General features: G+C 41.7%; 1 protein-coding gene across 2 annotated transcripts; it reads left to right on the plus strand.

The window, feature by feature from the left end:
• The first annotated feature begins 9,854 nt into the window (after positions 1 to 9,854).
• On the plus strand, positions 9,855 to 110,495 carry XRCC5 (X-ray repair cross complementing 5). 2 transcript variants are annotated; one of them, XM_059052792.2, is made up of 21 exons: positions 9,855 to 10,072; positions 15,201 to 15,314; positions 18,152 to 18,335; positions 19,502 to 19,550; positions 20,002 to 20,124; positions 23,150 to 23,341; positions 26,128 to 26,242; positions 27,603 to 27,741; positions 30,611 to 30,723; positions 34,417 to 34,479; positions 38,708 to 38,845; positions 39,709 to 39,799; positions 43,486 to 43,619; positions 56,830 to 57,026; positions 64,723 to 64,816; positions 66,494 to 66,563; positions 89,444 to 89,553; positions 91,174 to 91,270; positions 93,111 to 93,178; positions 103,653 to 103,727; positions 110,256 to 110,495. In XM_059052792.2, exons 1-21 carry the CDS (start codon positions 10,052 to 10,054, stop codon positions 110,268 to 110,270), a joined length of 2,202 nt encoding a protein of 733 aa, XP_058908775.1. In that variant the 5' UTR covers positions 9,855 to 10,051; the 3' UTR covers positions 110,271 to 110,495. The 2 variants fall into 2 exon arrangements, with proteins under 2 accessions (XP_058908775.1, XP_066882931.1); XM_067026830.1 differs by lacking the exons at positions 103,653 to 103,727; positions 110,256 to 110,495 and adding an exon at positions 96,315 to 96,498 and having other exon boundaries at positions 9,905 to 10,072.
• Positions 110,496 to 137,668: the final 27,173 nt, after the last annotated feature.

Here is a 137,668-nt window from a genome sequence, read left to right on the forward strand (position 1 = left end):
GAAGGAAAACTTAGCCAAACAGACCTAAAGCAATCTCATCTTTGCTGTCAGCAAATACCTAGAGAATTTTAGAGGAGAAATTAGAGAGTTAAATGCCATACTTGAACATTCTGTTAGCTCATAGTTACCTACTCTTCATGGTGAATATCAGGAAGGAGGACTATGCTTTCCAATTGCTCTGCAGCCATAATAGGCCGAGCTTGGTAAACCATGTCCGATCCAGTATGATGATACCCATGTTCCCAAGCCATCTTGTCCATAGACATTAGGTAGCGCCCTTCATTTCAAGTCCAAGGGGAACAAAACCCCTGTTTTCCATGATTTCTAATAAAACAAGGTTCTAAATATTAAAAAGAACTAATTTTAGATGACTTGAAAGTTTCATTGTGTCATTGATACGAGGCCACCTAGGGCTTAAGTTTTACAGTGTTGCAAATGATTAGTGGCCAACATCAGAAATTTTACCCTCCTTGAATGTAAATTGGTGCAGCCACTATGGAGAAAAATATGGAGGTTCCTTAAAAAGTAAAAAATAGAACTACCATATGACCCAGCAATCCCACTACTGGGCATATATCCAGAGAAAACCATAATTCAAAAAGAGCCATGTACCAAAATGTTCGTTGCAGTACTATTTACAATAGCCAGGACATGGAAGCAACCTAAATGTCTATCAATAGAGGAATGGATAAAGAAGATGTGGTACATATATACAATGGCATATTACTCAGCCATTAAAGGAATGAAATTGGGTCATTTGTAGAGACGTGGATGGACCTAGAGGCTGTCATACAGAGTGAAGTAAGAGAAAAACAAATATCTCATATTAACACATAATGTGGAATCTAGAAGAATGGTACAGATGACCTTATTTGCAAAGCAGAAATAGAGACAGACATAGAGAACAAACACATGGATACCAACGAGGAAAGGGGTGGTGGTGGGATGAATTAGGAGATTGGGGTTGACGTATATACACTATTGATACTATGCCTAAAATAGATAACTAATGAGAACCTACTGTATAGCTCAGGGAACTCTACTCACTGCTCTGTGGTGACCTAAATGGGAAGAAAATCCAAAAAAGAGGGGATATATGTGTACACATAATGCTGATTCACTTTGCTGTATGGTAGAAACTAACAACATTGTAAAGCAACTATATTCCAATAAAAATTAATTTTAAAAAAAGAAATGTTCCCCTCTTCAATTAATTTAATTACTAACATGAGCCTGTTGAAATACTTTCTAGGCCCAAGATGAAGCCACTCCTGCCTAGGTGCCACATCAGCAAACCAAACCTTAGGTCACTTTTGTATCCCTTTAAATGTTCTGCTTGACCAGAAATGTAGTACAGTCGTCCCTGGCATCAGTGGTGGATTGGTTCTCGGACCCCAGTGGAGACCAAAATCCATGGATGCTCAAGTGCTTTATACCATTATATAAAATGGTAGTACAGCTGGCCCTCCATATCTGTGTTCTGCATCCTCAAATTCAATGAACCAGGGGTTGAATTTGATCTGCAGTCGGTTGAACCTGTGGTTGCCCAACCCATGCATATGGGGGCCCGACTGTATATCCAGTCAACCAACCCCCAAACAGCAAGCCAGCTCGGGCTCTATACTTCTTTCCTTGTTCCTTCTTGCTCCAAACAAGGCTGACTATGTGGCCGCAGCCAATCAGATATTTTCTATTTTTCTCTTCCTTATTCGTTATTATCTATCCTGTAAAAGCTTCCTGCCTTTGTCTCATTTTGTTGTCCTTTGAATGGAAACAGCGTTTCATAAAGTGTTAAATAAAATTTGTATCATTGAAATTGTCTTCTTTAATCATTTTTAACAAGCATTTTACATGTTTTTTTAATGGTATTTTAAAATCACATAGAATATGGTACATCACCACTCACATCTTTCTGGGATATAAACTTTTATTTCATATCTGTACCACGTTAAGATTTTTTTTTAACATCTTTATTTGAGTATAACTGTTTTACAATAGTGTGTTAGTTTCTCCTTTACAACAAAGTGAATCAGTTATACATATACATATGTTCCCATATCTCTTCCCTCTTGTGTCTCCCTCCCTCCCATCCTCCCTATCCCACCCCTCTAGGTGGACACAAAGCACCGAGCTGAACTCCCTGTGCTATGCGGCAGCTTCCCACTAGCCATCTAATTTACATTTGGTAGTGTGTATATGTCCCTGCCACTCTCTCACGTCGTCACAGCTTACCCTTCCCCCTCCCCATATCCTCAAGTCCATGCTCTAGTAGGTCTGTGTTTTATTCCCGTCCTACCACTAATCTCTTCATGACATTTTTTTTCTTAGATTCCATATATATGTGTTAGCATATGGTATTTGTTTTTCTCCTTGTGACTTACTTCACTCTGTATGACAGACTCCAGGTCTATCCACCTCATTACAAATAACTCAGTTTCATTTCTTTTTATGGCTGAGTAATATTCCATTGTATATATGTGCCACATCTTCTTTATCCATTCATTTGTTGATGGACACTTAGGTTGCTTCCATGTCCTGGCTATTGTTAATAGAGCTGCAATAAACATTTTGGTACATGACTCTTTTAGAATTATGGTTTTCTCAGGGTATATGCCTAGTAGTGGGATTGCGGGGTCATATGGTAGTTCTATTTGTAGTTTTTTTAGGAACCTCCATACTGTTCTCCATAGTGGCTGTATCAATTTACATTCCCACCAGCAGTGCAAGAGTGTTCCCTTTTCTCCACACCCTCTCCAGCATTTATTGTTTCTAGAGTTTTTGGTGATAGCCAATCTGACCGGTGTGAGATGATATCTCATTGTAGTTTTGATTTGCATTTCTCTAATGATTAATGATGTTGAGCATTCTTTCATGTGTTTGTTAGCAATCTGTATATCTTCTTTGGAGAAATGTCTATTTAGTTCTTCTGCCCATTTTTGGATTGGGTTGTTTGTTTTTTTGTTATTGAGCTGCCTGAGTTACTTATAAATTTTGGATATTAATCCTTTGTCAGTTGCTTCATTTGCAAATATTTTCTCCCATTCTGAGGGTTGTCTTTTGGTCTTCTTTATGGTATCCTTTGCTGTGCAAAAGCTTTTTAGTTTCATTAGATCTCATTTGTTTATTTTTGTTTTTATTTCCATTTCTCTAGGAGATGGGTCAAAAAGGGTCTTGCTGTGATTTATGCCAAAGAGTGTTCTGCCGATGTTTTCCTCTAAGAGTTTGATAGTGTCTGGCCTTACATTTAGGTCTTCAACCCATTTTGAGTTTATTTTTGTGTGTGGTGTTAGGGAGTGTTCTAATTTCATACTTTTACAGGTAGCTGTCCAGTTTTCCCAGCACCACTTATTGAAGAGGCTGTCTTTTCTCCACTGTATATCCTTCCCTCCTTTATCAAAGATAAGGTGACCATATGTGTGTGTGTTTATCTCTGGGCTTTCTATCCTGTTCCATTGATCTATATTTCTGCTTTTGTGCCAGTACCATACTGTCTTGATTACTGTAGCCTTGTAGTATAGTCTGAAGTCAGGGAGCCTGATTCCTCCAGCTCCATTTTTCGTTCTCAAGATTGCTTTGGCTATTCGGGGTCTTTTGTGTTTCCATACAAATTGTGAAATTTTGTGTTCTAGTTCTGTAAAAAATGCCAGTGGTAATTTGATAGGGATTGCATTGAATCTGTAGATTGCTTTGGGCAATAGAGTCATTTTCACAATGTTGATTCTTCCAATCCAAGAACATGGTATATTTCTCCACCTATTTGTATCATCTTTAATTTCTTTCATCAGTGTCTTATAGTTTTCTGCATACAAGTCTTTTGTCTCCTTAGGTAGGTTTATTCCTAGATATTTTATTCTTTTTGTTGCAATGGTAAATGGGAGTGTTTTCTTAATTTCCCTCTCAGATTTTTCATCATTAGTGTATAAGAATGCCAGAGATTTCTGTACATCAATTTTGTATCCTGCTACTTTACCAAATTCATTGATTAGCTCTAGTAGTTTTCTGGTAGCATCCTTAGGATTCTCTATGTATAGTATCATGTCATCTGCAAACAGTGACAGCTTTACTTCTTCTTTTCCGATTTGGATTCCTTTTATTTCTTTTTTTTCTCTGATTGCTGTGGCTAGAACTTCCAAAACTAGGTTGAATAAGAGTGGTGAGAGTGGGCAATCTTGTCTTGTTCCTGATCTTAGTGGAAATGGTTTCAGTTTTTCACCATTGAGAACAATGCTGGCTGTGGGTTTGTCATATATGGCCCTTATTATGTTGAGGAAAGTTCCCTCTATGCCTACTTTCTGCAGGGTTTTTATCATAAATGAGTGTTGAATTTTGTCAAAAGCTTTTTCTGCATCTATTGAGATGATCATATGATTTTTCTCCTTCAATTTGTTAATATGGTGTATCACATTGATTGATTTGCATATATTGAAGAATCCTTGCATTCCTGGAATAAACCCCACTTGATCATGGTGTATGATCCTTTTAATGTGCTGTTGGAGTCTGTTTGCTAGTATTTTGTTGAGGATTTTTGCATCTATGTTCATCAGTGATATTGGCCTGTAGTTTTCTTCCTTTGTGACGTCTTTGTCTGGCTTTGGTATCAGGGTGATGGTGGCCTCATAGAATGAGTTTGGGAGTGTTCCTCCCTCTGCTATCTTTTGGAAGAGTTTGAGAAGGATAGGTGTTAGCTCTTCTCTAAATGTTTGATAGAATTCGCCTGTGAAGCCATCTGGTCCTGGGATTTTGTTTGTTGGAAGATTTTTAATCACAGTTTCAATTTCAGTGCTTGTGACTGGTCTGTTCATATTTTCTATTTCTTCCTGGTTCAGTCTCGGCAGCTTGTGCATTTCTAAGAATTTGTCCATTTCTTCCAGGTTGTCCATTTTATTGGCATAGAGTTGCTTGTAGTAATCTCTAATAATCTTTTGTATTTCTGCAATGACAGTTATTACATCTCCTTTTTCATTTCTAATTCTATTGATTTGAGTCTTCTCCCTTTTATTCTTGATGAGTCTGGCTAATGGTTTATCAATTTTATTTACCTTCTCAAAGAACCAGCTTTTACTTTTATTGATCTTTGTTATTGTTTCCTTCATTTCTTTTTCATTTATTTCTGATCTGATCTTTATGATTTCTTTCCTTCTGCTAAATTTGGGGGTTTTTTTGTTCTTCTTTCTCTAACTGCTTTAGGTGCAAAGTTAGGTTGTTTATTCGAGATGTTTCCTGTTTCTTAAGGTATGATTGTATTGCTATAAACTTCCCTCTTAGAACTGCTTTTGCTGTATCCCATAGGTTTTGGGTCGTCGTGTCTCCATTGTCATTTGTTTCTAAGTACTTTTTGATTTCCTCTTTGATTTCTTCAGTGATCACTTCGTTATTAAGTAGTGTATTGTTTAGCCTCCATGTGTTTGTACTTTTTACAGATCTTTTCCTGTAATTGATATCTAGTCTCATAGCGTTGTGGTCGGAAAAGATACTTGATATGATTTCAATTTTCTTAAATTTGTCAAGGCTAGATTTGTGACCCAATATATGATCTATCCTGGAGAATGTTCCATGAGCACTTGAGAAAAATGTGTATTCTGTTGTTTTTGGATGGAATGTCCTATAAATATCAAGTAAATCCATCTTGTGTAATGTATCATTTAAAGCTTGCGTTTCCTTATTTATTTTATTTTGGATGATCTGTCGATTGGTGAAAGTGGGGTGTTAAAGTCCCCTACTATGATTGTGTTACTGTCGATTTCCCCCTTTAAGGCTGTTAGTATTTGCCTTATGTATTGAGATGCGCCTATGTTGGGTGCATAAATATTTACAATTGTTATATCTTCTTCATGGATTGATCCCTTGATCATTATGTAGTGTCCTTCTTTGTCACTTGTAATAGTTTTTATTTTAAAGTCTATTTTGTCTGATATGAGAATTGCTACTCCAGCTTTCTTCTGATTTCCCTTTGCATGGAATATCTTTTTCCATCCCCTTACTTTCAGTCTGTATGTGTCCCTAGGTTTGAAGTGGGTCTCTTGTAGACAGCATATATATGGGTCTTGTTTTTGTATCCATTCAGCCAGTCTGTGCCTTTTGGTGGGAGCATTTAATCCATTTACATTTAAGGTAATTATCGATATGTATGTTCCTATTACCATTTACTTAATTGTTTCAGGTTGTTCTTGTAGGTTTTTTCCTTCTCTTGTGTTTCTTGCCTAGAGAAGTTCCTTTAGCATTTGTTGTAGAGCTGGTTTGGAGGTCCTGAACTCTCTCAGCTTTTGCTTGTCTGTAAAGGTTTTAATTTCTCCATCAAATCTGAATGAGATCCTTGCTGGGTAGAGTAATTTTGGTTGTAGGTTTTTTTCCTTCATCACTTTAAATATGTCCTGCCACTCCCTTCTGGCTTGTAGAGTTTCTGCTGAAAGATCAGATGTTAACCTTATGGGGATTCCCTTGTGTGTTATTTGTTGTTTTTCCCTTGCTGCTTTTAATATGTTTTCTTTGTATTTAATTTTTGACAGTTTGATTATTATGTGTCTTGGCATGTTTACCTTGGGTTTATCCTGTATGGGACTCTCTGTGCTTCCTGGACTTGATTGACTATTTCCTTTCCTATATTAGGGAAGTTTTCAATTATAATCTCTTCAAATATTTTCTCAGTCCCTTTCTTTTTCTCTTCTTCTTCTGGGACCCCTATAATTCGAATGTTGGTGCATTTAATGTTGTCCCAGAGGTCTCTGAGACTTTCCTCAGTTCTTTTCATTCTTTTTACTTTATTCTGCTCTGCAGTAGTTATTTCCACTATTTTATCTTCCAGGTCAGTTATCTGTCCTTCTGCCTCAGTTATTCTGCTATTGATCCCATCTAGAGTATTTTTCATTTCATTTATTGTGTTGCTCATCGTTGCTTGCTTCCTCTTTATTTCTTCTAGGTCCTTGTTAACTGTTTCTTGCAATTTGTCTCTTCTGTTTCCAAGATTTTGAATCATCTTTACTGTCATTATACGTTAAGATTTTAAACTAATTTTTCCAATCGCCCATATAAACATTGTTACACCTCTGCCAGAACACAAAGCCTGCACATTTTTATTTTGTATAATGTTCATGAATTCATCACTTATGTAGTTCACTCTCAGAGCAATATCAAACTCAAACACATTTCAGCCACTTGAATTGTAATTTCAAAGTAAAATACTTGCCTTTGTTACCTACTCTTAAGGGATGCATAGTCTACACTACAGCAAGAGTTTAAAATATCCCTATTGTTTCAGTTATCTCTTGTTGCGTAACATGTAAAACTTACTGGATTAAAATAACAGTCATTTGACTTATTTGCTGGTAATTCTGCGATTTGGGCAGAGCTTGATGGAGATGAATGGTCTCTATTCAATGTCTCTCTAGTGCTGGGACAGCTCCTTTGGGGATGCAGCACCTACTCCCAAGATGGCCTCACTTGCACTTCTGCCAAAGTGGTGCTGGCTGTCATCTAGGTGGGCCCCTGGGGCATTGGTGCTCAGTGCTGGTATCAGGTTGCTAAGGCTGCCATAATAAATACCATAGACTGGGTGGCTTAAACAACAGAAATTAATTTTCTTATATTTCTGGAGGCTGCAAGTTTGAGATCAGGGTGCCAGCACAGTTGAGTTGAGCCTGAGGAGAGCTCTCCCTTTGGTTTTCAGATGGCTGCCTTCTGCATATTCATATGACCTCTTCTTTGTGTAAATAGCTGGTGGGGTTGGTGAGGGGGGAGTCAGTGCAGGCACACAAACTCTCTTTATAATGGCACTAATCCCAAACTCTCTTTATAATGGCACTAATAAAGTGCCGTCATAAAGGCCCCACTCTCACGACCTCTACTAACTCTAATTATCTCCCAGAGGCCCCATTTCCACATATCACATTGGGGGTTAGGGCTTCAACATATGAATTTGGAGAGAACACAAACACATAGCCCCTAATAGTGCTCCTCCGTGTGGCTTCCCACGTGGCTAGGTTGGGCTTTCATAGCATGTAGTCTTATGGTAGTCAGTCTTTATATATGGTATCTGGCTCCCACTAGAGTGCAAAAACCAAATCTGCCAGGTACTCTGAAAGCTTTGGTCCAAAACTGGCCCAGTGTCACTTCCACCACATTTTACCTCATTTTAAGCAGGTCCCAAAGCTGGCCCAGATTGAACGGAAAGGGACTATATAAGGATGTGGATGCTGGGAGGCATGGCTATTGGGGGCCATCAAAATAATGATGTCATTCTCCTTCTCTTATTTCATCCATTCCCTCATATGCCACAGTGGCTCCCATGCACTCCTCTTTCTGTCCAAAATGCCCCTTCTCCTCTACTAACCATAGCCCATCACCTCTTATCTTTACCCTTTCCACCTAATTCTGTATCACACAAATCTAAACCTATCCTGAACTGACAGGCTGAAATGGAACCAACAAAGTCAGAATCCTTTCGTTGTGGAGGAAGAAGGGAGTCGCCATTTACACTGTCACATTGGTAATGTTTGTCCCTCACCCTTGATTAATAGAGGCCCTTTGCCAGGAGAAGCAGTGCTTAAAGTCCATATCCATTCTCAACACCATGGCTGCCTAGCTGTCTGGAAGTGTATGATCCTAAAGACTTCTATAAGGACAGTGGAGAGATGCAAACAAGCACAGGCACTATAGTTTAAAAAATTTTTCCCAGGAAACAAATCTGTACTGGAGGGTGTGTAGTGTGAGAAAGAGAGAGGGGAGGGGACAGAGAAAGTACAAGAGGAAGAGAAAAAAAAGAGAAGGAAACAGAGACTAAACACAAGATAAAATCATGGGCATAAAGCATAGAAATTGCCTTCACCATGGTGAGTCTCCAGTAATTCTATTTACCTGTCATATGAAAAATACTTTAAAAATAATATTTCAGCCTTAAAAGAACTCCTTGAATCAAAAACTAGATGAACCCTCTGGGCTCTGAAAGCACCGTATGAAAGTGTCTGACTCTCCTGGCTTCAGTGTGTTTATAACTTAGGCTCCCTCAAGACCCCTCCCTCCTCACGGCCTCTCCACATCTTTCCAGCTGCAGGCCTGCTTTTCCAGGTCTGATTTTCAAGAGGGACAGAAGCTGATTGGACTTAACGTTCTAGGCTGGCAGACGCTGCAGTTTGCCAGACCCTTCGTCCAGTCAGCTCTCAGCTTGTGGGTCATTTGGTATAGAAAATAGCCTTTTCTATGTAAGGTTCAACTTGGACCTGCCTCCCTCAAAGAGGCAAGGGCTGCAGGCTGGACAGTTTCCTTTGAAAGGGGGTGGAGCGATTGTCAGGCACCGAAATAGATAGCTGCCATTTCTAGAACATCTCCCTAGATTCGTCTTCTGGAATTAAACCTCACTTCTTCCTTTCCAAGCTAGCAACGCTTCGAAGTATTCGGAGATCATTAGCAGATGGTGTTTCATGCCTCCAGGCCTTTTTACATCCCATCTCCTTTCCAAGGAAGAATGTTCTTTCCACTTCTGATTGACTGGAAAACTACTTTTCCCTCAGGAGTTGGTTCTAAGGTCATCGCATCTGTCGTCTTTCATTATCTTTATTTTTAGAAGAAGAAACAGAATTTTAGGGAAGTTAAGTGACTTTCTGGATTCATGCTCATATTCAGGGAAATCTAACTCCAGATCTCTGACATAAAACGCTGTTGGCATCATTCTTAGTGTGAGAAAAGGGCAGTGAATCTTTCGGAGAAGTGATTCCTAATTCTAGCGATTTGAGAAGCCCAAAGACCACACAGCTCCTCAACTAGAGGAGAAACGCACGGAATCTGCGCATGCTCAGAGAAACGCAGGGAATCTGCGCATGCTCAGAGAAACGCAGGGAATCTGCGCATGCTCAGAGAAACGCAGGGAATCTGCGCATGCTCAGAGAAACGCAGGGAATCTGCGCATGCTCAGAGCGTCGACGTAATTTCCCGCCCCTTCCAGCCTCCGCGGAAAGCGGCTCTTCCTGAGACCCTCCAGCTCCGAGTCCGGCGGAACTGAGCTTCGGCGCCGCAGGTTCCCGCTCGGAAGAGGCGACCAAGGCGCTTGCGGAACCTCAACATGGCGCGGTCGGGGAATAAGGTAAGAATATCTGTAGGCTTGGGCCTTGCCTGTGCCGTGGGTCCGGAAGCAGGAATCATGGGATCATGGCGGTGCCAAGGAGTGAGAAAGAGAGATCCCAGTGGTGGGCTGGATCAGTAGGGCCGGGGTCTAGGGATGCGCTGTGAGATAAGCTGGCGACTTGGAGTCTTCAGGCGGGAATTTGAGCCTCACCCACTCCCCACCCCCGCCGCCTACTCAGCCCTTTATCCTCTCTACCAGTCCTCATCCTGCTTTCCATCCCACTCCGACCTCCCCTCCGTACCTCTCTATCCCAGCCTACCCCCGACTCCTCCATTACTTCTGAATCTGGGTTTTAAAAATCTGTGAGAATGGAAGTTAGCCACGATACGAACCAATCCCACAGGCTTGTAAAACGTAAGAGGATTGAGAGTAAAATAACTTGAAATGTAAAACGTCTTATTACCTCTATAATAATCTAATATTTCGCATTTATTGCGAAAGCTTACTCTGGTGAGGCACTGATCTAACGCTTTATTGCGGTCTCATTTAATCTTCACAACAAGCCCGTGAGTTGAAAACTTTTATCCCCAATTTACAGGTGAGAAAACCGAGGCCTAAAAAAAGTGAAGTGATTAGCCCAAGGTCACCCAGTCCACAAGTGGTAGAATCCGAATTTGAACACAGGCTTTCTGCTTTCAGAGTCCGGGAGAATGTCTCTCTTGCTAGGAATCTCTGACCCTCAGTGACCCAGGTTAATAACATTATGATGAATTTTTAAAATGGCATTTTCAATATAGGCAGAGCGTGGTAGTTGTCTCCAAAGTGTCTCTAGAGGGAGGTGTGTTCCAAGGACTTGTTCATTCATTCATCCATCCATCGGTCTATCCATCCGTCTATTCAAAACTAGGCCCTTTATTAGGCATTTGGTATACAGATAAACAAGATAGGAGTTGGAGCAGCCTATCCCTAGTCTCCTCAACTCCCCATAGGGAAATGCTGATTAAAATGATTATGAACGTATGCCATTCACCTCCTTTATTCGTTTCAGCTGCTGAAAACTTTCAGTGCTAATGAAGCAGCTGTTTATGGCAGGTGGACTTGCAGCAGAATTCTAATAGCCTGTATTGCTTCAGTGTTTAAATGAAGGGTTGCCATGTGCTGCTCAATTTCTTTCTCCTGGATTTCTTACTGCTACCAGAAGGGAGCTTGTGGTATTACATAGACCATTCTTCTGCTTGCAGATAAGAACTTCCATACTGTGAAACCCTTTGATGCCATTTTTTGGATACCTGATTCCTGGCAAAGGACCTTTAGTCCTCTGATTTAGAGTTTTCTGTTCATAAAAGTAGCTTTTATGAACATATATTAAATAGGTGCAGCAGCGTATTTGGGGACTCTTAACTTTGAAGGTTCTTATGCTCAGAGCATTGAAACTATGGGATGTAAATTTTATTGCTCTCAAAGGAGTTTTGTAGTTTATTACCACCCTTTCTCCAAACATGCTATTTATAATCTAGAACTCTCTTAATATTAATGAATTATGTTTAATTCTTTGTCAACTAGAGAAGAAACTTAAATAGTCTTTCCTTTCCATGTTTTGCCTTGCCTGAGATGTAACCAAATTAGAGATCATCTATAACATCCCTGATAGGAGCTCATCTAGGTTTTTCAAACAGTTTTAGGGTCAGGAGATCATTGCTTCAGAAAACAGTAGCTCTTTCATTTATTACTTCTAAATATTATTTTTTCTCCCTTAATATGGTATCAGATCAATCTCTCTATAGCTTCCATCTGTTGATCCTATTATCTCTCTTGTGGCGCTGTCTTTTTATAACACAGCTGTCAACTATTTGAGGATGACAGGTTCCTCTAAATCTTCTTGTCTGGTTCAAATAGCCAGTTTTTCCCACCTGTTCCTCAGGTCACATATTCTCCAGATCCTTCTCTAATCTGCTCATTTCATGTTCAGTTGTAATTAGTGTTTCTCATAAGATGTGATGATCAGAACTGCTCACCGTTTGTCAAGTGTGGTCTGATCAGTACAAAGCACAGGTGAGGGCTTCCCTGGTGGCGCAGTGGTTGAGAGTCCGCCTGCCGATGCAGGGGACACGGGTTCGTGCCCCGGTCCGGGAGGATCCCACATGCCGCGGAGCGCCTGGGCCCGTGAGCCATGGCTGCTGAGCCTGCGCGTCCGGAGCCCATGCTCCGCAACGGGAGAGGCCACAACAGTGAGAGGCCTGCGTACCACACACACACACACACACACAAATAAAAATAAAAAGTACACAAATTACCCCAGGAAGACTAATATATTAGCCAATCACTAAGAGGGGGGTTTAAAAAAAAAAAAAAAACAACACAGGTGAGACTGTCAGTCAATGTCAAAGAATGTTAACTCTGGAAAATACCTTAGATCTCATCTAGTCCAACAACTGCTTCCTGCCTCCACAAATTAACAGTAAATTTAAGTGACATGCCCAAGAATTTAGCTACTTGGTAATAAAGATGGGACTGGATCCCAGGTCTCTTGGGATCTAATTTAGTTTTTTTTTTTTTTTTTAAACCATAAAACCTGTCTTTGCCTTCCTTAAATTTACTACACCATTGATAGGACTGAAAATATTTTGGATGATGGAATGGGGTAGGTGTGGGGAATGTACTCCTGTAGCCAAGTCATACTGGTGACATTTTATAATGTCATTTTATAATCCAACCTGAAGTTGTGAGCTGCTATTTGTTCAGGTCTCCTCCAACCCAATTCAGTTAAACTTTGGTTGCCAAATACAGAACTTTACATGTATCCATTTTACTTTTAGTTTATGTTTGCCCTATTTCCTTAGTCCCCTACATCCATGATTGCTAGCCAATGACCAGGTGTCTTTATTTATTTGGTTTCCTCTCCCTAAAACTCCCCTTGTTCACATGACCGACTCCTACTCATTATTTTTTTTTATATCTTTATTGGATATAAATATCCAATAAATATAATTGCTTTACATGTGTTAGTTTCTACTGTACAACAAAGTGAATCAGATATATGTATACATATATGCCCATATCCCCTCCCTCTTGGGTCTCCTTCCCTCCCACCCTCCCTATCCCACCCCTCTAGGTCATCACAAAGCATCTAGCTGATCTCCCTGTGCTATGCAGCAGCTTCCCACTAGCCATCCATTTTATATTTGGTAGCGTATATATGTCAGTGCTACTCTCTCACTTCATCCCAGCTTCCCCACCACCACTGCCGACCGTGTCCTCAAGTCCATTCTCTACATCTTCATCTTTATTCCTGCCCTGCCACTAGGTTCATCAGTACCATTTTTTAGATTCCATATATGTGCATTAGCATATGGTATTTGTTTTTCTCTTTCTGACTGACTTCACTTTGTATGACAGACTCTAGGTCCATCTACTTCGTTACAAATAACTCAATCTTGTTCCTTTTTATGGCTGAGTAATATTCCATTTTATATATGTGCCACACCTTCTTTATCCATTCATCTGTTGGTGGACCCTTAGGCTGCTTCCATGTCCTGGTTATTGTAAATAGTGCTTCAGTGAACATTGTGGTACGTGTACCTTTTTATAAAAAAATAAATTTATTTAGTTATTTATTTTTGGCTGTGTTGGGTCTTCATTTCTGTGTGTGGGCTTTCTCTAGTTGCTGCAAGGGGGCTACTCTTTTGTTGTGGTGCACAGCCTTCGCATTGCGGTGGCTTCTCTTATTGCAGGGCACAGGCTCTAGGCACGAGGGCTTCAGTAGTTGTGGCATGCAGGCTCAGTAGTTGTGGCTCACAGGCTCTAGAGAGCAGGCTCAGTAGTTGTGGTGCAGGAGCTTAGTTGCTCTGTGGCTTGTGGGATCTTCCTGGACCAGGGCTCGAACCCGTGTCCCCTGCATTGGCAGGCAGATTCTTAACCACTGCACCACCAGGGAAGCCCACATGTATCTTTTTGAATTATGGTTTTCTCAGGGTATTTGGCCAGTGGGGGGATTGCTGGGTCACATGGTAGTTCTATTTTTAGTTTTTTTAAGGAAACTCCATATTGTTCTCCAAAGTGGCTCTATCAATTTACATTCCCACCAACAGTGCAGGAAGGTTCTCTTTTCTCCACACCCTCTTCGGCATTTATTGTTTGTAGATTTTTTTGATAATGGCCATTATGGTTTTGATTTGCATTTCTCTGATGATTAGTGATGTTGAACATCTTTTCATGTGTTTGTTGGCAATCTGTATGTCTTCTTTGGAGAAATGTCTGTTTAGGTCTTCTGCCCATTTTTGGATTGGGTCGTTTGGTGTTTTGATATTGAACTCCGTGAGCTGCTTGTATATTTTGGAGGTTAATCCTTTATCAGTTGCTTCGTTTGCAAGTATTTTCTCCCATTCTGCCTGCTCATTCTTTAAGGTTCACCCAAGGATCATATCCAGGAGGCTTTTTCTGTCTCCTTACCCGTCCTCTATCCCTTCCACCAGTCTTGGGTAGATGCCCCTCCTGTGTGCTCTCTTAGTATCCACTGTATACCTCGGTCATGGAATATTGTGCTGGTATCATTTATGTGTCTGTGTCCCCTACTAGAATAGATTTGGTGTCTTAGTCTTCATTTTAGATTCCCAGTTTACAAACTAATTCCAATTATTGGAGTGTATCATTTTAGCATATATAGATTGTGACAGTCACCTATTGCCACCAAAATGGTTTATAACAAGCTACACCCCAAGTCAGTGGCTTACAACAAAAGCATCTGTACTCATACCGTGGGTCAGCGTATCAGTTGCATTTGGTTTGATGTATAGTATTTGGGGCTCAGCTGGGCTGGACTTAGCTCTAGCCTGCAGGCTGTTTTCAGATCTACTCCCCATGGATTTATGCTCAGGCTCAGGCCAGAGGAACAGCAGCTACTTGGAGCATGCTCCTGTCCTGGCAGATACTTTCTAGCTTTCAGGAAATATCAGGACTATTTAAAGTTTCTCCATAGCGAAAATTTATGTGCCTTGCATACATTCTCTAAGTAGTACACCTCCCTTCCCTTTATCATGCATACCCTGAATATCTATGGGTGAAATAAGTAAAGGACATCTCTTTTGTTTCTTTTTTTAATGACCATTAATAACATTTTCTCACACGTTCTTTGGGACTTTTTTTCCAGGCCGCTGTGGTGCTGTGTATGGATGTGCATTTTGCCATGAGTAACTGCCTTCCTGGTGAAGAATCCCCATTTGAACTAGCGAAGAAGGTGATGACCATGTTTGTGCAGCGACAGGTAAGATTCAGATTGGTCTTGAGCTTGTAACTCATGGTTTAACTGCTTGTTGCTTCCACTTAATAATGCAAGATCCCAGATCCCAGCCTCTTTATGCTGTCCACCCTCAGTGTTCTGGGGAAGCTGAGGAGTTATTCTTACATGTACTTATATACTACCACTGGAGCCTGATATGTTTTTCTTTTCTCGTTTTGGCTCCTCCACTGGATATTACAACTTTTATCAGAAGCAAGAGGCAATGTGATGTTTAAATGTGTAATCTCTAGAGCAAGATGGCCTGGTTTTGAATCCTTGCTCTGCCATGATACTGACTAACCTTGCAACCTTGAATAAGTCTTTCAACTACTTTGTGCCTATTCCAGTTATCGTTTACTGGTTACAGACTACCCTCCCCAAACTTAGTGTCTTAAATGACATTTAAAAAAAATCATCTCTCATGGTTCTGTGAGATGACTGGCCGTGTGAGTTGGGTGGTTCTCTCTGAGGCCTCTTGTGCAGGTGTACTCACGTGGTGGCTGGTGCTGAGTCATCTGAAGGCTCGGTGGGGCTGTACATACATCCAAGGTGGCTCACACCTGTGGCTGGTAGTTATGCCTTCTGGGGGCTGTGAGCTCAGTTGGGGCTGTCCCCCAGAACCCTTGCCTGTGGCCTCTCCATGTAGCTTGGGATGCTCACAGTTTAGCAGTTGGTTCTAAAAAGGAGTGTTCCAAGAGTGGGTATTCTAAGAGACCTGCTTATGTGGCTTTTTATGACCTCCCTCTAGAAATCCCAGAAGGTCATTTCCACTGCCTTCTATTAGTCAATCAGGTCACTAAGCTATCTCACATTCAGTGGGGTGGGGAGGGGGCGGGAATTAGAGTCCCCTGTTGTTTTAAGGGGTAGCCTCCAAATACAGGGAAAGAAGGAATGGATGGAGGCCGTCTTGAAGACTCTCTACCACGGTGCCTCAGTGAATATCTCTAAGATAAAGTATTTAGTACTTGACATATTGTAAACGCTATATGTGTTTTTATTATTATCATTATTACTACTACTACCATTATTATTAATTTCTGCCCTTTCTACCTGGTCTGACTGCTACTTTTTCAAAGTCCATGAAGTCCTGCTTCATTCACTACTCCTCTGGACATGTCTGCTGTTTTTTCTGGGTGTTGCCTTTTCTACTGGGCACTATTACCAGCTCCCACCTGTCATCCTAGATTTTTACAAATTCTGATAACCTGGAGTCCTTAATGTCTCAAAGAAGATGAGAATGGTTCTAACCCCATTCTTGGTTATAGTAATTTGTGTTGGTTGTATTCAAGTAGTGCTGCTGTGCCCTAACGTAGTATAGATTTTTTTAAACAAGGGAAACAGTGCTTTCATTTTTTATTTTTGGCTCTACCCCTCGCATGGGAGTCGGGGTGAAATCTGGAAGGCTGGGAGACAAAACCTGGTGCCACTCCCATGCTGCATTCAAATTTCCTCCCCTCTCCTGACTGAGTTTTTGTTGTCAAGCAAGATTACCTTGCCCTAAGATGAATTCTTGTGCAGGAGGCAGCTAGAATTCTAGATGGCCTGCCCCACTTGTGTGCTGGAAATATTTGAACCCCAGCAGCTGGGAGCTTCCCTCCATGTACAACTGGCAGTTGCAGCTGGAGTTGTTATCAGACTGGGGAATTTAACAGACCAAACAGAGGTGAAGAATGACAGAATTCCATCCTCTGCCCATGCATTGTTCTTTTTACTGATACAGAAGGCTTCTGTTAATAAGTAGATGGGAACAGGACTGCCTTTTGTGTCACTATTTCTTGTTTTCATATTTCATTGTGGAATGCTTCATAAAAGAAGCAAACACAGAGAATAATACAATGGAAAGCTGTTTTCCCATTGTCTAGAACTACAACAGCCCTAAAGTTTTACTATATTTGTTTGATTTCTTTTTCTTAAAAAATAAAATTTTAACTTAAAGCCCCTTGTGTATCCCTTCCCAACCCTTTTCTTTCCTCTTCTTCCCCTCCTTTCCTCAGAATTTTCATAGTTATTACTGCACATATTTTATACCTTGGATCTCAGTGTATTTATAAATAATATTTAGTATTGTATGAAGCTCTCAAAAGTGTATGTAATAGTATTATTCAGTACATATAATTCCACAACTTATTTTTCTCAATCTTATGTTTTTGAGATTTATTCATGTTGGTAAACATTGTATAAATTTATTCATTTTTTTTTACTAGAGTGTAGTATTCCATTGTATAAATATTTTGCAGTGTTCTTTTGCATTCTTCAGTTGATAGATAGTTAGTTTTCAGATTTTCCTTGTTATAAACAGTGCTGAAGTGAACTGGAACTTTCTTGTCTCTTGTCTCCTTGCATACATGTGCAGGAACTTCTCTGCAGTATATATACCTGTAAGTGAAATTGCTGGGATATAGAATATAAATCAGCAATTTATTTTTAATCTCTGGAAAATTTAAACTTTGTATAGTCATTCCAGAAAGACAGACTAAAATCTTTTCAAATTATACATAATTAGTTTTCACTGAGAATTAGAGTCTGATTTGGGTGGAAGCAAATCACAGAAACTCATCAAGAGCAGTTGCTGCACTCCCATTCCTCCACCACAGATTGTGCTGAAAGGATGGGAACTATAGTCAATGAAAAAGTCTGCTTAGAACCTAGGAATTATCATTGCCCATCAGTCCCACAGACCAGTTAGCCCAATATTCTATTGTTGACGGTGGCCCCAGGGACCTGCCATAGGGAGGTATGGTTGTCTTCCTCCCTGAAGGTTAGATATCTAATGGTTTCCAGGTGATATTGTATGATTTCAACCTTCTAACCTGCTTCTCTAGGTGTTTGCTGAGAGCAAGGATGAAATTGCGTTAGTCCTTTTTGGTACAGATGGCACTAAGAATGCCCTTGCTGGTGAGGACCAGTATCGGAACATCACGGTGCACAGACACCTGATGCTACCAGATTTTGACTTGCTGGAGGACATTGAAAGCAAAATCAAACCAGGTTCTCAACAAGCTGACTGTATCCTTTTTCAGCCGGAGAAGACTCTTAAGAAATTTCCTTTAATCTGGGGAATTGTAATGTAGTTTGGTGAGGTTCTATAAGAGTCCTAGGTCTGAGTATATGGACGTTTTTGGCTCTGAGGACATGGAGGTGATGTGTGTTAGGACTGAATGTGAAATTAATTAGGTTGGGTTGGGTGCCTGGACTCCAAGCCCTCCAGTCACTTGCTCCTTCTCTGCACTAGTGACATTGAGAGGTTGGGAGGTATCAGAAGGGGGTATATGTGTTGACTATGTGTAGAGGGTTTGGTGGTGGCAATGGTTGGAAATGTTTGGACATAGAGAAGATGTTTTTAGAAGAGTATAGCATTAGCATTCTCCTCGCCTTCCTGGATGGAGGATATTTGTATGCCAAAAATCAGACTGATACCCAAACCGTGAGACTAACAATTTCTTCCACAGCTGCCCTGGTTTTAAGGGATTCCTCTTATTTTTCTAAACAGTGGTGCCATCCGTGGTCACTGGGAGGTTCTGCTGTGCTGGGAGTGACTTAACAAATGCTACATTATGGCTCACTTCATGTGTAAGAATGGACTGTAATCACAGAAAATGGGTTCTAGATACTGTAAAATGGCATCATAATTTTTCATTAAATGAGTGGAATATGTCAGATTACTTTTTGGTTTATTTCATTTTTCCTGTTTATATGTTTCAGGAAGTGTACTTTGATTTATAACATACATGAATATATGTTAGTGAAATAGACTTGGAAGAAGGGCACTTGGGCAAGTACTTTTTTTTTTTTTTTTTTTTTTTTAAATTTTATTTTATTTTTATTTATTTATTTTTTTTTCGGTACGCGGGCCTCTCACTGTTGTGGCCTCTCCCGTTGCGGAGCACAGGCTCCAGACGTGCAGGCTCAATGACCATGGCTCACGGGCCCAGCCGCTCCGCGGCATGTGGGATCTTCCCGGACCGGGGCACGAACCCGCGTCCCCTGCATCGGCAGGCGGACTCTCAACCACTGCGCCACCAGGGGGAAGCCCTGGGCAAGTACTTTTAAATCATCACACCGTCAGCCCAGTGTCCACAATTTCCAGCACTGTGGATTTCACTGGAAAAAAGTTGCATGTTCTTGGGATAAAGGGACTGTTCGGTGTTATCTTCTGCCCTTAACTAGCTGAGTTCTGGATGCCCTCATTGTGTGCATGGATTTGATTCAACAAGAAACTATGTAAGTATCTCAACTGAAGAGAGTTGGAAATGAGCCTTTCTGTGTGGAATCAGACCATTTGGAAAATGAACCCTTGAAAGGCTGTAGTTGTAGTACCTGGGAGAGTTGCTTGTACGTACCTCTGTGGAGGCTGGAAGGGGATCCTTTTTTATCGTAGTGACCACATCTTTAACTGAAGTTAAAGTTAGGAAATCAGAGACATAATATTTCCACAATGCTCAGAAATTCTGCCTGAGACGTTCACAGTACGAGTCACAGCGGGGTTGGGCATGTGTCTAGTAGGGAGCTGGCTGAGCACCAGCAGCGCGCGGACTTCCGGAATGTGGCCGCTGTTGTTACAGCTGCGGCTAGACCCGCCCCTCACCCTTTTTGTGCCCGGTGACCGAGTGCATTTGAATGTGTAGGGAATAATTCAGGAGAGTGATTTCTTAACATGCTAACTCTCTTCTAGAGGAAAGAAGTTTGAGAAGAGGCATATTGAAGTGTTCACTGACCTCAGCAGCCCATTCAGCAGAGATCAGCTGGATATTATAATTCATAACTTGAAGAAATCTGCCATCTCCCTGCAGTTTTTGTAAGACCATAAGAATAATATTTGTGGACAGATCTCGTGCTCTTTTATAACACAGTGATAGGACCCCTTCGCAGGGCACTCGGTTCTCAAGAGTCCTCTCTGCTCTGAGTCAGAATCTGTCAGATCACTGACTTCAGCCAGTGTTCATTGATTACTCTCTTGTGTTCCAGGAACTTCTGAGTTTTGATGATAAAGGGATGAAAGTCACAGGGAAACTTGGGAGTTTAACTCAGTAGCAGATGTTTGCTTGTGCTGTTCTTGGACCCAAAGAATTGAGGAATTAGAGGAATCTTTTAAGGACATTCAGTTCATCTCCTGCCTGCATAGAAGACTTTACCCACAGTTACCAGATTGGTGGTGTCTTTTCTTTTTTTTTTTTTTTTTTTTTTGGCGGTATGCGGGCCTCTCACTGTTGTGGCCTCTCCTGTTGCGGAGCACAGGCTCTGGACGCGCAGGCCTAGCGGCCATGGCTCACGGGCTTAGTTGCTCCACGGCATGTGGTATCTTCCCGGACCGGGGCACGAACCCATGTCTCCTGCATCGGCAGGCGGATTCTCAACCACTGCGCCACCAGGGAAGCCCCTGGTGTCTTAAACAGCCCAGAGAACTGTGTCTTAAAGACAGTAGATGTTTTTAGGATAGAGAGGAATGTCAACTTGGGAACGATTTTAAACACATATGCTTATTTTTCACTCTTTTTCAGATCTAAAGGATACACACACATTTATAAAATGTAATTTGCTTGCACATATTTACAGATGAGGTATACAAACTTAGGAGGAAAATATTTTTCACAATTTGTTAGGGAGAGAGTTTCTCCTCCCCCAATAACTTGAATTTCCCCTCCAGGCACTTACTTTATCTTATATCCCTAACAGAAAGTTCTTTTCACTACGTTAATCCTTCCTGCTGCATCTGGAACCTGTTTTTTCTTGTCCTATTTTTGGTAAAAGCAGAGTGGTAGTATAGGATGTTGAATTATTAGTCTTCTAGGGACACTCAGTTTTCGGATTGAGAGCCCTACCAAGAAGCCTCCAGCTCTGAGTGGTAAGCCTACAGCTTCTTTAAAATGCCTGCCATGGACAATTAAGAACCTCTCTTGCATGTACGTACCTCTTAAGACTGCTGAGGGGCATCTCCTTTCTGTAGAACTGTAGAAAAATAGTTCAGAATAACCCATCAAGCTGATACTTAATAAGACGATACTTCAGAGAAATTAAGTGCTTTTTAAGTGACTCTTCTTTTCTTATTGAGTTGAGGTTTTCTCAGTACTTCAAGAGCCCATCTCGGTTTCTGTTCCCTGTTCATAATCTCAGATGCCTTTACCTCCTTGACACATACTACACTTCTGTCAATGTCATTGGAAAGGGCTACTTTTTTTTGTATGAGCAATGCTGTAAAGCAAGCTGAAGACAGAACATAGCCTTTTCTTCCACTTGCTTGTTATTTGACTGGTTGTATTTTTTTCTTGGGTGATACCCTTCTTCCTTTGCTGCAAACTTCTAACATGCAAAGTAGAGTTTTTGCTCTTATTGTTTGGTGTATCCCATGTATGAATAGATTGTTCTAGTTGGACTGGACCTTCCTGACCCTTCATTTTCATGTTAATCATCCCTTCTTCCTGGTTGATGCTCTGGAAACAGCAATAGCCTGGTGCAAACCCAATGTGCCGTACCCTGCTCGCTGGAAGCTCTTTTTCATGTAATGCAGGACATGCACATCTCTCATGCTAAGAATACATAGAAAAAATGTAAACATGAAGCTCTGTTTTGATGATAACAAATAAAATCATAAAGGAATCACCTTAAAAATCCACATGGAGTGACCAGCAGGTAATTTTGAGTAAACTGAAAAGATCGCTGAATTCAACTGTTTGGGTGTCCAGGGACAAAGTAGGGTGACATGCTACAGTGGAAAGAACCTTGCTCTTTCAGTCAGATGACTGAGTCTTTGCTCAATCACTTATTAGCTTTATTAGCTATATGGTTTTGGCCAAATTATTTCATTTCTGTAGCTTCCGTTTCTTTTCAGAAAATGGAGGTAGAAATCTCTATCCAACTAACACATAAGGGTGAAATGAGATTGTTTATATGAAAACATTTATAAAGTGTCATGTAGAATATTATCATAAAATGTGTTTGGTTGGTTTACTTTTCAATTTGTATATTGATTATTGAATATTCCCATGACTGGTAACCCCACTCTAGTTTTAGTCTCATTCCAGTCAAACAACTAGAGTGAAATACAAGAACAAAATTGGTTTTACTTATTTCTAGCAATTAACTGGTTTCTGTATAGGAATTCTCTATCTGAAATAATGATGACGACATTGTTTGAGTTTTAAGTATTTTATACACGTTCTCTTATTAATCTTTATAATAATCTTGAGAGATCATTAATGGGCATTTGTTTGTTTATTTTTGTCTGCCTAGAATGTCACCCAGCCTTTTTCTAGGAAGTGTTCCTTCCTACTTTTTAACCTCATGGCTTGAATGAGAGCTGACATCTAAATCTGGCTCCTAGGCTACCACTAATTCCTGGTTTTTTGGATTGGAGAGTAGAGGGTTAAACCCTCAGTCCCTCTTTGGTCGTGGAGTTGGACATTATGAGCTTGAAAGTGTTCAGAAACAATGTGGAGGAAGCTAGTCTGAAAGAGCGGGGCCAGCATAAAGGCAAATGAAAATGAAATACAGAGGTAGAGAGTGAGAGGGTCACAGAATCCTTGTGTTTGAGACTCTGAGTCTAGTCATCCTAAGGCCATGTGCAGCCTTGCCCTTTCAATTATTTTGTTAAGCCAATAAATTACCCCCGTAAAAGCCAAACCAAAGAGACTTTGGTTACTTGAAACTGATAGAATATTCGTCAAGGTAGATAGTGCCATTTGACGGTTGAGAAATGTAAAGCTCAGAGAGGCTGACTGATCATTTTCTCATAGCTAGTGAATGACAGTCACAGAATTGGAACCCCGTTTATTATTCAGCATCAGAGCTTGTCTTCTTAAGTACTGCTGATCTTTTCCTGATAGTTTGCCTTTCCCAGTTGGCAAGGAGGATGGAACTGGGGACAGAGGAGATGGCAACTTGCTCTCGGACCACCATGGGCCCTCCTTTCCTCTAAAAGGAATCAGTGAGCAGCAAAAAGAAGGTATTCGGCTGGTGAAAGAGATGATGATGTCTTTAGAAGGTGAAGATGGGCTGGAGGAAATTTATTCCTTCAGGTAAGACATGAAAGCATTGTTTACAACTTTTGGTTGTAAGCATATTAATTTTTCTTTTGATCAGATGGCTCTAATGCTTTTCCTTTTCTGGGCCACTTTTGAATTAGCAGTTATACTTTAGTATTTCAATTTTTATTAAAGAAATGGTGCACCAGCCCCTAATCCCTTTTTTTGAAGTTTGCATGGTTGGTGCAAGATTTCTTATTTATTTCCAAGACTATGTTGGTAGAGTTTGGAAATATATAAATATAACGAACGATTTAACAAGTCAAATTATAAAAGATGAGGTAGTAGATTTCTTCTTTATGCCAAGCTCGGGGCACATTTCTTGGGCCCTTCCTTGTCATACACCTAAAAAACATTCTTAATTATAAAAAGTGGTGTCAGATCTGAGATAATACTCAATATCCTCTAATCCTCTGATTTAGGTTTTAGGAGGCAGTATGCTATAATATAGAGATTGTTTTAAAAAACTTTTGGTCTCAAAATAGTTTAGTCAGGCCAAAACAAAGCAAAAACCCCAAATATTAAGAATTTACAACCTGTTTATTCCATGTGGGCTTTGTAAAGGCAAAATGATTTAAGAAATGTGAAATTCCTGAAATGTACCATATAACAATTAAGCAAGCTGCTTTTTTTGGCCATCCAATTAGAGACTGTGGGAGAGATGATCTCCTTTATCTGTGTTACTCTTGGTTGGAATTGGATATACACTTATTTTGAGCAAAGAACCTGAGAGGGGTCCATAGCATCTAGAATGGTGTGTATTTGAAGGGCCTGATTTGGTAAAAGTGGCAATAGAATACCACACTGTATGGCTGTGGAGTTTCAAATTCTCAGGGATACTATTACTACTTAATGTTAAAGAATTAATTCCAGTTTATTAATAAATACACAAAATACAAGCATTTTAAGAAAAGTTCTTAATTGAAGTAGAGGTTCAGTTGAAGTAAAGGTTCAACAGTTAGGATTTTTTTGAGTAGCAATAGTGTGTATCTGCTCTAATTTTTCTTCTCAATCACAATTTTCAAATATTTCTGGTGAGCTATAATTGATAAGCAATCAGCCTGCTTTTCTAAAAATAGATAGTATTGAAAAATTGCAGGTAAATGGGAATTTTGGAAATTGAACTGTAATTTCCCAAGGGGTTGTCAAAGGAGTCCATGAAGAATCCTGTAAAGTGATGTTTCTTTGTCATAATATGTGTTCTAATTGTAATAAATGCAAATATGTGGTACTAAATTATTGTTCTTTCAAATTTGGATATGGCTTGCTCTAATGTGGAAATACATGTCTAAAGGTAACATATTCACCATGATATCGTAAAGAAGAATTATAGGCCAATAAAATTACCTAAAAAAATTTCTTTTCCTGTAACATAGCAAGGAGGGAAATGACTATGTGTTGTCCTAGCCATTTGAAGTTACTTTGATTTTAGGTCTGCCATGAAGGTGTGGATGAGAACTTTGCCATCTGATACAGTAACCATTATCCACATGTGGCTATTTAAATTTATTAAAATTAAATAAAATTTAAAAACTTAGTCCCTCAGTCATAGTAGCCACAGTTAAAGAGCTCAGTAGCCTATTGGACAGGCATAGTTAGAAAGAGAACACTTCCCTCCTTGCACAAAGTTGTACAGGACAGCCCTGGACTAGACTTATCCTCATCTAGAAGACATTAGAGGAAGATAACTTGACTTCTAATTGGGGCGTTTCAAATCTACTGCAGAACTCATCCAGTTGTTCTCAGATGTTACATATAAGAGGCTGGTCTTTAGAATTTCCCCTGGAACAGAATCCAAACCTCTTGATGGTTTTAGACGTGACTTATAATCAGACTAGCAATGTCCTATGAGACAGGTTAGACCTGGTTTCTGACTCATTCATTCCTCAATGAATACAAAGCCAAGGTGTACTGTAAGCTTTGGAGCAGGGTATCTTGTTGAATATCTACTATTCATTGTAAATTATTTCTGAAAATTGGAGTCTCTTAAGGCCTCTTTGTCCATAACTCTGGATAATGTCAGATAATCCTTAGTGAATACCACAAATTCCACCTATCTCCTATGATTTTCTCTGTTGTGTTTGATTAGGAACCAGATGAAAATAGAACTGATCTTCACTAGTATTCAAATGAAGTAGCCCTCTACATTGTGTTTGCTACTTCCCAATTCCCTTTCCCTACACAGTGAGAAACCTAGAGTTACCTGCTTTACTTTAAGACTGAGTGTGGACTGCTGAATTCCGTTATCCCGTGGAGAGTCACTATTTAACTCTCTCCACTGTGTGCATATACTTACCATGTCTTTTATTTAAGAGAGTGGAAATGAGCTAAAGAATTGCAGGGTTCTGAACAGTGATGATATAGGATGGGGCCCACACTTTGATATCTTAGAGCAGGGCTTTTTATCCTCAGGTCCATGGTTTTCAGGGAGTTGGTGTGTGCAAACGCATATCATATCCTCACAGTGTCCTTGGTCCTGAAAAAAAAATGTTAAGAACAACTGGCCAAGTTGAAGAAAAGATTGAATAGGGGGAAGCTAAAGATGTTCCTTTTCACCTGTCAGTAAAGGAATTCAGCTCCTTCCTCCTAAGCCAACTCATTTGTATTCTGGCTCTCTCCCAAGTGATGGTTGCCACGAGTTTTCCTTGCCATCCCCTGCTGTTCCTCTCTTTATGATCAACAGCATCTCACTTCTCATTCTAGACAACTAAATGCAATACCCAGCACAGGTTAACATTTTAAAATTGCTGCTTTCATAATACATTTTTCTTTATTTAAAGTGCGAGTCTGAGACAGCTGTGTGTCTTTAAGAAAATTGAGACGCGTTCCGTGCCCTGGCCCTGTCAACTGACCATTGGCTCCAATTTGTCTATAAAGATTGTGGCTTATAAATCGGTAAGTGGTAGGTTCACATTTTTGAAGAAATGTTAGCAGGCAGACAAATATGCTTATATAAGGAACTGACAATTCGTGTGTGGGTTATTCAGAACCATAATTACTGCTTCTCTAACTGCTCTCCCTGTTCATTTCATCTCTATTTAGCTTTTATGTAAAAGGCATGCTAGCAGAGGAAGTTTTAAGAATTGTCTATAATAGGGACTTCCCTGGTGGTCCAGTGGTTAAGAACCTGCCTTCCAATGCGGGGGACACAGGTTCGATCGCTGATCAGGGAACCGAGGATCCCACATGCCACGGGGCAGCTAAGCCTGCACGCCGCAGCTACTTTAAAAAAAAAAGGAAAAAAAAAGAATGGTTTATAATAGGGGTTGATTCCCTCCTTTTTCTCTTTCTCTCCATTGACAATTGATTGTTAATCATGAGTTTCAGGTCTTTCTCTTTTTTTTTAAAGAAAGAAAATGAAATGCATTAAGTTGTATCATTGTGGTATTATAGCAGAAATACAGATACACACCAGAGTTCATTTCAGGGTTTTGAAAACTCAGTCACATCTAATTTAGTTGTTAATGATCTGGTAGTAACAGCATCTAAGAAATATCAAAAGATGTTGACTTGTTACTGTGAAATAGCCTTTTGTAACATATGTACATTTGTACATAATAATATATTTTCAAAAATGACTTGCTTTTGGTAATTACTTGATGAAATTCCAGTTTGAGTATGAGTCTTGGATCCATGCCTCCGCATGACCTTCCTTGTCTTTTTTCTTAAAATGCGCAAAATAAATACATAAAAACATTTAAATATATTAAATGTACAAAATATACAAAAACTTTTTTTATATATTCAGGTGTTTTTTTTAATATTCAAGGGCTTAATTCCAAAACACACTACATGCATGAAAACCATGGAGGTACTTCAAGGCCTAGAATAGTGTCCCTGGGAATGAGAATATAGTCTCTTTCCTTTTTTTTTTCCTAGTTTGTTTTTCATATTTCCTTATTGATTTCTGAGTACTGATAGACTGCTTTCCCCTTTCTTGGTGTTGGGAAACTGTGGTAACAAAATATAGGTCCCTCTTTTGTTAGACAGTCTAAGGGTTTTTATAGAAAGTGTTTGAACATATACAAATATTCATATTTATCTGTGGATTACCCTTGGGGGGAAAATAAAATGTAGAAAGAATTATAAAATAAACTAAAATTTCCACAGTAGGCAAGGGACGACAAACCAGTGTAGCTGGAGTCATTGTTCTGGAATTTTTTCTGTGAAGCAGAGAGTATATTAAGTTTTCATCTTTTGTCCATCTGAATCATAGCTTTCCTTGTTTTCCCTTTATTTTTCTTTTGGAAATCAGATTCTACAAGAGAAAGTTAAAAAGTGTTGGACAGTTGTGGATGCAAGAACTCAAAAAAAAGAAGATATACAAAAAGAAACAGTTTATTGCTTGAATGACGATGATGAAACTGAAGTTCCAAAAGAGGATACTATTCAAGGTATTATGCCAGTGAGAGTTTCACTTTTGCCTTGAAGATTTTCTTCAGGATGATAGGGGGCAGGCTAGGTTTTGTATTATTATTTGTCTAGAGACACAACTATATGAGGGGATCTTGAGACACTGGATCCTTTAGGTCATCTGTTGGGTCTCAGGCAGGATGGTTCCGAGGCAGGAGTATACTCGGGCATTCATTCTCTCTGGGTTTTAAATGTCTCAAGTGACAGGGCTTAATACTTGGCTTTGTTTTAAAGTTTGAAACTCACTAGCTAGGAAAATGCTTATATTAACATGGCTGAAGCAAATTTTTTGTTTACCTTTGACTTCCATAGTGACCATTTTTCTGAATGCCGATTTCAGGTCTTATATCCTGCCAGTTTAGCTCCCTTAAGGTAGTTTAGGGGATAAGAAAAATTATTTGTGTTTGTTATATTGCTTTATGTTCACTAGGATCTTTAGAGTTGTACTTCATACATTTGTATTCATTGGCTCTGTGTAGTGTATTTAGATGGCGTCTCTATCCAGAGGGCTTAGAAGCTAACTGAGGGTGTCTGAATGTTCAAGAGCTAAAATGATAAGATACCAAATGATGGTTAAGATAGAAACCAGAGTCTTTATATAAATTTATCACCAGACTATGTGCTACTCAGTGTAATTTTAATTTGCAAGCCGTAAAAAAAATTCCTTTCATCCGTGACACTGCGTTGCAGTATTTGTATATTTGTATGTTTTGCAAGGGTCTTGGAGGGTGGGAGAGTGATTAAAGGTGGTGGTGGTTATGACCCCTTTCTTTCTTCTGATGGATTAGAATGTAATGACCCTCAATCTCTACTAATTCTTTAATTCAACTCAATAGTATAGTGTGGTTAAGAACAGAAATTTTGGAGTCAGACCTTGGTTAGAATCATGGCTCCAGTACTTGCTCGTCATTTAATCCTCGTATAGTGACTGGCTCATAGTAGGAAGAATAGCATGATTAAGGGCATAAGACCAGGAAAGTAGAGGGCCTTCTCAGTGATACCTAGTAGTTGGGTAAGGTGTATTGGGCATATGCAGATTCGTACTCAAGGTAGTATCTAAAAGACAATCTGCATTTTCTCTTTTAATCTTCACAACAACCAGTGAAGTAGGCATTCTTGTTTCCATTTTACAGATAAGAGAATTGAGGTTCAAAGACATTCGTTAACATGTGCAAAATCTCGTAGCTAACAAGTAGCAGAATTTGAACCCAGGGCTGCAGGAGTCTGTTTCTGCATGCTATTCTGAATTAGGAAGGGCTTTGAATGATACACTGAAGAGTTTATGCTTAATTTTGAAAGCAACATGGAGCTGTTTATAATTTTGAGGAGCAGAGTGTCATGGGGGCTGTGTTTTAGAAAGATTAATAGGACATCTGGGTACAGGATGGATTGGAAGGAGAAGGGACTAGAGATGAGGGTACCAATTCTTTCGGTTGCAAGCAAAGAAAGCAGCTCTGGTTGTCTTCGACAGAAAGCAAACATTGGTGCAGCAAGGGAGAGGGAAGAGTTAAACATTGTTTCAGTTCGAAGAGCATAGATGTGCAGCTTTTCTCTCTTACCTTTTTGCAGTTACCCACATACTTCCTTTGCCTGTCTTACACTTTCTGTCCCCTAATATGTAGAGTTCTCTTTTTTAGATAGAGGGACTAGTTTATTGTGAGCAAAGGACTATGGTCGTATTTGTAGTCTATTCTCTACTCTTTGCCATGTACAAAAGTTACAGTTATTGATTTGCCCTTTAAAAGATGAGCCAGAAAACATAAGACAGTTTTAATTAGAATTTTCAGGTTACTCTTAAATGATTCAAGTAAGATGTCTGAAAAAACATTGGATTTAGATACCACTCTTAATTATGTGCCATACATTTCCCTCTTAATTTCTTGTTGAAATTTTTGTTTATGTTACCAGCTTTTATTAAAAGACATATATGAAAATAGAAATGTGTTTCTTTTTAATTAAATACATGGCATGTGCAGAGTGAGGGAACTAATAAACACTGGATCACAGAATCTGCCCCCAAACACACAAGTTTCTTTGTTTCTTGGAGTAAAGATGCATATGCTTTTCCTTTTCATCTACGCAAGATCATAATCCTTGGATTTTGATCATCTTTCTCCCCATTAAACATATAAGACTATATAGTGAAAGGGTATGACCTTCCATAGAGCAGAGAGGCCCTGGAACAGGGCTGGAGTTTTTTTAAGAAGCCAAGAGCCTATATCTGTAATAACCTAAGTAATTAAAAAGAAAAAAAAATAGACAATCCAATCCCAGAAGTAAAATAAATTTAAATGCAGAAAAATACCCAGCTTGTCAATTGAATGTTTCTAAATAGAAAAATTTTGGCTTCTTCCATTAGGCATTTGTGTATCTCCAGCATCCATTTTTGAGAACATTTTGTTCTGAAAATCCTATGGGCACATTTCTCTGGGTCTCCAGGTTTCTAAATAAATGTGTTCTTGTTATTATGTTTACAAGTCATGATTGTACTTTAGTCAACCATGGTTTATCTTTGGAGGATAACTAGTACATTGCATTTGCTACGTTCTTTCTTCTAGGATGGATAATCATTAAGGTAACTAGATTGCAGACTATGGTACTTAAAAAATGTAATTAGATTTTTTTTTTTTTGTAATTAGATTTTAATTGTCTCTGTGTCGTATATGTTTGTGGATCTGCCGCTTCTTTTTCTGCAGTGATCACAAGGGGCAGAAATTTGATTCTGGCAAACAGTATATGGAGGCTTGATCTGGAGTGTGCATGTATTGTTAATGTATGTATAGGGCCAATTTCAGCTTGTAGAAAATGAAGCCCCATATGCTTAACAGATGCTCTTCTCTTGTTCTTTAGGGTTCCGCTATGGGAGTGATATCATTCCTTTCTCTAAAGTGGATGAGGAACAAATGAAGTATAAATTGGAGGGGAAGTGCTTCTCTGTTTTGGGATTTTGTAGATCTTCTCAGGTAAAGCATGTATTTGTCTACTAATTGTAAACAACACAGATGAGCTTTTCTCTCATTATTTGAGATGGTGTGCTTTGGATTGGGCCTGTTATTTGTATGTTTTTTTCACTTTTCGTTTTTCTAAAATGTAGTCTGGCGTGCTGCTATCCTTGATTTTTGAAGGTTAAAAAGCAGGAGGTAGAGAAGTTGGCATAAATCAGAATAGATTCAGTGAAAAGTCACTTCTTGTCTTTGGTGTCAGTCATAGCTCATAGTAGCCTTAAAGAAACAGCATCCAGTTTTTTGCTATTGTATTGCCTTGTCGTTTACAGGAGTCAAGGTCTAGTTGGGTTTTGAATGACCATAGATCTCTTAGAATATCATTGATTTATGCCAGTCACCCTTCTTCTCAATGCCTAACAAAGAGGTCTGGGATGCAAAACTTGTTCATTAGTCATATGTTTTTTAGATGGCAACGCAGAGATGCAAAAGAGACACAGTGGAAAATGCGGTAACTTATTGAAGGCTGTGGATACCATATACTATCCAAGAAAGGGTCATAAACGATTCCCAGCAGTCTTAGATGCAATGTTCTTGAGGTAGGCAACCGAACAGAATGAATAAGTAGAAAGTGCATCTTTTTAGGCTCTATAGGGATGAAGAGATTTTTGTTGGTTCTAGAAGAACTCAAGTGAGAGTTAAAATAAAAAATAAATATACCAGATTTAAATTCCTTCATGTTGCCCCAGCATGTAGTCCCTGTATAATTCAGTGAGGTGGGGAGGATGTTTTCCATCATATGCTCAAACTGTTAGATACAGTTTTAAGACTCATAAACCAAAAATTAAGAGTATTTACTTGAAGTCAATACAGTTAATGGTGAGAATAAGTACCTTTTGGAAGTTGAGTGTCTCTAACAGTTCTCTAACAAATTACACTAAATGTGCTTTTCTTTAAAATTATTCACTTTGGGAGGTATATAAACCTAAAATTTATGGTTCTTAATGTTGGTGCTTATGAGTCTTTTCAGTGAAATAGAACCTCCATTCAGACCTATTTGTAGAAACTGGCTTATTGGGAACTGGGTCTGCCTAATTCCAGATAGGCAGAAAAGATCTATCCAAAACTCCTGTAATTGTAATTTAGGACTCAAAAAACTGAAATCATCTGTGTCATGGTAGGTGTGGGGACCTATTTAGTTAGATGGCAAAGCAAGAAAAAGTGAGCTGAAAAAGTACGTTTTTTTTTTTTTTTTTTTTTTTTTTTTGGGGGTACGCGGGCCTCTCACTGCCATGGCCTCTCCTGTTGTGGAGCACAGGCTCCGGACGCGCAGGCCCAGCAGCCATGGCTCACGGGCCCAGCTGCTCCGCGGCATGTGGGATCTTCCCGGACCGGGGCACGAACCCGCGTCCCCTGCATTGGCAGGCGGACTCTCAACCACTGCGCCACCAGGGAAACCCACGTTTTCCATTTAAAAAGATTTGTATTGACTTAAAATTAACTTTTAAGTCATGAAGTGTTTTCTAAACCAACTTTCTGTTGTTTTTAAGCTCTAAATTATTTTTATCTTAAGTGCAATATCAGACAGGTACAATAAAGATAGTCATAATAGCTATCATTTATTGAGTGATTGTAATATTATAATCAATATACTAACCACTTTATATAAATTCCCATTTAATTCTTACTACAGTCCTCTCAGGTAGGTGCCATGATATGTATTTTATACATTAGGAAATTGAGGTTCAGCACTGTTAGGTAATTGGCCCAAGGTCCCCAGCTAGAAGGTGGTAGAGATGGGTTTTGAACCAGGTCTCTCTGACTCCAAAGCTATGCCATTAATCAGCTATAATCTGCCCACCAGATAGACAAGCTCATTTTTGAATAGTCTAGGTTTTATATACCTGCTTTTGTGTATTATGTTAACAAATGCACACACGTCATCTTAAGAACAAGGTTTTTCCATATCAACTAAGGTAAAGTATAGGTATGTACCTTTTAATAAACTAGTAATTAGCTTTAAATTAATAAGATCACATAGTTTTCCAGGTTCCCTTAATCTGAGGGACACTCATATTTCTGGATTGAATTAGTGTGAAACTTTTCATAATATAAAATAGGGTTTTTTTGGTTTGGAATTTTTTTTTTGAATTGTGAATTACTCTTCTCTTTTAAACTTTCAGGAGTCCTTTCAATTTGCCTTCTTCCATGTTGTCAGTGTTCTGGGTATCTAATTATAGGATGGATAAGAATTTAGCCAGAATTTCCCCAAATGTCTGGCTGTCCTTTGAGAAGTCATTTAGGTGCCTTAGGAAAAGGTATCATAAACTGTTCTTGAATCAGTCAAGAACTGTTACAGATTCTAATAGGAGGGCAAATAAATCTATATGGATGGGGCTTCCCTGGTGGCGCAGTGTTTGAGAGTCCGCCTTCCAATGCAGGGGATATGGGTTCGTGCTCCTGTCCGGGAAGATCCCACATGCCGCGGAGCGGCTGGGCCCGTGAGCCATGGCTGCTGAGCCTGCGTGTCCAGAGCCTGCGCTCTGCAACGGGAGAGGCCACGACAGTGAGAGGCCTGCGTACTGCAAAAAAAGAAAGAAAAAAAAAATCTATATGGATGTAGCAAACTGAAAATATAAGATTATTCCCATATTTTTTCAAATAATGGTTTTCACATGGGGAATGGAAGTGAAGATGGAGGTATTTGGCTTATATGGGCCTCACCCCCACCCCTTTGGGACTCAGTTTTCCTAAGCTGCTGTTACTGTGAAAGTGCTCACAATTTCTCAGCTTAGAGGTGGGAGGGCAGAAAAAATATTTGAGAAGCATTGTCCCTCTTACGGCACATTCTTATAAACATGCTCCAGTCTCAAGATGACATAGATCAAAGAGAAGTTGATCTTGGTTGATAGACGCAGATGGTTATAATATTAGGAACTCTTAGTATTCATCTTCTAGTCTTTGACTCCTCTGATACTGTGCTAGGTAAGTAATTTAAAGGACACGTGGTACTCTAGTCTCTTTGCAGTTCATCAATGCCTTGTCATTGCTCTTAGGATGAAATCCAAACCACTTAACTTTGCTTATAAGCAACTTCATGATCTGATCTTTGCTAATCTCACTCATCTAACTTTTCAGGTTTCCCGCTTGCACTGTGGCACTGCGCTACTCCAAAAGCAGTTCCCCAAATGTACTATGTGTTTATGTCACTCCAGACTTAATCATACTATTATCTCTGCTGAGGATACTTATGCCCAGACTTTCATCTTAGTTCCTACCCATCCCTCAAGTCTTGACTTAGGTGTCACCATTTGCAGAAGCCTTCCCTGACACCTCATGACTCAGATAGCTGCCTTTCTTATGTGCTCTTGTAGCACTGAACTGTAATACTGTACTCTTGTGGACTGGTAGCACTGTCTGGTAATACTCCACTGCAGTTAATTTCATATTTATTTACGCTCCTCAAGACAAGGCTACTTCCTATTCATTATTGTGCTTATAGTGCCCAGAACAATGTTTAACATAAACGAGGCACTCATATATTTGTTGTGTTTAAGTGATTTGAACCTCAAATAGTAAGTTGTTTCTAGTACCTGTGAATGTTTTTCAGTAAGAGCATTTTGAATGTAATTTCCTAGTAATGTGTGGCTTTATGGTTTTTTGTGTTACTTATTTTGGATCGAAACCAGTTCTTTTCCTCACTTCCTCTTGTAGGTCCACATGAAATATTTTATGGGAAATCAAGTTCTAAAGGTCTTTGCAGCAAAAGATGATGAGGTGAGTTGACAATAGGTCTTTGTGGTAGTGCCATAGAATTGAACTGTCATTTTAAGTGAGTTGTTTGGGGCTTTTATAGTTTAAAATGGCATTAATTCTTGCAACAGCAGTGGGAAAATTCACTGACCTTTAACTCTGAAAATGGAGAAATGATAAATGAATTTGTCATAGCATGAGCACAAGGCCTGAGGACATAGTTCTGCAATTGGAGATCAGGTGAGTATTAAAAACAAAAACATTTGAACAAATACGTTTAAGTATGGGGATCTCATGGTCACAAGTTCAGGAAGGTTGGGGTCAGGTTAACATTTTCATTTTCATAAACAGAACATTTAGTGCTGGCTTAAGCATCCTGAAGATGAGCTTCACTGACTCACGGGACTACTTCCATCATTGAGAAATTTGTCTTATCCCCCTCACCTCTTTCTTTTCATTATTTTCCTATATCCCCAAGAGATTCTGTTTTCAGGCTGGTTTCCGCCTGGCTAACAACCCGTGACTCTTGCATCCTACACTCACACCTGCCCTCTCTGTAAATATTTTCTATGTAGTCTTCAAGTAAGAACTTGTTATTTCCTTGGAGATTTTGATGTTAACTGGAAGATTACCGTCCAGTGTCTGTTTAAGACTACTTAGGTCTCCATATTCCAGAAGTTAACTTGCATTTGGAACTGGTAAACTGGATGTAGATGGCTTGTCTGGGGTGGGGGGAAGGGTGGTGGTATAAATGATCTAGTCCTCTTTTTCTCCTCACTTCTGAAGGGTAGCTGGCTGCTGATTTAGTGAATGGATATGCCATTATTCTATTAGAACAGTAAAATTAGGAGAAGAAAATGCTTGGCTTCCACTCAGTGTTAAATGGATTCATTAAAGCACAGTAGGTGTACGTGAATCCTCAAATTTGAGAGTCCTAGTTCTTGGATTTCTCCTGAATCAAATCCTAATGGGAATCAGACAGTTCTAGTATCTATTGTCAACACAACTTAACTGCATTTTTAACTTCTGCTGAGGTTTTAACTCCAACTTACTGTCCCTTTACCCAAAGAAAATTCTGATCACTTCACATGATTGCTGGGTATGCAGTAAGGAAAATCATATCACAAAGCTGTGTTGACACATACGATTCTCTAGACTTGCTAGCTCAGGTTAGGGCAGCATTGTGACTTGCATAATTCAAATCCAGCCTCATACAGACCCTATAGATCACAGGGTCACTGAGTCACTAAAGAAAAAAAAAATTCATCTACTGATGGCAAAGGGCTACTCTTTGGTGTCAGTTCTTGATGTCATAGTCAAAGAATAACAGTAACTAATTGGGGCTATGAGATAAGCAGGGGAGTAAAGAAGCTATGTCGTATGAGGACTGAGTAAAAGATTGCATGGAGAAGACTTGTTGCATAGGTAGGCAGGGGAGTAGGAGGGATGAGAGACAATAGCCTTCTTCAGATACTTAGAGGATTATCATGTGGAATAGAAACTAAACTATGCTTCCTACCAGAGGGTAAATTGGAGCCAACAAGTGGTCATTTTGTTCAAGATGAAGAATTATTTTATAAACAAGGATTACTGTCTCCAAATGGATTGGTTCCTTGTGAGATGGTCAGATCCCCATTCCTGTAAGTTTCTAAGGAGAGTCTCTACCAATCAGATGTTAGGAAGGGAATTCCTTCGTGATGTGGGTTGTTAAACTAGATGAATACTTTTATTTTTCAGCTCAAATATTCTATGATTCTATGAATATATTCCTTTTTAAAAATGTTTTCTCTGGTCATTAGCATATAATTTTTTTTGTATGGAGAATCTACATTTTTATGTGCTGGTTTTCGCTATGTGGAGGAGAATGGGAGAAGAGAAAGGGAAGGAAATGGAGCTTTAGTTGAGTTTCCCACAGGTGTAATATGGTGTTCTAGCTGCCATTCCGGACCCCATCCTTCCTTCTTTAAGTTAAGTATCCCAGTTGGTCCTATCAAAGACACCCAAATAAAAACTTGCAAACAAATTGGAAGTAATCTCTTCTTCAGACTCCCATTGTGCTTATCTGGCCTCTCTTATGGGACTTGTTAGAATATACACATTCTGTACTTGGTACACATCTTGTTTCTGCTAGTAAAGAAGCTCAGTGAGGTCAGGGACTCAAACTTTGTTTTCTTACATTGCCTAAGATAGTGCTTAGCCAAGAGTAGGCACTAAGTAAATATTCCTTGAATTGAACTGAAAAGGTAATCAATCTGTCATGAAATCTGTAGAGGATTCTGATGACTAGGTATTGATGTCATAGGTTTTTTTAGTGGGGGAGATGGGAATACACATAGCTAACTTTGATAAGGGTTAGCTGTAACACTGAGAAAAGTACTAAGTTTGGGGGGAGTTATGGAGAGGGAGAGAGCTGAGTAAAGCAAATCTGAAATGGAGAGCTTGTCAATTTACTGGGCCTTGAAAATGGGTTAGAAGCTTGAGAGCCAGAGATTTGGAGAGAGCATTCTAGTGAGGAGGAAACTGTGCAAGCAAAAAGCTACCAAGGTGGGAGAGTACAAGACTTGCCCGTGAATAATGATCAGCTCTACCGAGGCAGGGATAGAGGAACCCTTGGAGGTTTTTATGGAAGAGAGTGACGTGATCAGCTCTAGGAACAGGGGAGGCAGTGATGGAACAGAACAGACAGAATTTGAAAGACGGCCTAGAGGTAGACTTGGTGGAGTGTGGTGAGCACTTGAAGGTGAGGGACTGTAGGGAGGCATTATCAACTGTAGGGCTTCTCATTTGGTCAACTGGAAGGTGGTGGTAGTGGAAGCGGGGAGCACAGGAGGAGAAGAGGGGAAAGACAGTAAGCTTAGTTTTGGTCATGGATAGTTTAAGATACCTAAAGTGAAACTGTACGAGTTACCTACCAACTAGTAGACGATATAAGCCTGGATCTCGGGAGAGTTTTTTTTTTTTTTTTAATCTTTCTTTTTCAAAATTTATTTATTTGTTTATTTTTGGCTGCATTGGTCTTTGTTGCTGCACACGGGCTTTCTCTAGTTGCAGCGAGTGGGGGCTGCTCTTTGTTGTGGTGTGCGGGCTTCTAATTGCGGTGGTTTCTCTTGTTGCAGAGCATGGGCTCTAGGCATACAGGCTTCAGTAGTTGTGACTCAGAGGCTCTAGAGCGCAGGCTCAGTAGTTGTGGCGCACTGGCTTAGCTGCTCCGTGGCATGTGGGATCTTCCTGGATCAGGGCTCAAACCCGTGTCTCCTGCACTGGCAGGTGGATTCTTAACCACTGTGCCACCAGGGAAGTCCCTTGGGAGAGTTTTAAAGCTGAATATACAGACTTTTGATTCATCAACTCATGGGACTGGATAAAATAGTCGCCAAAGTAGAGTTTTAGAGTGAGAGGAGGAGAGAAAGGCCAAGAGCAGAATTTCAAGATTAGTTGGAAAAAGAGAAGAGCCGGGGGAGGAGTGGTGTACAAAAGTAGAATAATTGGGGCCGAGTGTTGTTTCTGAAGCCAAAGAAGGAGAAAGTGTAGAAAAAGAGGGATGGTCAGATGCTACTGATAGGTCAAGCAAATAGAATGCGGACTAAGAGTTAGGCAATTTGGAGATCTTGGGGGACTTCAGAGGATAATTTCAGTAAGGAAGTGGGTCGTAGCTTGATTAGATTGAAGAATAATTGTGTTCTAAGCAGTGAAACAGCAAGATTATTATTTCATGAAATGTAAAGATGAAGGGAAAGAAAGTTATAGATACTAAGTTGTGGAGAGAGGGGCAAGGAGAGATTTTGTTTAGAGTGAGGGTTTGAATGCAGAGGAGAAGGAAAATTGAAGGAATAAGAGAAAATAATGAAGAAGAAAAGTTCCAGAAGAGGTACAGTAAATGTGATTAAATGCAGATGTGTACAGTGTAACCTTAAAGTGGTTAGAGGGGCACTTAAAATCTAAAACAGGGGGCTTCCCTGGTGGCGCAGTGGTTGAGAGTCCGCCTGCCGATGCAGGGGATACAGGTTCGTGCCCCGGTCCGGGAGGATCCCACATGCCGCAGAGCGGCTGGGCCCGTGAGCCATGGCCGCTGAGCCTGCGCGTGCGGAGCCTGGGCTCCGCAACGGTAGAGCCCACAACAGTGAGAGGCCCACGTACGGGGGGAAAAAAAAAATCTAAAACAGGAAGAAAGTGAATAACAATCTTGTAAGTGTTGTGCTGTGAAAATCCTCACGTGTTTGGTATGTGTTAACGCATGCATCTTTCTTACTAGGCGGCAGCAGTTGCCCTTTCTTCCCTGATTCATGCTTTGGATGAATTAGACATGGTGGCCATAGTTCGATATGCTTATGGCAGAAGAACTAATCCTCAAGTTGGCGTGGCTTTTCCTTATATCAGGGACGCCTATGAGGTAAACCTGCAAGTCTTTTATTTATATTGATTTTTTTCCCTTCAGTTCCTTTATTCTAAACAGTGCTTCTCAACTGTTGACGTGCATGAGAATTACTTGGGGGATCTTGTTAAAATGCAGTTTATGATTCTTTAGGTCTGGGATGGGGTCCTGAGATTCTGCATTTCTCACCAACTCCCACGTAATGCTGTTGCTGCTGGTTTGTGAACCACACTTTCATATGCAGTGAAAGAACATAAATTATAAGAGGATGCAAAGAGCTTCTTATTAAATCAAATCAGTATACATTAACCGTGAGCTTCTGTTTGCCCAGTCCAGGGACCTTCTCTCCATTCTCATCCTTGACTTCTCAGAACCTAAAGGGAGTACAGATTACCTCCCTTTCTACAACAGCCTTTAGTGTGGATAAAGGTTGAGGGTGTGATTTTCTTGTGATCCTGGTGAAGTTCCATTTTTCTAGGGCTCTCCTGTTTAAAATACAGGTCTAGATCCCTCGCCATTTCCTGTCTCTCAGAGAACTCACTGTAGCAGAAATGGAACGAGAAGGCAGATATCTTGACTTCCATGTCAGCTTGCCAGTCACCTTGACTCTCTCATTTGTTGTGTTGGTCATGCATTTTGTAGGTATTCTTTGACAGTCTTTCTCTTAAGCATTTCTTTTATGTTTAATATTCTTTGTACTGTTTGCAGTTGTGTACAGCTAATCACAGAAATCGGAACACTTTATTCTCCACGTCCCAGACTTAAGCCGTCTGATTTTTGAAATCCTTTTGTTGTGCCACTTTCACAGTGTTTGAGATCAGCTTTAAATTTTTTCCATTAATTCGGTTGTTTCTGTTTTTACCTCCACTCTTTCTCATTAGTGTTTAATGTACGTACAGCTGCCTTTCATGGAAGACTTGCGGCAGTACATGTTTTCGTCCTTGAAAAATAATAGGAAATGCACTCCCACAGGTGAGTTTATTTCCATTTTGCTCACTGATTGGCTCTAAACACAGACTGTTTTGGGGAAATCACCTGTCTTTAGTCATGGTTTGGGGCTAGGATTTCACAGCGTGGAGTTACAGTTGACCCTTGAACAATGAAGAGGTTAGGGGCACCACTCCCCCCAGTCGAAAGTCCACATGTAGCTTTACAGTTGGCCCTCGGTATCCATGGTTCTGTATCTGCAGATTCAACCAATCTCAGATTGTGTAGTAATGTACATATATACTTATAATCCACATATAAGTGGATCTGAGCAGTTCAAACCCACGTTGTTCAAGGGTCAACTGTAGTTGGATTCCACTCACACTCATATACGGTAATGATGAAGGTGATTTTTTTCCAGTAGCAGGGATAGGCTTGCTCCAAACGTTGTCTGGTTTCCCCCTTCTGACTTAGAGCTTGTATCTGGGGAGCAGCTTGCTGGAAATGGATGTGCGTTCTTTAATTGTGAGCAGAAGGTTTGCCCTCTACTGAAGTGAACTAACATGTGCTATCAAACCTGTGACTAGTGTCCTGTGTAAAATATGATGTAACTTTAACCAAAAAGTGACAGTGCTGTAGATGCCCTTTTCTCTTTGCCCTTTCTTCATAGTTTACATTATCAGTCCAAGTCCTGTTCCAGGAGTTACTGGGAGCTTAATGAGAAGAGGTCTTTGTTAGGCATCTGGCTGCAAATGTCAGGGTGCTACCCAGAGTGATTCTCACACACACAGATCCTGTCTTCCAGAAATCTCACCATTTAAAACAGTTATCGTAAGATATAGCAGTGGGCTGAATGTAGAGAACATACCAAAAAGAACACAGAATGACGAGTAGATGTTTTAGTTGACAAGTTTAAATCTGCATCAGTGTGGGATTAGGGAATTATGAGGTGAGTCTCAGAACTGGGTGCCCTCTGTACATTGGGAGCAGTGTGCAGGGCAAAAGCTAAGAATCAAATGGGCCCCTATGGCTTGTGTCTTTACCTTCTAGAAATGAGTCTCTGCATCACGTGGAGCCAGGCATAGACTTGAATGTGTAAAGGGTGCCAGCGTGTTACAGTATTCTGTCTCTTCCTCTTGGTAATTCCAAACTTTAAATGAGAAGAACATTTAAAAAAGAAAACTTAGTTGAGAGATTACCTTATAGATATAAATCACTTAGGATCGAAAACATTAAATATTTTTCGATCTGTTGCTTTATATTGTGTGAGTTCTGTGACGTTTTTGTTTGCATTTGCTCCATTGGAAAAACGGATCATTAAAATTGTTTGGCATATTTCCCAAGTCAGCATTTATGTAGGGGTGTGTAATGCCAGCACAGTCTGGCCTGATAGTAGCCTGTCGTAGCAGATGGAAATCACCAAATATTCACCCACACAGGTACCACCTCCCTCCTATTACCAGGTGGACCCTGCAGTAGTCAGCTTGAGATGGTGCCTGAAACCTCCCTTGGAGACTCTAAAAATGGGATAGAAATGTCTCATGATAAATATCTGTATGCTCGTTCATTTTGTAGTAGCTGTCCAAAAGGGATGTTTGAAAAGATGAAGAATAGAAGCATAATGAACTTTTAGGAACTGCTTACTCTTTTCTGCCTTTTGCCTAGTGACTGTGAATGATCCCAAAATAGCACTTCAGTTTTATTTGTTTGTTTGTTTGTTTTTGTTTTTGTTTTGCGGTACGCGGACCTCTCACCGTTGTGGCCTCTCCCGTTGTGGAGCACAGGCTCCGGACGCCGCAGGCTCAGCGGCCATGGCTCATGGGCCCAGCTGCTCCGCGGCACGTGGGATCTTCCCGGACCGGGGCACGAACCCGTGTCCCCTGCATCGGCAGGCAGATTCTCAACCACTGCGCCACCAGGGAAGCCCGCACTTCAGTTTTAATAGCTGAGCTGCTGTATGAATCAGCAGAATGAAAGTTACACGTGGCAGTTTAGGTAGAGGCATTTTGGGGAGAGTTGCCTTTCATCCATATTGCTTTGGGCTGTGTCGTTTTCACTGACTTGGTAGGTTTTTATTGGGGAGAACTTGCTTCCTATCTGGTATTAGAGAGACATAAAGAAGAGGACATCATGTTTCTGCTCTCGAGGATACTTAGAATTTGAATGGAGTGGGGTATGCAGGACTTTTTCCAAGGAAGACATACGTACGTGTGGCCAATAGACACATGAAAAGATGCTCAGCATCACTAATCATTAGGGAAATGCAAATTAAAACCACACCTGTCAGAATAGCTATCATCAAAAAGACAACAAATAACATGTGTTTGCAAGGATGTGGAGAAAAGGGAACCCTTGAGCACTGTTGTTGGAATGTAAATTGGTACAGCCACTATGGAAAACAGTGTTGAAGTTTCCCAAAAAATTAAAAAATAGAACTACCATATGATCCAGCAGTTCTACTTCTGGGTATTTTCCCAAAGAAAACAAAAACACGAACTCAGAATGATATATGCATGCCTATGTTCATTGCCACATTATTTACAGTAGCCAAGTTATGGGAGCAACCTAAGTGTCCATCAATAAATGAATGGACAAAGAAGATGTGATACACACACACACACACACACACACACACACATATACAGAATGGAGTATTACTTAGCCATAAAAAAGAATGAAATCTTGTCATTTGCGACAACATGGATGGACCTAGAAGGTATTATTCTAGGTGAAATAAGTCAGACAGGGAAAGACAAATACCATATGATTTCACTTAAATGTGGAATCTAAAAAACAAAACAAATGAACAAATAAAACAGAAACAGACTCTTAGATACAGAGAACAAACTGGGGTTGCTAGAGCGGAGTGGAGTAAGGGGATGAGTGAAATAGGTGAGGGGGATTAAGAGGTACCAACTTCTAGTTATAAATAAGTCATAGGGATAAAGTGTACAGCATGGGAAATATAGTTGATAATGTTGTAATAACTTTGTATGGTGAAAGGTGGTAACTAGACTTATCGTGTTGGTCATTTTGTAATGTATAGAAATATTGAATCACTACATTGTACACGTGGAACTAACGTAGTGTTGTAGATCAATTATGCTTCAATTAAAAAAAAGATTGAAAAAAAAGACATGCACGCAGGTCTGTGTGATTAGCGCCATGAGGTTTGTGAGAGGACAGAATTCATTCTGACTTGGGGAGATTGTAAAGGAATCCACTCACTCTGGTCCAATGGCATCTTCCTGTTAAGTTGGTATACTCTGATACAGGTAATGTTAAATCCTATAAAGCTAATGCTTCATTTCCAAAGGCATTTTCCTTTTCTTTTTTAATGTTATTCTCCTTTGCCAGTTACCAGTTTTTTTAATGTCAACTCAATAAATACTGAGTATTTTGAATTAGCATATGGAAGGTGGGTTTTGTATGGCTCTGGTGCATTTTTCTTGAACAAACTCTTTTGCTTTTGATAGAATATTCCACTATCAAAAGTTTATTAGATCTGGGAAGTACCTAAAAGACCAGCTACTCTAAATAGCTCTCTTTGCAAATAAGAAAACCGAGGCTCAAGTTAAATGACTTGCATAACTAGAGAGTATTTTTGGCAGGGCCAGGACTGATATCCTTCCAGTATTGCTGTGAATATCTGTGAATGGAAAGCATTTGTTTTGGAGACTAATGGAGGTAATAATTATTTCCTTTTGCTGCTCTGTTTATTCTTGTCTTAGAGGCGCAGTTGAGTGCTGTTGATGCTTTGATTGACTCCATGAGCTTGGTAAAGAAAAATGAAGAGGAGGGCACCATTGAAGACTTATTTCCAACCAGCAAAATCCCAAATCCTCAATTTCAGAGATTATTTCAGGTGAGAGAGGAAAGGTGAACCAGTCATACTTTTCTTTAGATGAAAGAGAGCTAAGTGAAAAGTTAGGGTAATTGGCTGGTCCCAGTCAAACTGAGGCTCAATTGCTCTGTCTATTTAATGGAAGAATAACACCTTTCTCTACCTACTGAAAAAAGATTTAAAAAAATACTCTGAGCTTTTAGAAAGAAAGAAGTAAAGTTAGGATGTTTTAAAATTTTTTTCTGGGAGAAGGCTAGTTTTTTTTTTTTTTTTTTTTTAAACAGGAGGGCCAAATAAAAAGCAGATTCTTCTTTTATGCTTTTTACTGGGTTTCTTCCTCTGTTTTATGTGAATGAGGCTTTTCCTTGTTTTTTTTTTTAAATATCCAAGTAGGAGGGGGGTTTTTATAAACTAATATGTAAACACTATTAGAGAAGAAGTGTTAGAGGTCAGAGAGGTTATAGTATGAACTTATTAAAGAGTAGCTAAAATAAAGAAAAATATAAATTTCTGAGTCTTGGTCCAAAGGAATTAGAAGATGGACATTGGATTAAGGGAAGCTGGGTAACTTGACAAGAGAACTGATCTGTGTGCAGGAAGGGGAGGGATGGACCAAGGATGAAGTGGAAGGACTATCCCAATCATGGAATAACCTGGTGAAAGCAGGACATAAGCTTCTCTGAACCCCACAAAGGTGAAAAAAATCACAAGCAGCTTTGCCAGGCAAACTTTTCCCCTTGGGGAATGGAGGGCCTACTGCTGTCGCAGGTGAGGGGTGGTAGGGAGGTGGGAAAGGAGGCTTTATGTTGGGGAGTTCCTTGATTGCCCCTTTTGACTCATTTCTCAAAGCATCCTTAACTAACTCAAGTCCATGTTAGAGCCTGTTGTGATTTTGAGGGATCTTCTACTCATAAGAAACTGCCTGGTTTTTTGATGTTTGTAATTTTTAAAAAATCTTTTTTTCTAAAATCAGAACTGTGAAGATTAACAGGTCAAGACCTGACTCAGTGAATACTTTCATATTCTAAGTGTATTCAAGTATAAATTACTTGTATACATTTCTTTGCTGTTTTTGACAAGTGGACTTCAAGACCTGAAGGCCTTTGCCATTTGTAGAGAAGGGAGGAGCAGACTAGTTGATGTGGAAAGCTTGCAAAAACAGGTCACTATGGTGAAAAATAGAAACTTTTAATACTTGGCAGATACCAAGTGTAGGTACTATTGTCTTCAACAAATATTTGTTGGATTAATGAACAGATGCAAGCCATAAGTGCAGGCATTGTTATCTTTTTTTTCATTATTATCTTTTAAAGCTTTAAGAACTGGCAACTTTGATTTTTACAACCTACCAATTTTGTTTTCTTTTGTAGGGGAGAGTTTTTCTTTTATTTTTTTTAACATCTTTATTGGAGTATAATTGCTTTACAATGTTGTGTTAGTTTCTGCTGTGTAGCAAAGTGAATCACCTATATGTATACATATATCCCCATATCCCCTCCCTCTTGCGTCTCCCTCTCACCCTCCCTATCTCACCCCTCTAGGTGGTCACAAAGCACCTAGCGAGCTGATCTGCCCATGTGATGCAGCTGCTTCCCACTAGCTATGTATTTTACATTTGGTAGTGTATATATGTCAGTGCTGCTCTCTCACTTCATCCCAGCTTACCCTTACCCATCCCCGTGTCCTCAAGTCCGTTCTCTACATCTGCATCTTTATTCCTGTCCTCTCCATAGGTTCATCAGAACCATTTTTTATTTTTAGATTCCATATATGTGTTAGCATACAGTAATGTGTTTTTCTCCTTCTGACTTACTTCACTCCGTGTGACAGACTCTAGGTGCATCCACCTCACTACAAATAACTCAATTTTGTTTCTTTTTATGGCTGAGTAATATTCCATTGTATATATGTGCCACATCTTTATCCATTCATCTGTCAGTGGACACTTAGGTTGCTTCCATGTCCTGGCTATTGTAAATAGTGCTGCAGTGAACATTGTGGTACATGACTCTTTTTGAAATCTGGTTTTCTCAGGGTATATGCCAGTAGTGGGATTGCTGGGTCATATGGTAGTTCTATTTTTAGTTTTTTAAGGAACCTCCACACTGTTCTCCATATTTGCTCTATCAATTTACATTCCCACCAACAGTGCAGGAGGGTTCCCTTTTTTCCACAACGTCTCCAGCATTTATTGCTTGTAGATTTTTTGATGATGGCCATTCTGACTGGTGTGAGATGATACCTCATTATAATTGAGATTTGCATTTCTCTAATGATTAGTGATATTGAGCTTCCTTTCACGTGTTTGTTGGCAATCTGTTTATCTTCTTTGGGGAAATGTCTATTTAGGTCTTCTGCCTGTTTTGGGATCAGGTTGTTTGTTTTTTTGATATTGAGCTGCATGAGCTGCTTGTATATTTTGGAGATTAATCCTTTGTCATTGCCTTCATTTGCAAATATTTTCTCCCATTCTGAGGGTTGTCTTCTCATCTTCTTTATGGTTTCCTTTGCTGTGCAAAAGCTTTTGAGTTTCCTTAGGTCCCATTTATTTTTGTTTTTATTTCCATTTCTCTAGGTGGTGGGTCAAAAAGGATCTTGCTGTGATTTATGTCATAAAGTGTTCTGCCTATGTTTTCATCTAAGAGTATTATAGTGTTTGGCCTTACATTTAGGTCTTTAATCCATTTTGAGTTTATTTTTGTGTATGGTGTTAGGGAGTGTTCTAATTTCATACTTTTACATGTAGCTGTCCAGTTTTCCCAGCACCACTGATTGAATAGTCTGTCTTTTCTCCATTGTATATTCTTGCCTCCTTTATCAAAGATAAGGTGACCATATGTGCGTGGGTTTATCTTTGGGCTTTTTATCCTGTTCCATTGATCTATATTTCTGTTTTTGTGCCAGTACCATACTGTCTTGATTACTGTGGCTTTGTAGTATAGTCTGAAGTCCTGGAGCCTGATTCCTCCAGCTCCATTTTTCTTTCTCAAGATTGCTTTGGCTATTCGGGTCTTTTGTGTTTCCATACAAATTGTGAATTTTTTGTTCTAATTCTGTGAAAAATGCTATCAGTAGTTTGATAGGGATTGCACTGAATCTGTAGATTGCTTTGGGGAGTATAGTCATTTTCACAGTATTGATTCTTCCAATCCAAGAACATGGTATATCTCTCTGTTGGTATTGTCTTTTCTTTTCTCTTTAAAAACTTTAGCAAAATTTGCATACAGAGTGCTAATTAAACTTTTGTTTTTTGCTTTTTCATTAAAACAGTCCATACCCTCTGTTGACACTGGTTTTTGTTATTCTAAGTACTTGAAAGTGACAAATGGCATTTTCTTAATTACTCTAAGACAATTTTTATTAACACAAGTTGCCTTTGCATGTACAGTCCATTTTATTGAGGTTTTGTCCTGTGTGGGCTTTATCCCATGAGCATGACTCAGAGTGGGAAGGTCTAATGTTCTGCCTCCTGGCAGGGAAGATGTTTGTATCATCTTTAATTTCTTTTGTCAGTGTCTTATAGTTTTCTGTATACAGATCTTTTGTCTCTTTAGGTAGGTTTATTCCTAGGTATTCTTTTTGTTGCAGTGGTAAATGGGATTGTTTCCTTAATTTCTCTCTCTGATTTTTCATTATTAGTGTATGAGAGTGCAAGAGATTTCTGTGCATTAATTTTGTATCCTTCCACTTTAACAAATTCATTGATTAGCTCTAGTAGTTTTCTGGTAGCATCTTTAGGATTCTCTATGTGTAGTATCATGTCATCTGCAAACAGTGACAGTTTTACTTCTTGTTTTCAGATTTGGATTCCTTTTATTTCTTTTTCTTCTCTGATTGCTGTGACTAAAACTTCCAAAACTATGTTGAATAATAGTAGTGAGAGTGAGCAACCTTGTCTTGTTCCTGATCTTAGAGGAAATTCTTTCCATTTTTCACCAGTGAGAATGATGTTGGCTGCAGGTTTGTCATATATGGCCTTTATTATGTTGAGGTAGGTTCCCTCTATACCTACTTTCTGGAGAGTTTTTATCATAAATGGGTGTTGAATTTTGTCAAAAGCTTTTTCTGCATCTATTGAGATGATCATATGATTTTTCTCCTTCAATTTGTTAATATGGTGTATCACATTGATTGATTTGCATATATTGAAGGATCCTTGCATTCCTGGGATAAACCCCATTTGATCACAGTGTATGATCCTTTTAATGTGCTGTTGGAGTCCGTTTGCTAGTATTTTGTTGAGAATTTTTACATCTGTGTTCATCAGTGATATTGGCCTGTAGTTTTCTTTTTTGTGTGACATCTTTGTCTGGTTTTGGTATCAGGGTGATGGTGACCTCGTAGGATGAGTTTGGGAGTGTTCCTCCCTCTGGTATATTTTGGAAGAGTTTGAGAAGGATAAGTGTTAGCTCTTCTTTATATGTTTGAAAGAATTCACCTGTGAAGCCATCTGGTCCTGGGCTTTTGTTTGTTGGAAGATTTTTAATCACAGTTTCAATTTCAGTGCTTGTGATTGGTCTGGTTATATTTTCTTTTTCTTCCTGGCTCAGTCTCGGAAGGTTGTACTTTTCTAAGAATTTGTACATTTCTTCCAGGTTGTCCATTTTATTGGCATATAGTTGCTTATAGTAATCCCATGATCCTTTGTTATTTCTGCAGTGTCAGTTGTTACTTCTTCATTTCAAATTCTGTTGATTTGAGTCTTCACCCTTTTTTTCTTGGTGAGTGTGGATAATGGCTTATCAATTTTGTTGATCTTCTTGAAGAAGCAGCTTTTAGTTTTATTGATCTTTGCTATCATGTCCTTCATTTCTTTTTCATTTATTTCTGATCTGATCTTTATGATTTCTTTCCTTCTGCTAACTTTGGGGGGTTTTTTGTTCTTCTTTTTCTAATTACTTTAGGTGTAGCGTTAGGTTGTTTGAGATTTTTATTTCTTGAGGTAGGATTGTATTGCTATAAACTTCCCTCTTAGAACTGCTTTTGCTGTATCCCACAGGTTTTGAGTCATTGTGTTTTCATTGTCATTTGTTTCTAGGTATCTCTTAATTTCCTCTTTGCTTTCTTCAGTGATCTCTTGGTTATTTAGTAGTGTATGGTTTAGCCTCCATGTGTTTATATTTTTTACAGTTTTTTTTTCCTGTAATTTATGTCTAGTCTCATAGCAGTGTGGTCAGAAAAGATATTTGATACAATTTCAATTTTCTTAAATTTACCAAGGCTTGATTTGTGACCCAACATATGATCTGTCCTCGAGAATGTTCCATGAGCACTTGAGAAGAAAGGGTATTCTGTTGTTTTTGGATGGAATGTCCTATAAACATCAGTTAAGTACCTCTTGTTTAATGTGTCATTTAAAGCTTGTGTTTCCTTATTTATTTTCATTTTGGATGATCTGTCCATTGGTGAAAGTGGGGTATTAAAGTCCCCCACTGTTATTGTGTTACTGTTGATTTCTCCTTTTATGGCTGTTACCATTTGCCTTATGTATTAAGGTGCTCCTATGTTGGGTGCATAAATGTTTACAATTGTTATATCTTCTTCTTGGATTGATCCCTTGATCATTATGTTGTGTTCTTCTTTGTTTCTTGTAACAGTCTTTATTTTAAAGTCTATTTTGTCAGATACGAGAATTGCTATTCCAGCTTTCTTTTGATTTCCATTTGCATGGAATAAATATCTTTTTCCATCCCTTCACTTTCAGTCTGTATGTGTTCCTTGATCTGAAGTGGGTCTCTTGTAGACAGCATCTATACAGGTCTTGTTTTTGTATCCATTCAGCCAGTCTATGTCTTTTGGTTGGAGTATTTAATCCATTTACATTTAAGGTAATTATTGATATGTATGTTTCTGTTACCATTTCTTAGTTGTTTGGGGTTTGTTTTTGTAGGTCTTTTCTTCTCTTGTGTTTCCTGCCTGGAGAAGTTCCTTTAGCATTTGTTGTAAAGCTGCTTTGGTGGTGCTGATTTCTCTTAGCTTTTGCTTGTCTGTAAAGGTTTTAATTTTTCCATCAAATCTGAATGAGATCCTTGCTGGGTAGAGTAATCTTGGTCATAGGTTTTTCCCTTTCATCACTTTAAATGTGTTTTTCCACTCCTTTGTGGCTTGCAGAGTTTCTGCTGTAAGATCAGCTTCTAACCTTATGGGGATTCCTTGGATGTTATTTGTTGCTTTTCCCTGCTGCTTTTAATATTTTTTCTTTGTATTTAATTTTTGATAGTTTGATTAGTATGTGTCTTGGTGTGTTTCTTCTTGGATTTATCCTATATGGGACTCTCTGTGCTTCCTGAACTTGACTGACTATTTTCCCTCCCATGTTAGGGAAGTTTTCAACTATCATCTCTTCAAATATTTTCTCAGACCCTTTCTTTTTCTCTTCTTCTCCTGGGACCACTATAATTCAAATGTTGGTGCATTTTATGTTGTCCCAGAGGTGTCTGGGACTGTCCTGAATTCTTTTCATTTTTTTTCTTTTTTCTGTTCTGCAGTAGTTATTTCCACTATTTTATCTCCCAGGTCACTTATCCATTCTTCTGCTTCAGTTATTCTGCTATTGATTCCTTCTAGAGAATTTTTAATTTCATTTATTGTTGTTCATCATTGTTTTTCTTCTAGGTCCATGTTAAACATTTCTTGTATTTTCTTCATTCTATTTCCAGGAGTTTGGATCATGTTTACTATCATTACTCTGAATTCTTTTTCTGGTAGACTGCCTATTTCCTCTTCATTTGTTTGGTCTGGTGGGTTTTTACCTTGCTCCTTCATCTGCTGTTTATTTCTCTGTCTTCTCATTTTGCTTAACTTACTGTGTTTGGGGTCTCCTTTTCTCAGGCTGCAGGTTTGTAGTTCCCATTGTTTTTGGTGTCTGCCCCCAGTTGGTAAGGTTGGTTCGGTGGCTTGTGTAGGCTTCCTGGTGGAGGGGATTGGTGCCTGTGTTCTGTTGGGTGGGGCTGGATCTTGTGTTTCTAGTGGGCAGGGCTTCGTCTGGTGGTGTGTTTTGGGGTGTCTGTGAACTTATTATGATTTTAGGCAGCCTCTCTGCTAATGGGTGAGGTTGTGTTCCTGTCTCCCAGAGATCTCTGGGAGAGCTCTGGCCGTTTGATAATTACATGGGGCTGGGAGGTCTCTGGTGGTCCAGTGTCTTGAACTTGGCTCTCCCACCTCAGAGCCTCAGGCCTGACACCAGACCAGAGCACCAAGACGCTGTCAGCCACACGGCTCAGAAGACAAGGGAGAAGAAAAGAAGGGAAAATCAATCAATCAATTTTTTAAATTATTAAAATAATAAAAAATAATTTTAAAAAAGGAAGAGATCAACCAAACCAATAAACAAATCCACCAGTGACAAGTGCTAAAAACTAAACTAAGATAAACATAAAAATCAGAAACAAATCAGTTGCAGGCAGCAAACCCAAGTCTGCAGTTGCTCCCAAAGTCCACCTCCTCAATTTGGGATGATTCGTTGTCTATTCAGGTTTTCCACAGATGCAGGGTACCTCGAGTTGACTGTGGAAATTTAATCTGCTGCTCCTGAGGCTGCTGGGAGAGATTTCCCTTTCTCTTCTGTGTTTGCACAGCTCCTGGGGTTCAGATTTGGATTTGGCCCTGCCTCTGCATGTAGGTCGCCTTGAGGAATCTTTTCTTACCGAGACAGGATGGTGTTAAAGCAGTAGCTGATTAGGGGGCCCTGGTTCACTCATCCTGGGGGAAGGGAGGGGTACAGTAGTTATAATTGGAATGCTGGGTGAGCCTGCGGCAGCAGAGGCCAGTGTGACATTGCACCAGCCTGAGGTGTGCTGTGTGTTCTCCCAGGGAATTTGTCCCTGGATCACGGGACCCTGGCAGTGGCGGGCTGCACAGGCTCCTGGGGGTTTGGGGGTGTGGATAGTGACTTGCGCTTCACACGGGATTCTTGGTGGCTGCAGCAGCAGCGTTAGTGTTTCATGCCCATCTCTGGGGTCCGAGCTGATAGCCGTGGCTCATGTCCTTCTTTGGAGCTCGTTTAGGCAGTGCTCTGCCTTATGTCGGCAGACGGGGAAGGAATCCCCCCTCCTCGCACACCACAAAACAACAGTTTCTTGCCTCTCCGGCAGGTGCAGACTTTTTCCCAGACTCCCACCCGGCTAGCTGTGGTGCACTAGCCCCCTTCAGGCTGTGTTCACGCAGCCAACCCCAGTCCTCTCCCTGGGATCTTGACTTCCGAAGCCCGAGCCTCAGCTCCCAGCCCCCATCTGCCCTGGCGGGTGAGCAGACAAGCCTCTCGGGCTGGTGAGTGCTGGTTGGCACCGATCCTCTGTGCAGGAACCTCTCCGCTTTGCCCTCTGCACCCCTGTTACTGCACTCTTCTCTGTGGCTTCGAAGCTGCCCCCCAGTACCCCCCGTCTCTGCCTGCAAAGGGGCTTCTAGTGTGTGGAAACCTTTCCTCCTTCACAGCTCCCTCCCAGAGGTGCAGGTCCCACCCCTATTCTTTTGTCTCTGTTTTTTCTTTTGTCCTACCCAGGTACATGGGGAGTTTCTTGCCTTTTGGGAAGTCTGAGGTCTTCTGCCAGTGTTCAGTAGGTGTTGTGTAGGAGTTGTTCCTCATGTAGATGTGTTTCTGCTGTATCTGTGGGGAGGAAGGTGATCTCCATGTCTTACTCCTCCACCATCTTGAAGGTCCCCCTCGGAGAGTTGTTAACATGGCCTATCTGTATAAAGAAGTATCATTGCTAGGGTATGTATAAATTGAATTCACTTTTTCTAAAACAAATATTTATTGAGTACTAACAATGTATCACGTGCTGGTGATACTATGAGCTCATTACCTGAAAGGACCCCTCCAGAGGAGTGAGAGGAGAAGAGAGAGATAAAACCAATAGGCACAATAGTGGTGGATACAAAATACTGTGGGAATGAGAGGAAAGAGAGACTCTTGCAAGTGAGTGACTTTAGGAAGATTTCATTTAGGAATAAAGGCAATGTGTGATGTGCTGTGGGCATGCCAGGCAAAAGAAGTAGCACATGCAAAAGCAAGAAAACACAAAGAAGTGTGATGTATTTAGGGATCCACAAATAGTTCCATTTGGCTGGAGAATAGGCTCTATGGGAAAATGGTGGAAAAGGTAACAGGTAGCAGGCATGTCATGAAGAGCCAGTAGTTTTGATTTTATCCTATAGGCAGTGGGTAATCACTAAAGGATTTTGTCAGCAGGCAGGTGACATGATTTTTAGAAAATATGTCTGATGGTGGCATGGGAAATGGACTAGAGACCAGTTAGGAAATCTGCAGTGGCCCCCAGGAAGACTTGAATTAAAGCAGTGACAGAGAGTAGAGAGGAGAAAATTTAGAAGGTAGAGTAGATAGGACTTAAGGGATTGGATGGTGGTTGATGAGAAATAGGAATTGAAGATAATAGGATCCTAGCTTGGATGACTGGAAGGATGACGTCACCATTAATTATGATAAGGAATATAGAATGAACAGACAGAAAAGGTAATTCATGTATTCTTGCAAGTGTTAAATTTCAGTTATCTGTTGACTTTCCCAGTACAGACACTCTGTGGGAAGTTGGAAATAGGGGTGCAGAGCCCAGGAGAGCATTCAGGACTAAATGTATAGATTTGAGAGTCCTCCTCATTTAGGTAGAAACAGAAGTGAATGAGGTCACCTGGGAGAGTCTGTTGAGTGAGAAGGAGGGAGAATGAAGTCCTGAACACCACCGTGATTGGACAGTTAGGGATAGACAGAAAAGTTGCCAAAGATGAAACAGTGTTCCTACCTCCACCCTCCCCAAAAGGTCAGAGAGACAGAAAGAACTAGAAGAGTGTTGGAAAGAAAAGAATCACAAATCAGACGTTGCACAGTGGTGAAGAGAGCTGAGCCTGGCAAAGGGCCTTTGGGGTTTGTAGTGAAGTCTTTGATGACTTTGAGGGCCCAGCAGGAGTAGAGTGATGGGGCGGGAGCCAGATTACAGTACCTGTAGGAGAAACCTTTACTGATGATGGGAAGAGAGAGAGAGAGGACCCAGGAAGCTACAGGAGGATGTAGGACCCAGGAAGACTTTTTTTTTTTTCTTTTAAAATATCTATAACTAAGAGTAAATGAGTTGGGAGTAGGGGGCAGAAGGAGGGAGAGGTTAGTAATCAACTTGTTGGCAAGAGGTTAATTTAATTCTAATTTTGGAAAGAAATGCTGAAAAATAATGTGTTTTGTCAAGTGTATAGTTAATACTGCCTTTTTTTTTTTTTTTTTTTTTTTTTTTTTTTTTTTTTTTGCAGTACGCGGGCCTCTCACTGTTGTGGCCTCTCCCGTTGCGGAGCACAGGCTCCGGACACGCAGGCTCAGCGGCCATGGCTCACGGGCCCAGCCGCTCCGCGGCACGTGGGATCCTCCCGGACCGGGGCACGAACCCGTGTCCCCTGCATCGGCAGGCGGACTCTCAACCACTGTGCCACCAGGGAAGCACGATACTGCCTTTTAAATAATTGATACTGCGTTGCTGAAATCAACATATTAGTAACTTATGAGCTAGCCACATAGCCTGCAGTTTTTTCTTTAGTCTTTTTCAAATTGTAAAAATCACATCAAGGAAAACTGTTGCTTAAAGGAGAAATTAAGTAGATTAAGGAGTGAGATCTCAGCTTCTCAGCTACTAAGAAGTGTCACTTTCTCATAACCTCTTTTTTTTTAATGAATTGGAATTTTTTTGATTGAATTTTTATCCTACTTAGCTTTATCTAAGATGTGACCTTTAAGAAAATATGAGAGGGTGATGCTTTAGAACATCTCTTGTGGGTCCCTTATTACTGACTTACAGGTGATGACACTATTTGAAAGAATTGCCTGGAATTCAGAGTTCTTTTCCCAAAAATGTCACTTGGATATCACAGATAGAATCTTCCAGAGTATTTGCGAAGTAGTCTGCTATGTTGGGTGTTGGATTTTTGCTTACATCTTTAGGGCTTTGTAAGCTGTTTTTGGTATTTTAATAACTTACCTGAAGGTGAGCGTTGTGAATTGCGAATTATGTATTAGAAGGTTGGGGTAGATTCACAGGGTTTGGGATCTTTTTGGTTTCCCCTTTTGCTTTACATTAAACAGGCATAATGTCATTGATGCTCCAGGGAAAGTAGAGTCATTAGGGAAAAGGAAAGCAGGAGTCAGGCTCTGAAACAATGAATTTACTAGGAGAAGGAAGGCTCTTGAAATCGGGAGCAGTACATGAAATTTCTAGAGGAAATTGCTATTTAATACGTACCTCAGGATTTTCTGAATTTGTAGAACATTGACTCTTTGATGACATTTACTGTTTAAGCCCAAGTATCTTTATTGTTTTAGAACCGAGAAGTCTAGCTTCCATTTCTACAGGGTACGAAAACAATCCATGGAGTAGTTTAAATCATATACCTTGTGACATGAAACAGTAATTTTAAAATTGCAGGAGCTATTCAGCTTCGTTTTTTTCTTTACAATTACTAACATATAAATTGTTCAAAGGTGGGAATAGGAGCCTTGTTCTCCAACCTAATTTTGGAATTATCCTCTAGCAAGGGGAGTAAATCATCAATGAATTGAGAGTTTCATTTTTCTTCTTTTTTTCTTAACGGTTATCTCATTTTTTGATTACATTTCTGCACTCCTTTTAGAATACTTAATTTTCTGGACAGATAACACTACTGCGAAGGCCTGGTAGTCTGAAAGCAGTCAGTGATTGAATGGGAGTGGCTTGCGGTCCGGATCTCCACCTGTGTGAGCAGTGGAGAACCTGCCCTGGCCTTGATCTTGGCCCCACTCCTGGTGCTGCTTCCTGACACCTCTGTCACCTCTTCTGTAGAGTTCTGAGAAAGAGCACTTTATTCACTCAGCCAGGACCTTTTATCATGTGTGGGGTGCTCTTTTCAGTACTTGGAATTCAGCAGTAGACAAGACAAACAAGATCTCTACTTTCAAGGGGTAAGTGGAGGTAACAAACAGATAAACTGAAAACATGATGAGATAATTTTAGATAATGATAAATACTGTAAGAAATATAAGACAGGTTTAATGATAGAGAATGACAGGGTGGTAGGATGGGGGTAAAGGGCCCCTTCATACAGTGTCAGGGAAATCCTCTCAGAAGAGATGATAATTTAGCAAAGGACAGAATGATTTTTAAAAGGGCCAGCTTGGGCTTCCCTGGTGGCGCAGTGGTTTAGAGTCCGCCTGCCGATGCAGGGGACACGGGTTTGTGCCCCGGTCCGGGAAGATCCCATGTGCCGCGGAGCGGCTGGGCCCGTGAGCCATGGCCACTGTGCTCCGCAACGGGAGAGGCCACAACAGTGAGAGGCCTGCGTACCGCAAAAAAAAAAAAAAAAAAAAAAAAAGGAGGCCAGCTCTGTTGAGATGTAAGGGAAGGCAGAAGAGGTTGAGGGAACATTAAGTACAGGACCGAAAGTCTGGAGTGAACTGGCATATGAGTGAAGCAGGAGGAGCCCAGTGTAACTGGGCTGGGGTGAGTAAGGAGGAGGGAGGCTTTCAGGGGCTGTGTTAGGGTTGACCTTAGGATATGGAAAGGAACTTGTTTTAAGATGACTTGAGCTACTGTAGAGCTGTGAAAGTGGATGCAGGGAGACCAGTTAGGAGGGGATTGTGGTAGCCCACATGAGAGGTGATGGTGCCTGGACAAGAGTGGTATAGTGGAGATGGACGGAAGTGAGTAGATGGGTGGAGAATAGCCCAAGCTCGGCACTCGGGAGTTTTGGGACAGACCAGTAGTCTCACCTCTTCCACAGTGTTCATCGTGGGACTCACTGAGCATGGGCACCTCCCCTTTAGCACCTGATTCATCCACCTTAGGTTGTCTTCTAAGGTTGTGCAAGGGAGAAAGCACAGCATGCTGAAGGGAGGTTAAAGGATTATAACCAAAAAGTTATAATCGCAGATCGTCAGAGGCTTTTGGAATTGCAATCAGGAAACCTCGTATATCCTCCAAGTCGTTAGAGCAGTGGCCTCTTTTTATGAGATGAGGCTCCTTTCCAGGAGGGCTTCAGACGGTGCTGCTAGTCTTAGATCTGTTTTACAGTTGCTTTTAGACGTTACCAACGTCCTGCTAACCAAGGCGGTTCCGGGTCCACCCTCTTTGCTGTCTTTTACATACGGTGGGAATCCCATAACCCTCCCAAATTAAAGAATGAGGATCCCTGGTCAGAAGAGTGTAATGAAGCTGTGTGTGACGTCTACATCTGCGTTTTAAAATCCTTGTCTTTTCCACAGTGTCTGCTGCACAAAGCTTTACATCCCCAGGAGCCTCTGCCCCCAATTCAGCAACACATTTTGAATATGCTGGATCCCCCCAATGAGGTGACAGCTAAATGTCAGGTTCCTGTCTCTAACATAAAGAGCCTTTTCCCTCTGACTGAAGTCCTCAAGAAAAAGGACCAAGTGACTGCTCAGGACATTTTCCAAGATAAGTGAGTACTCGATGGAGCGGTGTGTGACGTTGGAACACAAATATTGGTTGTGGTCTTAGAGGGGCTGTGACATTAAGGGTTGCAGCCTGGGTTTGTGGGATCACAAAGGTGGGAGGAGGAAACCTTTTTCTATTTGAGCCTTGCATTGGAAATCCTGGTTTCTCACATCTGTCCACTGCAGATATATTTTATCCTTGTGCACCCAGAAATTAGAGCTACCTTTGGGGTTGTTGACTTTTTGATCAGCATCAGATTCTTGATGAATTATATATATAGGAAGACAATCTTTGAATATCTAAGACTGAATTTTAACATTTTTAAAGTAAAGTGCTGAGGATGAGAGGAGAGGGGTGAAAGTCGTAAGGTTTTTCGTTTTGGAGGTAAGGTGTCAGGAGAATATCAGTGAGATTTTTGGAAGGAAAATGGGAAGGAGAAGGAAAAACCTGGCCCTCTGTAGTTGTGCTGTTACTGTGTTGATGTGCTTGGTTATACCATTAGTGAGGTGTAGTTTAAGGATTGTAAAATGGTTTTCATATCCTTAGATCAAGCTCTCAGGTAACTATTAAGTGTTTTTTCCCCACATCAGAGTCTGTTTAGAATTATATCAGTTTCCATTCAAAGCAGAATAAAAACAAACCTTAAGAAGCTGTTCTTATCCAGGATTATTTGGGTGTATGACATTGATTTTACCAGGTTTGGGTTTTATTATTGGTGACTTTCCCCCCCAAATCAAAATGATCTACTCATTTCTTTAGGTTGCATTCCAAGATCCAGTTTTAGATCACAATTTTTTTTCCTTTTTCTTTGATTTCCTTCCCACGGCTGTGTCTGTATTGACAAAGTAAAGCTTGTATTTGCAAATACCCCATTGGACCAGTACTGAGTAATTTCCAGAGACCTTCCATTTACAGGGTTCTGTAAATTGTTAATTTAGTGAATTATCTGCCAAGTTGAAAAGACAGGTTTGCATTTTCGGTGGCTTTTTAGAGGTTAATACCCCAAACTTTGTCAGAATTGGGGGAAAAAAAAAAAACCAATCATGGGATTGAAAGATTCATGTGCATTTCTAACACACCCTGGAGGCTTTTATGTTTCTTTTTAGTCTGTCATGCCTTCTTCTACATAGGAAGACTGTCACTAAAAATCTACTTCCCCTCTGCTATCCTCATCTGCCTAGATCCCTCTGGATTCATATCTTAGAACAGTTCAGTAAAATTCTGAGTCCTTTTCTTCCCATGACAGCCTTGCTTTAGTCTCTCTGCAGTCATATGGCTGTTCCCTCTCTGTGTATTAAAGCTCCAGTTCATGATCTTGATTACCTTCTGATATTGTGGGAAAGAAGTGGGCCATTTTCTCCTCCTCCTGTTGATTAAACTGGACATTAGCTGGTTAAAAAAAAACATACCAGCTAGACCCAGAGGCTGTTCTGTGATTTGATCCCTGCTGTGATTACACCTTCAGCCCTGTTCCGTTCTCTCACTCTTTCAGGAAGCTTGAGCCTGCTGGGCTTCTTGTTCTCTGCCCCCGTAATGGTTTGGTTTGCCACACAGCCAAATTAGCTGCAGGGGGGCCGGAGAATAATCTTGCGCACACACACCTAGGCATACCCCAATTCTCTTCCTTCTCAGAAATCTTAGTTTTTAAGAACTGCAGAAATGACACATTTAACAAATATTTATTGAGCACCTCCTATATTCAAGAATGACTCAGTCCTTCTGCGGGGTTCTTACAGCCACTCAATTTTTGTGATAAGGCTCCAATCAGCTTTACAGGTGGTCTCCCTAAAGGAAAGAAAGATTGCTAACAACCAGCTATGTTTTTGTGTCTATTCAGCATCCCTGTATCCAGGGTACATACTTCCAGTATTCGGATGAGGGGCTGAGATGGGGGGCGGGTGGCAAATGTCTGTTCAGGAAGTGTCAGAGGCCAAGGAAAGACCTCTGAGCTGGGCGTCTCTAGTTTTCATTCCAGCTTTTTCACTCTTGATCTAATTTTGGTTAAATAATTTTACCTTTATGAGAGTCCCTTCATCTACAAACAGGCTCATCGTAAGAGACATTATAACAGTAAAATCACAGATATTAAAGGACTTTAAGCTATTTGGAGGGAAAGCAGTAGTCAAAACCGAGAGCAGTAACACTGTCATTATCAATAAAAACATTGAACATTTGAGAAGATCTACTATTGATGCTGAACCTGTTCAATCCCTAGTGTTGAAGTGATTTCTTCAGTTCAAGAGGGTAAAAGCACCATCTGACATTGCATTCCAAAACTGTACTGAATATTACCCTTATCATAGAAAAGCATTGTTTCCCTTAATGTTGCTGAACACCCTTGAAATGAAAGCATCATCTCTTGGACTGAACTTACGTGAGAATAGGGACATCTGAGGTCTGATCCTGCCTATGGAACTGATATGTGATCTTGATTTCTTTTTATCTCTATATGCAAATAATGTAAAGTTTTCTACTTCTTTCAAGTCCCCTAAGACGCCAGTCCCTACTTAACTTGTCAGAGGCCAACCTCACCTGCTTTTACTGGCTAAGACTTCAGACTCCAGGGTCAGGACAGTGTGAGTTGGTCCCCTTGCTCTGCAGTGTGACCTTAGGTGCAAGTTGCTTATCCTCCCTAAGCCTCAGGTTCCTCATGGGTAAATAGGGATAATAGGAATATCTGTCTCATAGAGTTGTCATGCAGGTTCGTTGAGTAATATATGCTGATCACTGTTGTAACCCTAGAAAGGCACATTGCCTAACACATAGTAAGAATACAGTGTTTGTGAAGAGATGATTTACAAAATCCTAGTCCTGTCCCTAGCACATTTTCAACAACTACGGCAGTGGCGACGATCATGATGGTGATTTCACAGAGAAAGTAGAGGCCAGTAGGTGGGAACGTCTCAGTTTTCTGGCCCATCTTACCTAAAAACACATCTGTATTGCATCTGCCTTTACTTCCTTTTTTCCTGCCTCAGTGGAAGAGGGTACCTCATCCTGTCCCAAGTTAATCCTTTCACCTATGTCCTGTGATGCTATTTCTGTCCCATCTGGTACCTCAGGCTACTGATAATTTCTTCCTTCCTTCTGTATCTTCAGCTTCTCTCTCTGTACCAACTCCTTTCCCTCCACACATTAACATTGTATTTCTTTGCTCTAAAAGAAAATGAAGTAGTCCCCTCAGTTTCCTCTCTCTAATTACTACCTGTTACCATCACCTTTCCTTCCGTAGCCAGGCTGATTAGCAGCAGAGCCTATACTGCTGCTTTTCCTAGCACTCACTGGCTCGGCCTTCTGCCCCCACCACTGCCCTGAAACTGGTCTTCTAAAAGACACTAACTGCTGGATTTCCTTAAGCGTGGCAGTCCTTTTCTTTCTTGACCTCTTTGTGGCACATGACATTGTCAGTTATCCTTTCCCTCTTGAAACTCATATGTCTTCCTTAACTTCAGATTCTCCAGATTTTTCTCTCTAAACCTTTGACAGGCTCCCTCTCAGATTCCTCTGGGGGCTGCTTTTCTTTCCCCACCAACCTTAAATGTTGATGTTTTGTAGGACTCCTCCTCTGAAAGAGCTAACATTTATTGGACACAGGTATGTATTATCTGTTTGCATCCTTTTGGCCATCTTATGAAGTAGTTTCTTTTATTCACTTCATCCTAAAGCTGAGGACACTGAGGCTTAGAGGAGGTAAGAAACTTCCTCAGGATCACGGCTGGTTAAGCGATGGAGTAAGGATTTAAACGCAGGCAGTTTGACCCCAGAGTTTACCCTCTCAACGATTATGCCCGACTGCACATCCTAAGACCTTTGTTATCAGTATTTCACATATGGGTCTCCAAAAAGAACTTAAAATCTGTCTGTCCTAATATACTTCCATCTTATCCACTGGATCTTAAGTGTCTACAGATAACTCAAGGTCAGTATGTCCGGAAGTGACTTCATCACCTTCTTTCTCTTTCCACACTCCTTTCAACCCCCTCTTCATTCTATTATTCTCTATTTCAGTGAATGACACCTAATTTCCAGGGAGTCATCCCTTTTCTTCACTCCCCACATCTAATTGGCTTACCAACTTGTGTTAGATTTACCTCAAGTTCACTCCTTTTGCTTCAGGTTAGTACAGTGGCTAATAGCATTGATTTGGATCAAAACCCAAGTATTTCTTTTTAATAGTGGTTAAAATTGGCAAGTTGCTCTGTGCCAAGTAGTGATAACAAATACCTGCCTTTTAGGAGGCTGTTTAGGAGAGTAGTTAAAAGTCCAGAGTTAGCTGTGGACCCCTTACTGTGTGCTTTAGACAAGGTCAGGCCCTTTTGAGCCTTGGTTTGCTTAATTGTAAAGGTACAATAATAATAGCTAACTCCTATGCTTGGCTTAGTGACTAATGGTAAGCATTTTTTTTTACAAGGTTAGTTCTTACTAGCATTGCCCACTGCCATTGCTTTCATGTAGGTTTCATTTTAGCCTGCTTTACTGAGATAACCCCTTGACTGATTCCCCTAATTCCAGTCTTAGCCCCTTCCCATCCATTCTGCTTTCTGCTCTCTGAGTGATTTTTTAAAAAAACAAATCTGATCACATCACTCCCTTGCTTAAAATTCTTTAATGCAGTGATTCTTAATCTGTATGTGTTTGTGTGTGATAGACCCTTTGGATAGCCTGATAAAAACTGTGGACCCTCTCCCCAGGAAAATACCCTAACATAATGAATTTTGCATGTAGTTTTAGGTGGTTCACAAATTCCTTGATGTCATCCTTGGATGCCTGATTTAAAACCTTTGCTTTCATGGCTTTCCATTACCTTCAGCTTAAGACCAAATTCTGTTACACAACTGAGAAAACCCAGATAAGCAGAAGGAAGAGAGATGCCTGTCCAGCTACCTGGAGAACTGCTTTTTTCCTCACGTTTGTGCCTACAGTTTAGACATTTTCTGTCCTCGCCCCTCACTACTTCCCAGCCTGCACTTCCTGCCCCAGCCCAACACAGCTACTTGCTATCCTCTCAAAGGGATATGCTGCTTACCACAATATTTTGTTAATTGCCTGTTTATATATTTATCTTTTTTGTTTGGCTGAACTTCTTGAAGGTGATGATTATGTATTAACTTTTTTTTTTTTTTTTTTTTTCCGGTATGTGGGCCTCTCACCATTGTGGCCTCTCCCGTTGTGGAGCACAGGCTCTGGACGTGCAGGCTCGCGGGCCCAGCCGCTCCGCGGCATGTGGGATCTTCCCAGACCAGGGCATGAACCCATGTCCCCTGCATCGGCAGGTGGACTCTCAACCACTGCGCCACCAGGGAAGCCCTTAACTTTTTTTTTTTTTTTTTTTTTTTGCGGTATGCGGGCCTCTCACTGCTGTGGCCTCTCCCGTTGCAGAGCACAGGCTCCGGACGCGCAGGCCTAGCGGCCATGGCTCACGGGCTTAGTTGCTCTGCGGCACGTGGGATCTTCCCGGACCAGGGCACGAACCCGTGTCCCCTGCATCGGCAGGCGGATTCTCAACCACTGCGCCACCAGGGAAGCCCCAGCCCTTAACTTTTATATATTTAGAATCTAGAGCCTAATTTAGGGGTCCACACATAGTAAGCATTAGGTAAATGTATGGCTAAATAAATGAATTACAACATTTATACTTATATATGAAAGAAAAGGAGAAAAGGAGGAAGAACAACAAATTATCCAGGGTCCCAACATCCAAATGCAGCAGCTGTTAACATTTCTGTGTCTGCTGTGACCTTGCATGGATAATGTGTACCTTCCAGAGCTCAGCTCCCTCATAGGTAATTTGGGGGTGAGAGTCATTGTGCTTTCCCACTTCAGATAGACATTATGAGTTGAATATATGTAAAATTCAGAATTAAACCCTGTTAAGTGATTCAATCTTGAGATTATTAAACATATTAAATTATCACTACTTTCTGCTATTTCCTGGGCTTGCCTTTACCTGCCCAGTTCTGGCGAATTAGTATATATGTCTCCTTATTCTTCCTTCCCTAGAATCTTATTTGGGAGGGTTTAAGAAATTCTTCATGTGATTCAACCGTGTATTCTCACGGAACTTTGCATAGTGCTTTGTATGTTTAATGCTTCTTAATACCACTATATAAGTTAGTTTGTATTTTTGGAAGAGAATAGGTGAATAGTTGATATGGTACTTTTTGTTGTAGTGTTTTCCTGAGGAACAAACTGAAGATCAGAGAGGACAGTAACTTACTAGACTCTAAACTCTAGACATTACAAAAATTAACACACAGTCAATACCTTCAAGAAGGTGTAAGCTTCCAGGGCTAGCCAGTGGTAAAACTGAGACTAGAATCTGGGTCTTTTTCCTCCAAATCTTCAGCAGTACCACGTTGTCTTTCTCTTGGGAAGAACCGGCAAAGGTTAACTGAAGTGGCTGTGACTTTTTTTTTTTTTTAAAGAACTCAAATTCTGATAGAATTTCATGCTGCCTCAGGTTTGTGCATTTTCCCTCCGTTTTTGCCACCAAGGCTTTGTGTGTTTATTTCTTATTCTCCTTGAAGGAAAGGCCTCTGAATGACTCACCCCTTATCCTTTACTTCTCAAAAGGAAGAAGGCAAGTGGTGAATGGGAAAGATGTCAAATAATAAAACTTAATTCTTGTTTGTAAGGCCGTAATGATTACTTTAGTTCTTTCATCTAGCTCTAAGAGGAGATTCATTATTGAAATATCATTGAATAAGCTAACTTAGGTCTTACTTTGCTTTATTTTTAGGATAACCTCTTCAAGCCTCACTGTCTGAAAGTTGGGCTTTTGAATAAAAACATCACATTTAGAAATAGTTACTAAGAGTACTCATAGTTACTGATTTCCCTTCTCATTCAGCCATTTCTTGACAGCTGCTTTTGCCCCAGATTGATTATTTGTCTGGGAGAAGAATCTTCATAATTTCTTGTGTTCAGCAACTTAAGGGAGATAATGGGCAAAGTCTTTGGATTTTTTTTCTCCTTTGCAATTGACTTGACCTCCTTTTGACTTTAGGCATGCTGTTCCAGCCAGCTTGTTACTCGAAGCGAGATGTTTGATATACTTCCTCAGAGTCATCTTTCCCGTATCACACAGATGCTTTTGGACTCTGTTAGCGTATTGCCCAAGACAGAATTAGGTTTATAAAGGAACAGATTAAAAGTTTTCTTTTGAAAGTGGTTTTTTATAGTTTAAGACTTCTCTAAGAGCAAGCTCTTGCATGTTTGAGGATTGTCTAATAAGTTTTGACAGCTGTGAGTAGAAGCTTATAAAGCTCTCACATACGCGATGAAGGAGACAGGTTATTAGACACAAAGGTCTTCTATGTACATGGAAAGCTAATAGCTATCAATTCTCAGGCAGAAACTAGTAAATAATAACTGAAGGGTAAATGGGTTTCATACTGAAATGCTAAGTTTCCATTACCTATGCTTGCAGTTTCATCTTTTGAAAGGGCTTTGTGATGCAACTGCTAATTCTGATTTCCGTACTGCCAGAAACAAAGGCAGGGCTGCTCCAGTCAGGCTGTCAGGAGTCCAGAGGGTGGGAAAGGGAGGCAGCCGTTTGTAAAGGAGGACTAAGTGCAGCTACTTATTTTTGAGTCTTGAAAAATAAATTTTTACTTTTCACATTAGCAATTCTAGGTTTTGTATTGTTTGTTCTGTTTTAAGGGGAGAGGAAAAAAAAAAACCATTTATTTCTTTTCCAGCCATGAAGAGGGACTCACCTCTAAAAAACTGAAGACCGAGGGAGGTGAAGCCCACTTTAGTATCTCCAGCCTGGCTGAAGGCAGTGTCACCCGTGTAAGCAGAACTTGTCTGGTGTGCTCCCCTCTTTCAGGAAGGTTGGGGCTTGGGGAGATTGCATCAATTTTTGTTAGTCCTTTAACGTAGCACTTTCCTTGGTCCTTTCAACGTATAAGGCATACATGTCCATCCCATACTTTTTCCTTTCTTCCTTTAATTATTGTCAGTGAATTACCTATAGAATTATTTATATTGCTATATAGTACATAGAGCACTATATAGTATATAGAACATGAAACATCACTTTCATAGAGTTTTTTTGGTAACTTCATTTTGCAGCTTTCTGTTTAGTCACAGTGGTAGGATAAGTGGGGGAGTTAATGATATGAGTCTTAATCTCCAAGTATGTAAGCTTTAAGAGTATAACTCTCTTTTTTCTAATATACAACTTCATAACAGGTTTCACTAGTTTAGGATTTCCCCAAACCAGGTATCCTTTGACACTTGAGATCTTCTTTATTTAATGGGATGGTTTTTGGCCTTGTTTTAAGTGGCATTATTTTGAATCAGTGGATCTTAAAAATTGTCCCTTACTACTAGCCAAATATACTAGGAAGGATAGCTAGCCCTAGGGCATACCTTTTCCCCACCTGAAAAAGAATGCTCTCAGAAAAACTGAATGTCTGAAAAATGATTTGGATTTTATTTCAGTGTCTTGTAGTAAAGGAAAAAATATCATGACCTTATTTATTCTGGGAGCTTTTCTGACTGCTGTACCATAGTGGACTGGAAACTTTAGCACATTTTGTACCAACATTTACCAGCCATTGTAGAATCCCATTGTCTTCTCCCCCTCGAGCTGAACTTAAGCCCTATTAAGGTTGGGATTGGAAGGTAAAAGACATAGGCATGGGGCTTCCCTGGTGGTGCAGTGGTTGAGAGTCTGCCTGCCTATGCAGGGGACACGGGTTCGTGCCCCGGTCTGGGAAGATCCCACATGCCGTGGAGTGGCTGGGCCCATGAGCCATGGCCATTGAGCCTGCGCGTGTGGAGCCTGTGCTCCGCAATGGGAGAGGCCACAACAGTGAGAGGCCTGCATACCGCAAAAAAAAAAAAAAAAAAGACATAGGTATGATCAGAAAGTGCCATATAGTGTGGCAGAGATTTTAATCTTTGAAACTTTCCCACCTAGCACTGATTTGCTTTTACTCTGGGGGACATGTTTAGTTTGGACATGTTTGAATAGTCTACCAAAACTTCAATGCCAAAGGGTCAGCAGCAGCCCCCAGGAAGGACAGTTCAGTGAATTAAGCATCAGGCTATTATTTCTCGTGTCATCTTAATGGAACAAAGATATTCTGAACTGACCCTGCACTGCAGAATCCTCCCGTTGCTAATTGGTTGGGTGTCAGGATGGACAGGCAATCTGCCACATAAAGCCTTCAAACTGGGCTGCCTGGTGCCTTGGGTCATACTTCTGACCCCTCTGGAAAGAAGTCAGTTTGCATGAGGAGAGGTAAGTGAAAATACGGACAGACGACAGCCCTTTGACTACAGGAGTCCACTAGCTTTTAACAGATCCATAGAAATGAAAATGAACAGAAAAGGGCCTTCACTTTGTCTTTGCCTCTATTTTATGAGAACACACTTATTACATTAAGTTGTCTTGTCTTGCCTGGGTGCTGCCAAAAAGAGAAGTGACCTGCAGTTTCATTGTCTGTGGGTATGTTCTAGGTTGGAAGTGTGAATCCTGCCGAAAACTTCCGTGTTCTAGTGAGGCAGAAGAAGACCAGCTTTGAGGAAGGTAAGAGATGTGCCGTAGGCTTTGCAGTTAAGGAAAAGTGGTTAATTAGGTTAACTGATTTAAGTCTAGACTAATGAGTGTCACCTTTGGTCATAATGCTTTATATAGCAGTTTTCTTTCCTGGTGGATCTTTGTGACTGTCGCTTGTTAGTAAGCTCACCGAGGTAACATTATGAGCACAGAAGGGTAAACTCAACACAGGTATGCTAAACAGAGACGAGCTAATTTGTAGGTCTCCCTGTTAAGAAGACTGTGGGCCAGAATCTTAGAGCTTTTAGTGCCACTTCAGTGAAATTCTTTGGGAATAAAACGTTTTTGTGTCATATCTTCCTATTTTCTGAGACATAATTTTTGTTCTCTTCTAAGAGTTTCAGCCCCTTGACAGTAATCTCGGAAAGACCTTACTGCTGCCCTTAGATTTGATCCTTCTGAAATTGACCCTGTCCTCACATTTTTCTTTTCAGATATAACCTAGAATTCCATTTAGGCTTGAGCTGATATTAAAACAGCTTTGAGGGTTGGATAGAGGGTCTCAGACTGACATTCATTCACTTGATTGCATTCAGGTTCCTGTTCATTCACCTTTAATGAATGGCATCTGGCAATTGTAATCCTGCAGGTTTGTGTATATAACAGTATTGCATTCATTATTGCTAGCCAGGGTCAGGACTGTGAGCTGCCTTCTCTGAGTGCTTACTCAGAGAGTTACTCTCTGAGTTCATGTGTGCACAGAACCTTCTCTTCCACCTTCTTGGCATTTAGGGGGAAATGAGTCCTAAATGCCTAGAAACACTACAGCTTTGTAATCATCTATAGTACCTGGCGTAGGTCTAGGGGCCTTACTACTTAGAGTGTGAGAATCCTAGCAAGATGCCTAGACTTCCTGTGCTGTTGCCCAAAGGCAGTTATAACCAGCTGAGAGCATCTAATCTACCAGGCCAAGTCTTGTTGGTGGGAACACAGAGGCCAAGCCCTTGAGAAGTTCCTGAGGAAGTCCAGCTCCATCCTCATGGCAATCTGCATTCTTTTAGGCGGGGTGTGTACGTTTTGTGTTCTGAGAATGGGGAAGAGCTTTTTGCCCTGTTAAAGACTGAGGTATAGAAGAAAACCTTGAGTTTTAACATAAAACAAAACTACATCTAAATAGAAGGAGGAAATCTAAAATTAAAGTGACAGCTTCCAGAAGGATTGGGGGAAACAGTACTTGAATTTCACTCCTTCAAATACTGGGTTAATCAAAGGAGGCTTTCACAGCATTGTACCTGTGTTGTCTCTTAGGCTGCATATTGTGACTGTGTGTTTGGAAGGGGGCAGAAACACCGCTGTAACAAGTCAACAAACTTGGTCATCTATCATGGTTGTTGTGTTTTTGAAGAAAGATTGAGGCCTTCTTATCTTTTGCTGATATGTTATGGATTACATCAGCCCAAGTCAAAGGTCGTCCCTTTGGAAGTAATTGGTCTTCCTGGTTGGTATAGGTGTGATCTCTTCAGGGACTAAATCTAGCATCATCACCATTATAAAGGCAGCCTACTAGTTAGTTCAGGTCATTGTGCTGGCACTTACTCTTATAGCAATCCTGCAGAGTCACGTGAGCAAGTGGAGAAAATATTAGAGCTTTAACAGTTGGTGTCAGAATTTTCTGAAAAAGAAAATTATGTTTATTGGGAAAATACTTTGATAGGTCTTCGGGGTAGAGACAGAGTCTGTGTCCCTAGGCTTGGTTGTTGGCCAGTGCTGGGGTTCAGAGGAGGGGGAAGCTGCTAGCACCATAGAAGTAAAACTCTGGAATGCTTGGCTTGAGTGCTCCATCTGGGGAAACTGGTGAGGAGGCAGTTTTGGGTCTGAAAGTCCTTCAGGCAGAGCAGAGAAAGCTCCTGAGAGCACCAAAGGCCAGAGTCTAAAGAGGTCATGAGAGAGTAAATTCCTGAGAATTTGCTTACATCTTAGGAAAACAGTGTTTCTCCTAGGCTAATTGGGGATTTAAAGCAGTCTTGTGAAAATAACAAGGGCAAGTGGCCCCTCGAAGGCATACAGATTATAATAGGTATTATTATTATTCCCATTTTACAGGTAGAAAAACTGTAAAACTGGAAGAAATGAACTTCCCCTCCAAATCTCACAGGGATTCAAATCCATGTCTCCTTCAAATACTGGATTTTTCTACCTAGCAGTACTATTTCTCCTGATTCCTGATGCCTTCCTTTCCTACAGGCTTCTTTGTTTAAACATTATAAGGTCAAGCATCTCAAACCTTGTGCCCATAGATAGGATTTTTGATGAGTAGACGGTTCTTTTCTGTTGAATGTGACTGAATGCTGGCACGTTGTAGTGCTGTGATGGTGGATGTCCCTCTGTACCTCCGTCTGGGACTTATCAGTCAGAGATCTCCCGTGACCTCACAAAAGCAGACTTTCTGCAGAGCTGCAAGAAAATGGGACTGCCCACTTGTTAGCAACTAATTCTGTTTCATGGTCCTAAATTGGCTTCCCTTTTTTGCTTCAAGCTCCAGAAATTTTGTTTCTTCATTACTTTTCTACCTTTGTTCTTCTGCTTGGATATCTCTTTGCTAAGCTCTTTGTGAGCCAGGACTCACCTTGCAAGCCCAAAGTACCCCTCCAAACTTAAAGCTGCCTCCCTGGTATTGTCTTCTAGAGGCAGAAGCCCTTCTCTTCTCTCCAGTGTATCTGTTTTTTAAATTCAGTTGCCAAAAGCATGATTAATAATAGATAGTTTTACCCTTAGTTAGAACTTGGCCCTTTCACCTATTGTTACAAACTAAAGTATGGGTGTAATTCCTTTTCACCTGTACTAGTAGCAGAGTCATACTGAGAGTATTGTGACCCTGTCCCCTTGACATCAGCAGTAGGCAGCTACACATTTTCTTATCTAGTTTTTGGTGTGAGGCATGTTTCTTGTCCTACAATTATTGGTATAGAGTAGATAACACTGAACCCCAGGAACGTGTTCTTTCTGGCTGTTGATGCTTCTGTAAGATGTCTTTGATGCTCAGGTGCTCTTCTTTTTCTGGTCGCTTTCCTTCCCCCTCACTACCCACCCACTCTTCTATTACTACAGTTTTAAAATAGAACATTCTTGACCACAGCTGTATATATAATAATCATCGCTCAATTGTGAAAGTGGGGTTGTTCCCCTCACATAGTATTCTTAAGCACATCAGCACCATCATCTGTGATGTCTGTTGTGTGTAGTTGTGGATTATTGGAGAACCCGAGTCCACAGAGTTCTCAGACTCCTCAGCAGGGACAGGGTGGCAGAGCTCCGTTCTACCAAACCGAATTCACAGGAGCCTGATTGGTTGAAAAACCAACCTGTCAAGAAAAGGCATCCTAAGTAGAAGTGGTATGGACTCCTATTTGGGGTCTGTTATTTAACATTAGATTAATGTGCCGTGAGTGTAACGTGCACACATCCATTTGATAGATGATGATCACTTTATTCTGTGGCTACTGAGATATTTCATTTTTCTCACATCTCTTTCCTCTCTCTCACTTTGTTTGGATCTCATCCTCAAGTCTGCTGCCTTTGTTCTCTACCCTATCTTCTTCTCATACATCAAACAACATCCTTTCAATTTTAAAGGACATTTCTTAAAATTCACTTCTGCAAGATCTCCCCAAATTAGGCAGAATGTTATTACCACAATTAGTAATAAAATTATATTATTCAGCAAAGTCAAATAGATAATTTTTTTCAACTCTGTGGGTAGAGCACTATCCGTTTTGTACAGCAGTTTACTTACACACATTATATGATTTTCTGCCATGAATCAAACCTAACTTGTGGATTCTCAAGAGCTGGGATCTAGGAGAAATTTCCTGTGTGTGTGTGTGTGTGTGTGTGTGTGTGTGTGTGTGTGATGTATTTTCTTTTTTTAAAGGTGTATTAATCTTAGGTGTGGATTATGTAACCTGTCATAGCTCTTTCCAGATAAACATAAGAAGATAAAAATATGGCCTTTATTATTTTGCACAGAGCTGGTAAATTTAAGAAAAATAACCTCCGTTAGATACCTTGAACGTCTTGAAAGAAGGATACTAAATACAAACAGAACTAAAATTTTAAGTATCTTTAGCTGTATAAAAGTTTTGTTTTGTTTTTTAACAGTTTGACATACTTTCTTAGTCCTTTCCCAAAATAGCAGTGATCCATCTAATCAAGAGAGAAAATACATGATTACATATTCTAGAGGTTTAGTCTGTACTTCTATATTTTTTATTAAATATCTTACTTGTTCTTCACTGGCTTTCTTTCTTTCTTTCTTTTTTTTTTTTTTTGTGGTATGCGGGCCTCTCCCATTGCTCCGGACGCGCAGGCTCAGTGGCCATGGCTCACGGGCCCACCCGCTCTGCGGCATGTGGGATCTTCCCGGACCAGGGCACGAACCTGTGTCCCCTGCATCGGCAGGCGGACTCTCAACCACTGCACCACCAGGGAAGCCCAACTGGCTTTCTTTTTGACTTGTCTAGTTTTAAAATGTTAAACTCCAGAACTTGATGATCCAGGCTTATTTTACACCTCACTTATCAATGACAAATAGTCTCATTTGAAAACAAAAATCAGTTTATTTGGAATTGTAAAGGATACCTACTAAAAGGGTATGTTATTATTTGACATGGTAATTGTGTATCAGTGACCCAGGGTCTTGTTCACCTTCCATGTGGCATGGATTGAGGCCCAGAATAGTTGAGATGACTTTCCACAGATTATTGCAAATATGCGGATCAGATTCCAGAGAGCCAATTCTTGGCCTCTTGTGGCTTAAACATCTTCATTGGTTGCTTACATTTTATTAGACAGCACAGCACTGCTCTGAAGTTTACATTTTAATATAATAAAACTCATTAACCAAATAATTAAAATGAAATCATTGAAATGAAGACAAAAAGAAAAAATAAAAAAGACATGGCATAGGAATCAAAGACCGTCACATACACACAACCACTTTATAAGTAAGTGTTTTCAGTTTTCACAATTCTCCCTAAAAGGCGTCTGTCCATTCTTACTCAGCTTCTAGCATCTTTTCAAATTCCTGTCGATCTGTAGATCAGAATATCTCTAATTACGGAGTATGGCTCTTGTAAAATGCTGCCTGGCTATCTGTTAAAAAAAGAGAGCGTGCAAACCCTGTTTGCTATAGGTAAGCTCTCAGTGAGCACCGACCGAGGTTTCTTCCTGAGAGCATTAAAGGGGGTCTATATGTGATACACGACAGCATTTTCATTCTCCCAGTGTTTTGTTTTCTCATGCCAGGTGGTAAAGTTGCTTGCCTTAAACCTGCTGAGTATTTTTTTTCCCTTTTTATGTTAAAAATAGAAAGAATATTTTTCCCTCTGGCTGAACATTTGGAATTGGTATGAATGCTTTCCCTGTGTCAGAACAGCTAGAAGAACAGAGTCCATTCAAGCCTGCATTTAACGTAGTGACCCACTGGCTTGCTTTGATGACCCGTGCCAGGTGCTGGAATTAATGATGGGTGCTTTGGAGAAAGGGTGTGTTATCCAACTTGCTGTTGGAGTTCAGCCTTGCCGGAAGTGCTAATGAGAATGATTTGTGAAGCAAAGAGCTGTTGACGTACTTACTCACTGGCAATTTGGTTTTTTCTTTTTTTTTTTTTTTTTTTTTTCGCGGTACGCGGGCCTCTCACTGTTGCGGCCTCTCCCGTTGCGGAGCACAGGCTCCGGACGCGCAGGCTCAGTGGCCATGGCTCACGGGCCCAGCCGCTCCGCGGCACGTGGGATCTTCCCAGACCGGGGCACGAACCCGTGTCCCCTGCATCGGCAGGCGGACTCTCAACCACTGCGCCACCAGGGAAGCCCGGTTTTTTCTTTATTGCCTATAAATTCATGGTGCATGGTAGATCCCTGTCATGCAGGGCATTGCACTTGGTTCTCCTTGAATTGGAGAATTGTCTTCACGATTGTTTCTTAAGCCCAGCTGGTTGATAAAGGAAACTGATTTCAGGTTGTGCTGATGTGCAAGCTGCTTTCATCAGTGACTTAAAGTGACTGCTTGTGGCAAACAGCGGAAGCTTTTAACCAATTAAGATTAGTTTAGGAAAGGATGTTAGGCTTTTGTTAAAATAGTAACTAATGGGCTGAAATGTGTTAAGAGGAACCTTGAAACAGCTTGGAGTCCCATTTAAAGGCAATAAAAGTATTTTGGTCCCCTCCCCCTTTCAAATTATAAGTGCAGGGCAAAAAGTATGCTTAGACAGAAAGAAGTGGCAAGTATAATTTGGTACACTTAGTCCTGTCTGTTTCCATGTCTACATAAAATTTTTTAAATGGCATACTAGTTTCTTTGGTCAGAAAAGGGAGTGAAGTTTGGTTCAGATATAGAACACAGTTTCAGCAGGGCTTGAGATTATTATCAATGTAGATGTCCTTGGACATAAATTAACTTTTTTTTTTTGCAGTTCCTTATGGACAGTTGCAGAAAAATCTTTAGTTAATAGTTATGATTAAAGACCCTGCTGTGGATTGAATTGTGTTCCCCCCCAAATTCATATACTAAAGCCCTGACCCCTCATGTGATGGTATTTTGAGATGGGGCCTTTGGGAGGTCATTAGGTTTAGATGAGGTCATGAGTGTGGAGCCCTCATGATGGGATTACTGCCCTTATAAAAAGAGACACCAGATTTTGCACTCTCCTCTTCTCTTTCTCGCTCTTTTTTTCCTCTGTGATGTGAAGGTGACTGTCTGCAAGCCAGGAAGAGAGCCCTCACCCAAACCTGACCATGCTGGCACCAGCTTCCAAACTGTGACAAAATAAATTTCTGTTGTTGAAGGCAGCTAGCCCATGATATTTTGTTATGTCAGCCTGAGCTGACTAATACAGGCTCATTTTCTTTTCCTTTGTCAGATTAAACTGCTGAAATCCTGTATTTTATCTCTTTATGTCTTTTAGTGGTAATGAGATGCAACTCTAACACTCAAGTTAGTCACTGTATTTCATTGGTAGGCCATTTGAGTCAGGAGCCATTTTTTATATGAGAACTATCTAACTATAATTCTCTTGCCCTTGGAATCTAGTAGTGTTTCCTTGGGGCACTGAGGATAAGATTTACTGTCTGAGCTTTTCAGCAGTTATTCTGTAAAAGAAACATCTAGTGTCTCCTTTCTGTCTGTGGTAAATCTCCACAAATCTCTCAGTTAAATTGCACTTATTTATTGACAGTTTTTAAATAGTTCATTGAAGTATAATTTTCTACTATAAAGTGTACTCATTCTAAGTGCAATTTAGTGATCCTTTATAGATGGGAAAGGTTATACAATCATCACCACAACCCAGTTAAAGAACTTTTCCTTCAACTCCAGAAAGTTCCCCGTGGCAGTGTGTAGTCAGTTCTTTTTTTCCCCACCACCACTTCAAGCAACTATTTTCTGTCTCGATAGCTTTGTCTTTTCTGGAAATTTTACGTAAATGGAATCACTCCATATGCAGTGTTTCACATCTGACTTCTTTTACTTAGCATAAGGTTTTTGAAGTTCGTCTGTGTTGTAGCATGTATCAATAATTGACTTCTTTTTGTGCTGAATAATATTCCTTTTTAATGAACATGCCACAGTTTATCCACTCGCCAATGAATGGATATTTGGATTCTTTCCAGTTTTTAGCTATTACAAATAATACTGCTGTGGACATTTGCATACAAGTCTTTGTATGTTTTCAGTTTTCTTGGGTGGGAGTGGAATTGCTGAACCATATGGGAAGTTTATGTCTAACTTTTTAAGAAATAGCCAAACTCTTTTCAAAAGTGGCGTACCGTTTTATATCCCCCCTGGCAGTGAATGAGGGTTCCACTTTCTCCACATCCTTGATAACATTGTATTGTCAGTCTTTTCATTTATAGCTATTTTAGTGTGAAGGTGTCAGTGTATCATTGTGCTTTTAGTTTGCAGTTTCTTAAAGACCGCTAATGATGCTGACCAGTTTGCATGTGCTTATTAGCCATTCATATATCTTCTATCTTGTTTATCATTTTTTTATTCTTCTACGGGCTGTCATATTGTTGTCATCTATAAGAAATCTTTGCCTAGGCCAAGTCACAAAGATTTTCTCCTGTGTTTTCTTTAGAAACTTTTAGGCCTATGATTCATTTTGAGTTGATTTTTGTAAATGAGTATTTGGTAAGTGTGTAGGTTCATTGTTTTTCAGAGGGATAACAAATTGTCCCAGAACCGTTTGTTGAAAAGACTGTCCTTTTCCCATCAAATTGCCTTGGCACCTTGTTGAAAATTATTTAACCATAAGGGTAAGAGTTTATTTCTGTAGTCTTCCAATTTAATTACATTGATCTCTGCCTGTCCTTCCTAATACATTGCTTTGTTTACTTTAGCTCTATAGTAAGTTTTGAAATACTGTATCATAAGTCTTCCAATTTTGTTCTTTTCTAAAATTGTTATGGCTAATCTAGGTCCTTCACATTTCCATTATAAATTTTAGGATCAGCTTTTTGATTTTTAGGGATTTTGATAGGGATTGACATTGAGTATATAAAATAATTAAGGAAGAATCTCCATCTTAACAATATTGAATTTCCTAATCCATGAACATGGATTCTTTTTCCGTTTATTTAAATCTTGTTTACTTTCTCTCCATAGTGTTTTATAGATTTTAGTGTACAAGACTTGCACTTTTTTTGTTAAATTTTTGCCAAGTGGTTTTTAATTTTTAATGCAATTGTGAATGAAAGTTTTAAAAATTTATTTTTGGACTGTCTTGCTAGTATATAGAAATATTGATTTTTGTATATTGCCTTATATCCTGCAGCCTTGTTAAACTTGTTTATTAGTTCTAGTTGTTTTTATATACTCCTTAGGATTTTCTACTTACGGGATCATATTGTCTGCAAATAAAGGCAGTTTTACTTCTTTCTTTCTAACTTGTATGCTTTTAATTTCTTTTTTTTCTCTTTTTAAAAATTTTACTGGCTGGAACATCCAGTACAGTGTTGGCTTTCAGACTTTCACCATTAGTATGATGTTAGTTCTGAGTTTTCTCAAATTGCCTTTATCATCTTGAAGAAGTTTTCTTCCATTCCTATGTGATTGAGAGTTTTTATTGTGAATGAATGTTGAGTTTTGTCAGATGATTATGTGGGTTTTATTCTTCTATTTATATGGTATACTATATTCATTGATTTTCAGTTGTTCCCAGCCTTGCATTACAGGGATAAATTCCAGTCAATCATGATAAATAATCCTTTTTGAATGTTTCTGAATTCATTTTGCTGATATTTTGGTAGGATTTTTGTGTATATATTCATGAGGGATACTTTTCTGTAGATTTCTTGTGATATCTTTGTCTGACTTTGGTATCAGGGGAATACAGGCCTCATAGAATGAGTTGAGAAGTATTCTTTCCTCCTCTTCAGAATTGGTATGATTTCTTCTTTAAACATTTGATAGAATTTGCCAGTGAAGCCTTCTGGACCTGGTTTCTTTGTGGGAAGCTTTTAAAAACTACTTCAGTCATTTTACTTATTATAGAGTTAGTCAGATTCTCTATTTCTTCTTGAGTCACTTACTGGTGGTAATTTGTGTCTTTATATGAATTTGTCCATTTCATCTAAGTTGTCTAATTTGTTGGCATAACATTGTTCATATTATTTTTCCCTTAAAATATTTTTAAGTTCTGTGGTTTATAATTATATGCCTGCTTTTATTCCTGATTTTGGTAATTTGTATCTTCTGTTTTTCTTGGTCAGTCTAAGTAAAGGTTTATGGGCTTTGTTCTCTTTTATAGAAGATCCTGACTTTTAGTTTTATTGATTTTCCTCCGTTATATTTTTTTAAAATTTCATTGATTTCTGCTCTGATCTTGATTATTCCCTTCCTTTTGCTTGCTTTGGATTTAATTTGCTTTTTTTCTGGTTTCTTATGGTGGAAGTTTAGATTACTGATTTGAAACTTCTTTTCTAACAAATGTATTTAAATCTATACATCTTCATCTAGCCAGTTCTTTAGCTTCACACCATGAATTGTGATAACGTGTTTTCATTTTCACTCAGTTAGAAATGCTTTCTAATTTCTTTTGTGATTACTTTGACCTTTGGATTATTTAGTACTGTGCTGGATTATTTAAGACTGTGTTGTTTAATTTCAAAATACTAGGAAATTCCCAAATTTATTTCTGTTGTTGATTTTTAATTTAATTCTGTTGTGACTGGAGAACATGTTTTGAATGGCTTCAGTCCTTTTAAATTTATTGAGACTTGTTTTATAGCTTAGCATATAGTCTGTTCTGACAAATGTTTCACATGCCCTTTAAAAGAATATGTATTCTGTTGTTGCTAGGTTGAGGGTTCTGTAAATGTCAATTTGGTCAGTCTGGATGATAGTTTTTTCAAATCTATATCTTTGTTGATTTTATATCTAGTTGTTCTCCATGATGTTTTGAGTATTGAAGGTTATTCACCTTGAGACCTTGTGGGCTATTAAAACCTTTATAATTTTTGCCTCACCTAGCTAAACAAAAATCTAGAAACCCAAGTGAATTTCTAGAGTACCAATAAAGAAAACATTGTCAGTTCAAGTAATAGAGTGTATTTTAAATAAAGGTCTTCAGGTATTGGAGTTAAAAAAAAAAAAACTTAGATGTATGTATCACAGGATTATGTTTGTGTTTCAGAATCCTCTGCTTCATGGGAGGAATTCATTTACATTAGTAAATGACAAGCTTACTCAGTACAGGAAAAACTGTGGAGATTTCAGGAACTTGTTAGCAAGGCTTAGTTCAGTGTTTAAAGATTGGGAAAATTCATAGGTTCATTGCTCCCTCCTTTCATTTGTTTCTTCTTTGATGCTCCTTTTCACAAGCATGGGTGTATTTTGTTTGATTCATTATTTGCCTAATACATAAGTTTGGATTATCCCAATTATCTCATAATTGTCCCATTTCTAATTACTCTTAGATGGACTATAATGAAGCCAGCAGGACTTATACATTGGAATTTTTTTTTTTTTTTTTTTTGTGGTACGCGGGCCTCTCACTGTTGTGGCCTCTCCCATTGCGGAGCGCAGGCTCAGCGGCCATGGCTCACGGGCCCAGCCGCTTCGCGGCATGTGGGATCTTCCCGGACTGGGGCACGAACCCGTGTCCCCTGCATCGGCAGGCAGACTCCCAACCACTGCGCCACCAGGGAAGCCCTGGAATTTTAAATGTATAGAATTACAGGGAAAGTTGAATCTACAAACTAATGATAAAATTTGCCTGCCACAAATCTGGTTCAAATTGGTAGTCTATCCTGAGGATGGTGGGTGAAATTAAATAATTTATAAGGTCCTTTTTCGTACTCTCCTTTAAGTATATGAGTAATAAACAGAAGGAAGTAGGTGGTAGAGAAAGAATAAAACAAAAAAGAAATAAAAGGATCAATGAAATAGAAGGGTCCTGAGTAACTGCCATCAGTAAATGTCAACCCATGAAAAATATCTTTCCATTTAGAACTCACTAAAAGTACAAATAATTGTTTATTGTTAACTTATGTAATAGTCTCTTATATGTTTCAAGATGACTTAATTGCTTCTTCGGCTTCTCATTAAAAAATAAATACATGCTCATTGGAAAAAAGTCAAATAGTAATTCAGTAGTACATAAAAAGGGGAACTCTCTTCATTCATTGTCCCCCTCTCTTCCAAACCCTCCTTATACCCACATTCTTTGTCTTGCTTTCTCTCACTTCATAGGAATAACCCTGTTAACCCCTATAAATGTTCTGTATCATAGTCAAGATGGTTAATTATTTTAGTGTATGGTAAATTGAGGTTATAGCCACAGGCAGTACCTTTTAGAGAACCTCCCATTCCTCATGGGATCAAGCATCTTGACCTAAGAGGGAAAAAAAAGAGCTTAACAAGATGGGATGGGGCTAATTCATACTTAGTAAGTGACAACAACAAAGATGCCTGCATATATAGTCATGATAATGTGGAAATGATATCCACACATACCTGCATACATCTTACATAGCCCATTACTCTTTGTCTGTGTATTTTCCCTTTCCATAGAGCTTTATTTTAACCATTTATGTCGCTATAAAATTAAGGTAAAGGGTGGCGATCAGAATTCTAGACTGTCCATTCCCCCAGTGATAGCCAGTACTGAATACACAGTGTATGGGCTTAAATTGAAGGAACACAAAAAGACATCTTCATGTCTTTTAGACATGAAGCTTTTAGAGGAGTAACTCAGTGAGGCCTTGATCATTTATTCATCCATTCAGCAAATGGATGTTGAATGCCTATTATGTGCTAGTCATTGTGGCAAGATACAGACAATAAACCAATAAAATCTATGTTCTAGGGCTGCTGTAACCAAACAAACTGGCTAGCTTAAAACAACAAAAGTTTATTTTCTCTCAGTTCTGAAGGTTAGAAGCCCAGAATGAAGGTGTGAACAGGGTTGGTTCTATCTAAGGACTTTTGAGGGAGAATCCATTCCATGGCCCTCTCCTAGCTTGTGGTGACAGCTGGCAATCCTTGGTGTTCCTTGGCTTGTAGATGCATCACTCCAGCCTCTGCCTCATCTTCAGTTGGAGTTCTGTGTGACTGTGTCCAAATTGACCTCTTCTTATATGGACATCAGTCATATTGGATTAGCTCCCCCCCCCCCACCGTTATGAACTCATCTTAAATTGATTACATCTGCAAGGACCCTATTTCCAAATAAGGTCACATTCTGAGGCTCTGGAACGAACTTGAATTTGGGGGGGGGGAACACTGTTCAACTCATGACAGCACTCTAGAGAAAACTTAAAACAGGATAGTAGGGTGGTGAATGCTGGGGTTGTAAGGGGCTTGTGATTTTATGTAGAGGATCAAGGAAGGCTTGTTGCTTGGTTATCATTTGAACAGAGAATTGAAGAAAGTGGAAGGTAGAGCCTGCTGGATATCTATGGGGAAAGCTTTGCAGACAAGAGGGAGCATTGCCAAGGAGCATCAGGGAAACCAGTGTGTCTGGAGGAAAGAAGCGGAGGTGAGATCAGAGAGGTATCTGGGGCACATATCACATAGGGCCTCCTAGACCTTCTGCTTTTACTCTGAGTGAAATGGGAAACTGCTAAAGAGTTCTAAGTAGAGGATGATGTGATTTTAAAGGCACTCTGGCTGCTGTGATGAGAGTGGGCAAGGGTGAAGTAGGCAGATGAGTTAGGAGGCTACTGCAGTGATCCAAGTGAGACAGAGAGGTAGTGATGGAGGTAGCGAGAAGTCAGACTCTTGATATATTTTGAAAGGAGACTTGGCAGGTTTTGCTGGCAGTTTGAAAATAGCATGTGACAGAAGGAAACAAGTCAAGGGTGACTGATAAGTTTTGGGGCCTGAGCAACTGGAAGGAATTGTCATTTACTGAGAAGGGAAAGACATTCTAACCAAGTTGGTTATATAGGTCTTCACTTCAGGAAAAAGTCCTGGGTTATAAGTATAAATCTGGGAGAAGTCATCATAGAGATGGTCTATAAAGACATGAGAATGGGCGAGATCCTTGAGTGGGGGAGAGGTGTGGGATCTAGGGCACAGGTGGAAGGGGGTAACTTAGATAGATGCACACACAGATAGTTCATCCAAGCCAGTAGGAAGGATGCAGAGTATGGGTATAGAAGCAGGTGAGTTGACCAGTTTGAGGAAGAATTCATGGAAGAGGCTGGCATGACCTGAGCCATAAAAGGCTGGATAGGAAAGGGCCCAGAGAAAGGTATCCCAAGTGAGGCAACAGCCAGTGATGGGGTGTCCTAGTGCTATGAGTGCTAATAGGACTTTCTCCAGAAATAAGGGATTTTTGTCACTGCTGTTATTTTGTCTCTTGAGTTTACTGTTGATGAGCATTTCTGACCACTTTGTACCATTTCTAAGTTTCTTCTAATTTCGAATCACTTTCTAATCCAGTTGTTTCATATCTGTATTTTTCTTTCCATCCTAAAAAACACTACTCTAATTTAGGCTTTCATTATTTTACCATTGGACAGTTATAGCATCCTATATTAATTACCCTCAAAGTTCTTCTTGTTCAGCTCATCCCGTATGTTGGTACAGATTTAGCTTCTTATAGCACAGATCTGATTATGGGTCAGCTCTTCTTAGTCACTCTCTGTTTCTTTGAAATTAGTCACCCAGCCAAGACTTTCCACAACCTTGTCCCATCCCACCATTCTAGACCCATATTTCTATAGGTCCCCTCTGTGCACCCTGTACTCAAACCAAACTGTACTCTTGCTAATACTCTTGGCTTTCTAGCTCTTCTGTATGTTTGCTCGTGATATTTCTTCCACAAAGAATGTCCATTCTTTTTTCTCACCCCCAAATTTCCCCTAAAGAGATTCTTGAGGTTTAAGAGCCAGTGTATGCTGGGTTACTAATGCCCAGTAGTAGTTTTATTGTAATATGATTCATTATCAAAGGTGCTGCTGCTGGTCTGCCATCAGTGGGACAAATAAAACCTCTATTTATTTTTATGCTTTCTGAGTACTGCCGGCTCGTAGTAATTTTTTTGTTTCCATTCCTGTCTTTAATAATAACGATTTTAATTTTTGAATTACAGCAGAACTAATCCTCAGGTTCTGTGTATTGATTTATAAATCTTAGTCTCATCGAAGAAGTAGAGAAAAATAACATCTCTGTATTTTGAACTCTAGAATATTATACAACTTTCTTCACAAAATCAGAAAAAGATTTTAAAAAAATGAAAGAAAAAAAATGAGGGCTCCTTGAGGAAAGATACAATATAAACACAGTACATCATTATTTACCAATTTTTAAGAAGATTTACTACATGGAATATGGTTTGAAAATTTCTGGTACTTGATATTTCCATTTAAGAATGAGTCAGATTCTTGAGGCATTGTAAAACACTGTGCGCTGCCTCCTCTCCATCATCCACAAAGCACATTCAGCTAGTGGCCGCCTGCTTCTCTCCTTGCTGAGGAGTCTGACTCATCACTCACTGCATCTCTTCAGCTGATCCATGAATTTCAGTTCCATTCAATTAACAACTTTTAATTGGATCCCATTGCCAGATTGGTCTGTTCCAGAGCATTTTCTCTTGGCTGCACTGTTTCTATGGCTACTTGGTTCCTTCTGCCAACTTCCTGTATTAGTTTGATGACATCCGCTCAGGTATGAAGCTAGACAGATACTATAAAATTACTACTGCACTATTAGTACAGTATTACTACAGTACTACTGTCATCTTGCGTTCTGCCTCCCTCCTACCACTCATCTAGAATGGGATCAAGTCTAGACGGTTAAGTTCTGAATTCTTCTGTATCACTTTAGCATTTAGTAAATTATCATATTTTAGTATGTTTCACCAAATTTTAGAATTTGTTTTAGGACCTTAGAAAATTATGGAAAAAGAAAATCATGGAGATGCTCTTTCTCTGCCCTCTCCACTCCCCACTCCCAACCTCAATGCATACTGCCAAGCATATAGCATGTGTACATTACATAAATGAGCTTAAAAAATCACTTCCTCATTTGATGAAAAGAACTTCCTTTAGTTTCTTTCTTATGTTAGCATCATGTCCCAGTTTTGCTCTACTTTAAGTGCACTCCTTTCTGGAAATGGAGGAATTAGTTAGACTAAAGAGTAGATGTCCCTTGTTCTTTAGTTAACTGCTATATGCCCTGTAAATATGAACTAATAACCTTCAGGTTTTATGGGACATATTCAGTGGGTCTTTAATAGTTAAATTGAGTGTTTTTAGTAAAAAAATTAAAGACCGTAGAATGCCATGAAACCCACCCATTGGCCAGCAAAGTTAAAAATTTCCAGCTGACTTGGGAACAGGTCTGGTCTTACACCCAAGTTATTTAAGATGAGAAATATTATTCATCCAGAATGAAAAAGACTTGTCATAATGTTCCCTACATGAACTCATCTGGAAGCCGGTGGGCTGAACCAGATGCCATTTTTTTAGGTTCTCATTAGCTTACACTATCACCATTTTTTCTAGAGTGAGCTAAGACCAAGAGACCTTCAAAATCTTCCTGTGGCTACACAGTAGGACTCCAAAAATAAAACGAGAGATCTCATAGTCTGCAGGATTGGAGTCTAACAATAAAGGTTTTGCATTTACTCTGCTCCTGTACCTGGGGTTTTAATTTAACACATCAATGAAAAGTTAGCATTTAAAAAGGGGGGAAAACACCCAGCAGAACTTACTTTTATTAGTGCAATTTGTAAGAAGTGACTGCATTTAATGAGAAAATCGTTAAGCATGGAAAAAATGGGCTGTGACTAAACTTATGGAGCTTAAACGTTGAGGTTTTAATTGAGTTTTTTAGTTATTGGTAAGAAAAATAATAATAAAGACAACCAGGGCTGTATCTGTACTGTTGAAGTGGTCAGTGCTCTATATATGTTCGTGCAGTTTCCTGTGCTACTGATCATGCATAATATTACTGCTGTGGTATTCTCTGTCATATCTACTGACTTTTTCTGTTCTTAAAAGGGGGGCAGGCGACTTCTTCTGCCTGCTAGATTAGGAAGTCTGGGGCAAAGAATCTAGCACAACAGTTTCTAAAAGGGAGAAGGGTGGGGCAGAGGCAAAGTGCAGGACAGAGCTGTGTCTGCTCCACAGTCTACCTGCTTAAAAATAAGACAACAGGGCTTCCCTGGTGGCGCAGTGGTTGAGAATCCACCTGCCGGTGCAGGGGACGCGGGTTCATGCCCCGGTCCGGGAAGATCCCACATGCTGTGGAGCAGCTGGGCCCGTGAGCCATGGCCGCTGAGCCTGCGCGTGCGGAGTCTGCGCTCCGCAATGGGAGAGGCCACAACAGTGAGAGGCCCACGTAACAAAAAAAAAAAAAAAAAAAGACAACAATTAAATGTCACTTTCAGGTTCATAAAGCTTATACTTTTTCCCTAGTTCTCAGTTTCTTTTGTTGCCACCAGTGATTTATTTTTCCCCAGTAAGCAGATTTCATTAAAGACTGTAACACTAAAAACGAGAATAACACCAGACCAAGGAGCACAGACATTCAGGACAAATTCTTGGTATCTTAGATCCAAACTCTTTTGGAAGTAGAAGCAGAAAGGGTATTTAAGAAATAAATCAACATAAAATGTCATTTAAAGGGAAAATATTTAGAATACTTGTTTTTGTACTTCTATTTTCAGAAGCGTATTTGCTCCTGAAAGGACATGAATACCACGGGAAGGATTCAGTCACTTCTAGTTACTCAGGTTTATCAGCATGGTCCACACAGTTGTGTGGAGCCTGTCGGCTGTGTTTCACCATAAACCTGAAGGAAAGGGAAGTGTATGTAGCTCACCCTTCCCCTGTGTGCACCAGGTCTGTGGGGAGGACTGGGGTAGGTCCAGCCCCTGTGGGTTGCATTTTCCAGGCTCCCACAACTACTAGCTTCCTACTGGGTTCAGCCAGTGTGAGAGATTGGTGGGAAGTAAGGAAGGAGGGAGAAGCCAGCATATTTCTCTCTTTCCTTTACCGAGTAGGGCAGCAGTTCCAAGTCCTCCATGGTTTGGGCTCCCATAGGACAGGCCCCTGAGCATCAGTTATACCCCCTCTCATTTCTTTGCTGCTCTGTTCTTTTTTTCCTCCACAGTGCCAGGGGTGCTAGGAGCTTCTTGCTGTTCCTAATCTCTGGGTTATAGCACCCATTCTCAGTTGGCTTAATAGTTCTTTATCACCTGTGTAACAGTTGCCTGTATTAAATTTCCTGGTTAAATATTCAGTGATTTCTGTTCTTCTGGTTGGACCCTGGCCAATAATACACAAAGCCTCTAACCACAATGGCCAATTTATATCCTATAGTAAAGAGACACAAGGAAGCTTCTTTGTGACAGATTTCTGTTTCTTTAACCTGTGTTAAAACACAGACTTGTTTTCTTACCAGGCAGGTGTTTCTTGTTAAGTTTTTGCTTTAAAACAGTGATTGTAATTTACACGTGGATTTGATTGGCGGCAGACTGGACTACTTGCTTAGATTTTTATTTGCTGCTGGTATAGACGTTATTCCTTTTAATTCTCTTAATGACTGACCTGATCATATACTTATTTGATTTAAATGCTTGATCTTTATTGTCACCTTATTTTGTTTTATAAAGATGCCATTGACTTTGTAAACTGTTCGACATTTAAAAATGATTTAACTGCTGACATCTGCAAAATGTGCACCTCTTCAATAAATAAAATTCTCATAAGTCATTGACTGAGATCATGAGAAGAATTAAACTGGGAAACATCCTGAATGATGCCTGGCCTTAGCAAAGTCATTTGAGATGGTTTTCCAGTCCTTTATATATAATGTGTGACAGTTGAATGAACCTACTGCTCTTTTGACTCTACAATGGAGGGAAAAAACCCACAATAAATGACTTCCTTTCACTTTGTTGGAAACATCTTTGCAGAGAACAGAGGGAGTAAGTAAATGTAAAGTCAGAGGCCAACAAGCACATGGCCCCAGATGTTTGTGACTGCAGCAAGAAGGGAGATGACTCATATTGTAGGACTTTGGAAGGTGTTGAATGTTTTCTCTAAAGAGATTAAACAAGGAAACACTGCCATTTTCCTCTTGCATAACACTTCTGAATCTTGATAACGTTTTAATATAACATTAAAGTATTATTGTGTTGACTCATTTTATGTATCAACAATCTGTACTCCTGTCAGATGCTGGGTTAATATATAATGTCCCTATTATAAATCTCAAAATCCAGAACACAAACTTTTTTTTTTTTTTTTTTTTTTTCCGGTGTGCGGGCCTCTCACTGTTGTGGCCTCTCCCGTTGCGGAGCACAGGCTCCGGACGCGCAGGCTCAGCGGCCATGGCTCACGGGCCCAGCCGCTCAGCGGCATGTGGGATCTTCCCGGACCGGGGCACGAACCCGCGTCCCCTGCATCAGCAGGCGGACTCTCAACCACTGCGCCACCAGGGAAGCCCCAAACGAAAACTTTTGAAATCCAGAATAGACATCTTGTTTTTGAAAACTTCTTGAGATAACTGACAGCCTTTGCCTGACCTGGTATCCTAAGATGGATGGCCTTTCCAATGGCCATTTTTTATTTTATCTGCTAATGAGTATTACTGAGCCTCTGACTAATTCTGAAAAGCATTGTGGTGAATTATAATTAGGGCTGTGATTTACTGAGTATGAACACTGACAAGCCATTCCTTAGCCCTATAATTGATGTAGAAGTAGAGAAAAGCATCCTGATGATCAGCATTTCCTGGATGAGGAGTAGGGAAAAGGGGGAGTCAAAGTAGATTATTTTTTTAGCCATTTCTGCATTTCACTTTTATTAAAAATGGCAGGGAAATGCCACCAAAGTTTGGATGAGAGGTCCCTTATCCACATCCCATTCTGATATTCAGTATATGAAAGCATCATCCATCACATCTATTCACTGGTGTTAAATGATTCATTATAGTCAGTGAACCACAAAATAGTCTAGGTAGAGGGACAGAATTCAGAATTATGGGCCAGATGCACAGGCCATGTAACTGAGTATTCCTAGAAGGGCAAAATCTGGTTCTGTGTATTCATTGGATTTATTAGAAGTTTGGATATGTTTGTCTAGTACCTGCATTCCTGAACCTTCTGGTGGAAAGAACAGAGCAGTCTAACATGTAAATAAGAAAACTAAATCCAGATAGGCCTGCAAATACATAAGGACTTCATTCTTAAATGGAAACTGGGTATTGAGACTCCTACTTCTTTTCTTTGTATCTTTTCTTTTCCATACTGTTATTGCACATGGATTATTGGCTTTGCACTTGCTTTATTTTAGTTTCTTTTGAATATTTTTTTCTATAAGATGGCAAGTGTGTATGTGTGTGTGTGTGTATTTCATCATATTTCAAGATAAAAATGGGTCTGGAAGCTGTGTTTTTTGCAAAGCAATTCAGCAGTCTCTAGTTGTTTCATGGGTTTCTGGGTGTAAGGACACTAAGTTTCAGTCCTTAATCTTTTGTGCTCATTATACTCTTTTCCTTGCAGAATTTGTATAATAATTATACATAATAGTATTTATGTAATACTTTATAACACAGTAGGCAATTCTCCTCTTCAAATGATTTCTTCTCTCAGTATCTGTTGCCTTACCCTCCTTTTTCCTGTCTCCTTGACCATTCCTTCTTGGCCTACTTTGTCAGCTCCCTTGCCTCTGTACAACCTCTAAACGCTGCAGTTCCTAAAAGGCTTGTTCTTGAACCCTTTTTTTCCTACACTTTCTATCCTGCCACAGGCCCCTTGCACACATCGTTCATCCTCCTTGGAACTCCCTTTCCTCCCACCTCTCCTACCTCTCCTGTCTAATTCTTCCTCCTCCTTTTTCTTCTCTACTCCTGTCCATGGACTCCATGTGCTGGACCATGCGTTTTTCTCCAGATATACCCTGTGCTTTCCCACCTCTCTTCTTTTTTTAAAAAAAAATTATTTATTTTATTTATTTTTGGCTGTGTTGAGTCTTCATTGCTGTGTGCAGGCTTTCTCTAGTTACAGTGAGCAGGGACTACTCTTCTTTGTGGTGTGCGGGCTTCTCACGGTGGTGGCTTCTCTTATTGCGGAGCCTAAGCTCTAGGTGCACAGGCTTCAGTAGTAGTGGCTCATGGGCTCTAGAGCACAGGCTCAGAGGTTGTGGTGCACGGGCTTAGTTGCTCTGTGGCACATGGGATCTTCCCGGACCAGGGCTCGAACCCGTGTCCCCTGCATTGGCAGGCGGATTCTCAACCACTGTGCCACCAGGGAAGCCCCCACCTCTCTTCTTTATACTTTTTGCTCACTCTGTTTTTTTTGCTGTCTGATAGCCAAATTCTGTTTTTCATTGCCCAGCAAAAATGCCATGTTAATTCATGAAGCTTTCTTATAATCACCAAAGATTTTTTAAAATTCAGACTAGTTAATATATTTCCATACCACTCACATCCCTCTTCACATTTACCTCCTGTTACTATTTTTGTGTATATGTATTATATCCTCTGTTAAACTGTAAACTTCCCAAGGGTAAGGATCTTATCTTCAACTTAATTGTATCTCCTATAGAATGTAACATAGCATTTTATACGTAGCAGTTACACAGTAAATATGTACTAGGCTAAATTAAAATAATCACTAAATCAAGCAAAGAGAAATATTTACATTATAGCTTGCTGAGATTCCTTATTCACATTTCAGAAGAAATGAGAAACTTGGCATCTCCGGGATTACTTCCCTTGGCCTGTAAAGGCTCTTATTTGTGCACAGTTATGAAACACTGAGTGAACTTCATATCAGACTGTCTGAGAAAGCAGACTGCTTGAGTAGTATAGGAAATATTAAACATCTCTGTTACTTCACCTTTCCAGCCTAAAAAAGAGAGATAGCTTCTGTTGCTTTGAGTTTCTTGTTGATGGTTTTCTGCTCTGCTTACTAATCAGGGTTCTGTTATTTACCTTGTTTAAAAAGACCCATCCAAACATTCCTTCTCTCCTTTGAATTGTAGTTGGATATTAATTCACTGCTGCAGGATACATTGGTAAAGATTTCTGAAATTGCAAGGAAGTGTTTCTTTAATCCCTCAAGTTGGTTAAGTACTTTATTGTAATAGAGATCATAATCTCCTAGTTGGTAGAAAAGATGAAATGGTTACTGGGGATATTTTCTCTTGCTGCAAAATTATTATATTAGGAAACACTTTGTCCAGATTTGTAATCCTTTTCACATGCTGCAGGATCCTTAGGAACTAAGTTGATGGCACCGCATTTCATGTCTTTCATAAATCATTGAGCAATGCTCAGGTCACTGTGATTCAGTTCGTGTGGCCTTGAGCCTTTATAGACAAGCCTTGAAAGTAGTTTTCATTAGTACTGCATGCACACACATTCATAACTATGAGAATGCTTGGATGAGGCCATGACGATGGCAGACCTGCAGTCTTACAATATCTTGACCATTCGGCACAAACTGCTGAACAGCCCCCTAGCAAGCAGTTTCAGGGGACAAGTGAGAGGAGCCTTTAGGCCATGACTGTGCACATCTCCTTGGTTTGTTCCTCCACACAGATCGTAAGTGTCCATGTTGATCTGCTCAGCAACTTAAGTTCCCTGATGACTTTATGCTTTTATTTTCCTCTGCTTTTTTTTTTTTTTTATGAAGAATGTTTGTTTTTTTGTTTATGAGGTAGTCTCAAGTTGCACCCCACCTTGGAAACTATAACATGCTTAACGCATTTCCTCTTCCTGTAGCACTTATGATGTTGCTTGCTGACCATTATCGTTAAGTATTCATGGCTTTGTAGAGTGCTGAGTAACTTAGAGACTATTCAGATTCAGCTAAGGGCAGAAGATATGTAGCAATGATTTTCCATTCTAAAAGGATTTTATGAAATTAAGATGAGAGCTGGTCTTTTCCAATTTGACCTGTGATTGGAAGAAGATGGAGTGTCCCTGGCTCATTATTTTTCATTGTGTGACACTGTTTGACCTTTATCCTGAGTGGAATTAGGGGAGGGAATAGAAGATCTATTTTCTATGACTGTATCAGGAAAGGCAGTTTTGAAATACCCAAATGACCCCTGAATTGGCGCGGGGGGCGGGGGATAAAAAGCAGCAACAGCTTAGTGTTTGAAATTCCAAAAGGAACATTTAACTATAATTCTAGGCATTTTAGAGATTTTATTTCTTGTCAAATGTCAATAGGTATTATGCAGACTTTCTAAATGTAGACTTTTGAAGTCAGCATTTTGCATCGCATCTTTCCTTCCCATCCACCCCCTTACAAGAAAAATGGCTTTCCTGCATATGGACCACTAGGCTTTTGATCCATAACACATACTTAAAAGCACACAAGAGCATACATTCTCTCTAACAAGCATCACTCAAATCAAGGAAAATAAATTTATTGTCTTATGTTCTAGCAAGTCACCAGTTAATAAATCACATTGAGCAGTTTTTGGATACTAACGAAACACTGTATTTTATGAAGAGCATGGACTGTATCAGAGTCTTCCGGGAAGAAGCCATTCAGGTAATGCTATCCTGTGTCCTCTTCCTAACCAGCTGGTCACCATCACAGGGGGGAGACATACAGCACCCCACAAATAAGCCTGAGCTTTGGAAATACTCATCCTTACTGTGAAGAGCAGCATATGCCAAGGAAATAGAAATGACTAACTCATTTTGCTATTGGTGTCATTTCTGAGGAGGAATAAAGATGTGTGGGTGAGTGGGATCTTTTATCCCTGGGAGTTAGCTTTTTATTACACTCTATAGCCCTGGCTTTATGATTTCTATTTCGGGAGCCAGTGAAATTTCTATTGTATTCTATTTGGCTAACTATTTTAGGGAAATGGATGGAAAAAAATATAGTTGTGTAATTATTGAGTAGGATTTGATGAAGACAAAAGTAGAGATCTGAATGCCAGGAAAAAAAGAACACTGAAAATTAATAACTCAGCACCCCTGTCCCACCTTTTGTGGGGTTTTCTGTTTGTTTTAGTAGGAATATTAGAAAACGCATCTAAAAATCTTCCAAATTATTTCTAGACTTTTATACATAAACTCTAGACGAGCATGAGCAAGTTGAAATTAGAAAGTATATTTTTAAAGTAGGCACGGTTGTAGTGTACATTAGTTTGTATGTGGGTGCTTATTACATATTGGCTGAGTAAATGAACAAATTACTTCTTGAATTGTGTAGGTAGTTACAAAGAATGCTAAGAAAATGAGAAAATTGTTCAAATTAGAATGGGATAAAAGATTCAGAGGTAGATAATCCAAATGCCCTACAGATTAAAAACCAAAATTTTGGCAAAGTAGAGTCAGTATAAGACAAAGGATGACTCAGTCAGGTGGAGAAAGATTTGCTTAGGTGAAAAGGTAGTGAAAATGGTTTTTTAGCACCCCTACCCCGTGCCCCCCTCCCCCCACGGCTGGATGGAGTATCTGATAACACTTCTGTGCACTGCTGCCACCACATGTCCTTTAGAGTACCAGGTCATTGGATTCCAAAAAAGAGAGAGAAGGAGATGGAAGAGGATCCAAAGAGACTTTAGAGACCTATCAGTCAATCTTAATGACCTTTTTAAACTAAAAATGTAAAAAGAAAGTAAGTTGGGAAAATGTGACTAGTTATTTGCTCCTGTTATTAATTTTTTTGTGAATATTTTAATAAGTCTCTATATTTTAGATATCGCATACTGAAATATTTATAGGTGAGCTAATGTGATTGAAATTTGCTTCAAAACAATCCAAGGGTTGTGGGAGAAGGTGAGGGTATAGATGAAACAAGATTGGCTGACTTAACAGTTAATGGAAGCTGGGTGATGGGTACACAAGCATCCCACTAAATTACTCTGTCTTTGTTAGACTTTGTCTATATTAAAGCTTAAAAAACAAAGTACCAGGCCACCGAAAAACCTGTGTGGCCATGGAAATTTCTGTGCCTTCAACAGATGGGAAGATTTCTGGCTCCCAGCAAATGAAGGTGAAATTTGAAATGCCAGTTTCCCATTTACCAAAGAACATTTTATGTATTTTTAATAAATATGGTGGATTCTTGTATACGTACTGCTTTGGTCTGGGGATGAATTATGTTTCTGTATGAGCTCTGACCTGCCACCTCCTCTACCTCCACATGCTACCACAGTTTTCAGAAGAGCAGCACTTTAACAGTTTCCTGAAAGCCCTTCGAGAGAAAGTGGAAGTTAAACAATTAAATCATTTCTGGGAAATTGTCATCCAGGGTAAGGTGTCATTTGTCTTTTTATCCAAGTATTTATGCAATTTTTTTCTAAGTATAAATTCTAAATAGAAATTATATTGTGTGATGTGTTATGTGAGGACCTGATAACTTTCCATGTGGATTTTTCCATGTGGTTTTGGGAAACGCTCAGGATTCAGTGAACTAAAAATTTTGCTTAATAAGCATAAATACAAAGTGATAAATAATAAGTAAACATATAAGTCCCATCTTAAACTCATTGTGCAGCATGACCCTTTCAGAGATTACACCTTTCTGTTTGATGAGTGAAGAAGCTGTGCAGGCAGACATTGCCCCCTTTCTCCGATTCTTAGACCTGTCAGTCCTGCTGGATCCACAGCACTTTCACCGACCTCCCCCACATTTTCCCCTCCTCTGCCTTTCATTGCCGTGTTCTTTGGCTTTCCATGTCAGCTGACCAGCATCTTCATGCACCAAAGCCATTCAGTTCCTCACTTACTCATAGTGACCAATGCAAATTAATCGTAAAAGAGGGCAAATCTTTCAATTTTAGGCTTGATGTTTGATTTCCGTCATGTCCTTTGCACATTTTCTTTAACCTGACTTGATTTTCTTTCAGAACCAAAATATAAGATATTACCTATTAAAAGTACATATTATGAAAACAATGATGTTGCAAAGTATGAAACTTAGTACTTGAAGTAGAGCCCCCCAAATTAGTTTCAACCTGTCTTTCTATGCAAATTCTGTATAAAAGGAGTTGCATTCCTATCTATCCAGCTTCTAACAGGCAGCTTTTCATCACTCAGGCAACCATTTCTCTGACAGTTAATTTTTCAGCCCTTTAACTTCTACACTGGGGAGCAAAAGCTATTAGAATAGGTGGTGAGTGGGGCTTATTCAAATCGCTTTTGTGTCTCTGCTGCCGACCCAGTAGATGAAAGAGATTGGTTTTGGTATTTATTGAATGCCTCTAGCATATTGCTTGCTGAAAAGATACTTGCAGGACACACGCAAGATACATATCTTCTAAGAGCCTGTAACCTATTGAGAGAATACACATGACCTGTGCCATTTCTAGGTGCAAATGGATGTTAAATGCATGTGCTTTTCTGAAAGCGTTTCATGCATCAGCCATTTGAAGCAGAAGAAAATCTTAGGAAGAAGAGAAAACTAAAGGGTAAATTTTCTATCTTTGATTTGCTCTCACTGAGCTAAACTAGATGTACTGTGCTAAATGATAGACAAGGCCATTCATTGTAAGAGCATGTTTCCTCCTGACCGTAGCTCTCTTGCCATTCCATCAATAGCCAGTAACACTACTAGAAGTCAAAATGTCTGCAGATTCCCATATTTGGTACCTCATGGGTTTGGACCAAAGTATAGTCATTCAAGTTTCATTTATTTACTGAGCTCCTGCTATGTACTATATTGAGGGGAATATAAAGATGAATAAAGCATAGTCCCTGCCCTAGAGAAAAGTGTAATCTGTTAGGAGGGATAAAATATGTACGAATAGTTACACAGGATACGATATGATGAGAGCCATTTCAAAGGGATAAACAAACTGATCTGAGAATTCTAAAGGGGAGAGTCAATCAAGAAAGACTGCACACAGCCAGTAGCATTTGTGATGTGCCCTTCATTTTATATAAGCAAAAATAGGAGAAAGGGTAATGTAAGATGGGAGGAGCGATGTGAGTTGACTGCCTTTAGTAAAGTTTTATATTTCTTATAGAGAAGAGCACCTTTATATTTCTAAAAATCTCCAGTGCAAAGATGGGAGGAGGTGTGGTGGAAAAGAAGGTGGGATTGGGATTGATTCTTTGTACTTGACTTGTACTCTGTGAATTACTTTCTAGATGGAATTACTCTGATCACCAAAGATGAAGCCTCTGGAAGCTCTGTTACTGCTGAGGAAGCCAAAAAGGTATTGAGGGGTAGCTCCCTGTCTTTAGATGAATTATTGCAGTGGATATTATTTTCTTGATGCCCATTCTTTCTTTTTAGTTTTTAAAAATTTCATTTATTTATTTATTTTTGGCTGCGTTGGGTCTTCGTTGCTGCGTGCAGGCTTTCTCTAGTTGCAGCGAGCAGGGGCTACTCTTTGTTGCAGAGCACGGGCTCTAGGTGTGTGGGCTCAGTAGTTGTGGCTCGCAGGCTCTAGAGCTCAGGCTCAGTGGTTGTGGCACACGGGCTTAGTTGCTCCGCGGCATGTGGGATCTTCCCGGACCAGGGATTGAACCCTTGTCCCCTTCATTGGCAGGTGGATTCTTAACCACTGCGCCACCAGGGAAGCCCGATGCCTATTCTTTCTTGAAGTAAAATTCTAAGGGTAACTAGATTAGTGTTTCTAAAACTCAGTACCTCTAGAGTTCCTGGTCCATAGTGTACACCACGCTTAGCCTAGACCCTGGTTAAGGCTAGGAAATCTGTCCAGCCCAGTGATTCCCACCCAGGCCACCCGTTAGTCACCTGGGGAGCTATTTAAAAAGAAAAAATACTGATGACAGGTACCTCTGTCTCTCCCCTGAGGTTCTGTTGGACTGAGGTGGGTTTTGGGCGTGATTTTGAGTTTTTAAAGCCCCTCAGATGATTGTGATGTGCAACAAGGTAGAACAATAGTGGTATTTTAACATAAGGCATATCTAGGTCTTTACAGTAGAACACCCCATGTATGTAGACCCCATGGTCTTCATATTGACACAAATGGTCAATATGCTTGGTGTCTTCCTGCTTGATGTATGAGCATTGAATCTAATTTCAGTTAGGAGTCAAAAACATATAGCTGTTTAGCTCAGTAGTCTTTCGTTATACCTCAGATTTGTGTTGAAAGTTTAATGAAATTAAATTGAGTAGCTCAAAAGTATATGGTTCGTAACATTCAGTGTCATTTATAGTCACTGGTTGACCCAGCCCTGCTAGTACCACACCTGGCAGCTGTCAGTTATGTGCTAAGCCTGTGCTGTTTGCTAGGCATTGTGCTCGATGATAAGACAGCACCCCGCCCTCTAGAAACTCAGTCAGCTGGTTACAAGGGAGTAGAAGGAAAAACTGGAGACTCAGAAATTAACTACCAAGCTAAGGGAGAGCTTGGTCTGGGACTGGTGGGCAGTAATCTAAGGAAATGTCAGAAACAAGGCTGGAGATGTTCATCTACGGCTAAATTCAGGCCAAATTTTAAATACCTTGTATTTTCAGCTCAATAAATGCACTTGGCAAAAACCATAATATTGTTTGGCAGAGGAGTTAGAGTATACAAGAATTTTTATTAAGCACTTTGCCTGGCAAAAGCATTTTGTTAAAGAACAGATATGGCCCCCGCTTTCAGGAAGTAAGATCCCAGAATTTAAAAAGCATACTCCATGTTGTCTTCTTAGATAAGCTGCCCACGGCCCTGGATCCTGGGATAGGAAGAGCCTGGGCGAACAGAGGCCACTCTGCACTGTTAACCACAGTCCCCACGAGAGTTACGTCCAGTGAGGCATGCATAGTAGATGTATTTATGTATTTATGAAGTACAGTTATGCAGAGGCCTTTTTTGCTTAATTTTAAACTTCATAGTAAGCATCAGTTAATGAAGGTTTCCAGATACTTGAGGTGCTCAAGTAGGAGCAGCCATTGTCAGAGGAAGGATGTAAGGAATTCTGCCTCCTCACCACTACCAGGTTGGGATTAGAAGGCCACATGGACTGCTATATAAGAGTAGAAAACATCACTCGTCTTTTTAAATGTCTTTTGGCTAGATGGGCTGATGTTAGGGCCTAGTTAAAGTGAAGCTATGCATCCTCATGCTTCAAGGGGAAATAATTGAATTTTTAAACCTATATAAGCTCAATAAAACAATCATTGTTTAAAATAATTTTTTTAAAAGCATACTCCAAGATGCTGATTATTGTCTCAGAAGGGGTTCAATGGTGTCTGTACCCCCTTCTGCCACAGTCAGAACTGAGTACCTTGGGCTTCAGAGTGCCACTTAACTGCTTCTATTTCCATTCGTTATTTTATACAATGGCATGGTCATCTTTCCCCCTTGAACTAGGATGCATCATTCAGGACCCTCCAGAGAGACAGAACCAATAGAATGCGTGTGTGCCTGTGTGTCTGTGTGTGTGTGTATGTATGGCGATGGTGGAGACTGACTTATTTTAAGGAATTGGCTCACACAATTGTTGGGGCTGGCAAATCTGAAATTTGTAGAGCAGGCCAGCAAGTTGGAAATTCAGGCAGGATTTCTCTATGACAGTCCAGAGGCAGAATTCCTTCAACTGATTGGATGAGGCCTACCAGCATTACCAAGGGCAACCTTCTTTACTTAAAGTCAGCTTATTGTAAATTTTAGTCACATTTACAAAATACCTTCACAGAAACCTCTACACTAGTGTTTGACACAGCAGCTGGTCACCATAGTGTAGCCAAGTTGACACATAAAATCACATAGGGTGAAAGCTTATCAATCAGTTTTTGCTAAACGGGTAAAATAAGTCAAGGCAAATAATTTTAGTCATTGCATTAGAAAAAAAAACAACCTATCATCCAGGTGAGAGTTGAGTACACATTACAGTTTTGGGAGGAAGAGGAAAGCACTGACCTAAAGAAGGTAGTCTTTCCTCCCAGCAGTACCTCTTAACCAAAGGTGTCACAGCTAAGTGACTCCAGAAAATTAGAGAGAAATCGAGGAAGGGATAGTGTGCTGCTTGCAAATGTCCGGGGCTTAGTCTTTGTTGCAAATGCACTATCATCTTTGGAATTTAAGGGCACAGAGCCTAACCATCAGGAATTTTAATGTCTGGTAATGAAGCTGCAGAGAGGAGTTTCAGTTAAGACTAGATATGGGCTGGTGTCCTTACATTATTCTAATACCAACAGAACTGATTTCAGTTGGTTGTGGTTTAAGACAACTCTGAAAACATCACCATGTTTGAATAGGAAGAAAACATGGTAAACACAGCAGAGTGGAGCCCATTTTTGTGATTCACCCTCAGCGCATGCTCCGTCGTGTCTGACTTGCAGTTATGCTTTTGTGTCTGCTTCAGTATCACATGAACCCTTCATTTTTTTTTCAGAATGAAAACTTAATCCTTTATATTAAAAATATTTTTAAATGGCACCTGTTGATTTTTGGAGAGAAATGTGGAAGGGAAAGTGTACATACAGATGATAATTGGGAGAATTAGTGAGATTCTGGCTCAAGAAAGTTGATTCCTTGTGGTTTTAATAGGAGAGACATGCTTCAGCTTTTTCTCTTAGGTAAGTTATGGAAGTGTAATAATCACTTTGGGCCATACACTAAAATATTCATTTACACTTTCTTCAAAGCAAGTGTTTTATTTATTTAAATTTATTTTTTTATTTTTTGTTTTTTTGGCTGCGTTGGGTCTTCTTTGCTGCACACGGGCTTTCTCTAGTTGCAGCGAGCGGGGGCTACTCTTCATTGCGGTACGTGGGCTTCTTATTGCGGTGGCTTCTCTTGTTGCAGAGCACAGGCTCTAGGCGCGTGGGCTTCAGTAGTTGTGGCTCACGGGCTTAGTAGTTGTGGCTCGCAGGCTCTAGAGCGCAGGCTCAGTAGTTGTGGCGCACAGGCTTAGTTGCTTCTCGGCATGTGGGACCTTCCCGGACCAGGGCTCACACCCGTGTCCCCTGCATTGACAGGCAGATTCTTAACCACTGCGCCATCAGGGAATTCCCAAAGTAAGTGTTAAGTTTGACCACTTACCAAATAATCATTTAAGGAAACTTGGCTGTAATCAGAGATTGGAGAACAGTCCTCATAGTCCATTTAAATTCTTTCAAGGTATTTACCATAAGTTATTTAAAGTTAGCAACTGTCACATTATTGCTATTAAATGTTGATGATTTGAAAGGAAATAATTATTCAGGATGTCCATTTTAAATGAAAATTAAATCATAACTTTACACTTGTACGTCTTAAGGAGAGCTGTTTCCCTCCAGTGTATTCTAGAAATATATGGATTTTATGATTCTTTGAGAAATATAGGTACGTCGGCCTTGCTGCAAAGTAGAAAGTTCTTTCATGACATAAGCATAGACAGTCACTTTTATTTTCAATAACTGATACCTCTATTTCATTTCAAAGCCTAGACATAAATATTACCCCTCTTTTTCATTCATGTTTATTGTCATTATAACCTGTGACTTCTTTCATTTAACTTTTCTGTTTCTAGTTTTTATTGTTAGACATGCCATTAATGTTTGATGTTTGATAAGATCTTTTATGTATTTTTTTCCTCCAGCTTTATTTATTTATATTTATTGAGTTAACATTGGTTTATAACATTATGTAAATTTCTGTGTACAACATTATATTTCGACTTCTGTATACACTACAGCATGATCACCACCAAAAAGTTTAGTTTCCATTCATCCCCATACCTGACCCCCTCTAGCCATTTCGCCCTCCCCTCATGCCTTCCCTTCTGGTAACCACCACTCTATTCTCTGTATCTGTGTGTTTGTTTTTGTTTAGTTTGGTTGGTTCATTTATTTTGTTTTGTTTTTGTTTTATATTCCACATATGAGTGAAATCATACACTGTTTGTCTTTATCTGACTTATTTCTCTTAGCAAAATACTCTCAAGGTCCATCATTCAAAAAGATATATACACTTCTTTGTTCACCACAGCATTATTTACAATAACCAAGATATGGAAAAAACCTAAGTGCCCATCGTTGATGAATGGATAAAGATGTGGTATACATATACAATGGAATACTCCTTAGCCGTAAAAAGATGGAAATCCTGCCATTTGCAACAACACGGATGGGCCTTGGTAGCTCCTGTGCACCCTTCCTCCGTCATCTCATTTCGCAGGGCATGGCTCTGTGGTGGGTAGGAGGTGTGCCTGTTTATCCTGGCACATTCCAGGAGCATCTGGGAACCACAGTCAGTGAGAGACCTGCACTTGTGAAAGGTCGAGATAAGCTGATTCTTTATTTGAAGTTTATCTTCTTTATTTAAAAAAAAGTTTCTTTTAAGTTTTTCCTACTAACCTGTGTTAGGGTTAGAACAGTTGTTCTCAGCCAAGGGTGATTTTGTTCCCCAGGAGACATTGCCATTGTCCAGAAATTCTGGGTGGTTACAGCAGGCGGCATGCTACTGCCTCCTAGTGGGTGCAGGCCCCCACAACAAAGGATGCTGCTGCTGAGAAGCCCTGGGCTAAAAGAATTTAAACGAGTCAGAGCCTTCACTAAGGCGGAGGATACTGGCTTAAGTTGTATAGAATTTTATTCAGCTGGAACGAATCCTAATGATCTCCTAGCTGAGTTTTTATTTCTTAAAACTGAAAGCTTACAAGGAAGCCTGATAGATAAAACAGAGAAAGGTGATGCTTCTCACTTGATGGGCAGTGGAGGTTGCAAACTGGGGTTACCCATGCCCACGGGGCTTGGAAGAGCCCTCAGGACCTCAAGGAGCAGAACCTGAAAAATACTGATCTAGTCCAAACTCCTTATTTTATATACGAAGAAACTTAGGGCTGAGACGTAAAATGCTGTGTCTGAGATCTCATAGTGAGTTACTGGCTAGGAATCCAGTTGTTGGACTGACCCCCAGTCCTCCATGCTTTTTACTCCATAGTAAGAGCACAGAGGGTAAAGAGGATTTCTTCCCATGGCTTTGGAATATTGTTTCTCACGGGATTCCAGGATGCTGAGCTATGTCTAAACAATCATTTGATACAAAATCTATGGGGGAGAAAGCACCATTTTAGCACTTGTTTTCTTTATAGCTGCCTAATCTAGCCTTCTTTTTTGTTGTTGACATTTATTGATTTTTTCCATCGTAGCATCACAGATGCTCAAAGCTTAGTGAACTGGTCATTTTCTAGATGCAGTCTAGAGAGGTGAAGTTGACTTTCTCGGTGTCTCACGGCAAGTTCATGGCTAGCTGAATTGCCTAGAGCCCAGACCCTGGATTCCTACTATAGTCATCTCCATGCCTCCACCTTAGGATGCCACCAGCCGCAGGTACATAAAGAAAAGAGGCTCACGCTCCCTCTTTCAAAAGAGATCTCCAAAACCTTGTGAAGGGTTATAAGATAAAATTTAAGAATCGTTTCTTGAGAACAATTTTCTCTAACTGCTGGCCGCTGTTGGACCCCATGACATTTTTCTTTGCTCTTTTCCACTTTCCTTTTCTGCCTTCAATCTCTAGTGTAATTGTTCTGTATGTTAGTATGAGAAAAGCGATAATTAAAATATCACAGTGTTACCTTATATTTGTTTAGAGCTTGATACTTTTAAGATACAATTTAAAATTTTTTTTGAGGTGGAACATACAGTAAATGCACAAATCTTAAATGTGTATACTGATAAATTCTTACATGCTCATATATCTGAGGACCCGCCACCCAGATCAAAATAAAGAGCATTTGCCAACACCTCAGAAGGCTCCCTGATGACATCTGTCACTTGAGCATCATTTTGCCTGTCTTAACCTTCACATAATTGGTATCATGCCTTTTATGATTCATCCATGATGTTAAAATTGTTCATTTCTTTATTATAGCTAGGTAGTATTCGCTTTTATGGCTATACCACAATTTATTCATCCATTCTCCTAATGATGGACATTTGATTGTTTCCAAACTTTGGTAATTGTGAATAAAAATGCTGTGGATGTTCTTATACCTATCATTTGGTAGACGTGTATTGGGTGTATTCCTAGGGATTGGAACATAAAATCTACAGTACCACAAAACATTTTTGTACACTTTATTTTACCTGAGAAGCAATCCAACCCCATGAAATAGATAGGGTCAGTAGTAGTATTCCCATTTTATTTTTGAGGGAGACTAGTTATAGAGAGGCCAGGTGGCTTGCCCAGCGTTACTGAGGAACGGGCAGTGCTTAGGTTATGGTTCTTTCCTCCACACTAGTTTGCAGGATTTCTCTGCTGCACTGTATTGCCTTTATAGCATGAAAATAGCATTAATGAAACCTAAGTGTGTGTCATTTTAGACAAAATACATGCAAGCAGATTTTCATTCTTCCTGATGCTTTTGTGTGTCTGGATTATGGGTGATTCTTTAGAATCACCTGATGGTGTTGGAATAAGCCCGGTGGAAGCCATGTGTTTTCAGTTTGGGGATTGGTAAGGGTCTGAGGACGAGCTGATTTTTAGTTTTTAGTCTTATGGAGGAATACGACTGGAAGCTAATATATAGAGGTTATTGATGCAGTTTCTCTGCGTGTGGCCAGGATTGTATTTCAGTGTACGTGAGAAGTAGTAGTTTATCCATTTCATAAAGATCTCCAAGTAAGGAGGTTCTTTCTTGGTAACCCCAAGTAAATGACGGTGGTTTGAGGATGGAGGACTGTGTCACACAACTGTTCTTTCTGTTTATTCTCTGCTTTTTCAGCATATTGCAGAGAGAAAGAACATAAGAAAAGTCAAGAGGTGACTTGTGCCCCTTTCGGCTGCATTCAGAGAACCTGTTGCTTTTACTGAGAAAACAGGCCAGTCGTTTAATTCTCTGCATTATCTCTAGCTTCCCTGTCACTGCACAGCCTGGAAATTACTTGTAGTTAAAAACTCTGATGATAAGGAGTGATATGTGTAAGAGATCAGCCTCACCTGGGACTTTGGGGAGGATAATGGATGGCAGCCCAGCTTTTAGCTGTAATTTGCTTGAGCAGAAATGTGAAGCAGATCTGTCAGGAAATCAGTTGCAGATGTTTAGCACTTGATGGAAATGGGAGTTTGTTTGCTGCCGTTCTTTTCTTCCTAGGAGCTTGGCCTCATCTCAGAGACATGCCATTTGTGTTTAATTGTATATACCATGGTCATACTGTGCAGACGGTCCTATCTTCATTTATCTTGTAATTGCAGTATGAAAGGGGCTTTTGCAGGTGAGGAGGGAATGGGAATTAGAACTTTTAGAGGCTGTGTGCCAAAAAACATTAGGAATTTTCTAGATTCATCAATAAATACCTACCATGTATCAGGTTTCTGAGGGATGATAAAAGATATAGTGGATTACAGAAACATTGAGACCATGGAGCTTGTGTTTGAAGGTGCTGGTCGTTTGTAGCCCCCCAGAGGCGTTTGGTAAGACACAGCTCTACCTTGTATTCACTTCTCACCAGCTGGATAAGTCTCTGTCCTTTGCGCTGGTATTCTTGCTGCAGGGAAAACCATGTGGGGGTCAATGATCGTGAGTAAGAGAGGAGAGGAACAAAATAAAAATTATTTTTTTAATATTGATAATAATTAGAATCATAAGTAAAGATTAATTTGGGAAGCTAAGAGCAGGGTTTAGATGTAAACCATATGCAAATACAGTGTGAATGTCTTACTCATGTATCTCTATGTGGCCCTCAGATATCTTTATTAAAAATCAACCAGAATAAATAGAATTAATGATATGGATGCTGCGTTACAGTTCTATTCCAGGCTGTGCACCCACTGCTAGCATTTTCTGTCCCCTAAACCGTAGATGCCCAGCGCTGAACACAATCCAGTTCAGGGTCAACAGAGGACTATGGAAAGATTTGTAAATGTCCTTAGAAGAAGAAAAATTCCTTAATCTCTCAATCAAAATTGAAGTTAATGAATGATGAGATGGTTTTGACTGAGGAGGAAAAAGTCCAGGAGGGATGTTGAGTCAAAAACAAACTGTCAGGGACTTCCCTGGTGGTGCAGTGGTTAAGAATCCGCCTGCCAATGCAGGGGACACGGGTTCGAGCCCTGGGCCAGGAAGATCCCACATGCCGCGGAGCAACTAAGCCCGTGCGACGCATCTACTGAGCCTGCGCTCTAGAGCCTGAGAGCCACAACTACTGAAGCCCGTGCACCTAGAGCCTGTGCTCCGCAACAAAAGAAGCCAGCGCAATGAGAAACCCACGCACCGCAACAAAGAGTAGCCCCCATTCGCTGCAGCTAGAGAGAAAGCCTGCGCACATCAATGAAAGCCCAACATAGCCAAAAATAAATTAATTTTTTAAAAAAAACACATAAAAAAACCTGTCATGGCCATGTCCAAGGTGCTAACAAGGCCTATTTATAGATCTTAGGTTTCTGAGGCCTCCATTATGTCCATTGTACCATAGAAATCACAGGGATATATTGGGAAAGCAGTTCTTGCCATGCTTTCATGTTGAGAAAGTGAGGAAAGTGCGTATGAGTACACCTTTCCTTCTTGGGTAGAGCTACTACAGGAGCAAGTGGGCCGAAAGGCTCGCTCACTGCCTGCAGGCTCCATGCACACTGACCCTGAGGGATGCTTGCCAGGAGAGGCGTGTCTCACCTCCCACCTCCCCGTTTAAAAACACTCACTCCTGCAGCCTTGTCTCTGCCACCATGTTATGTACTTATGCTACAAGAAGAAGATCAACTCTGGTGTGAGGATGGATAAGTGGTTCATAGAAACTACGTCTTAGGTGCAGTTACCACACACCTTAAAGGATGAGAGTCCCCACTGCTATCTCTTGGAGGGACAAGATGGAGGGCAGGAATGTTCAGATAGTCTTCAAGGGCACTCACTACCCTTTTAAAATCTGAGTTGCATTCCTAGATCCTTGCAAACTTCAATTCAGCGCCCTTGCTTTTCTACATATCTGCCTTTTTTTTTTTTTTGCGGTACGCGGGCCTCTCACCGTTGTGGCCTCTCCCCTTGAGGAGCACAGGCTCCGGACGCGCAGGCGCAGCGGCCATGGCTCACGGGCCCAGCCGCTCCGCGGCATGTGGGATCTTCCCGGACCAGGGCACGAACCCGTGTCCCCTGCATCGGCAGGCGGATTCTCAACCACTGCGCCACCAGGGAAGTCCCCATATCTGCCTTTTAGAAGTTCCAAGTCTAGAACACTGATGCTAAGCAGAAGTTTACACTATAAGTTTTCTCATCCACCTTCCTGTTTTCAAACAATTTCTAACAGAAATTTAAAGATTGCCAGGAAAAGAATTGAACAATCTCCCAAGCTCACCCATTTTTGTGTTTCACATCTCTAAAAGAAGTCCTTCCTTTTACCTTTTTTGTCCGCAGTGGAATTGAGGAATAGGTGGTTATAATCTTTAAGTCCAGACACTTGATTCTTAATGCTCTCTTCAAAAGAGGCAGAGTTTGGGGTGTTTGGTTCTTTTCTGAACCCTCATGAGCCCACATACCCCCTGTGGGAGCAGAAATGGGAATATCTGCTGTCCTCAGTGCCTGATGTAGGACCCTCCGCATGCTCACTGCCTTGGCGAGCCGTGTCATTTCCTCCCTCTTGTCAAGAACTTTCTTTGTGACTAGTTAGTGGACTCTTCAACCTCAAACTTGGCTCATCCAGAGCCAAATGAAGGAGCGTACGTCAAGATGATGTTTCTTTTGGGCCATTTGCATGCGTTCCTCCATTAAAGGAGGCAAAAACGTCCTTTTGGTATTGTGCCTGACTTCTATTCACAGTTTCTGGCCCCCAAAGAAAATCCAGATGAAGACACAGCAGCTGAATGTGAGGAAGGTGGTGACGTGGATGATTTGGTAAGTACTTTTAAGATATAGCAGGTGTTCTAACGCTTGAACTTGCCTGAGCTGTAAATACAGCCACAAAGCCTGCTTCTCATAGACTTGCTTCTTATTTTCTCTTTTTTTGTTTTAATAGATCTTTATTGGAATATAATTGCTTCACAATACTGTGCTAGTTTCTGTTGTACACCAAAGTGAATCAGCCATAAGCATGCACATGTCCCCATATCCCCTCCCTCTTGAGCCTCCCTCCCATCCTCCCTATCCCACCCCTCTAGGTCATTGCAAAGCACCGAGCTGATCTCCCTGTGCAATGCTGCTGCTTCCCACTCGCTAACTATTTTACATTCGGTAGTGTATATATGTCGACGCTACTCTCACTTAGCCCCAGCTTCCCCCTCCCACCCCATGTCCTCAAGTGCATTCTCTATATCTACATCTTTATTCCTGCCCTGCAACTAGGTTCATCAGTACTTTTTTTTTTTTAGATTCCATATATATGCATTAGAATACAGTATTTGTTTTTGTCTTTCTGACATACTTCACTCTGTATGACAGACTCTAGGTCCACCCACCTCACTACAAATAACTCAATTTCATTTCTTTTTATGGCTGAGTAATATTCCATTGTATATATGTGCCATATCTTCATCCATTCATCTGTTGATGGACACTTAGGTTGCTTCCATGTCCTGGCTATTGTAAATAGAGCTGCAATGAACATTGGGATACATGTCTCTTTTTGAATTATGGTTTTCTCAGGGTATATGCCCAGTAGTGGGATCGCTGGGTCATGTGGTAGTTCTATTTTTAGTTTTTTAAGGCACCTCCCTACTGTTTTCCATAGTGGTTGTATCAATTTACATTCCCACCAACAGTGCAGGAGGGTTCCCTTTTCACCACACCCTTTCCAGCATTTATTGTTTCTAGATTTTTTTTTTTTTTTTTTTTTTTTTTTTTGTGGTACGCGGGCCTCTCACTGCTGTGGCCTCTCCCGTTGCGGGGCACAGGCTCCGGACGCGCAGGCCCAGCGGCCATGGCTCATGGGCCCAGCCGCTCCGCGGCATGCGGGATCCTCCCGGACCGGGGCACGAACCCGCATCCCCTGCATCAGCAGGCGGACTCTCAACCACTGCGCCACCAGGGAAGCCCTAGATTTTTTGATAATAGCCATTCTGACGGGCGTGAGGTGATCCCTCACTGTAGTTTTGATTTGCATTTCTTTAATAATTATTGATGTTGAACATCTTTTCATGCGCCTCTTGACCATCTGTATGTCTTCCTTGGTGAAATGTCTCTTTAGGTCTTCCACCCATTTTTTAATTGGATTGTTTGTTTTTTTGTTATTGAGCTCCATGAGCTGTTTGTATACTTCGTAGATTAATCCTTTGTCTGTTGTTTCACTTGCAAATATTTTCTCCTATTCTGAGGGTTGTCTTTTTGTCTTGTTTATGGTTTTCTTTGCTGTGCAAAAGCTTTTAAGTTTAATTAAGTCCCATTTGTTTATTTTTGTTTTTATTTCCGTTACTGTAGGAGGTGGGTCAAAAACGATCTTGCTGTGGTTTATGTTAGAGTGTTTTTCCTATGTTTCCCTTTAAGAGTTTTATAGTGTCTGGTCTTACATTTAGGTCTTTAATCCATTTAGAGTTTATTTTTGTGTATGGTGTTAGGGAGTGTTCTAATTTCATTTTTTTACATGTAGCTGTCCAGTTTTCCCAGCACCATTTATTGAACAGGCTATCTTTTCTCCATTTTATGTTCTTGCCTCCTTTGTTGTAAATTAGGTGACCGTATGTGCGTGGGTTTATCTCTGGGCTTTCTACCCTGTACCATTGATCTATATTTCTGTTTTTGTGCCAGTACCATACTGTCTTGATTACTCTAACTTTGTGGTATACTTTGAAGTCAGGAGCCTCATTCCTCCGACTCTGTTTTTCTTTCTCAAGATTGCTTTGGCTATTCGGGGTCTTTTGTGTTTCCATACGAATTGTAAAATTTTTTGTTCTAATTCTGTGAAGAATGCCATTAGTAGTTTGATAGGGATTGCATTGACTCTGTAGAGTGCTTTGGGTAGTATAGTCATTTTCATAATATTGATTCTTCCAATCCAGGAACATGATATATTTCTCCATCTGTTTATGTCATCTTTGATTTCTTTCAGCAGTGTTTTTGTTTTGTTTTGTTTTTTGTTTGTTTTTTTTTTTTTTTTTTTTTTTGCAGTACATGGGCCTCTCACTGTTGTGGCCTCTCCTGTTGCGGAGCACAGACTCTGGACGCGCAGGCCCAGCAGCCATGGCTCACAGGCCCAGCTGCTCCGTGGCATGTGGGATCTTCCCAGACCGGGGCACGAACCCGTGTCCCCTGGATCGGCAGGCAGACTCTCAACCACTGCGCCACCAGGGAAGCCCCTCATCAGTGTTTTATAGTTTTCTGAGTACAAGTGTTTTAGGCAGGTTTATTCCTAGGTATTTTATTCTTTTTGTTGCAGTGGTAAATGGGATTGTTTCCTTAATTTCTCTTTCTGATTTTTCGTTGTTGGTGTATAGGAATGCCAGAGATTTCTGTGCATTAATTTTGTATCCTGCAACCTTACCAAATTCATTGATTAGTTCTAGTAGTTTTCTGGTGGCATCTTTAGGATTTTCTATGTATAGTATCATGTCATCAGCAAACAGTGACAGTTTTACTTCTTCTTTTCCAATTTGTATTCCTTTTTTTCCTTTTTCTTCTCTGATTGCCGTGACTAGGACTTCCAAAACTATGTTGAGTAAGGGTGGCGGGAGTGAACATCCCTGTCTTGTACCTGTTCTTAGTGGAAACGCTTTCAGTTTTTCACCATTGAGTATGATGCTTGCTATGGGTTTGTCATATATGACCTTTATTATGTTGAGGTAGTTTCCCTCTATGCCTATTTTCTGGAGAGTTTTTATCATAAATCGCTGTTGAATTTTATCAAAAGCTTTTTCTGTATCTATTGAGATGATCATATGGTTTTTATTCCTTAATTTGTTAATATGGTGTATCACATTGATTGATTTGCATATATTGAAGAATCCTTGCATCCCTGGGATAAATCCCACATGGTCATGGTGTATGACCCTTTCAATATGTTGTTGAATTCTGTTTGCTAATATTTTGTTCAGGATTTTTGCATCTATGTTCATCAGTGATATTAGTCTGTAATTTTCTTTTTTTGTGATATCTTTGTCTGGTGTTGGTATCATGGTGGCTTCGTAGAATGAATTTGAGAGTGTTTCTCCCTCTGCAATTTTTTGGAACAGTTTGAGAAGGATTGATGTTAGCTCTTCTCTAAATATTTGATAGAATTTGCCTGTGAAGCCATCTGGTCCTGGACTTTTGTTGGAAGATTTTTTATTTTTTTTTTTTGTGGTATGCGGGCCTCACTGTTGTGGCCTCTCCTGTTGCGGAGCACAGGCTCCGGACGCGCAGGCTCAGCGGCCATGGCTCACGGGCCCAGCTGCTCCGCGGCATGTGGGATCTTCCCAGACCGGGGCACGAACCTGTGTCTCCTGCATCGGCAGGCGGACTCTCAACCACTGCGCCACCAGGGAAGCCCGAAGATTTTTAATTATGGTTTCAATTTCATTACTTGGGATAGGTCTGTTTATATTTTCTAATTCGTCCTGGTTCAGTCTTAGACAATTGTACCTTTCCAAGGATTTGTCCATTTCTTCATGGTTGTCCATTTTATTGGCATATAGCTGTTTATAGTAGTCTCTTATAATACTTTGTATTTCTGCAGAGTCAGTTGTGATTTCTCCTTTTTCATTTCTAATTTTATTGATTTACGTCCTCTCCCTTTTTTTCTTGATGAATCTGCCTAAGGATTTATCCGTTTTGTTTATCTTCTCAAAGAACCAGCTTTTAGTTTTATTGATCTTTGCTATTGTTTTCTTCGTTTCTATTTCATTTATTTCTGCTCTGATTTTTGTGATTTCTTTCCTTCTACTGACTTGGGTTTTCTTTGCTCTTCTTTCTCTACTTGTTTTAAGTGTAGGGTTAGATTGTTTATTTGAGATTTTCCTTGTTTCTTGAGGTGAGATTGAATTGCTATAAACTTCCCTCTTAGAACTGCTTTTGCTGTGCCCCATAGGTTTTGGGTCATTGTGTTTTCATTGTCATTTGTTTCTATGTGTTTTTTAATTTCTTCTTTGATTTCTTCAGTGATCTCTTGGTTATTTAGTAGTGTACTGTTTAGCTCCATGTATTTGTGTTTTTTACAGTTTTTTTCCTGTAATTGATTTCCAGTCTCATAGTGTTGTGTTCAAAAAAGAAGCTTGGGGCTTCCCTGGTGGCGCAGTGGTTGAGAGTCCGCCGGCCGATGCAGGGGACACAGGCTCATGCCCCGGTCAGGGAGGATCCCACATGCCGCGGAGCGGCTGGGCCCGTGAGCCATGGCCGCTGAGCCTGCGCGTCCGGAGCCTGTGCTCTGCAACGGGAGAGGCCACAACAGTGAGAGGCCCGTGTACAGCAGAAAAAAAAAAAAAAGCAGCTTGATACGATTTCATTTTTCTTAAATTTTCTGAGGTTTGATTTGTGACCCAAGATGTGATCTATCCTGGAGAATGTTCTCTGTGCAATTGAGAAGAAAGTGTATTCTGCCACTTTCGGGTGGAATGTTCTATAAATATCAATTAAATCTGTCTGGTCTATTGTGTCATTTAAAGTTTGTGTTTCCTTATTTATTTTCTGTTTGGATAATCTGTCCATTGATGTAAGTGACGTGTTAAAGTCCCCTATTGTGATTGTGTTAGTCGATTTCTCCTTTCATGGTTGTTAGCATTTGCCTTATGTACTGAGGTGCTCCTATGTTGGGTGCATAAACATTTATAATTGTTATATCTTCTTCTTGAATTGATTCTTTGATCATTATGTAGTGTCCTTCCTTATCTCTTGTAACAGTCTTTATTTTAAAGTCTATTTTATCGGATGTGAGTATTGCTACTCCAGCTTTCTTTTGATTTCCATTTGCATGGAATATCTTTTTCCATCCCTTCACCTTCAGTCTGTATGTGTCCCTAGGTCTGAAGTGGGTCTCCTGTAGACAGCATATATGTGGGTCTTTTTTTGTTATCCATTCAGCCAGTCTGTGTCTTTTGGTTGGGGCATTTAATCCATTTACATTCAAGGTTATTACCAATATGTATGTTCCTATTACCATTTTCTTAATTCTTTTGGGTTTGTTTTTGTGAGTCTTTTTCTTTTCTTGTATTTCCCGCCTAGATAAGTTTCTTTAGCATTTGTTGTAAAGCTGGTTTGGTGGTGCTGAATTCTCTTAGCTTTTGCTTGTCTGAAAAGCTTTTGATTTCTCCATCGAATCTGAAGGAGATCCTTGCTGGGTAGAGTAATCTGGGTTGTAGGTTTTTCTCTTTCATCACTTTAAGTATATCCTACCACTCCCTTCTGGCCTGCAGAGTTTCTGCTGAAAAATCAGCTGGTAACCTTATGGGAATTCCTTTGTATGTTATTTTTTGTTTTTCCCTTGCTGCTTTTAATATTTTTTCTTTGAATTTAATTTTTGTTAGTTTGATTAATATGTGTCTTGGTGTGTTTTTCCTAGGGTTTATCCTATATGGGACTCTCTGTTCTTCCTGAACTTGGGTGACTGTTTCCTTTCCCGTTAGGGAAGTTTTCAACTCTAATCTCTTCAAATATTTTCTCAGACCGTTTCTTTTTCTTTTCTTCTTCTGGGACCCCTATAATTCGAATGTTGGTGCGTTTAGTGCTGTCCCAGAGGTCTCTGAGATTGTCTTCAATTCTTTTCATTCTTTTTTCTTTATTCTGCTCCTCGCAGTTATTTCCACCATTTTGTTTTCCAGCTCACATATTTGTGTTTTAATTTCTAACACACCAGCAGCTCTCTACCCTATTTTTTATTGCCATTATACTTGTAATCAGATAAGTAATTTCATATTGGATGTTCCTGTGCTCTATGGTTTTTTAAGTTTATTGTTCCTTCAGTTTAATCCTTTCATTGAAGGACTAAAAAAGAGCTGGGAAGGCTATTCTTTTAGCAGCAAAATGTCAAAATTTGCTGAAATTGCTCTCAACCAAAATAAGCAATACAATGTGCGATTTGTGTGGGTTGACAAATAAAAACAGCTTTTTAAAAGCCTAATTCTTAAATGTTCTCAGTTACTTTATGTAAACAAAATAGGCTGATAGTTATTTGGGGATTTCTGGACCTTATCACACCATGTCTGGATGCCTGGGAGGCTGTGTAGAGTATTGGCTTTTGTATCCATCTTTCATGTGTGGAAACTTCCTGCCTTTAAGCCTCACATGACAGCAGTCCAGTAAAAACTTGCAGCCGTTTTGTGGAGAAGTTCTTAGGATTGAAATGAAGAGATACTTAGAATTTAGCTCCTAAATTTAACTGCTAATTTAGTTAGCAGTGAGTAAGTGTGCAAGTCCATCCATGCCACCAGCGAAGAGAACCATGTCACTATGGTTCTCTCCCCAGAGAAGCAGTGTTCTGGAGTTGGCCTGCCTCCTTTCTAAATTTGTTGTTCCTGTTTACAGCTGGATTTGATATAGCTCATGGATGTGTGGGGAATCTACCAGAGTTCCTATCACTGTGGTGCTGAGAGTTCTATACAGAACAACCTGGAGGAGGTCATTCAAGTAGAAACGGAAGCTCTGGAGATGGTCCCTGCAGATTAAACAGAAGTGAATCACCTAGTTCCCTATGGAATGAATATGAACATATATAAGGGATAATTTAGACTCTATACAAGTTAATAAAGAGTCATTATTTTCTGATCAGTGTATTATTTCTTTTATGGTCTTATTGATCTCAGTGTATTACACACATGCTTTGAAGTTACTGGAAAATGGATTTCATCCCAACCTGGTATATTGTTGAGGATTGCAGGCCTCATGAAATTATCTCATCTAGAATGATGGCATGGTCACTGGTGAGTTTCTCAATACTCCCCATGAGGTCTAGTCCATTGTCTGATCCTCTAACAGCGTCACAACTTATTCTGGTCAAATGGTGGCATTAGTTTCTTACCAACAGAAAGCTCGCTTTTGTTTGTTTCTTTTTTAAGCATTTTAGTCATCACATGACTTTGCCTGTACAACAGGGTGGGGGGGGGGAGCACCGTTTCCCTGTGTACCCATTTTAAGCAGAGTTATGATAATGTGCTTATGAAGAAAGGATGCTATTTTGGCCCAGCCTCTGACATATCAGTGAACCCTGGAACAAAAACACAATAACTGAGAGATTCATCACCAATAGTTAAGACTCTATCATTTCATTACACTCTACTTGCAGGTCTCACAGAAAGTTTGGTTGTGTTAAAACACTTCTTCCTTAATTTCCCCATCTTTCCCAGCTCTACCCAAGTCTCCTTTCCTATCTCTCTGGATGATGTTTCCTTTCCTATAATGAGAAACCCTTATTTTTTTCCTATCCTCATTTCTTCCCCACATTCTAACTTTCTCCTTCCTTGGTGTCACAAACTTCATGGTACCCGGTCTCCCATATCCTCAGCAGCCCCATAAATAGTTATTGATTCACTTTATTTTGCAAACATTAATATTAAAGACATCAATGATTCATTCCTCCTGTGGACTGCTGCTAATTACTAATTGCAGAAGAATTCTTCAGTATTGTGCTGAGAATTAAAAAACCTTCTGTGCTTTGATTGAAAATGGAACTCCATGAAGAGAGAGGGGAGTTGTTTACTCTGGGCCTTTAGGACGTCTCATTATACTATGCACACTTCAATCAATCTTGACATATAGTTTGCCCATTTAAAGCAACCCCAATGAAGGATATCATATCTTACTGTCCAGTTGGATAGTTGAGGCCCAGGGGAGCTTTGTGACTTGGACAAAACTGAGACATTTGTCAGAATCAAGAGGGTAAACTTTGTTCTCTAAATGCTTTGTTATTCACATCGGATCCTCCTGGCAGTATGAATCAGTTCAATGCGTATGGCCTCATAAGCATCCCTTGTCTTTGACAGTTTGGGGAATTCTTTCTTGGAAACATCAGTCCTTCTGTCAAGCCAGGAAAAGTTTGCATCAGGTTATCCTTTGTGATACTTTTTGATTTATGTTATACACAGTGGGATTATTTGTGCTTCCCCTAACTCCAATTTTCCCTAAGTTATCTTAATACCCAAAAGAAGAAGCAAGTTTAACAGGCTAGGGAGAGAAAGGACTAAATTAGCCATGTAATTTCTGAATCTGTTTCACGTAGGCAGAGTATCCATGCTGTGTGGACTTGTTCAGAACATACTGTTTTGAGTAGGGGCATCATGTTTCAGATGAACACACCAAGGTCCCATTTCCCTGAAATGAGATGTGCAGATCCATAGAACTTCTAGGTGTTGTGCCTGCCGTGGGTCCAGAGAGCAGCACGCAAGATGTCATCATCAGTCAGCCGCAGGCTAGCCCCCGGAAGGCCACTAGTCCCACAGATGGTAGGCTTATGTGGGAATTGGAAGTTGCTATCGGACTTGGCGCCTTTGGACCTCTGTGTCACTAACATTCACTGACTTGTAGAGGTGGTAGAGATAAAGGAAGGAACTCCCTCCCAGTCACCACCCAAATGTGCTGCCCCCTATTAAAAGCCACTGTCTCAAATGTTGGAGTTCTGTCCTTTGCCAATTAATATATGTATAAAATTTAGAATCTTGAAAAATTCCTTGGAAAGCCATGTTGGGGATAGGCAGGCAGTGTTTTACCTAGTCCAGCTTGGGTTTTGAAAGTAAATGAACACATATATACTTCTTTTTTGAATATGCACAGTGCTAATGACTGGGTTTGCAGCTCATTTTGATTCAGACACTATAATGCAGTCCGCTATCTCCTACTGGCCTCACTGTATTGTTCTCCCAGGTATTCTAGGTTCAGAACACAAGCTGGTAGCTCAGTCCAGAGTAGAGGCCGTGAGGGGACGCGGTGTGGGTGAGGAAAGGACACTAGGCTCACCCGGATCCTGGATTCGTGTTCTCCCTCCGCAGCTCACTCTTTGGCCTTTTCAAGATGCTGAACATATTACCTGCCTTCCAGGCTTATTAAGGAAGAGCATGCTCGTGAAAGTACTTTGTAAACTATAAAATGCTTTACATGAATGAAACGTTAGGGTATTATGAAAACTCAAAAGTAGAAGGCATGGGCAGAACTTTTTAATAGGTCTGCCTTCTGTCTTTATTTCCATCTTATTTCTTACAGAACCTTGAGTGTTCCAGTCTCCGTGTGATCAAGGTAGGGTGTTAGGACCCAGGGTAGGTCTTTAATCGTTTCAATAAGGTGACCACGCATTCCTGTTTACTTAGGAGTTGTTGTCCTGGCATAATTAACAGTGTCCGCTTTCACTCTCAGAAGTGTCCTCCTAATATGGATTATGGATTATATGGTCCCCCTGGGTTTTGATCATATTAAATTAGTATCAAAACCAGGGCCCAAGCAATGGACATACCCTGCCCTGCGAACCACCCCTCTCCTGTCAGTGCCCTGCTGGAGCTAAATACACGGGGAGCAAACAGCAAGATGGAAATCAGGGGCAGCTGGGTTGTAGCTCATGGCTTAGGTTTGTAGCCTGCCTCCTGCATCCAGATCTTGCCACCAACTGGCTGCCACGCCTGGGGCAGAGCAAGAGCATCCTGTTGGGCCTGCCCAGAAAGAGTAGGGCCGGACCGGCAGCCTGGAGGAGAGGAGAAATGCATATGAAGTTTAATGTACTTATAATCTCTCACGAGTTTTAACGACACCAAGTAAATAAGGTCGAGTCACCAATCACATTGGTAAGTCTTCCTCCCAGCAGGCAGCAGGCAGGGTGGCCTGGGAGAAGGCAGGACCTTCTCACTCAGAGAGGGTTCACAGCTGGCTTTGTAGGAGCTGCTTGAATAAGGGGAACAGGTGCCACCCGGGGTGTAGAGAAAACAGCCCCAGACACATGCCCCTCTCCCAGCCTCACGTTTACATTCCCCAGGCCCATGGCCTTTGCACTGCAGCATGTGGGGTGGATGAGGACACTGACGGGGGCGTCTGACAGACCTGGGAGGAGTCCTCGACTATCATGTCTTAGCTTGGGTGAGTCTCTGAATTTCTCTAAGCCCCTCACGGAGTGATTGTTAGGACTAGTGAGCCCATAGCGTGACGGCAGGACGGGGAGAGGGGTGTAGGAGGAAGATGACATCATCACAGGGAAGCTTGAGGAACAACAGAAGTGGTGGTGGTGGGTGTTCTGGGTAATTACCAGCCTCCCTTTGGATAAATGTTGTGTTGTAAAAGAGATGGAGGAGGGTGAGGAGAAAAGAGTGGTCCGGCAGCTGGCAGGGAGGGGAAATTTGGGAGTAGGGGAGCACAGGCATCTGTGGGGCATGTTATTCTTAGTTTTTTCCTGGGTGGGGTGTGACTCTTCACATCCCCACTAAATATTCAGTGAAACCTCTATTTCTCACTAGTGCGTTTAGAGTTGGGTTATTTTAGAGGATTCGTATAACTGTGATGAACTTTGACCTGCATCAAGGAGGGCAAGGGTGAAATAGGCTGCCCACGGAGAGTCCAGTCATCTCTGAATTACGTGGGTACCTTCCTGCTGAAACCTGAAGTCAGTCAAAAGTGAGTAACAGTGAACTCTACTCCTTAGGTCACAATATAGGTCCCCATGCCTCCAAGCTGTGATTTCATGGCCAAAACCAAACATCCGTGTAACAATTCCCCTTCCAGAAGTGAGAACGAAAATGAACTCTATCCTTGAAAGTAACAGCAAGCAGATAACAGCTTGACCAGGACAGCACAAAAGGCAGTGTCTGTGATACCTTTGTCATTGCTCCTAATTTAAAAATTGCATTCCAAGCTGTTGGGCTTGAATTTGATCAAATGAGGGAAATTGAGACCAGATCCAACACACCATCGAAGATGCAGATGCATGCCACGTGGCCACGTGGCTTTGTCGTGTATTTCACAGGATGCTATGTCTGTCCATGGTGTTAAGACTGTGCCCTGCTAAGGGGTCTCCAGCGATTTTGCAAACAGAGAAGAGATTCCTCTCCCTATTCTGGTGGGGTCCAGCCACTTGGATTAGAGACAGTCCTGCCCAGAGAAGCAGAAGGAAGGGCATGGTGAGCCTCCGGCAAATCCAACCTTAAGTAATGTGTGCGTGGCTTTTCTCTGTCTCTGCCCTAGCAATAAAAGGTTGAAAAATATGTCGTTTCTTACTAGTTTGCATTGACAGAAGTTGGCAGAGGATGGGGGTTAAAGGCGGTTATAAGGCATTTCTGATGCCAGGTGGTGTAATACCCTAGTCCCACCTGGGAATGTATGATAGGGGTTGGCAGAATCCGGCAGAAGCTATCCTAAGTCTGACGTGTCATTTCTGCAGCTTTAACAGCACCCAAGAACCCTGTTTGTCAACCCCAAGTTCCTGTGGCCTGCATCCCAATGTTTGCCAGATGAGGTGAACAGAATAGAATGTACTCACCTCTGGGAAGGCTAGAGTCTGTCTTGGACCAGACATGAAGCTGAGGCACAAGCCCTATGCAAAATAATACGGAAATACCAGTCCCCTCCTAACTTTTTTTTTTTTTTTAACTAAAGGGGAAATATCATCCAAAACTAACGTATCTGTGGCTTGAGTGTTTCACAAGTGGATGGAACTGAGGCACTTAGATGCAGGCTCTACGTGCCTCTGCCTGAGGGCTGCGGGGCGTGGGCTGTGGGAGAAGGCAGGCCATTCCACGTGCCACACTTGCTGGTCTTCAAAGGCAACGGTAGAGCTATGGGACTCAAAAAAGGAAAAGGGGGCTGGAGTTCTTGGTATTCGTCAAAGTAATCTTGGGAAGCAGCATGCTTGTTTCAGTCATTCATTTAAAGCAAACCAACTGCATTGTTTTGATCATTATTCACAAGGTTTGACCAGAGGTGACTTTTCACTGTTTCCAAACATCAAGTGTACTCAAAATTTGTAGACCACTGCAGAAATCCAAAAGGATAGATTATAGGCTCCAAAGACAATTGGAGAAAAAGTTTTACTCAATGGCAGCATAAATATATTTTGGCATAAACGGCTGAAGTATTCATTTCAAAAGAGCCTTGTTCTCTAAGCAGCAGGAGGCTTGCTAGGGCTTGTGATTATTTAAACGGATCTATGGACTTGTCCCTGGAGATAAAGACTCAGCCTCCCATCCTTCCCTCCATGTGATACGAACAAAGGAGAAGCAGTGGGAAGGGCATTGTGAACTCTGGAGACCCCAAGAAACCAGCCTGGCCCAGCAGTCCGCTTCATGGGACCTTTTCAAGTGTAGCATTTCTTCCCATCTAAATGCCATTAATTATGTTAAGAAATGGAGAAAAACCAGTGGCCATTTTAGTTTGCATCCTAATCTTTTTAATGTTAAAATGCTACCAGATATGTGGGAGCGATGAAATAAAGTGCCTACCTCTTGCTCCCCTCCCTGGTGTCACGGCAGGGATGTGAACTTCGCAGTCAGAATAGTCAGGAGAACTTTAGGCTGTGAACAATGGGAACACCAGCTGACACCGGCCGCGACAAAACAAGCCTTTATTCTCTCCACGTGCAAGAGGTGTAGCATAGGCAGCTGCCGGTGATTCCGTGGCCCAGGAATGTCGTGGCGAAGACCAGTTCTTGTGGCCTTTTCCTCATCCTGTTCCCATTCAAAGCAGCAAAAAAGGTAGACAGGGCAGCACCGGCTGTGGCTGCCTCTTTCTAAGGAAAGACGGGGGTGGTGCTAAGGCAGCCGACTTCCTTGGGCAAAACTGTGTCACATGTCCAATTCTCGCTGCAAGGGCCCCTGGGAAGTAAGAGCATCTGTATTGTTCCAGGCATCCTAGCTGGACACAGGTCAGGGAGAAGGGGGCAGAAAGTGGATGTTGGGTTCGCCAACTGGCCGCCTGTCACCGGTTCCTTCGCGTACTGGCTGTAAACTCAGAGAAGCTGCCTCCCCGTCTAAACTTCCCTTTTGCTCTCCATATGGTAATCGGTGGGTTCGTCTGAGATTTAAAATCAGTTAGTTGAGGTAACACTTCCAACAGAGTAAACCAGTAAGTGTCGGTGAACTCCAGTCCCCCAGGCCTCCTGCTCACCATCCTGCATCTCGTGTCACAGCCTGAGACTCTGCAGAAGTCTCCGGGTGGAGCCGGGACGGTTCCTGCCGTCTGCCCAGGGTCTACGGTGGAGGTGGAGGCGTGCCGTGTCCCTCCCGCGCCTGTCTACTCTCTACACCGGAGCCTCGGGCAGTGCTCTGAGGAGTGCAGCCCCTCGCGCACCATGACCACTGGCCCAAGCCTGGCAGCTGGGGGAAGTCGGGGGCCAGGGAGGAAGGAGCGCAGACGTGAATCGGGGCTTCCGTCGTCTGCGGGGCCTGGGCTGCTTGGTGATTCCACAGCTCCTTTTTCATTCCTCCTCTCTCCACAGAAGGCTGCTTTTTAATTTCCACCAAATATCATGAATAAGAGCCCAACCTAGGATCAGAGTGCCTACGTTTCCAATCCTGCCTCCATCATTGCCTGGCTGTGTGACCATGGCCCCCTTAACCAGTCTCAGCCTGTTGATGCAGCTGTCAGACAAGGCTTACATCCACCATGCCTGGCTTCCAGGATTGTCGGGATGAATGAGGCCGACCCACATAAAATGCTTGGCAGGCAGTAAGTGCACAGGAATCCTTCCCATTACCATCGGCCCCTCAACTTCGGTGTTTCCTCCTCCTCCCCACCAGCATATGTCTGGCTTTAAAGTGCCCTGCTCTGCCTGCTTCGAACGGACACCCGTAACCCTCTGTGGATTAGCTCACAGGGACAACGCTCGGAGGGACAACTCCATCTCCGCCCATAACTTGCTCTGTGTCCCGGATTGCATCAGTCCCACAGGCCATCTGTTTTCTCCTGCAAAACGGACACCTGCCTCTGAGGGATGGTGGAGCAGAAGATGAAGAATGGGAAGCTCTCTAAGAGAAAAGGACTCGAGGCTTTTGTTTGTTTGTTTGTTTTTTTAACGGTACGCGGGCCTCCCACTGCTGTGTCCTCTCCCGTTGCGGAGCACAGGCTCCGGACGTGCAGGCTCAGCGGCCATGGCTCACGGGCGCAGCCGCTCCGCGGCACATGGGATCTTCCCGGACCGGGGCACGAACCCGTGTCCCCTGCATCGGCAGGCGGACTCTCAACCACCGCGCCACCAGGGAAGCCCTCGAGGGCGTTTTGAGTTCTGGCTGGGCAGAGACGTGTGTGCACGTGCGTAGGCACGTTTCCGAGTCTTGGAACCTCAGCAGGTAGGTCAAATTGCAAGGCGTCACTTCACATGGCTCCTTTGTTTGAAGCCTTCCCTCCAAAAAATCTACAAACAATAAATGCTGGAGAGGGTGTGGAGAAAAGGGAACCCTCTTACACTGCTGGTGGGAATGTAAATTGATACAGCCACTATGGAGAACAGTATGAAGTTTCCTTAAAAAACTGAAAATAGAGTTACCATATGATCCAGCAATCCCACTACTGGGCATATAGCCTGAGAAAAACATAATTCAAAAAGATACATACACCCCAATGTTCATTGCAGCTCTATTTACAATAGCCAGGACATGGAAGCAACCTAAGTGTCCATCGACAGATGAATGGATAAAGAAGATGTGGCGCATATATACAATGGAATATTACTCAGCCGTAAAGAAAAATGAAATTGAGTTATTTGTAGTGAGGTGGATGGACCTAGAGTCTGTCATACAGAGTGAAGTAAGTCAGAAGGAGAAAAATACCATATGCTAACACATATATATGGAATCTTAAAAAAATGGTTCTGATGAACCTAGGGGCAGGACAGGAATAAAGACGCAGACATAGAGAATGGACTCGAGGACGTGGGGTGCGGGGAAGGGTAAGCTGGGACGAAGTGAGAGAGTGGCAGGGACATATACACACTGCCAAATGTAAAATAGATAGCTAGTGGGAAGCGGCCACATAGCACAGGGAGATCAGCTCGGTGCGTTGTGACCACCTAGAGGGGTGGGATCGGGAGAGTGGGAGGGAGACGCAAGAGGGAGGGGGTATGGGGATATGTGTATACGCATAGCTGACTCACTTTGTTATACAGCAGAAACTAACACAACATTGTAAAGCAACTATACTCCAATAAAGATGTTAAAAAAAAAAGCTTTCCCTCCCCTTTTTCCAACTCCCTGAGCCCTGATCCTCCAACGGCGCCAGGGTTAGATGCCTTTTATGGGCTACGGTGATCAGTAGAGATGAAACCTAATAGAGGTTTAATCACCACTCATAAACTGCCGTGCGCCCACCAGCAAAGGGACGCAGGGGAGTGCACAATAGCCGAGAGGACTCAGGAAGGTTCAGGGCTGAAGGCTATAGTGTGTGTGTGTGTGTGTGTGTGTGCGCGCGTGTGTGTGTGTGATGGTAGAGAGGCAAAAATCATCCCTTGACTTTACATGCATAATATGTGTGCACACAGATTCAAACCCTCTAGCACATACCTACACATGTACACTCACATGTTACACACGCAGGGCATAATCCTTTACCCAGCGTGCACCCAGACATGCACACGTTCCCTTGCTGGGCCACCATAGTCACTCCCGAGGGCAGCGTCTCATGAGGAACCAGTCATAATGGGTTAGGAGCCCACCTTACCCAGTAGGACCTCATCTGAAGTAATTACATCAGCAACAACCCTATTTCCAAAGGAGGTCACATTCTGGGGGTGAGGACTTCAACATAGCTTTCATGGGGACACAATTCAACCAACAGCGACCACTGAGATGATTATGTCTGCAGAGAGTAAACGTGTAGAGTTAGAAGAGGAGAGGTGTGGTACAGAGAGGAGGTGGGTTGAGTTGGACACACACACTCACGTGAGCAGTCCTCCGGGGTGTGTGTTTTTATATCTTCATGTACCTAGAACAGCACCAGAAATATAGAAGGGATGCAATAATTTTAGTCCCTTTCTTTCTCTAAATGTAAAAAAGTGTGTGTGTGTGTGTGTGTGTGTGTGTGTGTGTGTGTGTGTGGTGTCTTTGATCGATGAAGAGATGATGAAATTTGTCCATCTTGTGTGTGTGTAAAGGGTCAGAGTGAACTGTGAAGAGAGAGTCTGTGTGTCTGTATTTATTGATAATATAAATGTGAAACAAACTGCAAAGTGTTCCCTAGGTGTTAGCTGTTGTTATTGATAAGTATGTGTCTCTGTAACCTTTTATTCATGAATTCTTCTTTGTAATGAGGACAGAGGCCACGTGGTCAGAGTCTTGTTTGGCCCTACCACACGCTTGCCCTTATGGGCGTACATTCCCTGTTCACAAAATTCCATTTAATAAGCATACATTGAGTGCCAGCTGTCCCCGAAACACCGCTGGTAACTCCAGAAGTTCACAGATAGCCAGAATCCACAAGGTGAGAAAGGCTATAAAAGGGACCAAAACAGGGCTTCAGACACTGAAGGAGAGGTTGATTTCAGTCTTGGTAACTGGGGACACTTTCTGGAGTTGGTGGCATTTAAGACGGACCATGAATGGAACAGGAATCTAATGGGAGGGGGCAGGATGCTCAAATAGAGGACACAGCAGGGTTCAGGCCAGGCCCAGAAAAGTGTAAGTAGTTTGGCTTAGCTGGAGGGTGAGGCGTATGATGGAAAATGGCAAAAGCAGTCAGACTGCAAAGATAGGTCAGGGCAGTTGTCGTGAGAAGAACCGTATTTTTCAAAGGAAAAATACAATCGGATGGGCACTTCAAGGTTATTCTGGCAGAGAGGACAGAGAGGATCGCGGACAGCCATTGGGAGGTTGGCGGAATAGCCTCTGAAAGAGAATGAGGATGGAAACCAGGGCATTCCCCGAGGGGGTGGAGAGGAGGGATGGCCCGGAGCCTGACCCCCCCCGACAGCCATTTAGTGGTGGGAATCTGTCTCCCCTCCCGCTGGGGTCCTGAGATCCCTGGAAAATCGGGACCCACCGTCAAGGGCATGAGTCTGTCTGCCCATTTCGGCCCGCTTGTCAGGCTGAGTTAGCTCATCTCCCAGCCTCTTCCCTCTCCTCCTCGCAGAGCAAGCCACCAGCAGCTCACTGCCCCACCTTGACGCACCTGTCTTTCTCCATCCTTCCTCAGCCTTGTCCCTCTCTGACCTTTTCTCCCTTTTCAGAAAAGCGCTTCCAACTTGGCACCTCCTGTTTTCTGCAGCCTCTTGCAAAGCTCTTGTCTGTGTCACTTTGCCTGGGCCCCACGGAGCAGGAAACACTGTGCAGAAGAATAACTATAGGCTGCAGATAAGCCGGCAGGTATGCCAGCAGGTATGCCAGCAGGTATGCCAGCAGGTATGCAGGTATGCAGGTATGCCCCTGCACCTCTGTCCTGTCTGGCTCCAGGCTCCTGTCCGCGGGGACCCACACTTCGTGAGAAGTGAGGTAAGAATCACAGACGCTGCTCACAGGGAGGCTTCAGGCAGGGCTACCCACCCCTGCTCCTGGTGCAGTGCTTCCAAACTTTGCTCTACCTTAGAATCACCAGAGGAGCTTTAAAAACTCCTGCCACCCGGGCCCCAGGCCCTGCCGATTGAATCACGGTGCAGGCACCAGGCATCGCTAGTGTTTAAAGATCCCTCGCTGATTCCACATGTGGCCAAGTTTGGGCACCATCTCCTGGTGTCTCCCTCTTCCTCTGGGCAGTATTTCGCTCTAGACATGGGCTAGGGACACTGGCAGAAAGGCTGTCTGGTCACTCCTTCCCATGTGGCTTGGAGGCATTCAGTCTCCATGCATCTCAGGTCTACCAGGGACAAAGTAGGGATTCTTCTTTGTCTCTTTCCCTCCTCACCTCTCCCCTTTCTCTTTTCTCCCTTTCTCCTACCAAATCAAATCCTAGTCAGTGAACAAGAGTATCCTCCCTACTGCACAGAATGAAACAATGATCCCCCAAAGAAGCACAGGGAAGAATGTTCACGTCTCATCCCTGCCTCTTCTATTCCGACTGCTTTAGGGTCATACGATAAAAGGAAGCTGAATCTCCCCCAGAACCAGCCTCTGCCTCAGTTAATACTCCCTTCGTCCATTCCCCCAACGATGGTTTTTATTTGCTAATTTGTTTTTTAAACATTAGAACCCTTTCCTCAAATGAAAGCCTGTACAGAAGCTTAACATGTATGACAGACAAAGGTAGGGCTGGTCCGGTTGAGAAGACTTGGGGGGTGGCCTGGGGGGGTAGCTCAAGGCCATCCCCAGGTGGGCTGGTAGCCTCGGAGTGGCGGGGAGAGCACTGGGCTGGGAGCGGGGGGCCCCTGGACGGGGGCTGGTGCCACATGTCCGTAATCTCTGTTTCCTCCAGTTTCCTTATCTGTAAATTCGGAGTGTGGGGGCTTCCTGGCTCTGTTCATACACACTTGAACCAGAGCAGCTCCTTCTCTGTTTTCCTTATTGGGAGTCCCTGTAAGATACTGTTTCATCAGAGGGTTCCATGACTTTAAAAAGTTCAAAAACACTGGACTACATGAAGGCTTGAAGGACACTTCTTAGGCTATTTTCACTCATATTTTCCACGAACATTTATGGAGTACTTACCGTGTGCCAGGCACCGTTCTAGACACGTCAATAAACAGACATCCAAGACAGCACGTCCACATGCTCAGGGAGCAGGCACTGGAGCTTTGAGACAAGGTAATAGAAGCTCCCCTGTGGAAGTTCAAGTCTTTTATCACAGGAAATTTTCCGGATTGTCATCACATTTCCATACAGTAAGTCAAGAAAGAATCTCCAAATGGACATGTAAAAGAAACAGATGCTGAGGGGTGGGGACTTTTCCTTACAGTCCCACGGTGAATGTGTGCGGAGAGCAGAAATTGAACTCTTAAGCCAACTGAGTCAGTGTCCCACAAGGTGACCCCAATTTCTTGCCCGTCCTCTCTCTTAGCCATACTTGTTACGTACTCAACCTGACACCCACCCCCAACTCGTCTCCCAGCCATCTCGACATCAGTACCAGCATCACAAACACCTACTAGAAGCAACCAAGTATACACATGGGTTAATTCAAGGTCGTACCTGATTCCAGGACATCTGTATCTTCATTCTTCATTCTTCTTTCCTGATAGTATGCGAGTCTCACATGACAAGCTGTCCAGAGGAGGAAGAGCTCTGCTTGGGCCTGAGGCCTTTCCTAGCAGCCTCGCTTCATACACAGCTGGCAGGACAAAGAGAGAGAGAGAGAGAGAGAGAGAGTAATGAAACCGTCTCCACGTGGAGACGGAAGTGGGAGGAGTTCACTTTGCCTGAGCACAGTGGTCAAGAAAAGAGAGGGGGAAACTCTCTCAAGCTCCAACACTCCCTGCTCCTGGGAGGAGTAGAAAAACCCTTCTGTAAGGAAATCTGACTTCGGGGATAACCTCACTTGGGGTATTTGAGGATCTGGTTCATCATTTTTCCTCTGCTTAATTAGAGTGGGCTTCACAGGGAGGGAGACTCTGCAGGGAACACAGAGGGGAGGAAGGCAAAGGGACCAGCCCACGAAGACCCTGATCTCTGTCTCTGGCATCGGTCTCTCTAGGATCCATCAGAAATGATGGGCTGGAAGACGCTCCAATTAATTGCTTTCCGGCCCCGAGATGGCACCTCCATTGCCAGTCAAAGTTTTAATTAATCATGCCAGCAGATGGGCTGTCATGGGCTCCAGCAGCCAGGGTAATGAACTCATTTATTATCAGGCTCCATCAGTGGGAGGCCGTCCAGGCTTCTGGGAAAAGAAAAGATGCTCCTGACACCAGGATACATTCAGTTTGGGGAAAGTGTCTGGAAATGCTTTGGTTTCAGACCATTCCCTGGCCCTTAACAAGAGGGGCAAGGTGTAACATGGAAGGGACCTTGATAGCATGGCACTTCAGATGATGCCAGAGGCTGGCCTGGCGCTCTGGTACCCCCTGCACGTGACTCGTGAAATGAGGGTGACACCACGGCAGGTATCCTTAAGCAGGGGCACGTCGGGATGCTTTGACACAGCAGTGCTGAGGTCCAGGCTCACGCCCTATGGGCGAGTCGCTGGATTTTACGTCCTGGCCTGGCTCGTTCATTCTCCCCAGTTACCCATACCATGACCAGTGTTTAATAAATGTTGAATTAATGGAAAAATGGATAAATGAATACATAAATGTGGGGTGCCCAGCCTGGAAGCTACCACTATTTTTTAAAAAAAGATTTATTGAGCCCAGTGAGGTCTCAGGTTCTAAGCAGCACCTGACATAGGAGCCTGGATCTTATCGTAGACATGGTTCTTGCTTTGGGGGGGGGGGGGTCACAGTATACCGCCGGCAGGACTGAGACAGGCAAAACACATAACAAGTGTGGCCAGAAAGTGGTCAGGCAGTGTCACAGCCAGAAGGGACAGTAAGAATCCCTGGTCCGTCCGTCCCCTCCTTGGCTGAGGAGGCTGAGGACCAGCCGAGGGGACTCGACTAAGGTCACTCGCCTAGTTGGCGGCACAGCAGGGCCTGGAACCCAAGTGTCCTGAGTCCTACCCCTATTCTCTCAGTGTCTCCAGGCCACCTGAAATGCCTTCTACAGCCTGCTCCCCTGGGTCACTCACAGAGGCCTGCCCTGTGTCCAGCAGACCCTGGCCCCCCTGCTGTGCTTATCCTGCCCTTTGGGTTGGCATTTGTGTTTTCTTCTGCAGAATCCCTCCTTTCTCTCTCTGTAGTTTGTATGGGGGGGAGCGGTGGACACAACACTTTGCCCAGTACCCACACCTCCTGCTGTAGCCTGAACTCCGAGGGAGTGATTAGGCTGGAGCCAGGCCGCTCATCTTCATGTGTGTCCACACTTGGGAACAGGCCTGGGCCTCCCCACCTGTGAAAAGGGTCGGGGTGTCTGCTGGGCCCCGTGGTACACATCCCCCCTCTTTGTTGAGCGGTGAACAGAGGAAACAGGGCTCTTCTATTGGGCCTGTTTCCTTGGGGCGTAACATCATGATTCTTTCCTGGTGTCGAAAAAAGATGAAGTGCACTTAGTCCCCGCGGTGAAATCAGAAACTGTCAAAGAAGTAAGCCTCTCCCAGAGTGGGTGCTCTGTGGCCATGGTACTAAGAGAGGAGACAGTAACAGTTTTCCTCTGCCTTCTGTGCGCCAGTCAGATTTAATGGTACAGTGGGTGACCCGCTGAGAACTTACTTGGTTTGTGTTTTGTCAGAACGACAGCAGTCACTTCCATGGCACTAGCTGTGCCAGGTTGCTGAGACAAGCACCCTACATACTTCAATACATATTCCCATTGGGGAAGGTGAGGCCTAGGGAGACCAAGTAACATTTCCAAGTTCACGTAAGTAGTGAGTGGTGAAAGCCAAATTTCGATTTAGGTAGCCGGGCTCCCAGATCTGGGCTGTTGGTCACTTTGCTACATGCTCTCCTGAGAAAGACGACCCAGTGAGCCATGGTTGATGTTTCCCCAGCTCCCAGCACAAGAGAGATGGACAGCTGGGGTTTTAAAGTCAGCCCGCTCAGAAGCATGTTGACAAGCTCAGACCCTATTGTTAGGAAAAGAAAATGAACACTTAGTGTTTCAGAGGCTTTTCAGAACTGGAAAGAAGCTTAGAGCTTGCAGGTTCTACAGGGCCGGATGCCTGACTCTGCCCCAGTGCAGTGCTTCTAGAGAGGAGAACGGCTGTGCGTAGGGCTGAAGGAGGGACCCTGAGAGACCCAGATGATGCCAGAGGCTGGCCTGGGCCCTCTGGTACCCCCTGCACGTGACAGGGGTACCACAGGGCAGGTGTTGCAAGGTGCCAGGTGAGGAAGAGTTAAGCTACTGCCCTCAGACAACACACAGCCTGTCTGTGTGTGGTCTGTCTCGTAGAGACACGAGCACAGAGAGATCATTGTCTCCAGAGTTAAAAACAATGGCAAACGTGGGATGATAAATGAAAATTTTAATCTTCTTTTGTGCCAGGGACAGCGGGGGGTGGTAAGGACCGCTGGCAACGGTAGCAAATGCCTCCTCTAAAGGAACCCACACAGAAGTAGCCATGTGGGTATATGGACTGAGGGTCATCATACTTGGGTTTTGTGGGGGGGTTTTGAGAGAAGCTCTATACTTTGCTGTGAAATATCCTGATTTTTTAATGTGGGCTCCAAAGTCTGAGATTTTAGGTTCACTTGCTGCCCCTGGGTTGTGGCTTGAGGAATGCACTGTGGAGGGCGGAGTCCCGTGGTGTTACCTCAGGTCAACTTCATCGTGAACCAACAGCTCCAGCTGAGAGAGGCCCAGCCCTCTACATGGCCCTGCGTGGCACGTGGGACAGTGGCAGGTGGCTGCGGAGCCCCTTTGAGGACTCTGCAAGTCCCAGGGACAGGGAGGATCCCAAAAGGGTGACACTGAATTCCTACTGATTAGCTTAATGGGTGGCTTTTATCTAAACTGGAGGATGTGACCTAAGGGATGTGACCTTTCTTGGTGTCCTGGGTGAGGCAGGACAAGCAGTTCATACAGGTCACAACAGCTTCATTGCATCCCTCACCACAGCCCTGAGAACTAACAAGTAACCGCATGGTGTTAACAGATTCACACGGGCCAACTGCCCCAAAGGGACACGGTAACTGGGATTGTAAATACACGCCTAAGTAGGCCGAGTCGGACAGACCGTGTTCCTTGGCTCACCACTCAGCAGCCATATGGTTTGGATCAACTTATAGTTTCTGGGCCTCCAGTTCCTCATCTCTGTGAAGTAAATGTAAAGCAATACCTATCAGCTGTGCCACAGGACAGACTTATTTAATGTATGGAAATGCTTAGCACGATTGCTCTCTCCTAATGAGAACCCAATAAACATTAGCTGCCACTGCTGTTCCCAAGCCCAAGTCTCCAGATGTCGCAGCCTCCTAGCCAGTACTTGAGATGTACCATAAGAGTCGCACACACAGGGCTTCAAAGTCTCAGGATAAAAACAAAAACATACAATATCTCATTAGTGCTTCATATATTGATCTCATGTTGTAATGGTAATACCTTGGATATGTTGGGCTGACTAAAACGTATCAGAAAAATTAATTTCACTTATTTCCTCATTTTAATGTGGCTACTAGAAAGTTTAAAATCCCCCGTATGGCTTACGTTAAATTCCCGTTGGACCGCATTGGTCTGGAACCTAGAATAATGCCTGACCCAGAGCAGGCCCTCAAGAAATGTATGTTGAATGAATGAATGTGAATGAATGAATGGATGGAAAAATGAATGAATGAGTTCCATAGATTTCTCAGACCTTTGTCTTCTCTCCTGAGCCCTATGCCCTCTCTCTGGATCCCCTCCCCCTACACTGAATGCCCACCACAGGCTCTCAGCTATCAATCATCATTAGACAACCCTCCAGCCCCTGCACCCCACGTAACAGGGGATGAAGACCCCAGGAGAGGAGGGCCTTGTGAAGGACAAACACCCAGTAAATGACAGAGCAAAGAGTGGAACCAAAATGTCTGTGCCTGGGCATGGGTGCTTAGACACTACCTTGTTTTGCCGGTGAAACCCTAGATTTTTATAAACATATCTTCTTGTAAGACATGCTTAGGCAGGTGGAAATTCTCAGGGTAACGCAGAGTAAGTGGTCACGTGGATAACTAGCGAAAAATGAGTTCTCAGGAGACCATGCCGTCCCTCCCACTGAAACCTTAACCGCAAAATTAAGGTCAAGCTTAGCTCCAAGCACCCACCCCTCTAGGAAACATTGAGGTTGCAACCCTTGAAGACACTACTCAACATTACTCTCATCTGGGGCACTGCGCCATGTCTTTAAGTAAAAGGGCCTTGGGGTGTCCTTGTAATAGTGATAATAGTATTGAAAAAAGCCGAAAGAGTTGGCATTGGCTCTTTGGAAGTCTCTGAAATCGTTAATATTATTGATCCAGAGAGGCTGCCAGTTGGCACTTGCTGAGTTGTCTCTCAGTTACACACACACACCACACACACACCACTCCCACCACCACCAAAGTGCAGAGTCGGGGCCCAGGGAAACATGTGTTTGTCAGTAAAAGATTGTGGACAATACACTTAGAGTCAGTTAAATCCAAACGTGAGGTAGTTACACAATGTCCTCAACACTTGCGGGGAGGAGGGCCCAAGGCAAGTGGCAGAGGCAAATAAGAAGGACCAGGGTGTACGAGAGTGATGAAAATATAAGACAAACGTAAAACTGCATGTTTTTTTCCAGTGTTGATCACTTTCTGCTAACGGCTGCGAGTCTCTCTGTCCTATTTCTTCCTAGGACCTCGGAGTACTTCACAGGTTACACTCAGTGTCCCCAGGCCCTGATAAGGCTTACGGGTGAGCAGAAGCTGGTCCTTCCACTGAGTGGACGGGGAGTCCTGGCCTGAGGACTCAGCGCGCAGCCAGAGGCGAACCGGAAGCCGGGCCTTGCAAGTCACAATCGCTGACGCAGTTCAGCTGCACGCCGACAGCAAGCCATTGCCCAGGTGCCGGGAGGCCCCAGCGGAGGAACAAGCCCTCGCTCTCGCTCTTGAGGACCTGAGAAGGTGAAGAAGATAGAAACACCTAATGTTCAAGGGAACTCAGACCAAAGCAAGTCAACAATTAGCCGCAACTGGACGAGGCTGCAGACGTAAGGAACAGAGACTGCTGGAAACATTGCTTGTGGCAGAAAGTTAAACTGAATTGTAAAGGTGAAAGAGGGTGTCGTCTGGCTGGAAAGGAAGGATGGAGCCTTTTGATTTGGGGGTAGACCCTGAGGCCAGGAGGCGTGGCGTGAGCGGTGGACGAGCTGACCGTCCTTGCTGGTTTCCCTGCAGAACACCTGGATGCGGACCACCTTGAAGTTGCTTCTTAGACTTAGTCCTTATGCAAGATGGTAACAGAGAGCTTGGGAAGACGGAAGGAGATTGGACCAGAAATCATCCTCTTTTTTCAATGAAACTGAGTTTACCGTTCTCAGGGCTCCCACCGTGATGTTTTCGCAGAGCCGGAGTTGGGTGGGGGTAGGTGCTGGGCTGTAGGAACTGGGTTTGGCCAGCTCCCTGGAAACGTCCACCTGCTGAGAGCTCCAGGTGTCTCCCCGCCATCGTGATGAACATGACACAGGATGCAAAAGTGGGCCAAGTGGGAGAATGAATTGAAGTGAAGGAAAGGAAGCAACCTGTGAAAACCCAGCAAACAAGAAGCCATCAGCAGTGAAAGTCAATGAGGCAAACACCATCTGGCCCTGAAAATGAATGGAGTGAAAAAGGACAGCCTGGCCTCCCAGGGATCCGGGCTCCAACTGGGCACAGAGTCGCATTCATGCCTGCCTGAGGCGAGCCTGGGCTGGGGTGGCAAGCGATAGTGTGTTTCTGCAGAGCAGGACCTTGGAGAGAGACTTGTCCCTTGATAATGAATCAGGGCATATTTCCACCTAATGGAAATTCTTCAGCAGGAAAGAGTTCCGATAGCTGCTTTATTTCTATCTGCACACAGAGAGGAATTCGGGGCTTCGGATACCATGAGCTGTCCTTGAGAGGGCACAGCTGGCTTGCATCTGACCGCCTGCATTCACTCGCTCGTTTCTGCGTTCATCCATCCTTCCATTCATTCATCTCTCTCTCCCTCTCCTTTTCCACCTCTGCTGCTTTAGTCCATCCTCAGTGTGTTGCCCCCCGCTGCTTGCTAGGGCCTCCTGTCTGGCCCACCTCCCTCTGAGCCCTCCTCTATGTGACCACCAGAGCCTCTTTCCAAGCCCAAATCTGCTCTAACACCCCCCACCCCCGCCGCCAATCTTCCACAGCTCCCCACGGCTCGCGTGCAATACCCGCCAGGATGGGGCCACTGCAACCAGTCCGCCTCATCTCTTGCTGTGTCGTGCCTCCCCACACCCCAGCCTACACTCCATTCACGCCCAGCTGTTACAGGCCACCAACGAGCCCCGTTGTTTCGTGCTTTGGTGTCTCTGCTTATGCGCGTTCCTCATCCTGGAACAGCTTCCCTTTTGCCTTCTCCCGCGTGCCCTCACCTACATGCCTGCTGATACTTACTTGAGCATAAAGACCAGGAAAATGTGCCCTCCGGTCTCCTGCTGCAGGGAGCATGACTGATGATGCCCCCAGCCGCTGTCCTGCTGGATGCGCCACCACGTTCCTGCTGAGGCCATGATTCTTGTGGGCTGCTCCCAGCCAGCAACTGGGCACAGTGGGTCCCTGAGGCAGCCCCATCCAACAAGATCTGAGATTCCTGCAATGGCAGCTTTGGCTCAAGGACTCCCCACTGGTCTGGCAAAGCACTTCTTGTAACTGTGTGAGCCTCTTCCTGCCCTTTCCTCCTTTCCCACAGGTGTCAGGCCACGCTGTGGTCTGAGGACTCTTCTCCTCTGCTCCCTCCACCAGCAAAGCTCCTGCATGTCTAGTCTTCCCTTTGTGTGGGCCTGAACTAATGGACCAAGTTAGCATCACCTCTTTCGTGAAGGCTTTCCTAACTTCCCTCAGGTAGAATTGAACACTCTCTCCTTCATATCCTTCCCTCTGCCTTGGATGTACTTTCCCTGATGGCACCAATGACTCCTCGCTGTAATTATCTTGTCTGTACGCCTGCCTGCGCCTCCCAGACTGTAAACTCCGTGAAGACAATGGGTTCTCTGTCTTATCTGTTTTGTTAACATCACTGCGTAGTGCAGTGCCTGTTATATTCAGATGCACCATAATGTTTATGAAATGAATGAACGATTGATCTAGTTATGCATTTATTAGTTCCCATCGTCCTAGATCACGCGCTAGGTATTGAGGATAGAAAGGTTAACAAATCAGAATCCCCGCCTTTAAAGCACTCTCAGGCTGGTTGGTGGAATTAGCACGCATATAACGATCTTAAAGGTGAGCATGGAATAGCTGCTGTCAACATGGTGTAAGAAAAGGACATAAGAACCCAGAAGAAGGCATGATTGCTTCCACTAGTGGTGGAGGAGGAGGCGTCAGGGAAGGCTTCTGAGAGAAAGTAGCATTTGGACTGTGCCCTGTAGGATCTGTAAGATTTATGCGTGGAGCGAGACAGGAGGAAACTTCCAGGCCAGGGAGACTGCATAAACAAGGGCACAGAAGGGTGATGTGATGAGGACTATTTTGTTAATTTTATTATGAAAATATTCAAATACACACCAAAAAGAGAAAGTGCCTCGCTCATTTTCCTTCCTCTCTTGCTGGTGTCACTGCCACTGAAGAAAGCTTTGTTTATGTGATGTTTGTTTGTTTACTCTGCCTGATTCCCCAGGGTCTCCATCTGCCTCAGAGTCCAGAAAGCAGCCCTCACCTTGTTTGTTTTCAGATTCTCCACGTGGTCAATCTCCTTGACTGACTTTACCCAGTCACATCTGGCAGGCTCCAAGGCCAGGACTGGCGCTCGGGAGGCTTCAGGCGTTTGGCTGGACAAGCAGGACCCTGCAGTGACTATCCCAGCTGATACATCCCTGGGCAGAGGACTGACTGGCTCCTATTATCAGAGCCCAGTGGCTCCTGATGGCTGGAGCCCGAGTGGGTATTGGGGAGGGGCTCGCTGGCATCATACAACCCGTCCACCATCGTCTGCTGTTGGAAGGCATCCTCTGGCTGTGCTTGCAAACCCTCTCCTAGGGAGGACTTGGAAGGTGGGGAAAGAGGAGTAGGAGAGAGAAGGGGAAAGAACCAGCTGCCTGCAACCTGGATGATGCTGGCTCTGTGCTGGCCAGCTTTGCCTGCAGCCTCGTCCGGCACATGCAGAGCTGGACCAGCAGGAGGCCCTCGGTGCCTCTCAGCCAGGCTTCTCTCGACTGTGTGCTGGCAGCAAAAACTCAGGATCTCTGGGAGATCATGAGTTTTCCCTAGGAAACCTCTGGTCTGAAGGCCCATGGCCAAAGTGAACTTGGGGGAGGCCACTCCTAGAATCCAACTTGAGATCCTTCTCCCTGCCATTGCCCTCCCTTGAACAGCAAGTAAACTCTCAACTGCAAATTTCTTGGCTCTCAAACTGTCCTTATCATAGAAACACAGAACCTTGGAAGCCCCAGGAATGCTCAACTCCACACCCCTGCAGGGCAGCCCCTCCTCCAAAGCAAAGTTCTCAGGAAAGATGAGGTAGGGCTTCCTCCAACTACAAGGTACCTATTTTCTAAAAAGATTTGAATCATTGTTTTCAATAGTCACTTAAATGTTCCACTCTATATATGTACCATATTTTTTAAACCACACAAATATAACATCAGTTTATTCTTCTTTTTTTTTTTTCTTAAAATATTTTATTTACTTATTTATTTGGCTGCACTGGGTCTTAGTTGCGGCATGTGGGATCTAGTTCCCTGACCAGGGATCGAACCCAGACCCCCTGCATTGGCAGCGTGGAGTCTTAGCCACTGGACCACCAGGGAAGTCCCTATTCTTCTTATTAAAATGCAAACAACATAAACAGAAAGAAATTTCCTCTTCTCATTCCCCAACTTCACCTCCCAGAGAGAAAGAGCTTGATTAGTTTGGTGGTATCCATCCATATTCTTTTGGAGTATGGCGTTTTAAAATTGAAATGTGGGTGGGGTTCTTTTTTGGTTCTTCTACACATATACGATCACTGTGCATATTGCCCTACAGATGATGTGTTTTAGTTAACAACATGACTTTGAGATCCATCCCTGTCGGTCCTTCCAGGTCTATGACATTGTCTCTGATGCCAGTGGTATCCCATGGTTTCTGTATCTCACATGTTGACAGACATTTTTTTTTTCCAATTTGCTTCATTATTACAGTGATACCACTCTGATCCTCATTTCCCGAACTCTTTAAGAAGGCAACATCCAAAAACAAAAAAAACAAAAACAAAAAAATCAAAAAAAAAAAAAGGCAACATCTGCTACTGTCTCTCTAGGAGAGTTCCAAAGAAATAGAACTCCTGGGTTGAAAGATATGTGCACTTTACACTTAATAGAATACTACGAAATGGCCCTCCAAACTAGCACAATAATTTATCTGCCTACCCACAGGGTGGGGCAGGGGCCCCTCTCTGGCCTAACCAGCATCCCTTCTCATCCCCTTTTCCCTTGGTGCATTCCACAGGAGGCACTGAGAAGGTAAATAATCACTTTCCCGGCCCCTCCAGCAGCTAAGGGTGGCTCTGTGACACATTTCTGGCAAAAAAAAAAAAAAATTACACATGGAGGCATCTAGGAGTAGAAATGTTGTTCTGGGAAAGCTTTTGTTTTTCCGGATATAAAGGAAGGATGTGACAGGGTCACCCCTTCTTTCTTTCCTGCTTTGAGCTATCATAGTCCACTTGAGACTCTGAGGTCACAGCCACCGGTGACAAGTCAACAGACTAAGGATGCCTGAGCAGAAAGACAGAAAGAGCCTGGGTCACCTGTGGCATTATTGAGCAGCTAGGTTGATGCCAACAGCCACTTATTCTGGACGTCTCATCACAGAAGAAAAACAAAGCCTCAATTGTTTCAGCTCCCCTCGTTGGTATCTGTTACTTGCAGCTGAATGAAAACCAGACAAGACAGAGTATTGGTGCCAGGTACCCAGTTTTGCTTTCACTTAACCTTGCTTTTTATATGCCATGGTAATGGTATAACTTTCCTATTACTCTGTTGAACAATAAAATGATAATAGGAGTGATTTATTCACTGCCTACTTTATATGCATTATTTCTGATATTACAAAGATCCTGAGAGGAAAACTGATTATCCAGAGACCAGAAAAGCAAGTGACTTGCCCCCAGAGGAGTTGTGGCTGCTTCCATAGGTCCCCATACATAAAGTCAGGAACCCACGGTGGTTTACTTAATCCAATAAGAACAATAGCAGTAGCAGTCAGGTGGCCCATATGTGTGGGGCCGTGCCATTTACATGTTCAGTGCTAGGGAGAACCGGAAGCCCTTTGGCTGTGGCTGGTGGGTCAAGGTCTTGTTCTCAGCTTTGCCTCTTACCTTCTGTTCTGAATCTTGGTATCCTGGCTTCTGTCCTGGGACCTCATAACTGGATCCTGCCCATTCCTATGACTTTAAATCAAGGTTCTGATTAAGGTCTGTCTACTTGTCATTTTAGGTCCTGTCACTGTCACCCCTGATGCAATCTTAAGAAAAAAATTGAAAAGATATTGTTTAAAAGAACACTCTTCTCGTGTAGGCTGTGCATATTACCTTCCTGTTTAATCACTGATAAACTTGAACGGATTCATGAAAATAGTTAGGGGAGAATAATAGCTGCAAATGCTTCCACAGTGCCAACTTGGGCCCCAAACCAACAGGAAAGGGGGGCAACCCATCCCAGTGCTTTTGGGCCCAAACCAATGCACCATGGATTTCACCCAAAGTTCTGTCATGGGGTGTATGGAAATCTTTGTATTCATGATGGATATTTTTGGTTGCAAGAAACATATATCCAGCTTAGACTAATGCAAGCAAAAATAGAATTTATTGGCAAATGTCCTGGATATCTAGCCGAGAAACTGGCTCAGTCATGGATCTGGGAAAGAATCAGCACCATCCCTCTCCTGCTTTTTTGCTTTGCATGTCTCTACTTTACCTTATTCTGATAGATAGATGCTTTCTACATGGCAGAAAGTGAGGTCTTTCATTTTCACTGACTCCCAGCTAGGAACCATGGTAGAAGGAAACAGCGTTTCCCACTAGCTCTGATAGGAAAATCCCATGGAGGACTTGGACGGGTTTTGATCACATGTCCATTTCTGAACCAATCCCTGTGGACAGAGAAATAAGATACTTTGGCCATCCAGGCCTGGGTCACAGTACCACTCCTAGCTGGAGTGGTTTTAGGGATTCAACCCTACCAAAACCACATGGTATGGGTTCCCCATGGGAAAGAGTGTCTCTGTGTACTAGATAGACAAAAGCAACAAGTGTACACCAAAATGATTTGAAGAGTTGTGGATGGCATGAGATACTGCTTCAGCCTTGAGGCTTTTGCAAGAGGGACTAGGGCTTACAATAGTGTCACCATGATTCACTAGGCAGTTGTGGGCTTAACATGCTCAGGGTGGTGGCAACTCCAGAATTTCTACATCCCTTCTTTGAAGAGATACAGTGGCCTGTATTGGAGGGTGTGGAGGGTCCCCTTCTCAACAAGGCACCCTTTGGAATGGCCACTGGCTGGGGAAGAAAAGGTGATATCCCACATCCAACCTCTAGACAATGAGGCTGCTCAAACCAAGTGACATGACAGAGCCCAGAGGGCCTGAGAGAGATGAACATTTTCCTGCCTCTCACCGCTGTTACCTGGGTGTCTTCGTTCTCCTGAGGAAATCCAAAGAGCTGCTCAATCAAGAGGCCTGGACTCAGTGTCACTTTTTAGGGAATGCATTTGTCATTCACTCTATTTCTGTGTATGTGTCTGTGTGTCAAATGCACATACACAGTTGTGGTCTTTTTGGCTAAAAGAACTCAAGACAACCCTGTACCTGTTTGATGATGATTAAAATTCCACCCTTTACAGTGTTACTCCTCTTGCTTAGGAATGGTCTCCTCTTAAAAATTCAAATTCCACAAGAGAGGGAATAGTGTTAACTTACTTATTTACAGTTGGTAAGAGGACTCTTGTCAGGCTCTTTCATGAGAACAGCTTTTGATAAACAATGCTGAACCTCTTACTAGAGTCTAGTAACCAGAGAGTGAGATCCTTGAAGATGGTTATATCTGGTTTATATTTGAGACACCTACCTGGCGAGAACCTTCCACATAGCGGTTTCTCATTGCAGGTTTTTATATGAATAATCTTCAAATTACTTCAAAATTTCTGGTAAAATTATATTATACACAACTGTAAGTGGTAATACTTTGGGTTAGAGGGAGACTTAGGTGGAGGAGTTTCATCCAACATTTGGGCTAAACCTGTAGTCAAAATAAAGAGATGGCGGTAAGATAGAGAACAGAAACCCTGTGTTCAGGAGATTCTGGAAATTCAAGTAGGAAGTGAATGAAAAAATTTTTAGCGTCTGAATTATTAAAAACCCTGATGAGGGCGTCAACCTTCCCATGGCATGGGGGATGGAGAGGTTTCAGCAGACTTAGCTAACTTTGAGGGGCAGGTGACACGGATGGTGTCTGGGTTACATCCAACTGGTGTAGGACCCATTCACTTTTCTCCAACGTCTCTTGAATCAGGATAAGCCTTTTAAATGCATTTTCACTCTTCTGAGAGGCAGTATAATGTAGTGGTTAACAGCCCAACATACGGCACCAGACGGCAGAGATATAAATTCTAGTGCTGCCGTGTGTTGCTATATGACCTTGGGCAGTGTGTTTAACCTCTCCGTGCCTTGGTGTCCTCACTAGAAAAATGAAAATAATAGTAGTTCCCAACTTTGTGGGGTTGTTTTGGGGCATTAAACGAGTTAATATACGTAAAAAGCTTGAGATGAGTCTTGGCATATAGAGAGTACTATATGTTTGGCTATTTTTATTATTTCCCCAATGTGACTGGGGAAAAGGGCAGTATTACCAGATGGAGAGCTTGAGCATCCACGTTCTTATGTGACAGATGCAGAAGCAGATTGTTCCCTCCCCATCTGAGAGGGCCCCTCAGGATCGTGGATGCGCTGGAGGTGCTCCGTGCCACGCTGCCACCTGGCCCAGGTACCACGCCTTTCCTTGCTGGCAGTGCCCCTCTGGGGGCACTGAGGATGCTCTGTTTTCAGGACTTTTCTCTCTCAAAAATTAACAAGGCACGGGCACAGGGTGAGCCTGCTTTTCTTTTCTTCCCTAAACCCTCCTCAACCACAACTGCTTCTCTTCCCTAAACATCTACTGAGCCCTTGGGTCAAAACTGAGTGTGTTAGGGAGGTGTTTGGTACACGGTTATGGGTCATTCATTTAAAGATGAGGGACTCGCCTCAGTGGCCAGTGGTCGGGGCTCAGGCGGGCACTGAGGGCTGTAGTTCTCATCAGACTGGGGCTTGGGCAGGAAGAAAGCCTTCGCCCAGTGGATTCTTATTCCCACGAGAGGCTGGGTGAGGAGGAGATAGGATGCTGGAGGGGGAGAGGCAGCAAGAAGAAGGACCCTATGGTGGGACAAGGGTGCTTAGGCACCAACCCAATGCAGCCCAGACCCTGGACTCAGGTCTGGGGTGAAGCTAGTCCCAGATCCTCACCACTTAGAGTCATCTTGGAGTGTTAATCATCTATGGCACCCCAAGCACTTGCCAGTTCCCATATGCCCTTCTGCCAACAAGGGTGGGTGGAGATGTAGGGGTCGGGGGAGGTTTTAGGATCACTGCATCACTGCTATAAACTCAGACCCTTACAGGTGAAAATCGTCCTTGTTTGCTTGTTACTTAACAGGATAATTTGAGAAAAGGTGATAAGGAATAATGCAAAGTGTGTTTCTCGTCTTGCCCCCAGCTCTCTCACCTCCACAATATAGTGAATTCTGCTTACAAAGCACATCATTTCTCTTAGAAATTGGTTGTTGTTGTATCCAAACCGTGCCTCTACTCTCTGTTATCTTTGAATCTCACAGGGCAAAACAGACAAAAAACAGCAGTATATTATCTCATAGGTACTTAAAAATTCTATGATTTTAGTGGTTCTGTGCTCTAAGATGGTTACAGATTTGATTCTCCTGGTATACAGGGACAAGGCCTCTTGTGGGGTAATAATTGTGGGGTCCTCCTAAATTTTGTGGGCTATTTTTAGACCTCCCTCCCCCCAATCCACTATTCTACACCACTCACTTGGAACCAGGGGCAAAAGTCTAGTCCCCAAATAGGATAATTTTGACTTTATTTTTCTAGAAAAGGCTTCTGTGACTCCTTATGGAAACTGACCCTTTACCCATAAAAATATGGTTGAGAACTTCCCTGGTGGCACAGCGGTTAAGAATCCTCCTGCCATTGCAGGGGACACGGGTTCAAGCCCTGGTCTGGGAAGATCCCGCATGCCGTGGAGCAACTAAGCCTGTGCGCCACAACTACTGAGCCTGTACTCTAGAGCCCACGAGCCACAACTACTGAGCCTGTGGGCCACAACTACTGAAGCCCGTGCGCCTAG

The sequence above is a fragment of the Kogia breviceps genome, chromosome 2 (genome assembly GCF_026419965.1).
Source record: "Kogia breviceps isolate mKogBre1 chromosome 2, mKogBre1 haplotype 1, whole genome shotgun sequence".
Lineage (NCBI taxonomy): Eukaryota > Metazoa > Chordata > Mammalia > Artiodactyla > Physeteridae > Kogia > Kogia breviceps.

Coding starts and splice junctions, on each gene's coding strand:
- XRCC5 (XM_067026830.1), top strand. CDS start 10,052: ATGGCGCGGTCGGGGAATAAG. Junction 18,336..19,501: donor AGGTTCTCAACAAGCTGACT/GTATCCTTTTTC, acceptor TAACTAGCTGAG/TTCTGGATGCCCTCATTGTG. Junction 23,342..26,127: donor GAGGAAATTTATTCCTTCAG/GTAAGACATGAA, acceptor CTTTATTTAAAG/TGCGAGTCTGAGACAGCTGT.